The sequence below is a fragment of the Ostrea edulis genome, chromosome 1, assembly GCF_947568905.1.
Source record: "Ostrea edulis chromosome 1, xbOstEdul1.1, whole genome shotgun sequence".
Lineage (NCBI taxonomy): Eukaryota > Metazoa > Mollusca > Bivalvia > Ostreida > Ostreidae > Ostrea > Ostrea edulis.
This window is the reverse complement of record NC_079164.1, coordinates 93,116,891-93,251,890: the sequence shown is the minus strand read 5'-3', so window position 1 is coordinate 93,251,890 and position 135,000 is coordinate 93,116,891. Positions and strand designations below refer to the sequence as shown.

The 135,000-nt window shown below is 35.2% G+C and overlaps 4 protein-coding genes and 4 long non-coding RNA genes across 12 annotated transcripts; 1 reads left to right on the top strand and 7 right to left on the bottom strand.

Annotated features, from left to right (window-relative positions):
* Window positions 1–1,037: 1,037 nt before the first annotated feature.
* LOC125663777 (uncharacterized) lies at window positions 1,038–3,208 on the bottom strand. The gene is made up of 2 exons (XM_048896179.1): window positions 3,190–3,208; window positions 1,038–1,723 (listed from the first exon to the last, which is right to left on the bottom strand). Exons 1-2 carry the CDS (start codon window positions 3,206–3,208, stop codon window positions 1,038–1,040), a joined length of 705 nt encoding a protein of 234 aa, XP_048752136.1.
* Window positions 3,209–10,051: 6,843 nt separating this feature from the next.
* Window positions 10,052–12,816, bottom strand: LOC125673701 (uncharacterized). The gene is made up of 2 exons (XM_048910405.2): window positions 12,617–12,816; window positions 10,052–10,602 (listed from the first exon to the last, which is right to left on the bottom strand). The coding sequence occupies exons 1-2, from the start codon at window positions 12,624–12,626 to the stop codon at window positions 10,118–10,120; spliced, it is 495 nt and encodes a 164-aa protein (XP_048766362.1). The 5' UTR covers window positions 12,627–12,816; the 3' UTR covers window positions 10,052–10,117.
* A 12,057-nt stretch (window positions 12,817–24,873) lies between these two features.
* LOC130055091 (uncharacterized) lies at window positions 24,874–25,696 on the bottom strand. The gene is made up of 2 exons (XR_008803321.1): window positions 25,474–25,696; window positions 24,874–25,127 (listed from the first exon to the last, which is right to left on the bottom strand). It is a non-coding gene; the product is annotated as an uncharacterized LOC130055091 (long non-coding RNA).
* Window positions 25,697–26,809: 1,113 nt separating this feature from the next.
* Window positions 26,810–54,351, top strand: LOC125673606 (sodium-dependent proline transporter-like). Of its 2 annotated transcripts, none has more exons than XM_056166457.1 (14): window positions 26,810–26,944; window positions 40,007–40,227; window positions 44,998–45,129; window positions 47,951–48,242; window positions 48,402–48,534; window positions 50,962–51,096; window positions 51,462–51,565; window positions 51,660–51,784; window positions 51,989–52,101; window positions 52,417–52,545; window positions 52,745–52,844; window positions 53,176–53,276; window positions 53,686–53,856; window positions 54,151–54,351. In XM_056166457.1, exons 2-14 carry the CDS (start codon window positions 40,044–40,046, stop codon window positions 54,292–54,294), a joined length of 1,863 nt encoding a protein of 620 aa, XP_056022432.1. In that variant the 5' UTR covers window positions 26,810–26,944; window positions 40,007–40,043; the 3' UTR covers window positions 54,295–54,351. The 2 variants fall into 2 exon arrangements, with proteins under 2 accessions (XP_056022432.1, XP_056022422.1); XM_056166447.1 differs by having other exon boundaries at window positions 51,390–51,565.
* LOC125673703 (uncharacterized) lies at window positions 45,719–46,449 on the bottom strand. The gene is made up of 2 exons (XR_007369699.2): window positions 46,346–46,449; window positions 45,719–45,900 (listed from the first exon to the last, which is right to left on the bottom strand). It is a non-coding gene; the product is annotated as an uncharacterized LOC125673703 (long non-coding RNA).
* Window positions 54,352–58,037: 3,686 nt separating the features above from the next.
* Window positions 58,038–87,500, bottom strand: LOC125673704 (uncharacterized). 3 transcript variants are annotated; one of them, XM_056166436.1, is made up of 12 exons: window positions 87,372–87,500; window positions 83,024–83,206; window positions 77,977–78,253; window positions 76,488–76,658; window positions 70,603–70,790; window positions 69,077–69,248; window positions 67,422–67,536; window positions 67,038–67,191; window positions 66,513–66,657; window positions 58,746–58,917; window positions 58,236–58,408; window positions 58,038–58,154 (listed from the first exon to the last, which is right to left on the bottom strand). In XM_056166436.1, exons 1-12 carry the CDS (start codon window positions 87,387–87,389, stop codon window positions 58,069–58,071), a joined length of 1,854 nt encoding a protein of 617 aa, XP_056022411.1. In that variant the 5' UTR covers window positions 87,390–87,500; the 3' UTR covers window positions 58,038–58,068. The 3 variants fall into 3 exon arrangements, 2 of the variants coding, with proteins under 2 accessions (XP_056022411.1, XP_056022414.1); XM_056166439.1 differs by lacking the exon at window positions 87,372–87,500 and adding an exon at window positions 83,308–83,530; XR_008803320.1 differs by lacking the exon at window positions 58,746–58,917 and having other exon boundaries at window positions 58,069–58,154.
* Window positions 87,501–111,181: 23,681 nt separating this feature from the next.
* LOC125673219 (uncharacterized) lies at window positions 111,182–126,290 on the bottom strand. 2 transcript variants are annotated; one of them, XR_008803316.1, is made up of 4 exons: window positions 126,009–126,290; window positions 119,820–120,032; window positions 114,931–115,001; window positions 111,182–113,106 (listed from the first exon to the last, which is right to left on the bottom strand). It is a non-coding gene; the product is annotated as an uncharacterized LOC125673219 (long non-coding RNA). The 2 variants fall into 2 exon arrangements; XR_008803318.1 differs by lacking the exon at window positions 126,009–126,290 and adding an exon at window positions 124,143–124,424.
* Window positions 126,291–127,578: 1,288 nt separating this feature from the next.
* Window positions 127,579–128,355, bottom strand: LOC130055088 (uncharacterized). The gene is made up of 2 exons (XR_008803315.1): window positions 128,232–128,355; window positions 127,579–127,629 (listed from the first exon to the last, which is right to left on the bottom strand). It is a non-coding gene; the product is annotated as an uncharacterized LOC130055088 (long non-coding RNA).
* Between the last annotated feature and the right edge of the window lie 6,645 nt (window positions 128,356–135,000).

The following is a 135,000-nucleotide window of genomic DNA, read 5'->3' as shown; positions in this document are numbered from 1 at the left end:
CACAAACACACATAATCAAGAACGATAAGCGGGTAACAAATTCATTCTATGTACAAGTTTACAGCTTTATTTCTTATCAATCCAAAGGCAATAATTTTTTTATTAAACGCTGTTTGACCTTCATTCATACCCATCTTTATGTTTTTAAAGTAAAATACCATTGTTAGAAATCGTTTCACATGACCTTTAACAGTCAAATCACTTATTTGAAGCGAACAGCAGTGTCACCTAAGTCCACATTAATTGCTAGAACTGGCTGAAGCTGAAAGTAAATTTCCAGACATGAATTATGAAAGACTGTTCCGAGATTCGGTGAAGGCGTCAGTCAAAATATTCAGCCGAGCCGAATCTCAACCGAGATTATGCTTGTAGGAGTTATGAGATTGATCACTGTTCGTTATCTTCACCTTTCATTTACATAACAAAGGATTGTGAGTGCTATAACTCATTGTAACTCAAAATTTGACATTCAATTTTTGCTGACCATTAGAAATACCTTAGTTAAGTATTGTAAACATTAAAAATGGGAAAATATAAATTGATATTTTTTTTAGTTCAAATTGTGTCCATGCGCTTTTAATACGCACATACACAGTTTAGAAGTATAGTCGAAGGTGATAAAAGAAAAGGAGTGAAGTGATTTATAAAAACATTACACCCTAAAGGTAAAAAGAAAAAAAAATCTTTGTCAGAGTGATCCCTACACTGCGACCTTTAGATACTAAGAGGATTGACCCCGACGTAGATTTTCTTTATGGATATCGATCCCGACTTTCATTCTGTATATTTTCGTTATGCAGATCGAACCCGACGCTCATTCTGTACATCTTTATGCAGAGTGTATATTGATACAGTGGTTCATAATTCTATTTTCTTCCGCCCCACCCCCACCCCCTCCATCCCACGTTTTCTTTAAAGGAACATTCTTCAAAATCTCCAGCCGTCGAAAGGAATTGTGACATGATTCTTTATTAAACAATACAGATTGATGATTCTTTATAAAACAATATACACAGTATCAAATGCAACGTTACTTTTCAGATATATCTGTGATGTAGTAGAGAAAATGTCTTTTTGGGATTTTCATTTTTCTTCTTTTTTGATTTCTTCTTTTGTGGCAGCACTCTCATACCCTCCTCCTCAAAATCATTGAAGCCAGTATCGTATTTTCCTCCATCTGCTTCATACAAGTCACTATTCCACTTTGTTTCTCCATCTCTTCTGCCCTCTGAAAAATTTCCGCTGTCTGCACTTTCCACGTTTTCTCTGTCGGACGATAAACAAGTATCCTTATGGTCCTCCTTAGAGGATACCTTGGAATCATTTAAATTGGACACTTTGTTGGAAAATATTTCAGTAAAGCGCCGGAGTAACGGTTTCTCATTGGGGCTATCCTCATCAAGGCTTTTTGATCGTTTCCCCTCTTCTATTGTTTCATTCTCGTTCTCTTCAATCTTTTTAATACTGAAAAAATTTAGAAATTTTCTAAAACTTGTCCGTCTCTTCGGAACAGCCACCTGAGTAGTGGTAGGTATTGACGAATCTTTGGTGTAGGGAATGAGCATGCGTGTTTTATTGGGAAGTGAATCCAAGAGATCGTCATTTTTCTGCCGTTTTGCTCGTCTGTCACGGCGGTATAAACAAAAGTCTACAATCAGCCACGTGACGACTACACAGACTGTAGATCCTACGATCAGAAGAACAAGCTGATATTTCTCAAGATCTGAAAGTATACACGCAGTGATATTTTTAAAAAATGTTTTAATGTATTTAATGTTTTTCATTTAAATGTTGACCGTGTTTGATACAACCTACCATTGGGTCAAATGATGTCTGACGTGTTTCATACTGATTATTAGGCCGCTCTGGGCACACTGATTACTCAATTTACCTGATCAAGACATATAGCACTCACGGCGAGTGTGACCAGTCGACAGGGGATGATTACCCCTCCTAGGCACCTGATCTCATCTCTGGTATATCCAGGGGTCCGTGTTTTCCCAACTCTCTATTTTATATTCGTTACAGGAGTTATGAGATTGCTCACTGTTCGTTATCTTCACCTTACACATAACTATTCCACAGTCTAGTGTTTGAACTTTCTAAGTATCTTTAGTTTACAGACGTGGTGTGGCAGTGCAACTACATGGACATTAATATCTATGGGCGCTGATTTACTATTGTTTATTTGTTCATAAACCTAGACAGGCTACTAAAACAAGTTGATTGATTGTTTGTTTAACGTCTCAATTGAGAATTTTTCACTCATCCATGTATGGAGGCGTCTAACGTTTCTGTACTAGACGTCTTGGCGTTCTGTTGGAGAGAATATAGATTTATGATATCACAGAATTCTGACTCAAAACGGGCTTAGCCCCTGTGGTCTTACTCGTCTTCTATGCATTTCTTCTTTCTCATAAAGTCATGGAGTCTGTTGGTTGGTTGTATATTGTTTAACGCTCGGCGCTTACGGTCTTTGAGCAGGGAGGGATCTTTATCGTGCTACACCTGCTGTGACACGGGACTTCGGTTTTTGCGGTCTCATCCGAAGGACCGCCCCAGTTAGTCGCCTCTTACAACAAGCAAGGGGTACTGAGGGCCTATTCTAACCCAGATAAGTTGATGTTATCGAACTTTCAACAATTCATTTAACGGCAGAACATTTTATGATCGTTATAATGATCTATTTTGCAAATACCTGTCATTAGACCGAATGCAGCCTGACTTGTTTCATACCAATTCTTAAGCCGTTCGTTACATTCTGATTTACATGTACTATTACCCCGTTTAAGATATAGGGCTCATGGCGGGTGTGACCGGTGCGTAGGACCGGACAACAGAGGATTTATATCCCCCCTAGGCACCTGATCCCACCTTTGGTGTTTCCAAGGGTCCGTTTATGCCCTGTTATCAATTCTATATTCTTTATAAGATTGATGAGATTGGTCACTATTCCTTATCTTCACCTTTTTCATTATCTGAGCTTCGTCTCGTAATATGCACCGTTATCAACGCTCTACTGAAGCTTTAAGTAGTTCTTATCCGTGCATACAGTATGATACTTAGATAATCTCCGTGAAACATGTACCTCTGCATTTCCATGTCTCAGTAAAACCAAAAGCAATGGGAAGGAGATGATAAAAAGTATCTTAATTCTAATTTGAATTTTTTTTTAATGATTTTAAATACCTACAGCCGCCTCTGCCATCGAGACCGAAAGGAAATTTATTCATTTTCCGCACATGTATACACATATTTGCATGGAGGTATTTCCCATTTTTCGACAAGTGACATTTTTGAGGAATCTTAAGCATAACAATCGTCCCAGTGGTCTTGATGGTGAATTTTTCAGTTTTAGCATGTCAATTGTTTGTGAGTTTGAATGCGTTCAATCCAGCCTGGTACTTTACTGATTAGGAAAGATACATGTTGGTGTTGACATTATGCAATATGTTATGCAACTGCCGTAAAATTATTATCGACGTAGTCAAAGGGTGTATTGGCTTTTCCGTTTAAAGTAACGAATGGGCCAACCATATGATATTCTAGTTTGGTTTTTTTTTAAATACATAAAAATATAAACAATAAAATGTATTTCTTTGTTGTTTTATCGTGGATTATGATATTTTTCTGCAATGTGTGTCATCACCCGATAAAACAAGAATTAAAGCATGTTATTGTTTGAAGGATTAAACATCATGAATATAATTAATAATCTTTGAATATGATTAACAAAATAGCTGTAATTGATATTTGAAAGGATAATCTAAAATCTGTCTATAGTGTTAATCAAGGTTAAGATACTTATGAAATATCCTTTTGCAGAAGAAGAAAAAACACAACTATTGCTTTTACGATGCAAATTCGTCAACACGAAATACATGTACACGTCCTCGCTATAGATAGTGAAAATACTCACCAAGCATTGACATCACCAAAATGAAATCCATGTATCATTAGTTCCAAAAAATAGCTCAAGCTCATTCATTCTCAAGAAAAGTAATTCTTTACCTACAGTAAAATACACAAGAAGCAACATTATTTATTATTCATGCCCAAAGCAATGTCTTGGCGAAGAAAACACGATAATTGCTTCCTGAATATACGATGAATGAGAAAAGTCTTCCTAAGGATCACTGTATATTTCAAAAGTCTTTTAAATATACTTATACTAAGTCACATTTTGTTTCAATAATGTTCAGTTTGACGAGAGTTAAATATGCAATCTACATCATGATACCGAAAATTGTATGAAAAAGGGCTCGGAACGCTTCATTGAATGAAAACACATGTTCGTACGCGTGACTTGAAGCAAATTGTTTTCACCACAACGTTGAGATGGTAAAGGCTCAAGAAAATCATTTTGGTCATGAATACTTAACTCTTTTATGATTTAATCGGGAAACGTTGCATTATTTATCATTTGGACTAAATATTGAAGACCATAAATGCACGAAAATGAACGGGTATTCAAAATTTATCTAGCTGTTTTACAGTCTTGACCATGGTGAATTTTAGGGACCTTCTTTGAGGAACGGTTTATGATCACGTGTTTTATTGAGCTGTATTCTTGATCCCTAAAAATGATGTAGGCCTAGTTGTACCCCTACCCACCCTTACCAATGTAATAAATAAAGATGTGTCTGCCCTTGATACATGGAATTTAAGTTTTATACCGTATGTATTTTTATTAAAGAAATTTTTCCCAACCGATTTAGGTTTGTTTGATATTTTCCTTTAAATCTGTTGTAAAAAAAAAAAATGCATGTCAAGGAATTTCTCAAAGGAACTCAATCATAGTTTAATAGACTTTCTGTGTTAAACTATTTGATAATCGTACATATATTAAAACAATATATTCTTGCATGTAAGTATACCAAAACAAACAAACAATTGTATTAGAAAAAAATATTACCGAGAGATGTTTGACTGAGAAAGACACGTTGTCGAAAAATTGTAAATATTCAGAATATAGATTAGAGAAAATCTGTGATATGTTTAGGAAATTAACGATATCTGTTTAAACAATAAATATGTCATGCCAATGTCAAATCTCATTTATAATACAATTATAAATATATACTTTTATACTCATACTTTCAGTTCCTCTCTCAGTGGTGGATTTAAATTTTCAAATTTAAGGTAAATCGTGGTATCTTGTTTATAAAAATGTACTAAACGATAAAAGAAGCAATAATTTCTTCCACTCCCGGAGAAACAAATGACAAAATCTTTTGATTTCTTGAATTACTTTATTGGGAGAACTTAATTTTTTCCAAAAACCCTTAAAATTTGCGTCATTTTATTAATTTCACCTTATAAAAAATGATAGAAAATAGTACAAATGGTTAAATAGGAGACATATTTCAAGCTCTGTAAAATCTGTAAAATCCAGGCGCTGGGCCCCCAACAAGGATTCACCCTGGACCCACTGGGGGCCTCAAGGCGACCCCCAGACCCCCTGCCTCATAAAGTGGCGCCCCCGTAACCGCAATTCCTGGATCCGCCACTGTCTCCATTTAGTCTCTTTCCAAAAAACACTTTCCCATCAGATACATTTTGTATTTACAGAAACAATTATAAAGTATATAAGAATACCTACGTATTATAAACATGGCAAACTTATGAGTAATCTGAATTTATATTGTGAATTTATGATTATACACGAAATGCCATTAAACGTATATTTGATGTTGTGCAACCTATAGTATAACTGCTCATTTGATTTTAAAGTTTAAACTTGATTTATTTTACGACGATTAACAAACGAGTTCTACAACATATATATTAATGCTTCTCGTCGGCTCTGATTTTGGCGTGAAAGTGTCGTTTATGTGGGAGGATAACGGAGTACCCGGATGTATAACTACTCAGATGATGTGTCAATGTTAACCATTACGTTTATACGTATAGTTATAATGTAAATGAAATAAAATTCTAATTTAGAATCAATAATACATTTCAGACATGCAGAAAGCCAGTTCAAATCATGATAGATTGTTTTTACGTCTCGTCGAGAATATTTCACTCAGAGGACCTCAAATAACTTATTTTAAAAGGTCCTAGATACAGAGAATCTCAGTCTTTCAATTGGCGACAGAACTTCATCTCTATTATGAATTATGTCGAAGATTATGCCAGACGTTAGGCTAAATATGAAAAAGAAGAACTTCAGTTGATACATTGTCAGAATGGATTAAAAGTATACATGTATTGAAGAGGAATATTAAAATCCCGCATTAGACACATCAAAACAAAAGTACGTACCATCTATCCTTCTGTGTTTAGTAAGCCAAAAGTGATACAAGAATTAGGTTACATGAGGAATATCTTTTGATTAAAATTGACAAAGCTTGTAACAACATTGTATTTGTAAGGCTCATTATTGCAACTGTATTTTAAACGAATATGGCATTGATTCCACTTTTGGTAATCGTACTTGTACTCCAACTGCCCGTTCAAAAGATGAAATTCTTCAAAACCATGCTTCAGTTTTAGACACATTTAATATCTCAGTCAATGGGTCGGATGAATATGAGTTACCGTACATATACTGGATTCCTAAACTTCATAAAAACCCTTACAAAGATACATTGCTGGATCCAGTAAGTATTCTACTAAGTCTCTATCTTTGCTCCTCACGACAATATTAAGAGCTGTGAAGGAGAAACTTCAAACGTGCTGTGCCACTACATATGCCAGAAGTGGTGTAAAACGAATGTGGATTCTAAACAATTTTAAAGAACTTTTAGTAAACTTGAAATCGCAAAGCTTTTCTCAAATCAACAAAGGGGCCTCCGTGGCCGAGTGGTTAGAGCATCGCGCTCAAAATCACACGGCCTTCAAATACCAAAATATTGTTGCTCTTACTGAACAGTGGAAAAGAAGGATTCTTACTCCCATTGGGCGGGCTACTGTCATTAAAACCTTGCTTATTCCAAAATTGAATCATTTGTTTATATCACTTCCTACTCCAAAGAAAGAAACAATTTCTTATTTATACAAAATTATTTTTGAATTCCTATGGAAATCTAGTGTAGATAAAGTTAAGAGGTCTGTGATAACACAAGACTATTTATCGGGTGGTATCAAGATGGTTGATATAAGCAACTTTATTACATCATTGAAATGCTCTTGGATTAAAAGGCTTACTAGGTCCAACTGTCAGAAACCATGGATGAATATTTTTTTTGCCATGTATGGAAATGATATTTTAAAGAAATTATATGACTTTGGAGATAGTTTTATTGTGGAACAATTATGTGTTAAAAGCAATGTTTTTTGGAAGAATGTTTTTAATGCTTGGTTTTTTTATTTGAAGACTAGTCAAAATCTTCCAAATATTAAAAATAATTTTCATAATTTCCAGTGTGGTACAATTCTAATATTAGAATTGCGGGAAAACATGTGTTTTATGAGAAATGGTATGAAAAGGGGATTAAAGCTGTTCAAGATTTTTTTTGATACTGATTGTAACTTCCATACCATAGAAAAATTTCAGTGTTTATACAATCTTCAAGAAGTATGTGTAATGAAATACAATAGCATTATTACTGCAATTTCAAAATATTTAAAATGTCTGTCAATTGATAGACACTCAACCAAACAAAATGTTAATCCATGTATGCCTATATTTTTTGAACCAGTTTTATTACATGAAAGATGTTCTAATATTATTTACAATATTTTAAATGCAAAAGAAGATATCCCAACTTCTATGGGCAAGTGGAAAACTGAACTATCTTCATATGGAGTAGATGATATTTCAGTGCAAGATGTGTTTAAAATTTGTTTCAAAACATCTAGTGATTCTTCTGTTCAGTGGCTACAGTTTAGAATTTTACATAGAATTCTTCCTGTTGGTTATTATTTGAAAAACATTAGTGTTAAAACAAATGATCTCTGTAGATTTTGTACAAGTAATATTGAAACAATAACACATATTTTTACTTCGTGTAATAAGACCCAAACATTGTGGAGTGAGTTAAGTCTTCATATATATAGAAAAAATTCAGAAAGAATTGGTTTTAATGTGTCAAATATAATATTTGGTGAAATTCCACTGTCTTTAAATAATAAAGCTATAAACTTTATAATTCTATATGCTAAACAATACATATTTATCTGTTTAATGCAGAATAAAGAACCAAATCTTGTTGGATTACTATGTCACTTAAAGTTTAAATATCATGTAGAGAAATATGCTGCAATTCAAACATTTAAAATACATAACTTTGATAAAATATGGATGAAGTGGGAAAATATTTTTGCAATTGATTAATTATTACTACATGTACTTGTCATTATTTTTAGTACATGTATTATTGTTATTATTATTACTTTCACTATTGTACAGCAAGTAACCTAAACCACAGGGAGATTGAAGCATGTATGCATGTATGAAAGGTATGTTTGTGTAAGTGTTTGATGTATTGTATGTAACCAAAAAAATAGATAAATTATAAAAAAAAAAAACAATAAAAAAAACAAAGGGGCCTCCGTGGCCGAGTGGTTAGAGCATCGCGCTCAAAATCACACTCTGTCGGTGCGGGTTCGAATCCCGCTCGCGCCGGTAAGTGAGAAAGTTTTCCAGTTTACTTTCGGAAGGTCGGTGGTCTCTTCCCAGGTACATTGTATCTGGGTTCTCTTTTCCACCAATAAAAACTGGGCGCCACCAGAAAACTGAAAAATTGTTGAGTGTGGCGGAAAACATCAATCAATCAATCAATCAATCAAATCAACAACATCAAAACGTATGACTTTTCGACACTTTACACGGCCATTCCTCACGATAAACCAAAGTCAAAACTTTTTGACATCATAGACAATTGCTTCTTCCTACTGGCGATGGAACTGCTTGATCTTTGAATGACAAGAATAAATCTTCATTTCTTGATATACAGAACAACATTCAGGGGACAATTAGTATCCTATACCAAGGAACGGTTTGTCGCCGACCGGCGAGAATTTCGGCCAGATTTATAAAGTTCCTATTCTACAGACGTGCATCATTCACTTTTTATACCGAGTGCTTGGGGAAGGAACAGTCTACGCCATTTTTAATTTCCAGGGTCTTTTGCGACCATATACTGAAATCCATGAAAATTCGATCAGAAAGGGAGCAATACCAGTATAACTCGTCATTTGAAACACAACAGTTTCATATCACTCACATTTACAGCATATACAAGAAAGGTGAAGATAACGAACAGAGATCAATCTCATCTTCTATTAGCAATACAAAATAGAGAGCTGGGCAAACACGGACCTTTGGATATACCAGAGGTTGGATCAAGTGCCTAGGAGGAGTAAGCATCACCTGTCGACCGGTCACACCCGCCGTGAGCCCTATATCTTGATCAGGTAAACGGAGTTATCCATAGTCAAAATCAAAGTGCCAAGAACGGCCTAGCAATCGTTATGAAACACGTCAGACAGCATTTTACCCAATGATAGGTTGTATTGACGAACTAAATTGTTATAACGCCCATAGAATTTGCGAAATGCTGACTTCAATCGAGACTGTTGAAACTCCTTAACATCAATTTGTTTGTCAGTAGCTTGCCTCGATTTCAAAACTGACCATACGCAGAACAAGCTCTTGCGTATCGAATCAGTTGAGATATATAAACACCATATGCAGGTGATAATGGAATATTGCTACATAAATATGGGAAGTTGACGATGGAGAAGCTGAAATTATCCCGTTGAGTTGTCAGTTTTGCCGTTAATGTTTACTTTCAATAAAATATCTAAGTATGAAGCAGAAGTGGACGACTCTGTGGTATCTTCTATTTCGAGCTCACATCTGTGTGCCTCTAACAGCACCAAAATAATTATGTAATTTGTAGTTTGTAAAATCAATATGCAATCACCCTGAGGCATGTAACGTGTTTAGTTGTACAATGCACATGTCATGGCTTATCTTGGGAAGTCGTACCTTAATGAGCATTTAAGGTGGCTCGTTTAACTCTTCTTTGTCGTTTTCCTTTCACAAAGCCGTTAACATATTGATTGTTGACAGATATGGAATATGAAAAGTAATTTGAAATAAAAGATCAAGTATTTAATTATTTTTGAATGGGAACTCTACAGTCATTTAGTGTTTGACGACATTTTATAAGCTTTCTTTTTCTGGAACACTGCCATCGTTGATTACTGGAAACAATTCTGATTCTTCAGTATCAGAGAGTTTGAAAGAGCCCTTTTCATTGGACGATTTTTTTTGCAGGTTTCTGGGCGAATGACCGCCTTTTGCTTGCGTTCGAAGTTTTTTTTTAATCTTGTTTTGAAGTGGAGAGAGTGTATTGGCTGCTGACGGAGATGAAGACCTTTGAATTGGCGATAAACATCTTGGAGATTTTGACGAAGGGTCCGATGAATTTTCCTGAGGAGGGTCATCGGGCGCAGGCGCTGGTAAATATATTGATGCATGGTGCATTTGCAATCTTTTGGTTTTCTTACTGTAGAAGAGTCCTGTTTTCTTTTTCCTATGATTCACTTTCTCTCGATGAAACATACAGAAATCCACAATGAGCCATGTGCAGATCACTAACATTGTTGATCCAACGATGACACCAACCAACAGGTACTTGTCAAAATCTAAAACAATACAAATAACGATAACACCTGTCTAAACCTAAAACAATACAAATAACGATAACACCTGTCTAAACCTAAAACAATACAAATAACGATAACACCAATTAACATGTACTTGTCTAAACCTAAAACAATACAAATAACGATAACACCTGTCTAAACCTAAAACAATACAAATAACGATAACACCTGTCTAAACCTAAAACAATACAAATAACGAAAACACCAATTAACATGTACCTGTCTAAACCTAAAACAATACAAATAACGATAACACCTGTCTAAATCTAAAACAATACAAATAACGATAATACCTGTCTAAACCTAAAACAATACAAATAACGATAATACCTGTCTAAACCTAAAACAATACAAATAACGATAACACCTGTCTAAACCTAAAACAATACAAATAACGATAACACCTGTCTAAACCTAAAACAATACAAATAACGATAACACCAATTAACATGTACTTGTCTAAACCTAAAACAATACAAATAACGATAACACCTGTCTAAACCTAAAACAATACAAATAACGAAAACACCAATTAACATGTACCTGTCTAAACCTAAAACAATACAAATAACGATAACACCAATTAACGTCTTATGTTACAGAACCAATGACGTGATGTTACAGAACTACTGACATTGTGATGTCACAGAACTACTGACATTGTGATGTCACAGAACTACTACTGACATTGTGATGTCACAGACCCACTGATACTGTGATGTCACAGAACTACTGACATTGTGATGTTACAGAACTACTGGCATTGTGATGTGGCATTGTGATGTCACAGACCTACTGACATTGTGATGTCACAGAACTACTGACATTGTGATGTCACAGAACTACTGACACTGTGATGTGGCATTGTGATGTCACAGACCTACTGACATTGTGATGTCACAGAACTACTGACATTGTGATGTCACAGAACTACTAACATTGTGATGTCACAGAACTACTGACATTGTGATGTCACAGAACTACTGACACTGTGATGTGGCATTGTGATGTCACAGACCTACTGACATTGTGATGTCACAGAACTACTGACATTGTGATGTCACAGAACTACTGACATTGTGATGTCACAGAACTACTGACACTGTGATGTGGCATTGTGATGTCACAGAACTACTGACATTGTGATGTCACAGAACTACTGACATTGTGATGTCACAGAACTATAGACATTGTGATGTCACAGAACTACTGGCATTGCTATGTTCCTTTAGTAGTTAATATTATCTCGCCAAGCAGCTTTTGCTTGTTACTTGATAAAGGCATGAAAACAGGAAATTTATTTTGTAATTGACAAAACTAGTGGGGAGTCAAAATGACTCGAGAGAAAAAAAAACATGCAAGAACACGTGTATATATCACATAGATATTATTATGCAATCTAACCCCTATAACACATAATGAAATGTAGAAATAGAGCTCCCTGTAATCAAATAAGGTGGGGTTTAATTCTTTCAGTATTCAACGATAGGGTATAAAAACTAACTGCATATTTAAGAAAAGTAGAAAAGGATGTACCAAATTGTGAATTTCGGGTCTTTGTCATATCCGTGTTAATGTTGCATGTACATATATTATACTAAGTAAAGTTTTTCATCAGATTTTTAATTAGACTTTGGAGTATCTCTGGATCACATAGTATCTATCAGCTGATTAATAGTTGTTTCACATTTTTGTAATACGGAATCTAATGTCATAAAATGTATGTAATTCATTAAATATCAACCAGTTTCCATAAACATTACCTCTTAAACTACTTTCACCGTTGTAAAGAAAAACTATAGGCATTAAAAGACACCATCATCTGACAAATACATGAACAGTTCTAGATTATAAATTTTAAATAATTCTAGTATTTACGATTTTATACTACCCATTGTAACATGACTTAATACGACATCCTTATCTATACTAAAACTGTAAAACCTAAAACAATTTGTTAAAATAATCCAAATAAAAACAAAGCTCTATTTACCACTCGTCATCGTCGTAAAAACCTTTCTGTATATAGGTCTACAGTATCATGGCGATTTGGACGCCTTGGCGCACTTGCACAAATATAAATAACGGTTAATCTGACTGTTAATCTGGATTAATCCGTCGACGTACAATACTAATCTTTTGAAAGTATTTTTTTTCTGAACACGAAATTATACAGGCAAGCGTATACTATGGACTTTAAGCATGTGTATATATGTCGCATCATTCATTACGTTTAATTTTTTTTTATCAGTCTGCTACCACAGAACATCAAGCAATGGTGTCTAGGATAGACAGACGAATTTATTAAGAATTTTAAAATGATTTAATCCTCTGGCTGTGGTATGGGTTATACTTGTCATTTTCCAGTTTCCGTAGTTCAAACACCTCTATAGTCTTTATTTGTTAACGCATTGACATGAATTTGGTACCAATGGAACCAGAAAAGTGTACTCAATATAATTAAGGTCATTCTACTTTATATTTTATGTATTGATCATTTTATAAGCTGAAATTACAATCGAATTATAAGGTTGAATAGCGACGTAAAAATGCAAGTTTTTAACGTCGCTGCATAAATTTCGCTACGGAAATGAGTTGGAATATTTCAATACCCAACATAAAAAACATTTCTGAGCAATTATCATGGTGTAAGCAAAATGTTTGCAAATTTTTCTGTCTTTATTTGTAGAAAATGTTTAGAAATTTTGTTTATTGGTACATTTCATGAGGAAATGCTATAGTAAGATCTTTTTTTATATTTATTTTTTATACTTTATTTTTGTACAGATATTGGCAGGAAACATGCAGGACATGTATGAAAAATCATAATGAACTGATAAAACAAAATACTTAGAAAACATAAATTCAAATAAAGACGCAGATATTTGTACCTAAGAATTGGGAAGAACAATTGTAATTATAATTGTAATTACTTAACTAAGAACTGGGAAGAACAATTGCATGCACATTAAGTTACTGACTAAGAACTGGGAAGAACAATTGCATGCACATTAATTTACTGATAAGAAAACGCACCGAAGGCGGATGAATAATTATTTCTTCCGTTTATTAGAAAAGGTTCACAATATTCAGTGATAAAAGTCCGTTTGTATTTCGACAGTAAATACATATTCATTTGTGTAACAGGTCGTTCCGGCCCCAAAACCAATCTGTTCCCTAGTCGTTCCGTCCCCAGTTGATCCGGCCCCAGTCAATCCGGCCCTTAGGTTTATAAAACTATTACTGTCTTCTTATTTACAATCACTGATATAAATTTCATGCCCATTTTTATTTCCTGTAGATATCTATCTTCAAGTTATGGTTCATAAGCAGAATCAGGGGTCAGGCCGGTTTGAACTTTATAAAGTTTTGCAAATGAATTGGAAACAACATCTGTATTTTTTAAAGAATAATGAAGAAAACCCCATTATGGTATTTCAGATCATGAATTATTTGTCTACAACATTGTCTATGTTATTTTATTTGATCTTTTATTTTCCATTCATTCACCGTCAGTTACAGCTTGTATTGCTTTAATTTATATTTGATGAATTAATACATTTTTTATTTATTCAAACAATCTTTCGTTATTCATAAATGTATTTTCCATTACATGAATTGTAAACAGAAAATATTTATAAAAAGTATATGGGGACTACGATAGAGTCGGCCAGAATGACTTGGGGCCGGATTAACCGACATTCGTACGTTTGTCACTCCATTTTGCGTAACACGAGGTACATTATGTATATTAACATGCGAAGACTATGGATGAGACCACGATCACGTAGTATTACTTTCAGTTTATATTGACCTTCAAATCAATGTAAACAGTAGTTAGTATTCCGGATTGTGAAAAATAAAATGATAAATTAAAAAATGTGAATGCGCTATAAAATCACTTTAAAATTCGTTTTGATGTTGATGTGCGTATGTAATTAGCCTAATACAACGTTTATATCACATAACTACACTACCGTATCATCACACTGTACTGAGGTTTTATCACTGTATGCTGAATGATTCTAATGGTGATTCATAGTTTTATTTCATTTCTTGTATTTTCCAAAATCCGAAAGACAAACACCTGTGCATACTATATCATCAACATAGTCGATTATTTATTTCTTTGTTTTTAACAAACGAATGGTCTCCTCTATTTGTCATGGTCTCATCTACAGAATTCATACCTTTTTAAAAAGATGCTACGAGGCGATAGAATAGCCAGATACATATGTATCTCTCAGGTCTCATCTACAGAATTCATACCTGAGACCATTCCGTCGTTTTTAAAAAGATGTTATGAGGCCATAGAATAGCCAGATACATAGTATCTCTCATGGTCTCATCTACAGAATTCATGCATGTATATGGGACCATTCCGTGGCTTCTTTATGTTCAGGAGCCACATAATAACCAGATCTCTCTCATGGTCTCATCTACAGAATTCCTACCTGAGACCATTTCTCATTTTCTAATGTTTACAAATCAGCCATCAAATAGCCAGGCCTAGAGGATAGAAAACATTTTTGAGCACGTATTCATACTCGAACTTTGTGTTCTAAATCGTACTCATACTCAAAAGTAACGGTTATAAAATCTTTATAAAATCATTCTCGCACTCTTCATAACTCATTTGGTTATGATTCAGTGTGGCCCTAGATCGATATGTCCCAATATTTTCTCAGAGAGCTACAGATCTGAAGAGACTCTAGTCTGTCCCAATATTTTCCCAGATAGCTACAGATCTGCAGATACTCTAGTCTGTCCCAATATTTTCCCAGAGAGCTACAGATCAGCAGATACTCTAGTATGTCCCAATATTTTCTCAGAGAGCTACAGATCTGCAGATACTCTGGTCTGTTCCATTGTTTTCCCAGACAGCTACAGATCTACAGAGACTCTAGTATGTCCCAGAGAGCCACAGATCTGCAGACTCTGGTCTGTCCCAGAGAGCTACAGATCTGCAGAGACTCTGGTCTGTCCCAGAGAGCTACAGATCTGCAGAGACTCTGTTCTGTCCCAGAGAGCTACAGATATGCAGAGATTCTAGTCTGTCCCAGAGAGCTACAGATCTGCAGAGACTCTAGTCTGTCCCAGAGAGCTACAGATCTGCAGAGACTCTGGTCTGTCACAGAGAGCCACAGATCTGCAGAGACTCTGGTCTGTCCCAATATTTTCTCAGAAAGCTACAGATCTGCAGCTAGTGTGGCCCTGCTCCTTTTGAAAAGAATTTGTGTCAATTAATTTCTTGTTTGTTCTCATATAAAACTTTGATCTTCTGTTGTGGTCCCATCCTACCTTCGGGGACCCTGAATTGATCAAATTTGAATTTGAACTACCAGAAAATACTTGCATATCTACATGACTGATCATGGCCCTAATAGTTCTCTGTTTTCTTATTTATTTCCATGTGACTTTGATCTGCTTCGTGTCCCACTCTACTTCAGACTTTAAACAGACTAGAATCTGCACTACCTAGGAATGCTTGCATGTTAAATTACTATACAGTAGTATGGTTCTGTTGTTCCTTAAGGAGAATATGCTAATAATCATACTTAACTGTATATGTACACAATAAGGTTCTTAGATATGTTTACATCATACAGACAAAGGTTCTAAGATATATTTATATCATACAGAGGGAGGTTCTTAGATATATTTATATTATACAGAGGGAGATTCTTAGATATATTTATATCTTACAGAGGGAGGTTCTTAGATATATTTATATCATACAGAGGGAGGTTCTTAGATATATTTATACCATACAGAGGAAGGTTCTTAGATATATTTATACCCTACAGAGGGAGGTTCTTAGATATATTTATATCATACAGAGGGAGGTTCTTAGATATATTTATACCCTACAGAGGGAGGTTCTTAGATATATTTATATCATACAGAGGGAGGTTCTTAGATATATTTATACCCTACAGAGGGAGGTTCTTAGATATATTTATATCATACAGAGGGAGGTTCTTAGATATATTTATATCATACAGAGGGAGGTTCTTAGATATATTTATATCATACAGGGGGGGGGGGGGTTCTTAGATATATTTATATCATACAGAGGGAGGTTCTTAGATATATTTACATCATACAGACAAAGGTTCTTAGATATATTTATATCTTACAGAGGGAGGTTCTTAGACATATTTATATCATACAGAGGGAGGTTCTTAGATATATTTATACCATACAGAGGGAGGTTCTTAGATATATTTATATCATACAGAGGGAGGTTCTTAGATATATTTACATCATACAGACAAAGGTTCTTAGATATATTTATATCTTACAGAGGGAGGTTCTTAGATATATTTATATCATACAGAGGGAGGTTCTTAGATATATTTATACCATACAGAGGGAGGTTCTTAGATATATTTATATCATACAGAGGGAGGTTCTTAGATATATTTACATCATACAGACAAAGGTTCTTAGATATATTTATATCATACAGAGGAAGGTTCTTAGATATATTTATATTATACAGGGGGAGGTTCTTAGATATATTTATATCATACAGAGGGAGGTTCTTAGATATATTTATATTATACAGAGGGAGATTCTTAGATTATTTATATCATACAGAGGGAGGTTCTTAGATATATTTATATCATACAGGGGGAGGTTCTTAGATATATTTATACCATACAGGGAGGGGAAATAGTAAGTGGTTTTTAGATATACCAGTGTTATACCGATAAAAGTTATCCAATAAACATGTACCATACATATGATGTATATAGAACTTTCCACTGTATCTAGATGAACGTGGTTAAGTCAAGTGGTTACCATCTACATGTATTTTATGTTCCTTAGTTCTCCTGCCAAGCGACTGAACTTGTTTTTTGTTAAAAGCAGGCAAACAACACGTAACACCATGTAGAAGTGAAAAAATGTCATTTATTGAAGTAAATGACGAAAAGTAGTAAAATATGATTAACAAGTACAAAAATGGGGGTCAGAAAAAGGGGGACTTAAATAAAGAGTATTACACATCTTGGGTAAATTATAATCCAATCTGACCCCCTGCACCATAATGACATTGCAACAAGATGTACATAGGAAAAAAGGGGGTCAACCAAACTAGAATAAGAATTGTACAGTATACATGTATCTTAGGTTGACCCCTCATAAACCTAATACAATTCCAAAACAGACAAAACTGCCATAAACAGCTGCCTGCCATCAAAAAAGGGTGGGTAAAAACAAAATGACAAACAGCCACAATCCAATCGCAGATTGGATCCAACTTACATGTATTTGATTCTTATGGATGATGATCAGCTTACAGACACCTGACCTGTCATCTTCAAATTTCACGTATATAAATTAGGATTCAACATTTTGAAATTCGACACTTGACTTTGATCTTCGCCTGGAATTAACATTCGATTTACTGATTCGTAAATACGTTATAATCCAACCATATTATTTATAGTATCTTATTTTGTCTGATATTGCTAGATTCTTTTCTGGTAATTCTGCTAAAAATCCCAAATTCATCGAAAACTCCTGTATTTTAACCACACCTATCTCCCAGAATAAGGGGAACCGTAGAAAATGTAATCTATTTCATAACAATGAAATTTTTATCAAAAGATCAGATTGATTTCAATATCGAAATAAATTATCGCTGTCATAACTTCTTTCTGTATGTAGGCGATTCATTTTTATTTATTTCTCTTGGATAATCCTCAGTGGTATACCTATACAACTGAAATAAATAAAGTTTAGCTCAAAAGAGTCATCGAATGAGTTCATAAAGTTTACTCTACGTGTAAATAAATGCTTACAACTCCATGATAAATTACTGGTCCCTTTATGAAATCATTGTTTCCTCTCGTGATTTAAGAAATGAAACTTATAAATCTTTATTTGATGCATTATTAAACGAAAATTTGGACGGAAAACTTCATCAATGCGCGTAACGTACCATACGTTATATGGTACCTATTGCATACATGACTTCTTTGCTAGTATACATGTACGACGAAGAGTATATTTAAATACTTGCGTGTGGGTCTCCCTCATTTATAGAAATCTAAGCGGTAGTAAGAGTCTGCACAGCGGGGATCTTGGCGTATAAAAAAGTCTTCGTTTGACGTTAGTCCTTTTCTACAAGTATGTTTTCTAACAGATGAGTGCGATTTGAATACAGGACATATGATAGAGTCGACGGTATACATGAAGCTTACAAGTTTTACAGAGAGCCAACTTTTTGACTTATTTCTGATAAAATCTTCTTTTGCACCATATTTTATTCCGAAATATGAAAAGAAAACTGACAAATATGTGATACAATTCATGTTTAGAAGCCCAAAGGTCAACTTTTTTTTATAGCTAATAAAACTAAGAAATACTTTTTAAAATATTGGGAAAATGTAGGACAAGAAACTATTTGTAGATTTTTTTCATTACTATATATTCTTCATGTACCTATGTATAGGCCTGGTGCAATAGAAAAACCCAATATCCACGTTTCAACCCAAATCAATGCTTCTTGTGTCACAAACAGAGTTGACATCTGGTCAGTATTTATTTATTTATGTATATTTTTGTAACAGAAGTTAAAACCATACTTTATTTGAGCATACGTGCCATTTTACAAAAATATTGTAAAACCCTTGAGACGTTGACAGAGGTGTAGTGAGAGCAAGGAAAGACAACTCTGGGTAGAGATCGCCTCACGATAAGTAGTAAAGTACATGCAGCATAGTCCTCGCGGGATGCCAGATTTTAGCCCTCATGCGACACATTACAAATTTGTACGATTTTGTGCAAATTGCATGTGAAATGTGAAAAAAGGACAATATGATCATCAACAATCATGGTATTGGGATATGCATACTCTCTATCAAACAAATCAAGTAGGCAAAGAGATTAAATGACCGAAAAAGATGGGTTTAAATCATCAATTTCGAGGTGGTAGACATAGCCCGGTGTCTCACTGTATCGTGCTAGTTAAATGTTTTCTATGAAAAAAATGAATACACTAACCTTTTGTGTTATATTTGTTTTGTTAGAAAAGTTCATAAATTTCCAAGTAAAAACAATTTTAATTTCTGTCCTTTAATTAAAATCGTGGAAAATAAGGTGTGCAACTTCGGTTCTCTTCGTGTGAGTTGAAATTGAAGACTTCCATTGTATCGTGCTACGTCATCAACTCAATCTATAGAAACATCATTCAATGATTTTTTAAAATTCTTACAAGACGCTTGGCTCTCTTTTTACCTTTGACTTGCAAAATATTAAATGTCAAAGAGTCACAACGGCAGAAGGATAATTCGTACCCTCAAGTAGAACCCGGGGTCACCCGAAAGTAGTTCTTCTATCTGGAAGTAAATGCGCGTAATAATGAATACAAGTGAAACTCTTATCTGTTAGAGAAGAGTAAGTGTGCCTACCTTCTGCATGACTTTGTTATTGTCGAAACACAGATCTATCGGCGGATAGACATGTTCCAATTTACATTCTGTTATGAATCCTTTCATTAGTTTTTTTTTTCATTTTCTGTGTTTTTCTTATGTATATTACTATTATTATTATCATTCTATATTTATTTTCCTAACGGAATAATTTTTTTTAATGCTTACAGATTGATAAACTTCATCATTATATAGAACCTAAAGAAATATGCTTTAGTGGGACCATATCGATATAGGAAAATCGTTCCCAACTTGTTGATTAATAGTTCTGCAAAGGTTAGCCGTGGTCACCATTATAATGTAATGATTATATAAGGGTTTCCTCTGGTCGTCCGTTGATGTAATTGTTGTATAAGGGTTGCTTCTGGTCACCTATTGATGTAATGGTCATATAAGAGTTCCCTCTGTTCACCATAGATATAACCATACAAGAGGAACCGTCACCCATAGAAGCAGTGGTTATAAGAGAGTTACATTTGGTCACCCATTGGTGCAAATGTCATATAAAGGTTTCCTCTGGTCACCCATTGATGTAATGATCTTATAAGGATTACCTCTGGTCACCCATTGATGCAAATATCTTATAAGGGCTACATCTGGTCACCCATTAATATAAATATCATATAAGGGTTCCCTTTGGTCACCCATTGATGTAATGGTCATTAAAGGGTTACTTCTGGTCACCATATATTTAGCAATCATATAAAGGTAACCGTTGATCACCCATAGAAGCAATGGTTATAAATGGGTTACATCTGGTCACCCCAAAGGTTACCCTTGCATGACCACATCATTGGGTGACCAGAGGTAACCCTTTTATGATATTTATATAAATGGGTGACCAGAGGTAACCCTTGTATGACCATTATATCATTGGGTGATCAGATGTAACCTTTATTATATGACCATTACACCAATGTGTGACCAGAAGTATTCTTATGTGATATTTACATCAATGTCACACATCGATGTAAGACCCATTTAAAGGAAACATTTGGTCACCCATAGATGCACTTTTTATAAAGCGGTTACCTTTGGTATAGCTTATTGTATATATTGTATAATTAAATTAATTTCACATCAAAGAAAGGTGTCCGGAGGTTACCGACATTTTAGTGTATGGATTACCTTATGTCACCCCTGTTTAAATTTCTACTTCTATTTCAAATACATAGCCAAGTAACCGGTAGAGTGACCACATGACCAATATCCTGTTATGTCCGAAATTCATACATCCCGTTATCTCTTATACACATCGTACAGACACGCCTTATATATGTTCTAGTTACAACAATTCTAATGAATAATTACATAGTCGAAATATAACATATTTTAGATAAAAATACCCATGGACCATCTGAACATAAATTTGGACAACCCTTACTTAAGATTGATGAAAATATGCCCAGTCGATTAAAAAAAAATTACAAACGGATAGAAAATGATTTTTTTAAAAAACAACTCATTTTATTCTTTGGCTCAGGTGAGCTAAACATTTCACCTTTACGCTGTTGTAGCATCATAAAAAATATAATCCATAGTAACATAATTTAATTTTCATGTCTGAAATCAGAAGGTGACCAGAGATCCAGCCCCCCTCCCCCTTCCAGGTGCAACATTATCTTATGATTATCTGTAAATAAGTTGCAAAAAATTGATAAATAAAAGGATGATATTCACTTTCACTTTCACTACATAGTATCTATTATAAGCTTGGTTCTTATCACATTTTCGTATTTGGGAAAATCTGGAGGATGCAGATGACAGTGAATTATCATTTTTAAAATTACGCTATTTTTGCTTAGAAATTATGACATGTAAATGATCAATAATGACTTGGTCAATATCCATTTTCCTTTGGTAGTACTTTCACTTTTATATGGGACTATTTTTATAGCGTAGTAAGCTGTGTAGAATTTTTTATTATTATTATTATTTTTCAACTGTGTAGAAAATAGGGTGACCCGGGGTCATACTAAAATGGGGGTGACCCTGGGTCCTACTTGAAGGTACGAATTATCCTTCTGCGTTACAACGACCAACGTTGGGAAATACGACTTTTTAACTGCAAGATGGCGGACAAGGGGTGTAACTTTCGTGAAATATTGATACGTGTGTTGTTTCGGTGTTTAAAGTAATTCCACCCTCCCGTGGCGTCATATGATTTTGCAAAATCAATGAGGAACCGGCTCCGGTTATCTTTCCATTAGAGGGCGCCACAGACAAACTCGGCCCTGAATCGGAATACCCTCGCGCTTTATCTATAGTTACCGATCGAAGAAAAACGTAAACAATCTGCTGTCAAACACATCCTTTTGAAACATGTTGTGTGCCGTATTGTTGTAATAGGTCACGTATTTCCATCAGACTCGTTAAGAAGAAAAGCCTGGATTCGCGCAATTAAACGTTGTTAAACTCTTTTTCAAAGCTGGAATCCGTCAACTTGTGCTGTTGTTTGCAGAGCACATTTTATATCGGACGACTATTTGACTGAAACTCAACATGGTAACTATTGCTTATCTTGAATTTTTAGGTCACCTGAATTCATTCAGGTGACCTATTGCTATCTGTTTTTGTCCGTCGTCGTTCGTCGTGCGTCGTGCGTTAACATTTGAACATTTTCAGCTTCTTCTCTGAAACCCCTGAACCAATTTCAACTAATTTTGGCATATAACATCTGTGGGTGGAGGGGAACAAAAATTGTGAAATTCGTGGTCCCTCCCCCCTGGGGCCTGAGGAGTGGGGCAAAAACCATCAAAATGAGTGTAATTTTAAAAAATCTTCTTCTTTACTCCTGGACATCAAGAAGCCAAACTGTGGGCATAATTATAATGAGCATTGAGCCCTCTACCAAAATTGTGAAATTCATGGCACCTGGGGCAGGGGTTCTTGTGTTAGGGTGGGGCTCTATAGGTCATATAGTGAAAATGTAGAAATTCTTTGAAAATCTTCTGTCTCTGGGTATTAAGTAGACAAACTAATAGCATGGCAATGATGAGCAAGGATGCCTCTTTATACCCCCCGCAACAAGTTGTGGGGGGTATACTGGAATCGGGTTGTCCGTCCGTCCGTCCGTCTGTAGACGCAATGGTTTCCGGGCTCTAAAGCATTATCCTTTCCACCTACCGTCACCATATCATATATATGGACTACCCATGGGATGAAGATGTTCCCTATCGATTTTGGGGTCAAAAGGTCAAAGGTCAAGCACACTGGACATCGAAGTAGCAATATGGTTTCCGGGCTCTAAAGTGTTATCCTTTCCACCTACAGTCACCATATCATACATATGGACTACCCATGGGATGAAGATGTTCCCTATCGATTTTGGGATCAAAAGGTCAAAGGTCATGTGCACTGGACATCGAAGTAGCAACACTCAGAAAAGAGGTAGTTTATACCTATTACCAACACCCTTTGGGAGATTGGGGTAAGCGGGGGGTATTCTTAATGAGCATTGCTCACAGTACCTCTTGTTAAAAATTGTGAAATTCATGGCCCCTGGATCAGGGGTTCTGGTGCTAGGGTGGGGCTCTATAAGTCATATAGTGAAAATGCATTATTTCTTTGAAAATCTTCTTCTCTGTCCTTGGGTATTAAGTAGACAAACCAATAGCATGGTTATGATGAGCAAGGATGCCTCTTTTAAAATTGTAAAATTCATGGCCCCTGGGTCAGGGGTTCTGGTATTAGGGTGGGGCCCTATTGATCATATAGTGAAAATGCATTTTATTTCTTTGAAAATCTTCTCCTCTGCTGCTGGGTATTAAGTAGACAAACTAATAGTATGATAATGATGATCAAGGATGCTTCTTTCAAAACTGAAATTTATGGCCCCTGGGTCAGGGGTTCTGGTGCAACGGCGGGGCTGACCACATAGCTATTCAATGTTTCTTCCATCCAAAAGTAAAATTCTTATATTTAAACACAAACCTAATTCAAACATTGGAAGGTTGTTACATGATACTCAGGTGACCTATAAGGCCCCTGGGCCTCTTGTTGTTTATAATATACATGTACAAAGTAATGTTAATATATAGTATTTTGTGTAGTAATTATATCGCATTTACTGAGAGAAAAACCGCTAATGGGATCGGCAATTTACTACACATGCAAAGTAATCTGATAAGGTTACAAACACTGTCACATGTAGAATCCCCACTGACACTTGGAATTACTGGTCATTTATTACTACCCATTATCTCTTAACACCATAATGAAAAAGTGAAGATAAAGAACAGTGATAAATTTCATAACTACTATATAAAATTACAAAATATGTCCAAAAGTATCCACCCTGTTGATAATTTATGCATACCTGCTACCATGTGATTCTGTGTTTTGACATTGATGTCTACTTAGAACAATGTTTTACAAATTTTACAGGTTTCAGTTAAATCAATAAACAAATGTGATCCTTTTGTATATATATATATATATATATTAAGTTCGTAATGATGCAGATGTTTGTAGTTATATTATTTGTTACTCTTTGATAAATTATACTACAAGTTCTAAAACATATTTTAGTATGTATAACCCTTACTGCGAAAAAATATTTTTAAAAACGAAAAGCAGAATGTCCTGTGCTACTGTGTTAGAGGACAGAAAGATATCCAGCAAACGTGTGCACATTGAAAGAATTATTGGACTTGCCAAAACTTTCAAAATACTGACAGAACCTATGAATAGCTCTGAAACAAAGCTTTCCTCTAAAATTATTTATGTCTGTTTCATGTTGTGCAATTTTAAGAATTGCATAGTGTCGTCTTATGCATAATTCACCATTAGAAATTGATGTAATTAAAGAATAAACCTTTATTTGATTTTTTTCAACATTTATTCCATGTACATTTACCAACAGATTTAAAATATCTTTCATAAAATTCATTCAATCTTCTCTTCATCTCATCAATGAATTTGTCATTCCTTTTAATTTGGAAAGCTCTTATCACAATGAAGATCCCTGTAGAGTTATGGATCGGGTGACATCATAATAAATAAAGGTCCAGAACATTGTCCTTGCACCATGTTCATTTCTTCTATATGCTTCAATTAAGTCTGTAATCAAATAACACTTATCAGGTGATCATTATAATGTAAAACATAGTGGCAATAATCAAATGATTATAACACTGTACCGTTTTATTCAATATAAAAATGCGTTTCTATTTTGCTGCAAACATGAAGCAATATAGCAACAATGTTGGAATTGCCGAGGAAATTCAAGTTTAGCTTAGCTCGGTAAATCTGCAAAAGTTTACAAGAATTCCTTTCTGATAACACCTAGTTTCCATAATACGTTGTTATAATATATTTAAATAATATCTAAACACCATTGATAATTATTTACCGCGTTAATCATATTTTACTTGGATGAACATAAAAACATTGAATGTTTATTTACCTTCCTACAAGTTCCCACTTTCTTCCCGATTTCTTTGCTCCAAACTTTTCTAACTCTTTCCTAAGTTCAGGTATTGTCATATGACCACAACTGGATGTCATCGTAAGTAAAAGGTAGTGTTTGTGTTTTCCGAAATCGCATTTGAGAATGGTTGTTGATAACCCATCTTCTCAGCATTTATCATTTTTGTTTGTTCAGAGCCGGATTTGCCTGTGGCGCCCTCTATCAATACAAGATAAGATAACCAACTCCGGTTCCTCATTATTTATTTAGATTTATGCATGATAGGAACATAGATTTTATTGGAAACTTTTCTGATAGTTATTGTAAAAAATATTTTAAAAGTCTAAGTTTTATATGAACAATCAATTATATGTTTTACAATATTAAATTCAAGGGCATTAACTCTGTTTACAGTTATTTCTTTGTCAAGTCCATTATGCGATAGATTTTGTTTATTTTTCAATGACATTTTTAATATTTTTGTAAAGAAACAGTTTCATGAAATTGTTATGAATACCATTCTTTCATTAGGACCAGTTTTTGTGAACTTTTGATGATGCGGTTTAAGGAAAATTGAATTTTTTTAGGTTGATATACATGTATGGTTCTGTTTGAATATGTCTCAGGTCTTAAAAAGTGTGATGACCTACATTGTATATATTTTATTTGATAATTTATTAGTTTTAACTCTAATAAATGGAAATAAATATATTTTCTATACTTTTATCAGATAATAATGCGAGTATGGAGTTACCTTAACTTGTGAATTTGAGGTGTAATTTCACACAAAAATTATTCTACATTTTACTACGGAAGCCCTAGATGCGTGGAAATATAGATATACAGGTCTGATAGCAAAAAAGGTTGAAAACATCAGTTTCTACTTCTCTTTAAGTTACAAAGCAGTTTCCCCACCAGGGGCGGATCTAGGATTGTAGTTAGGGGGGTAACTTTATGAAGCAGGGGATCTGGGGGCTCAAAACCCCCAGTTGGTTCAGGTGGGGCCAGGGGCAAAGCTCCTGGATTTTACAGATTTTTTGTCTCCTATGTAGTCATTTTTATCATATTTTGTCATTTTCAATAAGGTGAAATTAATGAAATGACGCAAATTCTAAGGGTTTTTTGTCATTTATTTCTCCAAGAGTGGAATAAATTATTGCTTCTTTTATCGGTTACATTTTTCTAAACAAGAGACCACGATTTACTTTAAATTTGAAAAAAAAATTAGGTTGCGCGCCGGCTGCGCCCCCCTCCCCCCCTTAAATCCGCCACTGCCCACCCCTCTCATGAGTGAAAACCTCTAAAACATTCTATTGACACTCTATTTATAAATTGAAATCTACATTATATAGGAAGCTATTTCATTGAAAGTACACGTGTCAAGGACTTTATTTGATAGCGCAGATATACGCGGATGTGTGTTGCAGGATCGCTGTAGCTTGCAGAGAGGAATATATCCACACTGCAGGTAAGGTCACTGTGTAAATTTACAATTTTCATTTCCAATGTGAGATGTATAACATGTAACAACGTGCTTCAACCTGACCTATTTATAGCATCTGTGTTATAACGAGATGAAAATTAAATAGAACACGAGCACTCCGGGTTTTTGTTTTTTGTTTTTTGGGTTTTTTTTTTGTGCACTTGAAGTCTTGATTTCAGATGATAAAAAGTAGCAATAATCTATTTACAAATTTGAGCATTTCGATTATTGAATTTGGTTTTTGCATTTTGCCTGAATATGAGAGTCACATTAAAAAAATGCAAATCATTATGATCCCACCTCTGGTGTGTCCAGGAATCTGTATTTGTCCAACTTTTAATTTTGTATTCCTTGTGGGAGTTTTGAGATTGATCACTGTTCGTTACCTTTTCATCTTCTAACTATCTACAATTGAAGACTTAGAAAATCCGGAGGGTTAAGTGGTGATCTATGTGCTTGTTACTGAATCTGATCACATTTAATGTTAAAATTGATAAAATAAATTAAATGATTTTAATCCAGAATTCAACATCTAGCCGTTTCAGATATGCATATATGTACTCTTATTATGCATATGATTAGTACGATTGAATCTTCATAATAAATGTACCATGAAATGTTAAAAGTTAATTTCTTAATAATATCGCTTGTACTTGAAATATTTTATGAATGTCACACAATTTAATCCCTGTCCTTATATTTCAATTTCCAGTCATAAAATCGAGAGAGAAATATTAGGAGTCACGTTAAAATCATCGAGATAGAGATGCACGTTCAAATTATTGAGATATTGAAATGCACGTTCAAATTATTGAGATAGAGAAATGCACGATCAAATTATTGAGATAGAGAAAAGCATGTTCAAAGCATTGAGATAAGGAGATGCACGTTTAGATTATTGAGATAGAGAAAAGCATGTTCAAAGCATTGAGATAAGGAGATGCACGTTTAAATTATTGAGATAGAGAGTTGCACGTTTAAATTATTGAGATAGAGAGTTGCACGTTTAAATTATTGAGATAGAGAGTTGCACGTTTAAATTATTGAGATAGAGAGATGCACGTTTAAATTATTGAGATAGAGAGATGCGCATGCACGTTCAAATCATGGATGGAATTTTACATGAAACTTACCTAGACTTTTCAAAAATATTATTTTGGATAACCAAACCTTTCTTTAAAATATAAGAACTTTAAACTTTACAGCGCAAGTTGTTACGGAGGCCACACCATCCCCGTGATAACTAAATAGTGTATCCATACTTATATAGTGTATCCATAGTATCCATACTTATATAGTGTATCCATACTTATATAGTGTATCCATACTTATATAGTGTATCCATAGTATCCATACTTATATAGTGTATCCATACTTATATAGTGTATCCATAGTATCCATACTTATATAGTGTATCCATACTTATATAGTGTATCCATACTTATATAGTGTATCAATAATTGTATGGTGTATTAATAATTACATGATGTGTTAATAATTATTTAGTGTATTAATTGTGCATGAAAACTGATAATTACATCTGTATCATTATTTTGTTCAAGTCTGTAATGCTGTGAAGATAATGTAGCCTAATGAAGAGATGACTACAAATATAATCAGACACAATTCCTATTGTAACCATGACCCAAACAGACAAGCCTTATTGAAATATATGTCACTCAGTGACAACTAGGTGCTGCAAATAACGCTTGTCTGTTGCGTGCAGTTCCATGGTATATGTACCTAATGTAATTTTAAAAGCCTTGTGATATACATGGCACGTTTCACCTTTCAATCCTAACAAGGTACAAATAATCATGCTGACCTAATTAATGGATGGTATTAATTTTGCAAGATTGCACAAGGTCCTATTAATTTTAAATGGGAAATGCTACTCCCGTTAATTACTTAGAAAAATTAAGTGGGTTCTTAACCCCGAGTAGTATTACAACTTCCGGTAATATTGTCGTCATTCCCCACTTCCCCTGCCAAAATATGGACATATCTTCATCTCGTATATGGGTCGGTTTGAGAACAATGCATAGCATGGTGTTATTTACAGCATTCTTTAGTGACTAGACTTTTTTTATGATTAAGATAATTTCACTTGATGGAAGGGACTTGTGGTAGTGATCCATGAAGTGAGGGCGGCCTAGTGTTACTATGTAAAGGATGAACTACTGATATTGACAGCCGGATTCTGCGCGTATAACAACCGGAACTGAATGTCGTCGCACCGGTCAAAGCCCTTGACACAACAAGACCCTATCCGGATATTGTTGTTAAATATTAGAACAGAGAATCTGTTGAGCAATGATGTAGGGATACATCGCGGGGAGTCATTGTCGACCAAACATCAAGTCGGCGATTTACAAAAAGTAATAAGTGAATACCTTTGAAAATCTAGCATTGATTTAGATTATGTTATGAATCTATCTGTTAACGATCATGACTTTCTTCTTCTTCTTTTTTTATTATTTAGTACAACCAACAGAGAATCTCAGGTCGTACAACGGTCATTATAGAACAATAAAATGTCTATTGTGGGGGGTTTTCATAGTGGAGAAGAAGCAATATTTGAATTATGATAAGTGTATTTTTGATTTCTACACTGAAGAAGAATTGGGAAATTAAAAAAGAAAATTGGCGTCGTAACACTTGTTATTGAGCTACAGTGTTCTAAACATGGCCTTTTTGCACTTAAAATTTATTCAATTAAACTTGATTTCACTGTTGTTGTCAACACAACATAAGCAACACAAATCTATCATTACATGAAATAGATACATAATCATGTCTTCTAGCACTACAGATAAAATAAAAGTTTATTACTAGTAATGGAAATAAATAATGACCTTTCTGCACTTGATATACGAAAAATTTCATGATATCAAATTTGAGAGTTTAAAAGGACATATTCGGAGAAATATAAATTTCTAAAATTTCACATAATTTTCAAGATATTGTCTTAATTGAAACTGGGACTTTAAAAACTAGGGGTTAAAGAGTAGAGACCAAATTTTTAAATAACAGTCGAAAATACTGAATTTTTATACAAAATTTCGAATAAATTAATTAAAACTTTTTTAAGAATCGGTGTTCTATTTCGAAAATTAATAAATTACAACATTTGAACTAGTTCCAAGGCTCAACTAATTGTATCATAAATTATAAAACTGAAATACACGTATAGGAGTATGAAAATAGAAGTTATATTGGATGAAACAGATACTGTAATATCACCAGATTTAGAACTTTTTGATTAATCAATCCTTCCGCCACAAAATATAGTCCCTGCAATTTCCTTTCAAAATTTGAATAGACAGAAATGTTCTAAACTGGACAGGGTTCAGTGATAGATGGTTAATATGTTTGCACCAATGGGATCAGTATTGAACCAGTAAATACTAGATGTACCATCCTGAGCAGTTGTGCTCAAAAGCTCAGGACCCCACGTCCTTCGGACGACACGTCGAACATTCAACTCCAATGGCTCGAATTAATGAATGAAGGTTAAAGTCAGTCCGAACTTAAAGACTGGAATCAAGGAAGTAGTTTTCATCAAGTTCATATAATCGCTCAAACCACATATATGGTACATGAGGTACATTAAATAATCATACATTTGAATAAGAATAAGGTCAAAGTATATACAAATACACAATATACATGTAGTGAAAAAATATTTACATGATATGTTAAGGAAGACAGACTAACTATCAGATCAACATACAACGTCTCTTAAGTTTTTTAACTTTACTGGTTGACATAATTTCTTGAAATTTGATAACTTTAGATCCTGTGCAGTGCCTATTGTGTAGGTAATCTTTTCTAATATTTGACAAAGCACTGCATTCTGATATATAATGGAATTAATGCAAGTTTATCATTTTCAGTATAGATATAGAATAATAGCACAATGTAAAAAGGGAACACGGAAAATGTATCAAAACGAGGTTGATCGATGATACAGAGAACAAGTTATCTAAAACCGAGAGTTTATTTCCCTTTAATAAAGGGGTTTAACTCCGCTGATTTGCTCGATGAAAAAAGATCATTTTGATGGTTTCAAAATAGTATTTTCATGTATTATGGTTTTGCTGAATTTTCAGAAAAGATGCTTTAAAATTCTCTTGGGTCTAAACTTAGCGAATTCTTCCTCCCCTTTCGTCCGAAAATTCTGCTAAAAAGGGTAAAAAGTAACGCATTTTGGGGATCCCCTTTAGAAACCAAAATCAATGGGAGACCCCATCACCCACTTTGAAAAATTCCTGGATCCGCCCCTATGCAAGCTGTTTTTGCAAACGTACAAATCTGTAACATAGGTCAACGAAGTATGTACACACTGCATCCTTGGGATACCTCATCTTGCAGTGCTGTATCGTGGCCCACTGACACGCTGCTGTGATGTGTTTATGGGATACATTATCTTGCAGTGCTGTATCGTGGCCCACTAACACGCTGCTGCGGTGTGTTTGAGAGTTCCACGGCGGATGTAGGTCGACGTGAATTTCTCGTCTTTCTGCACACTGAAAGATAATTCGGAATTTTATAGATATTATTTTTATGACCCAGTAAACGAAATATAACACATTCATACATCATCAAGTAAACAGAAAAATGACTATGAATGAAAACACATGTAGTTGAGATTTTTTTTTATCAATTAATATTTACCAGATGGGGGAGGGGAGAGACAGACATGTGAATTTAATTTTGAAGTTCAGTCATCATTTTAGCGGTATGTGATGCTGAGGGTTATCGCCCGGGGGTGTAACTCTTGACATGCGATATATTGCCACTTTGAGTGAATGACGCTCATTTTTCGAAAATAGGAACCCCGTCTTCACTGGCGGATTCGTTGGGGGGCACACCCCCATAAAATTTTCAAAGTTTAGGTTACAAATCAGTGCGTACTATAAAAAGAGGGAAAATCAAATCATATCTATAATAATTGATTCTAAAAGGTGAATGTCAAAATAGATGAAGTCCCTAACTCCGTATTTTCCATAAGTAGGAGAAATAAGCATTATCTTGCTCTAATATTGTACACATATAAATGAATAACCGTATAGTGATTCCGAGTTCATATGTTTTTTTCCAGTAGAAATACTAGTATGCGTTTCTTGAGAAATGTTTATATATACCTTGGTTTTATTTTTTTTTTTCAGTCCCTCCCTCCCTCCCCCAAGTCATGCATTAATTTTTTATTGGCTATTATAAAAAAAATTTAATCTACTTCTTATTTGAAAAACGAGAAAATCTGTTGAGGCAAGAGGTGTAACGTGATGAAAAGGTGCAAGGGCGGATCCAGAGGGGGAGGGGGGGGGGGTCCAGGGGTCCGGACCTCCCCCCCCCCCTTTTTTTTTAGCGGACCTAAAAAATTAAGTTATTCAATTTTAACGAGACTTTGCGTCGAAATGATATGAAAGGTGGATACTTGCATGTAATACCATCATTCAAATTTATCAACACCAGTATATCATTTAATTCCACAATGAATAAGACGAAACACTGATATATGTTTACGATATTTTCGTCAGATACAAGTATCACTTAAAATTATTAAAAAGTATATGTAACATAAAAGTTTTGTTTAAGAAGCAGACAATTTAAAAGTGAAATAGAAGTGCCAGGAAATGCTCGGAATGCAGGATTTTGCACCATTTACCGCAGACCCCTGGCCTATTGGGAGTAACCTTTAAATCAGCTTTTTTTTAAAGATTTAAATCAGATCTGAGTATAGGGATAAAAATGACTAGAACGTGAGAAACAAGAGGTAAAAACGAAATCATTTCCTTGTATAAACTGTCTCAAAATCTCCCTAAAATGTTACATGTATAAACTGTCTCAAGATCTCCCTAAAATGTTACATGTATAAACTGCCTCAAGATCTCCCTAAAATGTTATGTACACAAGCAAAAAATTGTGTAAATGGGTGGGGTTGGAGTTTGTGAAAAGTACTAAAAGATCGATCAAGTGCTAGACCCCCCCCCCCCCTTCACAAATTCCTGGATCCGCCTATGAGGTCTGTGTAGGAAGAATTCAATTCCAAGAAATACAAATTGATGGACTCAAATCACAGCCCAATGACGAGCAAATAAGTTTGACTAGAAAGAAATTTACTGATGATAAATTTTGCCTCATTTGAGTAGTGTTGATAAAAGTGTGTTTCTGTTTGTAAGGGAGGATGTAAAGTCACATATGAAGGCTAATTATATGGTTAAATTTTACATTTAAAATCACTAAAATTCATGAGCTTCCAGGGGCTTCGCCCCCTGGGCCCCCACCAGGGCTTTGTCCTGGACCCACTGGGGGCCTTAGGGTGGCCCCACAGACCCCCTACCTCTGAAAAAATTCCACGCCCCCCCCCCACCAGAATTCCTGGATCCGCCCCTGGTCTCTACCCTGTTTGGAACACGGCATAATTCTAAAGTCATAGAGCGATCAGTATGATGAAAAGTTGGGCTAGATTGTTTATTAAGATAAATAGTTATCTATATAAACATGCAAACACCCCACCGCCAACCTTGCAAATTATCATTGAGAGACTGGTGTGTTAAAATACATGGAATAAATAAATCCACGTCACTGCTATACATTTCAATTTTAAAATGCTTCAAAAATGCTTGTAAGCTAATACTTATACCCTATAAGTCTTATTATATTAATATACTCAAACCCTATAAAATCTGTAAAATCCAGGAGCTTCCGGGGCCGTCGTCCCATGGGCCCCTCCAGGGCTTTGCCCTGGACCCACTGGGTGCCTCAAGACGGCTCCAGACCCCCTGCCTCATAAATTTGCACCCCCTCTAACTGTAATTCTTGGATCCGCCCCTGGTTACTCATTTAAGTGAGTTAGTGTACGTCCATGCGAATAGACGTAAAGACGCGAGCAGACGTGTTTCTTTGACGTTCAGCGCGGGTTGTGAGTATTTAACGTATTCAGTATATTTGACACACTTTTTACAATTTGTACCATTATAAGAGGTGTATACATATGTAATATATGCAAAATAGGACCATTTGCAATGGTAAAAAAACAAAAACGCGTAAACCTGCTAGAAAGAAGAAACTGGGCATGGATAGTACGGAGCAGAGTAGTGGTTAGGAATCGCCCGTCCTCATCCGGGTGCTCAGTGAAGCGTGCAATGTATACGAACTGAGGACAATGATCCTGTTTTGTGATAATACTAACAATTTGCCACTCCAACCCGAGTATATCTATGGCAAGTGCATTTAGCGAACTAACTCCATTAATTAGTTAGACGCATTGAATAGCATTATGGAAGTTATAAGCAGATTAGTTGGTAGAGTGATGGATCAAAACTATTGAAGATTGAGATTTTTGCTTTTAAAAAGGGTGGGGGTAACGAGTTTGACAGGATGGAAGGTGAAGATAACGAGCAGTGATCAATCTCATTACTCCTAAAAGCAATACAAAATAGAGTTGGGCAGACACAGACCCCTGGATATACCAGAGGTGGGATCAGGTGCCTAGGAGGAGTAAGCATCCCCTGTCGACCGGTCACACCCGTCATGAGCCCTATATCTTGATCAGGTAAACGGAGTTATCCGTAGTCAAAAGCAGTGTGCCAAGAACGGCCTAACATATGTACTGACTTTTCATGCGAGGTGTCCACGCAGCTTAAACATTACAAACAATTTAAGGACAGCATCAATCACTGGAAAAATTTGGAGATGATCTGAGTATGGGGCTGAGTTAGGAACTGGATTGAACAGTGAATTCGAAAACTTAATTGAGTTAAAAAGCGCACATCGTCGGACACCCACGGTCGGTCACACTCCATTGACTTCAAGGAGTGCGGCCGACCGTGGTGTCCGACTGTGAAAAGCGCAGTGTTGGATCTGAAATATCGGTCTGTAAAGAACAATTTGGTTTTTAGTGGCCTTGGTGAAGAGATGGATGAGGACACAGAAGGGACACTTTCATATGTCATGTATTATGAACTTGAAATGACAAGAACATAGAATTCGTCAATTCGACAATATATAAATGTTGCATGTAGCTTAGGGTAACATTGAAATTTTCACCTCGAGAAAACCATTGTAGCCTCGGTTGACAATGGTTTCTCGAGGGGTGAAAATTTTCAATGTTACCCTCAACTACATGCAAGGTGAAGATAACGAACAGTGATCAATCTCTATTTGTTTTATATTATACTGAATGTTATAAAAACAACAAAGCAGTTCAGACTTACGTCTGTTGACATTTGATCAATCACTGTCATGCGATATTTCGTATATCGATGCGGGTATTCGTGTTTATTACAAACGCTCAAACGACGTCGTCTAACAATCTACGGAAAACCGTAAGCGCATAAATTTGACGCATGTGATATATATCTTTTAATAATATCACCCGTTGTCAAGTACTGTTACCCGTTGCTAGATACTATCACCATGGAGGGCGTGCTTTCAGTCCTCAGAGGGTTTCAATGTTTTTTCAAATGCTTCTCGACCAATCAGATTCGAGTATTTTACATGAAAGTATAATAATGTACCGTCTTCCGGGTGTACAGTACAGAAGGACCACCCTATTGTTCACAGCCCGTTTTGGGCCCGAACTCGGATACCACAATGGAAACTAGCTATATGCTAAATTGTGTTATCCTGGATAAATAAAGGCTATTATTATCATTAGAAAGGGGTCAAACTCTGACTCGCATAAAAATAAACTACCCACTCGCTTCAAATGTCTAATAAAATCAGAACCTAGGTGCGATATGTACAATTTGCATAAATTAATGTTTTAAATACTTGCATGCAGAATTTCAAGCCACAGCTTCTTTTATCACAGAGACTAGATGAAACCCCGCGCAAGCGCGAGAAATCGGAATTAAATAATATTGCATAGAGGAAGGCCTTTTTAATGCGTATTTGAATTGGTGCGTACATTAAAGGGGAAGGCTACCCAAAAGATTTTTACATGATAAATGATAAGATTATTCATATGATAAAGATTTGTCATACAATTCTGTTGATATATGGCCTAGATAAGCTTCGGTACTAATTTGAAAACGTCAAAAATTGAAATTCCCGCGATCTATAGAGGCTGTCATGATGTGTAACTCTTTTGTATTCAAGACCACAAAAATCAATAATTTTGACGTCACACTGTCTGTTCCGGTTTTGATGAAGATCATCCACAGGTGCTTGGGTTCAGGACCCCCCCCCCCCCCCCCTCCGAATAAGCTACATGACTTGATTTAATTATTTTTTTCTTGACAGTATTTCTGATGCATGTCAACAACGTTTTGCATACCCATAAGTCCAAAATAATTTAAAATAAGCCCTAAAGAAATACCCTCACTGGTTATTATAACAGAACTTATAATAACCAGTGAGGGTATTTGTTTTTAAAGGGCTTATTTTGAATTACATGTATTTTGGACTTTATGGGTATGCCAGACGTTGACATGCATTAGAAATATTTTTTACAAAAAATTAATTAAATCAACTCATGTAGCTTATTCGGATGGGGGGAGGGGGGGGGGGGTCTGAACCTAAGCACCTGTGAGATCATCAAAGATGTGCATGTGGTAGATTTTACGAATAAATAGGTTGATGTCTTCCTGGCAAGCAGTTAATCACACTAATGCGAACTGGAGATATGCAAAAAGGTTGGGTTTTTTTCTCTCGAAATTCCCAACTCAACCAAGTCATTTGAAAAGAAAAGACTACGTAAACTGTGGATCCATCATTTGAGAAATGACAAGTTGAGGTACAAGACATTTGTATGAAGAACGTTTACCGTCTGCCTTGTCTGCGATTCGACCGAACGTCTTTTTTTCTCAATTTCTTGCGAAAGAACGGACTCAAATCTATACGGCTCCAAATTTAACTGTTCGTGACTTGCCATGTTTACAGTGCTGCTGATGAAATAAACCGGAATAGACGGTGTGACGTCATAAATTAAACTTTAATGGCCACTCTCTTAGCGGCGGATAATTTAAAATACATGATAGATTAATATTGATTTAATTGTTAAGCAAGAATTTTTGTTGTTAAAGACTGTCAATTACGATATCAGTAAGTAATACTTTAATCATAAAAGCAAATATGTGGTTAGGGTTGCCTTTCCCTTTAATTGAATAAACGATATCTTTAATTTAAATTAATTTAAGAAAATTATCTGAATAATTGCGTGCATTTGTTATGTTATATTTATTGATATCATAAATACAGCAATAAATTTTTATTATGAGGAAGTCACTTAGAGCTCCAAATCAAATGTTCTTTATGTAAACATAGATGATCTATCTCCGTATTAAGAATTAGATAATTGACCAAAGACAAAATGAACGGTCATTCATAATTTCAATATTTAAAACCGAGTATTGCGAATGTGTTTGAAATGGTAGTTTTTCTCCAGTGCGACAATTTAAGGGCAAAATTATGAATACACGTCGTTTCTTCTCGTCAAACACAATAATCAATTAAAACATAATGCACTACATGAATGACAAACAGAAAAACTGCTATATTATAAACAGTGGCCTGATTTATTGGCTTTATCAAGAAGTGTACGACCTAATTTCGGTAAGATGTTTAAGTTTTAAGGCGCAAACTTCCCAGATCAGTCCTGGACCATTCGATATCTGAAATATTGAACAGTTTTGACTTATTACTTACTTTCAAGATCTATGTCACCACAAAACATGTCACCCAAAATAAATAAAACTCTTTTGTGTTTATCCATGTGTTTGTACATATCGGTGACTGTTAATGAATTATTACAAAAGTAACAACGACTTCTATAATCACGGGAAAAAATAAGAACATGCAAAATATCAGATGAATATCGTATTTAAAAATTCATCAATAGGGTGTGACCGCTCGACAGGGGATGCTTACTCCTCCTATAGGCACCTGATCCCACCTCTGGTGTGTCCAGGGGTCCGTGTTTGCCCAACTAAAGCAAAACAAAATAGATAGTTGGGCAAACACAGACCCCTGGACACACAAGAGGTGGGAACAGGTGCCTAGGAGGAGTAAGCATCCCCTGTCGACCGGTCACACCCGCCGTTAGCCCTATATCTTGATCAGGTAAACGGAAATATCCGTAGTCAAAATCAAGCATCGATGAACAACGAATTAATTTCATATTGTATTATCTTCAATTTACATTTTAATAAAAAAAAGAAAGAAAACTGGCTTAGATCCGCCATTTCACTTTAATTTTGCTATTTTGGGGTAGTTTGTCGAAAACGAAAGTAGGTGTGTAATTATTTTTATCATATTAACTAATTAAGCAAGATTCTATTATGCCTTACGGATTTCACCCCACATATGAAACAATATTAAAGGGCAAGCAGTAATTATGGAGCAAGTGTTTCGGAGTTTATTGGCAAAACTTGTTAATCTATAAGTATAGATCATATACATCATCGATTTCTTAATTTCACCAGTTTACAGACTCTGGTCTATTTCGATAATCAACTATAGTAACTATAGTTAAACCATAGTACGATCGAACTGCTTTTGGTCGAAACCGGAAGAGGTGTTTCTGCGCATGTCTGGTCTACCAAACAGCAACATATGCTTTATACAGAATGTTTAAACTTTAGTAACCAGACATGCGCATTGAAGGTCTGAAAGCAATCTAGGTATGTGCAATTAAGTTTCGGAAGTCAACTAAACATCTACTATGGTTGATGATCAAACTAGCCCAGTTACTGATCCAAGTCACAGGGTGGTTTCTCGCCTATTACGAAATTCAGACTAGTTTGAAAGATTTCGGACCTATCAAATTAAATTTCACATCAAACATACGCTATTTACTTCTTTATTATGTTTATGGTATCACAGAGTTCGGGCCCAAAACAGGCTTAGCCCCTGTGGTTGATGATAGGCGCCGAATGATGTACCCCATTCAGAAGCGCTTTAGACAAGCAGGGCAAACACAAAACTGGTTGGAGACGAGCTCTTTATCGATGGAAAATTGTATTAATCTCGAGATTCTGTTAATGATGTGCAACCGGTTAGGAATTATAATGCCCCAGGTCAATTCTGAACGCACCTGAGTTTCTGGACCGGACTCGCAGACCGCTGCAAGTTTCGCACCCCTGATGTATTCTGTATGTGCTGTAGTTACTGGAGCGGACCCATAGACCAAGTCTCTTGGCAACACCCCCTTCCCCATTATGCCGCATGGCTCCACAACATAGGGGTGACCGGTGAGTGAACATAAGTGTCGGATCATGGAACACGGCTTAGTGGTAAATTAACAAACCCGGACTGTATCTCCAAAATCAGCGGATACGACCTGGTATCTGACGATATGCTATGGAAATTATCATAAGTTTATTTTCCCAAGAAAAGGTGGCGGTATAGTTGTGTATTGTTAAACACATCTTTCTGGTATTATGTGTAATGTTTTAACTATTGTTCAAAAAGATAACATTTCAACTGGTAAAACAATCATAGTAAAGCGCTTAAGTGAAACGAAGGGACCACTCAACACATCTGCGAATTTTCCACATTCTGTCTTATCGTTTTAGATTTTGATAATTGCACAATTGAAAATTGGATAGCTAACTTCTTTCGATATGAAGAACGATGGTTTTGTGGATTTGTCGGAATAAATATGTACATGTACATGCATGAATTATTTTTGCTCTTAAAAATCACACTTGTTATTTAAAAAAAATCATTTTTAACAACGAATATTTAAATATGAGTTACAATGTACATGTATAATCAATGTGCAAAAGTATCTTGTAAACATTGTATTTACTGAAAATGAATATAGAAACCCTAGAAATTACATGTATTTAAAGGACGGGTTTCCTTGACTAGGATACACAATATTAATCTGCAGACATCGGACCGGTGTAGTGTTCAGTGTGTTTATCGTTTACTGTCGGTTTTTCGTTTCATCTGTCATTCATAAAATCTTATCTCTAACTGTATACATACTATGTTCTGACACATGAAACTTACTCGCACATAACCTTACAGCAGCATTTGAAATATTTGAAAACGCATTAAACTCCATCTTCAAGCATAATTTGTATTTTAAAGGAACGTTTCGCAGTCAACAGTAGCAAGAACAGAAAAAATGGAAATGAAAGTTATATCCCGAGATTCGAGCCCCGGTTCATCCGACCTAGATAGTGACCAATCAGAGAATGAGAGAGGTAGATGGGGGAGAAAGATGGACTACATGTTATCCATGATCGGTTACTGTGTTGGTCTGGGTAATATATGGAGGTTCCCTTATCTCTGTATGAGGAATGGTGGAGGTAAGTTTATCATGCTATGTGAAATCCCTTTTTCCGTACTGAATCTGTTCTTTGCGTTATGTATAAAGCAAGTTGTTAATTTTTGCTTTAATTATTTATTGCAGACACAAATAGAAAGTTTTGAGGGATATATCTCGATTGATATATATATATATATATATATATATATATATATATATATATATATATATATTCGATTGATGTAAATTTCTCTTATATGAAATAATACACGTTTCAATGTATTTGAAATTACATCAAAAATTGAATATTCATCCCATTTTAGACGAAGAAGGCATTTCATAGTGTGTAAAATTGTAGTTAAAAGTGCGTGAAACACGATCTTTGGCATGATAAAAATAAGCATGTAAGTTAAAAAGATAGATAGGCTTTCCAATGCACAATGAGGTGGCTAAGAATAGTTTAATTCGTACGAAAGGCGGATAGACTCATTTTCGAAAAGTGAAAAAAAAAAATCTAACTCGTTAGTATCTCGTTATAAGGAGTTAATCATCTCGTGATAACGAGTTAGTTATTTCGTTATAACGAGTTAGTATATCGTTATAACAAGTTGATTATCTCCTTACAATGAGTTAGTTATCTCGTTTTAATAGTTATTATCTCGTTATAACAAGTTACATCTTCGCTAACCAAGGATTACCGATCCGCTCCGCTTCCCTACAACAGAGAAGCGGAGCGGATCATAAACCCTTGGCCAGCGAAGATGAACAATTTAATTATCTCGATATAATTAACTATCTCGTTATAACGAAATAGCTGAATTCCTTACGGAAACGTTGCAAGACCTTCTTACGGAAGCTCATTTAGGACCTATAAAAATATTTTTGAATTTGAAATAACGAATTCCAGAATTCGTTATTACAGATTTAATTTGTTATTTCGAACTTTTAAATCCGTTATAACGGATTAAAATTTGTTGTACCGAATTTGTTGAATTTGTTATATCAAATTTAAAAATTTGTTTTTAACGAATTAAATTTGAAAACACCTGATCTTACCTCTGGTATATTCAGGGGTTTGTGTTTGCCCAACTACGGAAGCCCATTTAAGACCTATCAAAAATATATTTCTAATTTGAAATATTCGTTAGTTTGATTTTAATTTGTTATTTCAAACATTAAAATTTGTTACAACGGACTAATTCGTTATAAGGAATTTGTAAACTTCGAAATAAGGGATTTCAAAATTTGAAATAACCAATTCAATTTGAAATAACGGAATTTGCATGATTCGTTACAACAATTTTTTAAAAACTTGTACTGATGATAAGGTGAAGATAACGAACTGTCATCAATCTCAACTCCTATAAAGAATACAAAATTAAGAGTTCGGCAAACACGGACCCGTGAATATATCAGAGGTGGGATCAGGTGCCTGATCTTGCGACATCTTCATCCAACTACATTTTATTAACTACTCGTTTTAACAAATTGTATTAATTTGTTTTAATGAATCAAAATTCGTTTTAATGAATTGAAAAATCTATAATTTCAAATTATTTAATCCATTCTTACTAATTCTGCAATTCGTTATCACGAATTATTTACTAATTTGATATCAAATATTTTATAAATCGTTATATCGAATTTGACAATTTGATATAATCATTTCTAAAATTCGTGTTTTCAAATTCAACAAATTTGTTATAACAAATTTAATCCGTTATAACGAATTTAAAAGTTTGAAATAACAAATTAAATCTGTAATAACGAATTCTGGAATTCTTTATATCAAATTCAAAAATATTTTTTGAAGGTCCTAAAAGGGCTTCCGTTAAAAAAACACGCATACAAACTAGACAACGTTTTAAATCAAACTTCACAATCTTAAATTTTAATTGGTCGGGGGGGGGGGGGGTTAGTGGCAAGTGTTCGTCCTCCTCTACACGGGTTCAATTCATTGGATCAAATGCTGTCTGACGAGTTACAGTACATACCAATTGTTAGGACGTTCTTTACATGCTACTTTTGACTACGGATTACTTCGATTAACTGATCAAGATATGGGCTTACCGCGGAGTACGACTGTCAACGCTCGTTACCTTCACTTGTTCAAGTTTACATCCTTAACACTCGATACCACTTTGGGGAAAAAAGGAGGGGGTATAACCCAATATATTTTACTTTGGATTGTAAAGATAGTTTTTGAATGTAAAAATAACAGGAAATGTACGCTGTCAAACAAGAGGCCCATGGGCTGGATCGCTCACTTGAACCATCTTGGCCCTGCCGTTGTTCAAGGTCATTAGGCCAAACACCAGTACGACAAGGTCTATATACAAAATATTAAAGCCCTACCTTAAATAGTTCAGGAGAAATTAAATAGGTCAGGGTTTCTCAAAAGTAGGTCAAACTCCAAGGTCAAAAGATCGAACACCATTGTGTCACAGGGTCTTGCCTAAAAATAACACGAAATATGAAAGCCCTACCTAAATAGTTCCGGATATACTAATAGGTTATGTTTTCGAAAAAAGTAGGTCAAAATCAGAGTTCAAATTCACAAGGTCAAAGGATATGATGTGAAATGAAAGGTCTTGCCATAAAAAATCTATACAAGATATGAAAGATCAACCTTAAATAGTTCAGGACATGTTGTATGGGTCAGAATTTCATTAAAAGTAGGTCAGACTTTCAGGTCAAGGTAATAAGATCACACACCATAGAATCACATGAAAGGTCTTTCTGTAAAGAATGTATATACAAAATATAAAAGTCATAGTTCAATAGATCTAAAGATTTTTCCAAAATATTTTAGCATATAAAACTTTGATCCCCTTTTGTGGCCCCACCATACCCCCACCCACCCCAGGGGGGGGCATAAATTTAACAAACTTGAGTCTGCACTATGTCAGGAAGCTTTCTTGTTTTGAACTTTTCTGACCCAGTGGTTCTTAAAAAGAAGATTTGAAAGATTTTCCCTATATATTCGCATGTAAAACTTTGATCCCCTGTTGTGACCCCACCCTACCTCTGGGGGGCCATACAATATTAACTTTAGTCAACTTGACAGGGGCGTAGCTTCGTTAGGCTCGAGTAGGCACGTGAGTACACATTATTTTTATGCCCCCGAGATCGAAAATCGGGGGGCATATTGTTTTTGTCCTGTCTGTCATTCTGTCATTCTGAAATTCTGTCATTCTGTCTGAAACTTTAACCTTGCTAATAACTTTTGAACAGTAAGTGATAGAGCTTTGATATTTCACATGAATATTCCTTGTGACAATACCTTTCCGTGGGTACCAACATTTTTGACCCCGTGACCTTGACCTTGGAGTTTGACCTACTTTTTGAAAACTTTAACCTTGCTAATATCTTTTGAACAGTAAAAGATAGAGCTTTGATATTTCACATGAGTATTCCATGTGACAAGACCTTTCCGTGGGTACCAACATTTTTGACCCCGTGACCTTGACCTTGGAGTTTGACCTACTTTTTGATAACTTTAACCTTGCTAATAACTTTTGAACAATAAGAGATAGAGCTTTGATATTTCACATGAGTATTCCTTGTGACAAGACCTTTCCGTGGGTACCAACATTTTTTACCCTTGACCTTGGAATTTGACCTACTTTTTGAAAACTTTAACCTTGCTAATAACTTTTGAACAGTAAGAGATAGAGCTTTGGTATTTCACATGAGTATTCCTTGTTACAATATCTTTCCTTTGGTATTGAACCTTTTGACCTTGACATTTGACCTACTTTAATTTTTTTTTTTACATTGGTCATAACTTCTAAATGGTAAATATTAGAGCTTTCATATTGTACATGAGCATTTCTTTTGACAAGATCTTTCTACTGGTACCAAGATATTTGCCCTTGTGACTTTGGCCATTATCGGGGGCATTTGTGTTTCACAAACACATCTTGGTTTTTTTCCTTTTCAAACATATTTTTGTCCATAAATGTTTTGCAAAAAATATGTTCAAATATATTTCTAGCTTTTAAAATCGGATATAGAATTATTATTCCGTCGGGCCTTTTCTTTTTATAATGTATTCTACATGATATAAATAATGATTATATATTTTCTGTAAACTTATGATCACAATGACTCACTCGACTTAACAGTTAAAAAATGTTTTTAAAATTGTACAATATTTAATGTCTATTGTAATTATTTTGATCGTCAGCGTAGTGAAAATGAGTTCTAATATTTCAAAAATTTCTCGGGAGTGATGTCAGAAAGCTTTCATGTACATCAAAAATTTCTGGTCCACTGGTTCTAAAGAACATTTTTAAATGACCCTATTCAATTTTGTATTTTCGTGATTACCTCTCCTTTGAAGGGGTTGGTCCCGTCATTTGAACAAATTTGAAATCCCTTAACCCACGGATGCTTTGTGTCAAGGTTGGTTCTAATATTGGCCCACCAGTTCTGGAGAGCCAAGTTAAAAATGTAAAAAGTTTACTGACGGACAGACAGACGGACGCCGGACAAAACTCACTTGAGTTTCTAGCTCAGATGAGCTAAAAAGGGAGAAGCCCTCTAGTTCTATGTGCTTGCATTAATAGTTTTATATTTATATTTTCCATAAAATCATTTGCATCTGAGCTGTCTGATTTATTGCTAAAATATCGAGTGAGATAAAATAAAAATTTTCAAACCATTGTGGTATATAAAAACAATAAAATCTTTTGTTCATAACAATGGAAATTAAGTACATGTATTTTTGTTGAATAGAAGAAAATACGTCACCTATTCATTTGTTCGCAGGTAGAAATAATGTAATATTGTTTATCGTTTATTACAGGCGCTTTCCTGATCCCGTTCTTGCTTTTTCTGATGGTTTGTGGTCTACCATTGTATTTTCTGGAAGTTTCGCTTGGTCAGTTCACGGGGAAAGGGTGTTTTCATGTTTGGGAGGCTTGTCCTCTTTTCAAAGGTAAATGAATCCAAAAGGCTTAGAATTTTCCATTTAGTTTATGTGTTTGTGTTTTTAAACATCTCATCTTGATGTGTATTGTTTATGCGTTTATCCATGGTCGATATTTTACAAAACAGTATTATATTACCTATGAATTTTATATAAGATAAGTCTTCATAATCGTCGTAAATCCAAAAGTGATGATGAAAAAAGTTAAATCACGTTTCCTGTGTATGTACTTCTGTAAGTATATATACATTTGACCTTTTGTCGTACCGCCGCGGTGGTCTAGAGGATGAGCGTTCGCCCCGCATGCAGAAGGTCGGGCCTTGAATTCTGGCCGCGACAGACCTAAGTCGTTAAAACAGGCAGAGACAGTTCTATCGCCAAACGCTCGGCATCAAATGTTAATGTCACAGGTCCTCGAAGATTACCTTAAAAACGGATGTCCTGTGTCACAGTAGGTGTGGCACGCTAAATAACCCTCTCTGCTCAAAGGCCGTAAGCGCCGAGCAAAGGCCTATATTTGAAGCCTTTCATTGGTATTGGTCTCCTGTCACAGATTGACCGAGTTCTTGTCAAAATAAATATAAAAGAAACGACACGCTGCACAACTACAATATATATATTTTTTTCTCCACTTTTACAGATTACATATTGTTTACTACAGTTCATTAAATAATTAAAGTTGGTTTCTGCTTCCACATCATATGGTCTTGTTCCCAAACTTTGGCGGGCAGAGGTATAACGTGTGAATGGCAATATTTCCTGTATTTGGTCTACTTGGACCTATAATATAAATGTCATTTCAAGAATACATACTGTATCGTTACACAACAGTTTACTATGTACGTAAACTTCATACTGTACACTTGATAAATCCACTATAACGTTAATACTGTGGTTTTACATTTTACCACTACTTCTGTATACATCGCATATTTTGCTATACAACGTATATACACTGTACACTGTACTACGCGTACAAAAAGTTACGCATATGTAACTTTACTACTACTCCATGAGCATAAAGTTCTACCCATATTTACTCATTACTTTGATATAATATACTCACTACTGGTACATTATGACGTGTGAAACAATATTACATGTACAATATGCAAACTTGAAATTACTTTTACTATAAAGTTGTAGGATAAGAGAAAATGGCAAAGCTGTTTGCAATGCATTTAATACGGTATTTACTAAATATATTGAATAATGATAAACTTACCTCAGAAGTGAAGTGAAGACAATCTGGTTTATATGAGAAATTAGTACGTGAAGTTTTCAATATACAAAACACTGAGTGCCAACTATATCTCTGTGCACGCCTTGCCTGCTACTCCCAAACTAACTCGCAACTGGTATTTCAAGTGAATATATACACAGGTATCTAAATTTAGACCTGGTGAACATAATTAACTTTACCTGTATGGAAGCAAGTTAGGAATAAAATTATATACATTTAATTCTTTTGTACAAGGTTAAAACTAGGGAAAGTAGTTTGGACATAAAATGTGACATCTCCATATGAGTGAAACATTATCGAGTGAGACGTTAAACAAGATACAATCAATCAACTGTTCAAAGGCCAATGAGTAATGAAGTTGTAATCTTCAAAATCCATTGCATCTGAATACACACGTCCAAACATAAGGAGGAATGCTACATCAGAGAAATTTGATATGGATGAAAAGTGAAGGATATGTACAACAATATTTTGAAATTGAAAACTTTCAAATTTACTTTATTTAGTCAAAAAATGCAGTTTTAGTAGATAAAATTAAAACCCCAGCTGGACTCGAACCCGCGATCTACAGTTCAGCAGTCGACGTGCTTTTTTTTTTCTTCCTTTTATTAACATTTAAACAGATATCACAGACTAATCATCAGTTACAATCACATTTAAAACACTTTGTATCTAAAATATGAACAATAATATTCCTTCTGTTTCTCTCAACAGAGGATTTCTATGTAAGATTTTTTTGATACAGGTTCATTTTCTTTTCGAAAACAGTCAATTAATAATGGTTATATGAAATGTAATGTCTCAATGTATATCTACAAAGGCTTTCAATATAAATTTTCTTTTCACTTTGCAAAAATATCTGTCGTCTTCTATAAGTACAAAATCTGCATACTGATATAAAATAATTGACAAAAAATACATTCACGTTTTTGGTACCCTTATGTAATGCTGTCATGAATATTTCTTCAAAGTTTAATCTGTTAAAAACATCACTTTCACAATATTTCAATAATGATTCAAAATGATAAATAAGAAAATTGTTGTTAAATTACATCTGATAAAAAATGAATTACGTCCTCGCATTTTAGCATACAAATTGGACATATTTTAGAATCAGACTTCCCTATCCTAAAAAGTTTCTCACATGTAAATATAATATTGTGAAAAATTTTGAAATTCAGTTCAGTAATAATTCGACGTGCTAATCTCGACCTGCTAATCTACTGAACTACTCAGCTAGGCGATGAATTTTTAAAGGAATAGACAAATATCGCTGATATTTATATTTTCATCCATGTTTTAAAAGAAAGTCCACCATTATGACGATGTAGAGTATCTCCTTAAACAAGATACAATCAATATTAATGTTAATATTGAAGTAATTAATGTTAATATTGAAGTAATTAATGTTAATATTGAAGTAATTAATGCTAATATTGAAGTAATTAATGTTAATATTGAAGTAATTAATGTTGATATTGAAGTAATTAATGTTGATATTGAAGTAATTAATGTTAATATTGAAGTAATTAATGTTGATATTGAAGTAATTAATGTTAATATTGAAGTAATTACTGTTAATTGTAGGGATTGGTGTCGGGATGGTCTGTGTACTTTTCGTTGTCACCCTGTATTATAACATAATTAATACCTGGACGTTGTTCTACATGGGGAGTTCCTTTTTCTCACCCGTCCCATGGACCAGGTGTGACGAGGAATGGAATACCCCAGCGTGTATCAACGACAGACCTACAGCGACATCTAACGGCACACTGATGAACGTGTCCGTTTCCTCCATTCACTCCAATTACTCAACAACTGTCGGTATCTTAAACGGCACTAAAGTTGTTGGCATAACAAGCGAAGAACAGTTTTGGTTGTAAGTGAAATTTTTTAATTTGTACCATATTCAATTTTCTATTGGTTTCTTCACCTATGAAATGTCAAATTTGCCAATACGACGATGTTCAGCACCCACTTTTGTTTTATGGTTGTTTTTTATGGATTTATGGTTTGTTTATGGACATTTTGATTTCAGCAACCACATTCTTGATCTGTCAGATGGTCTGCATGATATTGGTACCTTGAACTGGCGCCTAACACTTTGCTTTCTGATAGCGTGGATTGTGGTTTGCCTCTGTTTAATCAAAGGAGTAAAATCTCTTGGAAAGGTAGTTATCGTTTTTTATGACCCGCCATGAATATGGCCGCCGGGTCATGTAGTGTTTGTCATGCCCATCTTCAGTCCTTCCGTCAGACTTTGCGTTTAGCCCAGTTTCAAAGAAACTATTATTCAAAATATTTTTATCACAAACCTTATATGATGATACATACATGTATTGGTGACATCTATTCAACTGCATCAATATTTTTTTTACCTTGACATTTCCTTTGACATTGACTTCACTTTTTAGCTCAGTATCAAAGCAACTAAATTAACAATATTTTTGTTTTTGAAATTGACAAGTAGGAAAAATGGGTGATTCCATTGGTAAAACCCAGGAGCGTCTGGGAAATGTGCTTCCTGGTCCCTACCAGGGCTTTGTCCTGCACCCACTGAGGACCTCAAGGTGGCCCTCAGACTTATTACCGTACTTTGCGTACACTCCATTTTCTGGCTACGCGCCATTTATGTGCTTCATTCATGATTTTTTTTTTAAATCCAATTTAACATGGATACAAATGTTTTGAAAAATTCAGTATAAGATTATCCTCAGGAAACTCATATAAAAAGAATAATTAACACAAAAATCAATTTAAAAAAAAAACTAATATAATATGCAGAAAATACAAAAAATAACAGCAAGTCTTTCTCAATATACTGTGTTAGTACCAGTATCGCTGGATCAGGTAAGAATGGCTCAGTGGCTGATCCGTGGATCACGTGAGCCAGGTTTAGATATACCGGAATCTACAGTGTAGCAGTCGACGCGCTAACATACTGAGCTACTCAGCTAGACAATTAAATCTGAAAGGACTAGACTAATACATTTTTATGTGGGGCTTCAACAGTCTCTTTTAAAGTAAGTTTTTTTTTTGTTTTTTGTTTTTTTTGTTTTTTTTTGTTTTTTTTTTGCAAATTATATGGTCATTATAACGATCTAGTTTACCAATATAACCTATTATTGGGTCAGATGCTGTCTGACGTCTTTCATACCGATTATTAGACCGTTCTTGACACAGTGATTCTGACCACGGATAATTCCGTTTACCTGATCAAGATATACGGCTCACTACGGGTGTGACCGGTCGACAGTGGGTGCTTACTCCTCCTAGACACCTGACCCCACCTTTGGTATATCATCCAGGGGTCCGTGTTTGCCCAACTCTCTATTTTGTATTGCTTATAGGAGTTATGAGATTGATTACTGTTTGTTATCTACACCCTTTCATAACGAAATCAACTTCGCGAGAGATAATTCTTCCTTTTAATCGGGAATGTTAATCACTTTTATACCACCTTCACACTCACGGATTTTTCTTGCGAGTCCTTACGGATCTCCGACTCGTAGTCAATCGCAAGTATTCGTAAATCACTCGTCGGTATCCGTTAATAACTCGTCACAACTCGCACACACTCGTAAGGATCCGTGAAAGTAGGGGCAAATTTTTTGACATGTCAAAAAAAATTTCACGATTGTCCACGGATTTTATTTTCCGTAAATAACCCGTAAATAACTTGTAACAATCCGTAAGTATCGTAAACTGGTCGCAAGAACATTTAAACTGCTCGTAAGAATCCGTAAAACACTCGTAAAAGGTTTTTTTTTTACGAATCTTTACGGTTAGTTTACGATATGTTACGGATAGTTTATGAGTTGTTTACGGATTATTACGAATGCCTAAGTGATATTTACGATTTCATTCACGTCGGGTTACAATCGCATTACGAGCACTTTACGTATAGACACGATTACTTTACGAGTACATACTTAAACTTTACGATTAAGGAAAGGTATAAAAGACGCAAATTCTGACAGTTTTTCTTTCAGTTGTTATCAAGACATCAAAGAAGTTACACATCTTGCATACAATATACATACATGCTATTACAAGTAATGTCAGTTGTCGAATGATGATACAAAGCCAATTGCGAACACTTTTGAGTAAAAAACGTAAACAATCGTAACTAACTCCTAACTATTAGTAACAGCACGTTATCAACACGTTAACAGGTCGTGCTTTACACTTAAAAGCTAAGCTAAATCGTAAATTTCCGTAATGTACTCTTAACAATCCCTAAAAAGCTCGTAAAATGTCGTAAATTGCTCGTATTTATCCGTGTTCACTCGGAACAAATCGTAAATGTGTGCCGTAAATGCTTCGCAAGAACTCGTAATAAACCGTAAATGGCCCGTAAATACTCTTAAAACGTTCTTAAATAGCTCTTTAAATTGTCTAAATCGTAACAATCTGTGTACTTTTACGGATTTGTGGAATACATAAGGATCCGTAAGAAAAATCCGTGAGTGTGAAGGTACCATTACGTGCAATAACAAACTTACATTTTGATTGAAAGTTGCAGTATCTGAATTTATGTACCGCCCGCACATTGTTATTCAGAGATAATTTATAATTAGAAATTTACCTGTTTATAGGTAGTATACGTAACGGCTACCCTACCTTACCTTTTGCTGACGGTGATTCTCATTAAAGGATTGACATTGCCTGGGTCAATGGACGGCATCGTCTTCTACATTCGTCCAGACTTCAATAAACTTGCCAACATCCAGGTATGATCAATGTTAAAGGAATGCACATGTACAAATGTATATCAATTCAAAATTCTGTATGTATGCAAAATGAATAGATTTAAATTTGTTCGGAAAAGGCAGCATTCCGTTAGCTCTGAACAAGGTATTGATATACAGAAAACTGTCGATATAACTGAAATTTAAAAATGTTCCTGGCAACTTTGTATGCCATGGTAGTGAATGTCACTATCTTTCTACAGGTGTGGTTGGAGAACGGTTTACAGGTGTTCTACTCACTGGGACCAGTTAATCAGTATCACTATATTTTACAGGTGTGGTTGGAGGCAGGTTTACAGGTGTTTTACTCACTGGGACCAGTTAATCAGTATCACTATATTTTACAGGTGTGGTTGGAGGCAGGTTTACAGGTGTTTTACTCACTGGGACCAGGATGGGGACCCCTCATTACAATGGCCAGCTACAACAAATTTAACAACGATTGCTATAGGTGTTTGATTTTGGTATTACAATAACTTGTAATTATGGGTATTTTTCTCTCTATACCATGTTTCAATGTAATCATATCAATAATTGTTTCTAAGGGACTCTATAACATTAACACTGATTAGCGAAGGAACGAGTATTTTTGGAGGATTTGCTATATTCACCATTATTGGGTACATGTCCCATTTAGCAGGAAAACCCGTAGAAGACGTAGTGCAGGCGGGTGAGTATCACAGCAATCAGAGTACAGAAAGTACTGGTAGTCCTGATACTATCATACATATATAATTTTATAAATAATAAATAGCATACCAGTAGAACCATGTAATCGATCAAAAGCAGTTTTTCGTACGACACCTGTCATAAATTGTAACATTCAGCAGACATGCTTCTGTTCTCGGCTGAATTTGACTGTTTTCCACGCCAGGTCCTGGGCTAGCTTTTCTCGTGTACCCGGAGGCTCTTTCACAACTTCCTTTTCCAAACCTCTGGGCAGTTATGTTTTTTGTGATGTTATTCTCCGTTGGATTAGATAGTCAGGTATAAAAACAAGCCTAGCTAACATGTACAATGTATATATAAAAACAAGCCGAGCTAACATGCACAATGTATATAGTGAAGGTATAAAAACAAGCCTAGCTAACATGTACAATGTATATAGCGAATACATTATTAAAGATGAATGGTTAAAGAGAACGATAAAACTCGTACCTCTTGTAGACCATAAATTATACTTAAGAAAAACAACAGGTAAACAGAACTATCAAACCTGCCAACCATGTGACCAGAACCCTACTTCTCATAAGTCACGTGCCCTCTGAGGTTTTCCTACTCGTAATCTACTATTTTTTTCAGTTTGCCCCACTGGAGGGATGCTTGTCAGCTGTCAGCGACATGTTCCCGCGCCTTCGACGTCACAAGGCACTTCTGTCAATAGTGTCATGCGTCTTCTTCTTCCTGGTTGGATTGGTGTTGTGCACAAGTGTAAGATTTTCATTGACATTGGCAGTTCATAAAATTATTGAATCATATACGTGGTATAAGTGCAATAGTGCTGTATTAATTATTATCATTTAAAACTTGTTTTTAATGTTCATCAAAGAGAAGCATTCTTTTAGTCTTTCAGGCTGGTCTGTACATATTCCACCTCTTACAGTACATTGTATAGCTCCGTTTCTTTCAGGCTGGTCTGTACGTATTCCAGCTTCTAGACTGGTACATTGCAGCGTTCTCCCTTCCTCTGTTCGGCATGCTCGAGTGCCTCATTTTTGGTTGGATTTATGGTAGAAATCTTTCTTTTAACCCGCTGTCTTTCAAATGTAATTCGTGATGTTTTGATTTTCTTAGCGATGTTTAAAGTTTGCGGCCTTTCAAAACCATATATTTGAGTTAGTGACCTACTTATGAAATGTTTGAACATTATGAGGTACCGAAGATTATGATTCCATTTTTAACCATTTGAATTATGATAAAATAATATACACTAAATGATTACATGATCACAGAATCTTTGAATTAAAAGGCACACGTGTACACTTTCATACTGTAACCATTTGTTTTGTGATTTGATACAAAGACGTTTTCAGTGGATTACAAGAGTAAACTGCATTGTAGGGGCGGAAAACATGTCACGTGACATAGAGATCATGATTGGGAGGAGTGTTCCTGTGTATATGAGGATACTGTGGTGTATCGTTACGCCTTTATTATTAATGGTGAGACTTTAATAGCATCAAAAGAACAGAATATTAATGAAATGTCATACATTATGTACATGCACGATTGATAATTTCTAAAGGTATAACAGTTTCTGTAACAAAATTGTGTCAGATTAGAAAATGAGGTATCCACTTTATTGAGAATTTTAAAAACATATATAGCCTAAAAAAATAAAACAACCAATGAATATGACACTAAGCAGAGGAATATCCACTTCCTTAAACATTTAATCTACATTTACCTACATGTAACAAACAAAATTACAGACAGGCATATTCTTAAATAACACTTGAAGTGGACAAGTCATGCTTGTATTTGAATTGAATTTATCCCCCACTGTGCAGAAAATTTTATGACCAAATCAAAACACATTTTTAAAAATTTCATGGTTTATCCCTTTTTCAGTTGCTGTTAATATTTTCTTTGTACACATATCGCCCACCAATGGTTGGTTCGTATACATATCCTGGGTATGCCCGAGCTTTTGGCTGGATGATCGCCTTACTTCCTCTCGTACCTATACCGATCTGCGCATATCAAGTCCTACGCAGATCTAATGGCGATACTTTGTATCAGGTAATTTGAGTAAATTTACATATTGATTGGATGAGTTTCGCTTTCAAACAATTCTTTCCCTTCAAAAATATTCCTATTGAGTTTCTCAATAAGATATATTTAAATTAAAGATATTCCTTTAGTCTACGTTTATGGTTTATACATGACAAATCTGAAAACCCAAGTCTAAAGATATATTCTGCCCACATTAAGTGGTAACGTCTTAATGCAAAGTTATTTCTCGGGTATTCTGTTCGTCAATCACTGATATTAGATTTTGCTATTAACGACTTTAAGTAACACTCTTAATTTCAGAAATTCCGTGAATCTTTGAAACCTTCAGAGGACTGGAGACCAGTATCTACAACGGAATCCGAGAAATATAATGTTGAAAGCAGATTTCCCCCTGGAGACATGAAATCAACCATTCTGAGAAACGTTTTGGGAAGGGAATCATAGAAGTGTTCTGATGTTAATTATCGCCTATTAATTATACAATACAAATGTATAAATATATCCCATAAATACTGGAGTGGTGTTTTATTCTACAAACAGGGAAACATTCGATATCTTTATGCGATTATGATGTTCATCATTGTTCGCTATCTTCACCTTTTCATGGCTATACATTATGGAGGTTTCATTTTCAACCATTCATAGCGGGGAAGTTAGACTTACACACTGATTTTCACTACGTATTACTCCGTTTACCTGATCAAGACATAGGACTCGTGGCGGGTGTGGCCGGTCGACAGGAGATGCTTGCTCCTCCTAGGTACCTGCTAGCACCTCTGATATGTGCAGGGGTCCGTTATGTACAACTATCTATTTTGTATTCCTTGTGGGAGTTATGAGATTAATCACTGTTCGGTATCTTCACCTTTCACTTGCACTTAGCTCATCACAAATTATATTATTTCGGTCCTATTCGAGAATGTTTCACTCAATGAGCGACATCAGCAACTTTGAAGTGCTACAAATTTTGACATTCTACGTATGTGTTTTCAAATAAACATGTATTTCACGACTTATTTTTCCTTAACAGCATCAACTGTTGACAAGATCTGCCATTTTAATGAATACACTAAATACCCGAAATGTCTAAAACTTTAAAGAAGGGGGGAGTGGGTAATAATAATCTAAATGAAATAGAATAAATAAAAACAAAAAATTAAAAAAGCAAAGAAATAATGTTCAATTTCCTTCTCTAAGTGCAATATCACAAGAATAATGTTTTGATCAGTTTTAAGGTATTTGAGATTTTAAGTCTATCGGGTATTTAGTGTATTCATTAAAATGGCAGATCTTGTCAACAGTTGATGCCGCTGAGGAAAAATAAGTCGTGTAACGTCTACACGAAGAACATTATTAAAATATGAGGAAGTAAGTAGCGTATAATTGTCTGCAAGACAAATCCAACAAAATATTAATTATCTCATTCTGTCAAACTATAGAATATTAACTTCAGAATACACTAATTGGAATAACAGAAAACATTTTAATCACGCACACACAGATATATATGTGTGGTATCAACTCTTTCTATTTGGATTATATATATATATATATATATATATATATATATAATCAACACATTTACACATTTTATAGTAGTAAAATAAACTATCACAAAGCCGATAGCGTGTACTTGACTAGTTTCTTCCATTCATGAGTATGTTGTAGACTGTACTAGTATCTGGTAGGCTACTGACAAACAAATTGATATTACGGGGGTTTCAACTTTCTCATTTAAAGTCGGTATTCCGCAGATTCTAAGGTCGTTATAACTAGTTTAATGCCAATACAACCTATTTTGGGGTCAAATGATGTCTGAAGTGTTTCATACCGATTGTTAGGCCGTTCTTGGCACACTGATTTTGACTACGAATTACTCTGTTTACCTAATGGAGATATAGGGCTCTAGGTGGGTGTGGCCGGTCGACAGTGGATACTTATCCTCCTTAGGCACCTGATCCCACCTTTGATATATCTAGGGGTCCATGTTTGCCCAACTCTCTACTGTGTTATATGAGATTAATTACTGTTCGCGCTTTTTTAATACCCCTAAAGAATTGAAGAAACAAGTCAAGTACAATCTATCGGTTTTGTGATATATATATATATATATATATATATATATATATATAGATAATAGTTACTTTTCGTAATGATCGGTAAAAGTAAAAATGAAACACGAAGACGTTTAGTAAAGCTTTAGCGCTTTCATTTCAAATCTTCAGAAAAGCTTTTCTGAAGCGCTAAAGCTTTACTAAAAGTCTTCGTGTTTCATTTTTATTTTTTACCTATATATATATATATCCAAAAAGAACGATGATATCACACTGTCTAAATAATTAGAATAAAAAGGAATAGATTTCTCCGGCGTTTCGTAGAATAGCGGGATATCATTGGTAGCATTCGTAAATCACTCGTCGGTATCCGTTAATAACTCGTCACAACTCGCACACACTCGTAAGGATCCGTGAAAGTAGGGGCAAATGTTTTCACATGTACTCTGGCCTGGAGGTTATAAAACGTTTTCGAGCACTTTTTCATACTCAAACTCCGTGCTCTAAATCGTAATCATACCCAAAAGTGAAGGTTACAAAACTGTTGTAAAATCATTCTCATACTCAAATGGAGTGCATGATCAAGATTTTTCGAGTATGCTTCTCATCTTGCTCAGAGTAGTATTCAAAACAAACATGGCTAAGTTTGAGCATGAGTATGGTAAAAGTTTTATAACATCCAGGGAAGGTCAATGAGTTTATGTGTAATTTCTGCAACTTGATGGTGGCATGTGCTTCAATGGGTTGTGCAAATTCTTGACACTTTCGGCTATCACTGGACATTAAATTACGATGTAAAAATGACGTCAAACCAGATAGGGCATATACTATTAAAGTCCTAGAGTACCGTGACCAGTACCATTATCAAAGTCCAGTCTACCGTGACCAGTATCATTATTACAGTCCAGTCTACCGTGACCAGTATCATTATTACAGTCCAGTCTACTGTGACCAGTATCATTATTACAGTCCAGTCTACCGTGACCAATACCATTATTACAGTCCAGTCTACCGTGACCAGTACCATTATTACAGTCCAGTCTACCGTGACCAGTATCATTATTACAGTCCAGTCTACCGTGACCAGTATCATTATTACAGTCCAGTCTACCGTGACTAGAATCATTATTACAGTCCAGTCTACCGTGACCAGTATCATTATTACAGTCCAGTCTACCGTGACCAGTATCATTATTACAGTCCAATCTACCGTGACCAATATCATTATTACAGTCCAGTCTACCGTGACCATTACCATTATCAAAGTCCAATCTACTGTGACCAGTATCATTATTACAGTCCAATCTACCGTGACCAGTATCATTATTACAGTCCAGTCTACTGTGACCAGTATCATTATTACAGTCCAGTCTACCGTGACCAGTACCATTATTACAGTCCAGTCTACCGTGACCAGTACCATTATCAAAGTCCAGTCTACCGTGACCAGTATCATTATTACAGTCCAGTCTACTGTGACTAGTATCATTATTACAGTCCAATCTACCGTGACCAGTATCATTATTACAGTCCAGTCTACCGTGACCAGTATCATTATTACAGTCCAGTCTACTGTGACCAGTATCATTATTACAGTCCAATCTACCGTGACCAGTATCATTATTACAGTGCAGTCTACCGTGACCAGTATCATTATTACAGTCCAGTCTACCGTGACTAGTATTATTATTACAGTCCAGTCTACTGTGACCAGTATCATTATTACAGTCCAGTCTACCGTGACCAGTATCATTATTGCAGTGCAGTCTACCGTGACCATTACCATTATTAAAGCCCTACACTAGCGCAGCCAATAGCGTTATGTAAGTCCAGGGTCATCGATTGTGTTTACTTACAGAACATTTATCTCGATAAATGTCAATAATAAAAGAAAATATCTTCAGATATGATATTTTGTCTGTTTTCACATTGATGTACTTTGGGATATGCGTACCTGGTAATCATCTTGACACCCAGAAAACATCATCTTAACGTTAAAGTATTACTGAAGCTTGTATTCTAAGAAAATATCATCTTAACGTTAAAGTATTACTGAAGCTTGTATTCTGAGAAAATATCATCTTAACGTTAAAGTATTACTGAAGCTTGTATTCTGTTCTGGATGTTTCTTAACTTCAACAAGATAAGCTAAAATAAGCATAAGTCACGTGATGCAATTTTTTATTTGATGCATTTGCGTTGGATCAGCAGGGGATGGTAGAAGGCCATTGTTTTCAAGATGTATTAAACCTGTAATCAGAATTCGAATAAAGTGGAATAAGACAATTACGATATATGTAGATTTTATTAAAGAACAATTAGCGAACCTACCTGCAAGAGCTGACTGAAAGCCTGCATTGTAATCACACGCCACATAGGTGTCGGTATAAACATCTTTGTCATCCGGGCCTCCGACTAGCGCCCCTTGAAGGATGTGGGGACTCGGATCATGACTGTTGATATTGTCCCAGCCACAGGGAGACGAGGGAGGGTCGGGACAGGAACTATTCAATAAATACAAAATGTGTTTGCGGTCTATACTGCACAAAACATGCCTTTACAGAGCAACACATGAAAGTATTCTGTATTTGCATATCTTGTTTACTGTAAATCGACTTTAATTCGCGATGACTTTATTTCGCTATTTACTAGCTATGAACTGGCGACTAATATTTGCGACCAAGGTCATCTTAAAAGTACAAGAAATATTAGACGTCTGGTTATCGGTGAGAAATATTCGCGATGAAGTGGTTATCGCGAACCTCGCGAAAATTTCTCGCAAGCGAATAAAACTTGGTTTACAGTATTTCACAAATATATAATTACAATTTTGAGTTATACCTCGCTCTGTGGTAGGGTTTCACTGGATAATTTGTCCCAAATCCGATTTGGTAGCTCATGTTTTGTTTATTGTCTCCTAGCATGTAATTGATCTGTTTCATAGCCCATGTCTTGTATTGCGTTCCACCAATACCCGCATCAACAGCCATTAAGGCTATCAAAACCGCATTACCTGTAAAGTGATATACCTGTTAGGATGGTTTGAGGAAGCACGATATGAAAAGGTTATTCTATAACCTATCATAATGTGGTGTTTATATGCCTGGGTCTGTTATAATGTTTTCTATGTCTAACTATATTACAACTACAGATGTATACAGAAGCCGATAGGTGCCAGGGGATAGAATTAATATTTATTTAACTGGCGGCCGCCACTTAATTTATGTGGCGGCCGCCACTTATTAACTGGCGGCCGCCACTTATTATCTGGCGGCCGCCAGTTAATTTATGTGGCGGCCGCCAGTTAATTTATATGGCGGCCGCCACTTATTATCTGGCGCCCGCCAGTTAATTTATGTGGCGGCCGCCAGTTAATTTATATGGCGGCCGCCACTTAATTTATATGGCGGCCGCCAGTTAATTTAACTGGCGGCCGCCAGATAAATTAACGGCAGCCGCCACTTAATTTATATGGCGGTCGCCACTCAATTTAAATCATTTATATGGCTATCACCAGTTATTCAATTCCTCTCTCTTTCTCTATCTCTCTCTCAAAATGAAAGGGGTGCAATCCCTCCCAATGCTTAATAATATGTATGTGATATATATATATATACAATTGGAGTTTTACGAAGAGGCTTACTTTTACAATCGACGGCTGACTTTTACAATTTAAAGGGATCAACTCCAACTACAGAAATTGGACCGAAATAAATAAATATACAGACTGCTTCAATAAAAACACTAAACCGACAATTATGTTTATTAATACAGTATTGTAAACTCTTTAGCAATTCTTATTCTTTCTACATTTGTTCGACACTTTTGCAATGCACTACTCGTTTTAATGTTTTATTACGTTTTTATCGATATTCAAATGTAATCCATTAACTGAGAATGACAAGTTAAGAAGTGCATAAAGGGACCCAGAAAATTGCCTTAAAAAGAAAGAGTGGTTGTAAGTGTACCACAGTGCGCTCAATGTAAGCAGGAAAACTCAAGTTATCCTGACGATTTCTAAATAATGTGTCATCAGCCCTGAAAGCTTAAAAGTTCTCTTTATATCATATCTTAGGATTCTGGCTCCCCCATGGACAAAGCCACCCCCATCCAGCCACACATAAATTTGGACGGCAGATCTATATCTAGACCAAAAAATTGAGGGGGTACGTTTGACGAGATATATTTTTTCATAGCCCCTCCCTCTAATTTCAAAAAAAATATTACGTCCTTGTTTCCCTCTCTTTCGTGTTGAATCTCTAGGTCTAAATGTGAAGACAACAAATAAGATTGATTGATTGATTGTTGTTTAACGTCCCTCTCGAGAATATTGCACTCATATGGAGACATCACCAATGCCGGTGAAGGGCTGCAAAATATAGGCCTATGATCGACGCTTATGGCCTTTGAGAAGGGAGGGATCTTTATCGTGCCACACCTGCTGTGACACGGGGCCTCGGTTTTTTGCGGTCTCATCCGACGGACCGCCACAACAAATAAGTGATCAATTAATATACACAGTAGAATCAACAATGTCTGTGGTAACTCAGCGGCTCATGAAAATTTGCCCCCATGGAAATTGATTATTCCCTAGTGTACTAGTATATTCTATACATTATCTTAATAATAATACTTTATTATGAAAAGTATAATATACTAAAGTACTATATACTTTATTATTCTCGAGAGGGACGTTAAACAACAATCAATCAATCTTATTTGTTGTCTTCACCCATATGGGTCAAGCAAACAAATGAACAAATTAGGAACAATGATATAAGCATTTGACATGCGCTTGTCCTCTAGAAATGCCGTACCCTGTGGATAACCGGATTAGAATAGGTCCTCAATACCCCTTGCTTGTCGTAAGAGGCGACTAAATGGGCAGCCCTTCGGATAAGACTGGAAAAACCGAGGCCCCGTGTCACAACAGGTGTGGTAACAAGGGGCTTGATAAAGATCCATCCCTGCTCAAATGCCGTAAGCGCCGAGTATAGGCCTACATTTTGCAGCCATACACCGGCAATAGTGACGTCTCCATATGACTGATTGGTTGCTTTTACGTCCCTTCCTGGATTTTTCATTCATATTGAGAGTTCACCATCTGTAGGTGAAGTACCACAAATGTAGACCCGGCCTGTGTTTAGCGCTCAGCGCCGTAGTAGTGAGGGTTCTTTATCGTGCCAACGCCAGCCGTAACACCTCTGTCTTAATGTAATATCCGAAGGACATATGATTCTCACTTCTAAATGCCGAGCGTTTGGGGAAGGAGCAATCACTAGCTATTTTAACGTCTTAGGTTTGCCATAAGAGTGAAAAATTCTCCAAAGGGACGTTAAACAATATCAAATCAATCGATCTTAGGTTTGATTGGCACAAGCGGGGCTTGAATTCACGACCTCCCAGTTATGAAGCGAACGCTCTACTACTGAGCTACCACGACCCCACATCAGTGAATAATTATCGGGTGGGACGTTAAACAATATATGCAGCAAATGATTGCGGTAAAGTCTTTGAATTTCCAAATTTTTCATATTTGGAGTTGGCCCCTTTAAATTGTAAAAGTCAGCCGTCGATTGTAAAAGTAAGCCTCTTCGTAAAACTCCATTAAGAGCATTAAATTATTGTTTTTCGATTGTACTGTTAAATACGTAGAACCACGGAGCTGACCCTCCATTTTTTTGACAACGTTCAATTTCTATTATTTTCACATGCAAACTATAATTATTTTCACATGTGAAATAAGATTAATTGGCGGAATGGCCCCCATCCCACTCTTTTGGTGGTAGTAATGAATGGTAATAATGAATGAACTGATCAATTGAAGAATGAACGGAGCCCTCTCCCTCCAATTTAGGAGTACGAAGTTTGGACAAGAGACACTTTAGGTTCCTTTTCTGCTTGTCAACAATTGTAGAAGACAATTTCTCCTCCGACTGTCCCTATACACTTTGAAAAACGATGCTGCGTGTTTGCGAACTATTCTAAATCTTTCCAAAATAGTCACTCAGCGATATGAATTACATTGTTTTTGCAATTGGCAGCCGCCATATATGAATTAAGTGGCGGCCGCCAGATAAAATAACTGGCGGCCGCCAGTTAATTTATATGGCGGCCGTCAGATAATAAGTGGCGGCAACCACATAAATTAAGTGGCGGCCGCCAGTTAAATATTAATTCTATACCCTGGCACCTATCGGCTTCCGTAGATGTAAATGAAACCCCGCACAAGCGCGGGAAATCCCAAATAATATTGCATAGAGGAAGGAGTTTTTAATGCGTGTTTAAATTGTTGCGAACGTGAAAAGAATGAACGATATCTTTAATTCAAATGAATTTAAGAACATTTTTGAATGATTGTGTGCATTAGTTATGTTATATTTATTGATATCACATACAGTAAATAAAACTTGATTATTAGGAAGTCACTTGGAGCTCCAAATTAAATATTCTTTATGTAACATGGATGATCTCTCTCTGTATTGAAAATTAGAAAATGATTTTACGAAGGCAATTGTAATTCGTTATGCCGAATAGTTGACCAAAGACAAAATGAACGGACGTTCATAATTTCAAAATTTCAACCTCGATATTGCGAATGTGTTTATAATGGTAGTTTTCGTCCAGTGCGACAATTCAAAGGCAAAATTATGAATACACGTCGTTTCTTCTCGTCAAACACAATAATCAATTAAAACATAATGCACTACATGAATGACAAACAGAAAAACTGCTACAATGTAAACAGTGGCCTGATTTCTTGGACATTGTCAAGTAGTGTACAACCTAAGATCGGTAAAATGGTTTAAGGTATTCAATGTATAATGACCATATTTCATATCTAATAAATGGCTGATGGAATTTTGTAATCATGGTATCATTTTGAAGGGTTCATCAAATAAAAATAATCCACCATAGGAATTTTCAAAAGTTTGTTTACTGCTTGATTTATTTCACATAGAATTTAACATTGAAGTATATGGGAAAAGCATGTTTTATTACAATATTTGAAAAAGAAATTATATTTTCATATAAATCTCTTGGTAGAAAGTTACAAACACTTTCTCTTAGTTAAAATATGAAATAAAATTAATCATTGACCACACACATTTTTAGAAAATTAGATTTTTCTTATTTTTACAAAGGGCAGACAACTCTTCCAAAAAGTCTTAAGTGCAAAAAGGTCAGCTTCTAATCATTTACCGTTCATGTGAATTTCATCTGCTTCACTTTCATCATTATTTAACAATAAACAATTATGTTGATCTAAATCCTTCAAAATTGTTCATTATACATGGAATGCCTTAAGTTGTAAGGCGCAAACTTCCCAGAACGGCCCCGGACCATTCGATATCTGACATATTGGACAGTGTTCAATTTATTACTTCTGAGTTCTGAGTCTATTGTAATGTTTTATTTGTAGGTCTGAGTCTATTGTAATGTTTTATTTGTAGGTCTGAGTCTATTGTAATGTTTTATTTTAGGTCTGAGTCTATTATTATATCTTATTTTAGGTCTGAGTCTATTGTAATGTTTTATTTGTAGGTCTGAGTCTATTGTAATGTTTTATTTGTAGGTCTGAGTCTATTGTAATGTTTTATTTGTAGGTCTGAGTCTATTGTAATGTTTTATTTATAGGTCTGAGTCTATTGTAATGTTTTATTTTAGGTCTGAGTCTATTATTATATCTTATTTTAGGTCTGAGTCTATTGTAATGTTTTATTTGTAGGTATGAGTCTATTGTAATGTTTTATTTGTAGGTCTGAGTCTATTGTAATGTTTTATTTGTAGGTCTTGATCTATTGTAATGTTTTATTTATAGGTCTGAGTCTATTATTATATCTTATTTTAGGTCTGAGTCTATTGTAATGTTTTATTTGTAGGTATGAGTCTATTGTAATGTTTTATTTGTAGGTCTGAGTCTATTGTAATGTTTTATTTGTAGGTCTTGATCTATTGTAATGTTTTATTTATAGGTCTGAGTCTATTATTATATCTTATTTTAGGTCTGAGTCTATTGTAATGTTTTATTTGTAGGTCTGAGTCTATTGTAATGTTTTATTTATAGGTCTGAGTCTATTATTATATCTTATTTTAGGTCTGAGTCTATTGTAATGTTTTATTTATAGGTCTGAGTCTATTTTAATGTTTTATTTGTAGGTCTGAGTCTATTGTAATGTTTTATTTTAGGTCTAAGTCTATTATTATATCTTATTTTAGGTCTGAGTTTATTGTAATGTTTTATTTGTAGGTATGAGTCTATTGTAATGTTTTATTTGTAGGTCTGAGTCTATTGTAATGTTTTATTTGTAGGTCTTGGTCTATTGTAATGTTTTATTTGTAGGTCTCAGTCTATTGTAATGTTTTATTTGTAGGTCTGAATCTATTGTAATGTTTTATTTGTAGGTCTTGGTCTATTGTAATGTTTTATTTGTAGGTCTTGGTCTATTGTAATGTTTTATTTGTAGGTCTTGGTCTATTGCAATGTTTTATTTGTAGGTCTGAGTCTATTGTAATGTTTTATTTGTAGGTCTGAGTCTATTGTAATGTTTTAATTTAGGTCTGAGTCTATTGTAATGTTTTATTTTAGGTCTGAGTCTATTGTAATGTTTTATTTGTAGGTCTGAGTCTATTGTAATGTTTTATTTTAGGTCTGAGTCTATTATTATATCTTATTTTAGGTCTGAGTTTATTGTAATGTTTTATTTGTAGGTATGAGTCTATTGTAATGTTTTATTTGTAGGTCTGAGTCTATTGTAATGTTTTATTTGTAGGTCTTGGTCTATTGTAATGTTTTATTTGTAGGTCTGAGTCTATTGTAATGTTTTATTTTAGGTCTGAGTCTATTATTATATCTTATTTTAGGTCTGAGTATATTGTAATGTTTTATTTGTAGGTCTGAGTCTATTGTAATGTTTTATTTGTAGGTCTGAGTCTATTGTAATATTTTAATTTAGGTCTGAGTCTATTGTAATGTTTTATTTTAGGTCTGAGTCTATTGTAATGTTTTATTTGTAGGTCTGAGTCTATTGTAATGTTTTATTTTAGGTCTGAGTCTATTGTAATGTTTTATTTGTAAGTTTGAGTCTATTGTAATGTTTTATTTTAGGTCTGAGTCTATTATTATATCTTATTTTAGGTCTGAGTCTATTGTAATGTTTTATTTGTAGGTCTGGATCTACTGTAATATATCGGCAGAGAATACAATTGACAAATATAGAACTACACTTTGCAGATATTTTGGTAAGCTACCATATACCTGTGTATCTAAGGGCCCCTACTCCACTTCTCTAGGCCAGACCACACAAGGGATGTAATCCAGTTTACCTGTGTATCTAAGGGCCCCTATTCCACTTCTCTAGGCCAGACCACACAAGGGATGTAATCCAGTTTAGCTGTGTATCTAAGGGCCCCTACTCCATTCTCCAGGCCAGACCACACAAGGGATGTAACCCAGTTTACCTGTGTATCTAAGGGGTCCTACTCCACTTCTCCAGGCCAGACCACACAAGGGATGTAACCCAATATAGCTGTGTATCTAAGGGCCCCTACTCCACTCTCCAGGCCAGACCACACAAGGTATTTAATCCAGTTTACTTGTGTATCTAAGGGCCCCTACTCCACTCTCCAGGACAGACCACACAAGGGATGTAACCCAGTTTACCTGTGTATCTAAGAGGTCCTACTCCACTTCTCCAGGCCAGACCACACAAGGGATGTAACCCAGTTTACCTGTGTATCTAAGGGCCCCTACTCCACTCTCCAGGCCAGACCACACAAGGTATTTAATCCAGTTTACCTGTGTATCTAAGGGGTCCTACTCCACTTCTCCAGGCCAGACCACACAAGGGATGTAACCCAGTTTACCTGTGTATCTAAGGGGTCCTACTCCACTTCTCCAGGCCAGACCACACAAGGGATGTAACCCAGTTTACCTGTGTATCTAAGGGGTCCTACTCCACTTCTCCAGGCCAGACCACACAAGGGATGTAACCCAGTTTACCTGTGTATTTAAGGGCCCCTACTCCACTCTCCAGGCCAGACCACACAAGGGATGTAACCCAGTTTACCTGTGTATCTAAGGGGTCCTATTCCACTCTCCAGGCCAGAACACACAAGGTATTTAATCCAGTTTACCTGTGTATCTAAGGGGTCCTACTCCACTTCTCCAGGCCAGACCACACAAGGGATGTAACCCAGTTTACCTGTGTATCTAAGGGGTCCTATTCCACTCTCCAGGCCAGACCACACAAGGTATTTAATCCAGTTTACCTGTGTATCTAAGGGGTCCTACTCCACTTCTCCAGGCCAGACCACACAAGGGATGTAACCCAGTTTAGCTGTGTATCTAAGGGCCCCTACTCCACTCTCCAGGCCAGACCACACAAGGTATTTAATCCAGTTTACCTATGTATCTAAGGGGTCCTACTCCACTCTCCAGGCCAGACCACACAAGGTATTTAATCCAGTTTACCTGTGTATCTAAGGGGTCCTACTCCACTCTCCAGGCCAGACCACACAAGGTATTTAATCCAGTTTACCTATGTATCTAAGGGGTCCTACTCCACTCTCCAGGCCAGACCACACAAGGTATTTAATCCAGTTTACCTGTGTATCTAAGGGGTCCTACTCCACTTCTCCAGGCCAAACCACACGGTGTTTGTTGGACGCTTCCTCCCGGCATGTAACTTCTGATGAAGTCTTCAACGTGAGATTTGTATTGACCATCTCCTAAGATTCTGTATATAATAAGCTACAATGGAAATTGAAGAATGGAGAAACGCAGTGAATAAGCTATGACTTATAACGACTAGAAAGACTGGGATTTCTTCTCCATCGTCCACTTCTTATATTTATGTACCGATATTCCATTATCACCTGCATATGGTGTTTATATTTCTCAACTGATTCGTTACACAAGAGCTTGTTCTGCATATTATCATTTTCAATAGAGTCAGGCTACTGACAAACAAGTTGATGTTACAGGGTTTTCAACAGTCTCGTTTAAAACCAGAATTTTGCAAATTATATGGTTGTTATAACGATTAATCAACTCTTTGATGGTTTTAATTCTTGAACAGCAACCTCTTCACAATAGGCAATTTGTGATTTTTACTTGAGAACAATACTCACTGCACACTGGACGTTCTTGTCGTCCCACGAGAACGCCCAACTTCTCATTCCAGAGTCAAAGAAAGAAATGGCGTCCTGTAGGTATTTTGAATCCTGTGTAGCCTTGTAGAGTTCCACTGCTGCTGTACAGAGCTCATCTCCGTAGGAATTAGAACTGTAGAAGATTACATAAAGTGATCAAGATGTCCCCGCTTTTGGAGTAAATGTATGCAAAAAATCTTGCTATTCGCATTTTTACTTACATGATGCTAAATTATTTTTATTCATAATTTTAGAAAAATGCATGTTAATGTTCCTAGAAAGTTCTTTCCTATAATTTTTTTTAATACTGAGAAAACATACTGGTAATATTTGCTGGAAGTTTTTAATACTGAGAAAACATACTGGTAATATTTGCCGGCATCTTGGACAGCTGTTGTGTCATACGTTCCTAGATTTCCTTTGGCAAAATCATACAAACTTTTAGCAGCAGAGAGCAGCTTCTGAGAATAAGTTGCATCTGAAAATACATATACAGGCAAAAGAAAGCATGAACGTTCCTCCTAAACAAACTGACATTACAAATCATCTATATATCTACTGTGTTTTATGTGAATTGAATGTATCTTTCTTCATTACTATGTACTAGCAAGTAATTCGTAGTCAAAATCAGTATGTAAAGAACAAACTAACAAATGAAAGGTGAAGATAACGAACAGTGACCAATCTCATATCTTCTATACGTAATACAAAATAGATAATGGGGAAAACACGGACCCCTGGACACACCAGAGGTGGGATCAGGTGCCTAGGAGGAGTAAGCATGCCCTGTCGACCGGACAGCGTATTTCGGAAGAATGGTAAATTCCTGACCTGCGGTAGTGTAAAGATTGTTATTTGCAGCACTCGTAATCACAGAATTCAGTCTGTATTCTGGTCTTGCAAATGCAAGCATAAACTTTCTTGCACTGACTGGCCATGAATGTTAACATCTACATAGGATATTTTCTTGCCATATTTAATAGGTACTTAATTTGGTGTCCAAAATGATATATTTTCACGATATGGGCCATAGAGGTCCACCTTAATATGAGCACCCCCGGCTGTGCCCTCCCCCTTAAATCCGCCACTGGTTCCTCTGCAGAATTTTAACTCATATGGAGACGGCACCATTCCCATTGAAGGGTGCAAAATTTAGGCCTATACTCGGTCCTTACGACCTTTGAACAGGGAAGAGTCGTATCGTGTCAGGCCGCTTTTGTGTTCTCATCCGAAAAACCGCCCCATTTAGTCGCCTCTTACGACAAGCAAAGGGTACTGAGGACATATTCTCACCCGGATCCCACGGGACCCTGACCCATGTGGCTATTTTTGGTAGAGGCTTCTCTTATTTGCACCACTACATACTTTTAGTAAGTCAAGATGAGTTTTGAAGAAAAAAAAATGCATTTTATATACTAAAAATTCCTTATTTTACGCGAGTACCTAACATGACGAAATGACAGGCATGCGTCAAATCGCGTGAACAAGAAATCGTCTGTTAATCAAGAGTTCTTGCATGTATTCTAACAACAGAAAATTTAAAGAGAGTAATTTAATTTCGCGAACGATTCCTCTTGCGAAATTGCGCGATAATAATTCATCGTGTATATGTAGGAATCTACAGTTAACTACATCTCTCCACCTAAGCTCCAAAATCCTACACTACGGAGGCTATACTCAGAATGCCTATATACATAGTTTGTCGGGTGGATGTCCCAGAGTAGAAAAAAGGATTGCTATAAATAGTCTCATTTTCAAAGATTTTGATCCTATCCATCAAATGCAGTGGCCATGAATTCTCAAATGTAGCTACCTTAACCCTCAAAAATATTTCAGAAAAAAATTGGCCATACACTTATAGAGAAAGATTATGTTCAAATTTTAACGCAAATTAGACAACCATCAATCACAATATGTCAACGGATTTTTTGCTAAGTAGATAAAGAGTGTGATTTCTCCATCTGATTTTGCATGTTTAAATGTAAAAATTTTAAACGATAATAACGTCAGTGACTTACTCCTGTCTTTAAACACCATTGCCCCAGATGCTAGTGCGGCAGCCGTCTCCCCAGCAACATCACTACACGTGTCATTCGTGGTACATTTATAAGCAGGCCTCCACATAGGTCTGAATTTAGACATATCTTCAGGGCGCCCCCAGTATCGATGGTCCTCTTTACCATTACCAACCTGTAAAATGAACAAATAAAAAACTGTACTAATGAAAGGTGAAGATAACGAACAGTGATCAAACTCTTAACTACTATAAGGAATACAAAATAAAGAGTTGGGCAAACACGGACCTCTGGGCATAACAGAGCTGGGGTCAGATGCCTAGAAGGAGTAAGCTAATCTATGTAAAGGATATAAGCTAAAAACTGTCCATTGAGGCTTATATCCTACTTAAAAACATTACATCTTTTGTTCTAAAAATGGACAGGCTCACTGGTAACCCATTGACAATGATAATTATGAATAAAGCTATTTTTGAATAGTCTGACAGTATAACCAGTCTTGTGTAGAAATCTGTTTCTTTTGTTCACTTATTGGACAGTGTCAGGTAAGTAGTCTTGTACTGCAGGTTTTATATTCACTCACTAAATAGTACTGAGCAACATCAACATGTCGTCCTCTGATGGGGAAACATTTTCTCTACACAATCAAAATTTAAGGATTTTTATGAAAGTACTGCGAATATCATCTTAATGAGTGTTATATTCTGGATATGGAACGTGAAAGTTATGGAGCCAAATTTTTGATCTGAAAAGCATTGTGTTTTCAAATATTTGGATGAGGAAATAATTAACGGCAGTCAAAAGAACCCAATACACCCATCTCGTGAAAAGAAATTATTTATGAAAGCGAAAATAATAATTCAGAATTGGGATATGCTAATAAAGAAAACATAAAAAAAAGCGTTGTGAAGAAGTTTTGGAATGTGCCTCTAGGTCCAGCGAAATTCAAATACAGCATGGAAACATGTCTATCAAATTTAAGTTTTGATGCGATACAATAATGACCAATGGAATTTTAAGAAATGTTAATCTTAAAATTGGAGCAGAGAATTCTACTAAATGGGAATATCGTTTCAAGTGTTTCAGTGATTTTTCCGATATCTGTGTTGATTCTTACTTATAGGGAATTGAAAATTAAATTTGTATCTCTCTGACAAATGTATTGTCTTTCTCTTATTTTCAGCCTATCTAATAAGTTATTGGGTTTATCTGACACTGTCCAATAAGTTAACAATTACTTAAAAATAATGGACAGCAATTGTCAACTTATTGAACACCTACAGGTAACCTTTTCACTACAAGTGGACTTTCTTCTATATAAAAGCCTGAAGACAAAGGATTGCGTAACAAAAATGTTTTAAGAAATTAGATTTCTAGTGCGTTTTCTTCTGAAGCCTTATAGTTCTAACATGTGTTTACTTCTATGAATGCTTTTAGGTATTCCATGGCTCTTTGAGTAATAATAAATGCAATCGACATGGAAACAATGTCAGTGAAATAAACAAGTGAAAAAACTCCAAAACTCTAACCTGGGCATAATATTCCTGAGTATTTGGATTCCAACATTTTAGAAAATAGTCTAGCGGCCATTTCAACATGTCGTACATCATTTCGAGCTGCCCTGTAGATTGATAAGCGTCTTTCCACCTCTCGAGACCCCAGGATAGAACATGAGCAGATGATGCCATCGGAAGATTAAATTTCACATGATCACCAGCTATTCAAATAAAAAAATATAATTCATTTTCTTCAAATGGTTTTAAAGATTTTTCATAAAGATACAAATAGGTTTTTGGCTATCCAAATTACACTTTGTGTTAGAAAATGATAATTATTTAAGAAATCAAAGTAAAGGAATGACAGACACATATAAATATCACCGAAAAATTCATACTTTTTGAGTTATATCATTTTCGATATATCATTTTATTACACCTCAATATGATAATTCTCATCATCCCAAAAATAAGGTCGGTTGCTCTCCGTTTACCTCCCGTGGGACACAACACCGATATTTTTGCATAACTCATTAAAATGCATGACATTACATGTACGTGACCTATCGAGGAGCAATGGGAATCGCAGTAAGTATTCCCGGAACTCAAAGTGTCAGCAGTAATGGCGGCGCCCATGAAAGTGTGTATGTTTTGTTGTGCCACTATCAAAGATATATAGATGAAAACTCCCGATTTGGCACCCAAAATGGCTGATTATTTTGGCTAATACTTCACTTTCACATGTGCCTCCCCCCTTTTTCGGAAATACTGGATCCGCCTCTGGCATGTCTTTTATCATGACTGCTTCATGGCACGTGAATTAAATTAGTCATGAAGACACAATTTAAAAATTAGATGCAAATTTGAATTAAAATATGGTCTTACAATCCCGTTCACATGTCATTTTGTAATTAGCGTAGGTGAGACATCAATTGTGTTTACACGAGAGAGGTATGTAAAGAAGGTCACAATTACTTGTTTAAATTGTGCCGACAACACAACTGGAACAAATTACAGCAGTACTTTTAAAATACGCAAGTAAGTTTAGCATACGATATAAACTGATGAAATACCAAGTCCGTTAAAAGACACATTGCTCCCGTATGATGGATAAAAGTGGCGAGACTACGAGCGCTGAACATGGACTCGTAGGCAGTACTAGTAAACGCTTGGTAACACAGGCTTTTTCCTCCCCTCTCTTTATAGACACAAATACACCCCCGCTTCAATGATGCAGATAAAGCATCTCGCTGAAAGTTTTGTAACTTGTCCATCGTAAACATAGTCAAAATCTTCGCTTCGAAACCATGTTTTTCTATGCTCCCAAGACTGGAAATAAGGACTTTTTCATTGGTTGAATATCGCAATAGGGAATGGTAAAGCGACCAATCGCATATAAAAGCCGAGACACATCTTCCAGCGAAAATACTGGTGTTGTGTCCCACGGTAGGTAAACGAAATGCGACCGACCGTGGGTTTCCAACGATGGATAATTTTATACAACGTGTTATCTGATTGGTCTAGACAGTCACGTGCAAGGGAGGATAAAACTTCAGATCTCCCTCAAGCATCACATTTTCCCATCATATTTCACCCCTTTGGCAGTCTCGTGCATTTTCCATAAATATTGCGTCAAGGTAAACAGTTTATTGTGACGGCTCAGTAATATCGAGTCGTCTCGTTCAGAGATTTACGGAGACAGCCGAACGTCTGGTTGCGGGAGACTAGTCATTACTTTCATAGTTCATACACGTGTAAGTCAAAATATGCGGGTTTCTGATATACACCGCTAAATCATCTGATTTTGGTTGATACAAAAACATGTAAGTGATTAGCATTCAAGGAGAAAGGAAATACAAGAAATGGTTATCAGATCACTGTAATGCATTATGTGTACCTTCTGATACATTTCTGTACGCTGACGGCGCGGTGTTACCGTTAGGGCAATTTCAGTTACATACAATGTATAGTCTTGCTTTGTTTCGGTAGAATAAACAATTTATTACATGAATATTAAAAAAACCCATATATTTATTCGTCCAAGAAATAGCATATTCCCCCGGACGTTACCCTCGGGGAATATGATTTCTCTTGGGTACGTGAATGAAAGGTCAAGATAACGAACAGTAATCAATCTCATAACTCCTATAAGCAATATAAAATAGAGAGATGTACAAACACTGACGCCTGGATACATCAGATGTGGAAGCAGGTGCCCAGGAGGAGTAAGCTGTGAGCCCTATATCGTGATCAGGTAAAGGGAGTTATCCGTAGTCAAAATCAGTGTGCTAACAAGAGACACAAGGGCCATATCTCTCACCTGAGTCACCTTGGCTCATATTTAAAGATTTTCCCTATATATTTGTATTCACAACTTTGACACACACACCCTTTCTGACCCCATCCTACCCCTGGGGGCCATGATTTGAACAAACTGAAATCTGAAATATGTCAGAAAGCTTTCATGTAAATCTAAGCTTTTATGACTCAGTTGTTCTTCAGAAGAAGATTTTTAAAGACTTTTCCTATGTATTTTTATGTAAAACTTTGATCCCCTATTGTGGCCCCATCCAACCGTCGGGGGCCATGATTTGAACAAACTTGAATCTGCACTATGTCAGAAAGCTTTCATGTAAATTTCAGCTTTCCTGGCTCAGTGGTTCTTGAGAAGATTTTTCCTATATATTAGTATGTAAAACTTTGATCCCATCATAGCCAGGGGCCATGATTTGAACAAACTTGAATCTGCATTATGTCAGGAAGCTTTCATGTAAATCTCAGCTTTCCTGGCTCAGTGGTTCTTGAGAAGAAGATTTTTAAAGATTTATCCTATATATTTGTATGTAAAACTTTGATCCCCTATTGTGGCCCCATCCAACCCCTTGGGGACATGATTTGAACAAACTTGAATCTGCATTATGTCAGGAAGTTTTCATGTAAATCTCAGCTTTTCTGGCCCAGTGGTTCTTGAGAAGAAAATTTTTATATGACCCCACCCTGCTTTTGCATTTTTGTTTTTATCTCCCCTTTGAAAGGGGTATAGCCCTTCATTTAAATAAACTTGAAAGCCCTTTACTCAAGGATGCTTTGTGGCAAGTTTGGTTGAAATTGGCCCAGCAGTTCTTGAGAAGAAGTCGAAAATGTGAAAAGTTTACGACGACGACGACAGACAACGGACAAATTTTGATAAGAAATGTATAGCCTTTGGCTCAGGTGAGCTAAAAACAGATCAACTAACAAATGAGCATAATTATTCATGCCCATAGGGATTCCAATAGACTGTTGGAAAACCTTGGGCCAGTTTCAGAAAACTAAGGTATGTCTTAAGACTAAAATTTGTCATAAGATCTATCATAGCTGTTTCACAAAACTGTCATATATTAAGATAATCTTAAGATTGTTAGAAATCTTAAGACATCCAGATACTTCTCGTAAGTCTATACTGAACATCGTGGTGATCTATGTTTTGCTAAGAAATAAATAGCTTTTCCGGAGGGAACGTGGTTTCAGGTACAGAAACAATATATTAGACTACATGTATATGGAGGGTGTGGACATCATTGATAAGATTCGTATACCGTATTATACCGCGACATGGGATCTTTATAATGAACTCGATATTCGTTTAGAATATCCCACAGCTAACTTTTCCCTACTTTCGCTGTGTTTAGGCATGTCCACTTTGTCTTCATTTCTTACTTCGACCGGACAGTCTGTTGAATTTACAGCATTGATTCTAAAGTGACATCTCCTCTAGTTTCATTCCTAGCTTTACGGAATACCATTTTGCATATTGCATTTGTGTTGAAAACAAATGTAATACTGATATTTCAGCAGCTGAAAAATTTGGAAGTCGTTTCATAGATATCTTAAATCTTTTGACACCGATTTGTCTGAGAGCATGCACACGGACTTCGTAGCCGCTATTGCCATTCATTTATTGTTTGTAGACACAAAAGCAGTGTTGGGTAAATCTATTTCCTCACGTTTTTATCTTTTTAGTAGTTTTCGTACTATTTCATTTTATTGAGTTATTGGCTTTTTTGCGCCCAGTATACATGCATACGCGTTTTGTGCCATTAATGTCGCATAATAAATGTCGCGTTATAAATTCGCTGAAATATTACCTGTGTCTTTGGTTTTCCATACCCACCGACATACTCGTTTAGGGAATACCATTTTGCATTTAGTGTATTATTTTGTGGAATAAAACAAGTGCAGCGTTGCTAACTTGTAACAAACGCATCAATTTAATCGTATTTTTTCTTTATATTTCAAATTAGTCAAGCAAATATTTTATTTTCGGAGAAGAGGAATGAAGGAGAAAATGGAAAAACAATTATATATCAGACTTTTGAGATAGTGTTTCTATGAAATATTACTCAATGTTTTCATTTTTGCAACAGAAACCGAATGTAACTTTTGAAATACAAAATAAAGTGTGAGGTTACATAGTCGAGAAAAGAACTACAATGTATTAATTTTCATAAATACATTAAATAATTACAAATGCCTAAAATCGTATATACATGTACTTTAATCTTTCATATATTGTATTTCTTTTATCATCTTTAACTGCAGGGGTAATTATGAATATTACATGTATGGAAGACCTGATCACCAAAGACCACGAAGATACTGTCAATGGGGAACTTCCGCATATTTTTTATTTCAACTTCAGAGTGTGGAATCAGAGTGGCGTTTAACAAAGTAATTTTTTGGATGACTGATCACTAGATATGAATATTTGCGTTTTCCATTTTTTGTTGAAGAAGCAACTGTCTATGATGCCAAAAAGTCTAGTTTTTGATTTATCATGAGGAAAGGTCGTGTAAAGCGTTGAAAATCATACGTTTTGATGTTGTTGATTTGAGAAATTTTTTTTGCAATTTCAATTTCAAGTTTACTAAAAGTTCTTTAGAATTTTTTAGAATCCACATTTGATTTACACCATTTCTGGCATATGTAGTCGCACAGTACGTTTGAAATTTCTCCTTCACAGCTGTTAATATTGTCGTGAGGAGCAAAGATAGGGGCTTGGTAGAACATTTACTGGATCTAGAAATGTATCTTTGTAAGGGTTTTTATGAAGTTTAGGAATCCAGTATAGGTACGGTAACTCATATTCATCCGATCCATTGACTGGGATATTAAATGTGTCTAAAACTGAAGCATGGTTTTGAAAAATTTCGTCTTTTGAAAGGACAGTTCGAGTATAAGGAGGATCACCAAGAGTGGAATTGATGCCAAGTTCGTTTGAAATACAGTTGTAATAATGAGCCTTACAAAGACAATGTTGTTACAAGCTTTGTCAGCTGGAACCAAAACATATTCTTCATGTAACCTATCTGATTCTTTTATCACATCTGGTTTACTTAACACAGAAGGATATATGGTACATACTTTTGTTTTAATATGTCAAATGCAGTATTTTTATATTCCTCTTATACAGTTAATCCATTCTGACAATATATCAAGTTTTTCTTTTTCATATTTAACCCACTGTCTGGTATAATCCTCGACAGAATTCATAATAGAGATGAAGTTCTGTCGCCAATTAAAAGATCGAGGTTCTCTGTAATCAGGACCTTTTAGAATAAGTGATTTGAGGTCCTCATTTTCAACTACGAGGGCCTTCGTACATCACCATCACCAGTAATGACATGCCCAGCTGGACTATAGTTGAAAGAGGATTTTCATATTATTATCGTTATTATTATTGCACCTCATTATCATGCAATAAATGTATAAAACTACTATCCACCAGGATGTTGTTGTGTTATAAAGAATGCGATACACCCACATACCATTCCCCAATTCAAAATTTTAAATACCAAATGCGCCCGTTAAATATCTATCTAATGCTCCATCATACCACCCGCCTGTTAAATGTACCACTAATTTAAAAAGTAATGTACCATCATACCACCCGCCAGTTAAATCTTCTCCGTTATCACCATGGTCACTGACGGCGGAATCTTTTCTCCAAGGTATTGGGTTGTTCGCCGGAAGTACACCAGATCGTTGAGCGTCGAAAAACAAAATCGATAGGGTTAGGGCCTCTGAGTAGTTGAATTCCACAGAGTTTTCTAAAATGATGAACGTTCGAATTTACTATATTCTGTTTTATTTGTTTTGTTTTCCTAAATTCGCCTCTGATATAGAAACATCACCAGCTTTTGGTGACGTATTACAAATTCTGACCTATACATGACGCTTGGGTACGTAGCACTAACGAAGTGTTGCCATGACATCACCTACTCTGGCTCGAGTCGCCTTTTTTGTTAAGAGTACACCCAATAGATCTGTGACTTCACTTCTAATGCCAGGTGCATGGCGAAGAAACATTCACTACCTATACTAAACGTCTTAGATTTGAGAGTAAACACGGACCCTGGATATACCAGAGGTGCGATCAGGTGTGTAGGGGCAGTGAGCATCCCTTGTCGACCGGTTGCACCCGCTGTGAGCCCTATATCTTGTTCAGGTATATGGAGTAATCCGTAGTCAAAATCAGTGTGTAAAGAACGTTCTAACAATTGGTCTGAAACACATCAGACAGCATTTGACCAGTTGGTAAATTTGATCGTTATAACGACCATATAATTGCAAAATGTTGACTTTAAACGAGACTGTGAAAACCCCTGTAACATCAATTTGTTTGTCGGTGGCCTTCCTCGATTTAAAAACTGATCATACGCAGAACAATTTCTAACGTATTGAATCAAATGAAAGACATAAATACAATATGCAGTTGATAATGAAATATTGCTACATGAATATGGATATTTAACGATGGAGAAGTTGAAGTCATGTTAGGTTTTTCCGTCAATAAAATATCTAAGTATATAGCAAATGTGGAAGACTATTTGGTGTTTTTTATTTCGAGTTCACTGGATTATTTCGAATCGACATATGAATGAAAATGATCATTGTTTATAGATAAAAACGTCATCGATATATCTAAATGTCGATTTGAAGGCCATAGCAAGAAAATAAAATCCTAGGGGGGAAAAGAATGTTTGTTTTTGTTTAACATCATTTCAACATTGAGTTACCTGAATTTCAGATAAATAGAATGATATTTAAATCTCAGTTCTTCAAATGGGTCACATCTAGCCGGTTGATAAATTGAACTTGAGAAATGGTGTCCTCTATTTAACGAATGACTACGCCTCTCTCTCTCTCTCTCTCTCTCTCTCTCTCAAATCATTAGGTAGACAATTCGGGTATTATGTTTTTGAGTCAGTCTATATTTTAGATATTCCTCTTGATTTTAAACTAGAAGGGGTTAGGGTCAATAAGGCAAAATCATTTTTAAAAATCTCACATCACAATTTCATCATATGTGTCTCATCGTTTTCATTCATGATAATAATCGGTGTAGTACGTAGAAAAGCAAATCACCGGAAGTGACGTGTGGGTGAGACCCAGGTTGCGAGTTAGAACTGGTATCTGGGTTTCCATTTGGTGACGTAGTTGTTCCAACAGTAGTGGTGAGCATGTCCAATATAGCAGAGGTTTCAGATAAACAATTGACTTTGTTTTCCGTCGGCATCCGGATGACTACCTCTATCTCTAGAGGCGGTTTGTTGTCACCATCGGAGAAGAGGTCCTCATTTCGTACAACAAATACGGAACTATCCGACTTAACGTTCCCCGATACTACGGAGGCGGACCAAATCTGAAAAAGAGATACGTCTTCATTGAAAACTGGCTAGTTACTAGTAGTTAACCAAGGGTATAATTTAAACATATCTTATTGATTAACTCGAAAGAATCGGGCAATAGGCATTGCCTCTGAAGTCCCTTTGTAATCAATGTGTAATATCTTTTAACTCATAGTTATATTCTTCTTATTTCAATAGTCACAGAACTATTTTCTACCTGTTACAGTAGTAAAATCAAACTATAAACGGATATAATGAACGAGATAAAATAACTTAGCTGTAATTGCGATATAAAGGTAAAGGCTAACCCAGTCGTGGCAGTGCTCGAGGGCTGGTTAGTTAATTCATGTTACATGACTATTTCAGTTACATGACTGATACAGAGCTACATTGTATCTCATTTGATTCAGAGTCGATAAGCCATGCAAAGTTTTTTTCAATTCTGATATGAAATCAAAAATGTTAAGCCGATAGTTGTATTAATGATGTTACAGAGACAAAAACATTAAGCCGGTAGTTGTATTAATGGAAGTGTTACAGAGACAAAAACGTTAAGCCGATAGTTGTATTAATGATGTTACAGAGACAAAAACGTTAAGCCAATAGTTGTATTAATGGAAGTGTTACAGAGACAAAAACGTTAAGCCGATAGTTGTATTAATGATGTTACAGAGACAAAAACGTTAAGCCAATAGTTGTATTAATGGAAGTGTTACAGAGACAAAAATGTTAAGCCGATAGTTGTATTAATGATGTTACAGAGACAAAAACGTTAAGCCGATAGTTGTATTAATGGAAGTGTTACAGAGACAAAAACGTTCAGCCGATAGTTGTATTAATGATGTTACAGAGACAAAAACGTTAAGCCAATAGTTGTATTAATGGAAGTGTTACAGAGACAAAAACGTTAATCCAATAGTTGTATTAATGGAAGTGTTACAGAGACAAAACGTTAATCCGATAGTTGTATTAATGGAAGTGTTGCAGAGACAAAAACGTTAATCCGATAGTTGTATTAATGGAAGTGTTACAGAGACAAAAACGTTAAGCCAATAGTTGTATTAATAGTGTTACAGAGACAAAAACGTTAATCCGGTAGTTGTATTAATGGAAGTGTTACAGAGACAAAAACGTTAAGCCAATAGTTGTATTAATGATGTTACAGAGACGAAAACGTTAAGCCAATAGTTGTATTAATGATGTTACAGAGACAAAAACGTTAATCCGATAGTTGTATTAATGGAAGTGTTACAGAGACAAAAACGTTAATCCGATAGTTGTATTAATGGAAGTGTTACAGAGACAAAAACGTTAATCCGATAGTTGTATTAATGATGTTACAGAGACAAAAACGTTAATCCGATAGTTGTATTAATGGAAGTGTTACAAAGACAAAAACGTTAAGCCGATAGTTGTATTAATGATGTTACAGAGACAAAAACGTTAAGCCGATAGTTGTATTAATGGAAGTGTTACAGAGACAAAAACGTTAATCCGATAGTTGTATTAATGGAAGTGTTACAAAGACAAAAACGTTAAGCCGATAGTTGTATTAATGATGTTACAGAGACAAAAACGTTAAGCCGATAGTTGTATTAATGGAAGTGTTACAGAGACAAAAACGTTAATCCGATAGTTGTATTAATGGAAGTGTTACAAAGACAAAAACGTTAAGCCGATAGTTGTATTAATGATGTTACAGAGACAAAAACGTTAATCCGATAGTTGTATTAATGGAAGTGTTACAAAGACAAAAACGTTAAGCCGATAGTTGTATTAATGATGTTACAGAGACAAAAACGTTAAGCCGATAGTTGTATTAATGGAAGTGTTACAAAGACAAAAACGTTAAGCCGATAGTTGTATTAATGGAAGTGTTACAAAGACAAAAACGTTAATCCGATAGTTGTATTAATGGAAGTGTTACAAAGACAAAAACGTTAAGCCGATAGTTGTATTAATGGAAGTGTTACAAAGACAAAAACGTTAAGCCGATAGTTGTATTAATGGAAGTGTTACAGAGACAAAAACGTTAAGCCGATAGTTGTATTAATGATGTTACAGAGACAAAAACGTTAATCCGATAGTTGTATTAATGGAAGTGTTACAGAGACAAAAACGTTAATCCGATAGTTGTATTAATGGAAGTGTTACAGAGACAAAAACGTTAATCCGATAGTTGTATTAATGATGTTACAGAGACAAAAACGTTAATCCGATAGTTGTATTAATGGAAGTGTTACAAAGACAAAAACGTTAAGCCGATAGTTGTATTAATGATGTTACAGAGACAAAAACGTTAAGCCGATAGTTGTATTAATGGAAGTGTTACAGAGACAAAAACGTTAATCCGATAGTTGTATTAATGGAAGTGTTACAAAGACAAAAACGTTAAGCCGATAGTTGTATTAATGATGTTACAGAGACAAAAACGTTAAGCCGATAGTTGTATTAATGGAAGTGTTACAGAGACAAAAACGTTAATCCGATAGTTGTATTAATGGAAGTGTTACAAAGACAAAAACGTTAAGCCGATAGTTGTATTAATGATGTTACAGAGACAAAAACGTTAATCCGATAGTTGTATTAATGGAAGTGTTACAAAGACAAAAACGTTAAGCCGATAGTTGTATTAATGATGTTACAGAGACAAAAACGTTAAGCCGATAGTTGTATTAATGGAAGTGTTACAAAGACAAAAACGTTAAGCCGATAGTTGTATTAATGGAAGTGTTACAAAGACAAAAACGTTAATCCGATAGTTGTATTAATGGAAGTGTTACAAAGACAAAAACGTTAAGCCGATAGTTGTATTAATGGAAGTGTTACAGAGACAAAAACGTTAAGCCGATAGTTGTATTAATGGAAGTGTTACAGAGACAAAAACGTTAAGCCGATAGTTGTATTAATGATGTTACAGAGACAAAAACGTTAAGCCAATAGTTGTATTAATGGAAGTGTTACAGAGACAAAAACGTTAAGCCGATAGCTGTATTAATGATGTTACAGAGACAAAAACGTTAATCCGGTAGCTGTATTAATGGAAGTGTTACAAAGACAAAAACGTTAAGCCGATAGTTGTATTAATGATGTTACAGAGACAAAAACGTTAATCCGATAGTTGTATTAATGGAAGTGTTACAAAGACAAAAACGTTAAGCCGATAGCTGTATTAATGATGTTACAGAGACAAAAACGTTAATCCGATAGTTGTATTAATGGAAGTGTTACAAAGACAAAAACGTTAAGCCGATAGTTGTATTAATGATGTTACAGAGACAAAAACGTTAAGCCGATAGTTGTATTAATGGAAGTGTTACAAAGACAAAAACGTTAAGCCGATAGTTGTATTAATGGAAGTGTTACAAAGACAAAAACGTTAATCCGATAGTTGTATTAATGGAAGTGTTACAAAGACAAAAACGTTAAGCCGATAGTTGTATTAATGGAAGTGTTACAGAGACAAAAACGTTAAGCCGATAGTTGTATTAATGGAAGTGTTACAGAGACAAAAACGTTAAGCCGATAGTTGTATTAATGATGTTACAGAGACAAAAACGTTAAGCCAATAGTTGTATTAATGGAAGTGTTACAGAGACAAAAACGTTAAGCCGATAGCTGTATTAATGATGTTACAGAGACAAAAACGTTAATCCGGTAGCTGTATTAATGATGTTACAGAGACAAAAGGTCATCTAAGTGTTATCTTACGGTCCTTTTCGAATTTCTCTATACATTTTTGTACAATTTTAAATATCAGTTACACAGTAGACCTACCTTACATCATCCTTTCAATGTAGTATTATTGTGCAAGTACTATTTAAATATTGAATATTTTCATGAAATTTATTCATTTTGAAGTTCAATATTGCAAAAGGGAGAACATAATTTCTGTTAATTTGGTCATCCTAACTAAAGGCTAGATTTAATTTAATCTATGGGACTTACCGAAATTGTGGACTATATTCGACCGTTATTTATCTTCTTCTTTCAGACTATTAGCATTTCTCTTTCATTCACAGATTAATGACTCTCAAATACACGTGCATGATAATATGAATATAGGGTACCTCTAATGCCAAAACAGTTCAAGGTTTCATTCAGTTCTAAACCAGTCAGTCAATTCAACATCACTAGAGTTCTTCGTCCTTACACTACAGCTTTGTTTCTGTGGTACCCTTTCTATAATAGTGTGTACATGTATTTAGTTTTATGATCGATCTCTTGCCATTACATGACTGAGGAAGATGATTTCAGTCTGATATGTTGCCTTATGTCCCATTTAGGATAATCCTAACCCTATCCCTGACATTATCGTCTTAAGGTGGCGTGTAAACAATTTGACGTATCCCTGACGTCATCGTCTTAAGGTGGCGTGTAAACAATTTGACGTATCCCTGACGTCATCGTCTTAAGGTGGCGTGTAAACAATTTGACGTATACAGGGTACTTAAGGCCGTAACAACGATAGTTCTTATAATATACCATAATGACCTATCAAAACCTCAAGTTGTTTGATGATCTATCAATACTTCTAACCGTTTGATGATCTATCAATACTTCTAACCGTTTGATGATCTATCAATACTTCTAACCGTTTGATGATCTATCAATACTTCTAACCGTTTGATGATCTATCAATACTTCTAGCTGTTTGATGATCTATCAATACTTCTAACCGTTTGATGATCTATCAATACTTCTAACCGTTTGATGATCTATCAATACTTCTAACCGTTTGATGATCTATCAATACTTCTAGCCCTTTGATGATCTATCAATACCTCTAGCTGTTTGATGGGTTTATCACAAGTAATAGTAGCCATCCATCCCTTCCCCTGGAGAGAGGGTGGTACCAGGAAATAACCGTCTATCCCAGTGCCCCAAGCGCTTCTGATGTGGATGGGCTCCGGAATACTGTCTACAGACGATGCTATGCACACCACGTACACACAAACCAGCAGGATCTGCAAAACGAAAACAACTAATGCATAAAGAAAATTAAGAAAAACTAGACAAAAACTGAAACTTAATGTTGGCTTATGGCTGAAACATAGCAGTCTCGGACCTAAACCCCAACGGAAAACAAAACAGCATGTAAAGCCTTGAATATACTGGACAAAAAGGTGTACGATGGAGAAATTATTACAGGCCGCGCAAGAATATACAGTTATTGACTGGGCTCGAGGACAACAGATGTTTTGTTTGACCCGAGAAGTATGGAGCGCCAAATTAACATAAACTCAAATAATTGAAGATATCTTCAATTATTTGTAGATATCATCAATTCAATTATTGCTCTCTTTAATTGAATTAATGCGCGCATTAACTCAATTATTGCTCTCATCAAATGAATTAATGCGCGCTTCAATTCAATTATTGCTCTCATCAATTGAATTAATGCGCGCATCAATTGAATTAATGAGAGCAATAATAGATTTGATGCGCACATTAATTCAATTAATGAGAGCAAAAATAGATTTGATGCGCGCATTAATTCAATTATTGCCCTCTTCAATTCATTTGATGAGAGCATCAATTTAGTAGAATTATTGCTCGCAATAATTAATTTAGAGCTCGGTATAAATAATTTGATGATCTCTTTAATTCAGTTGAAGATATTTTTAAATCATTTACAATGCTTTTGTATAAGGAATTAATGCGCGCATCAATTCTTTTAAAGAGAGCAACAATTCAATTAAAGATATCATTAATTCAGTTGTGGATATGTTGAATTGAAGATATCTTTAATTATATAGTTGCTCTCTCTAAAAGAATTATTGCTCTCTTCAAATGAATTAAAAATATCATTAATTCAATTGAAGAGAGCAATAATTGAATTAATGCGCGCATTAAATCAATTATTGCTCTCATCAATTGATTTAATGCGCGCATTATATCAATTATTGCTCTCTTCAATTGAATTGTAGCGCGCATCAATTCAATTGTTGACATCATTCATTCATTTGAAGAGATCATTAATTCAATTGAAGCGCGCATCAATTCAGTTGAAGAATTAATGATATCATCAATTCAATTAAAGCGCAATAATTCAGAATTGAAGATATCATTAATTATTTGAAGAGATCTTTAATTCAATTGTTGCGCGCATCAAATGAATTGATGATATCTTCAAATAATTGAAGATATCTTCAATTATTTGAGTTTATGTTAATTTGGCGCTCCATAGAGAACGGATCTGTTGCCCGAAGTCGTAGGCCGAGGACAACATGTCCGATCGAGGGTGAAATAAAGCAGCTGTTGTCCGAGGACCAAGTCAATAACTGTTTTGTTATACACCTTCATTTTTAAGGTCGTTTTTACTTGATGAACATGGTTTGTAGACTTTGATCTTTAATTGATTAAATATTGTTTAACGTCCCTCTCGAGAATATTTCACTCATATGAAGACGCCACCACTGTCGGTGAAGGGCTGCAAAATTTAGGCCTATGCTCGGCGCTTATGGCCATTGAACAGAGAGGGATCTTTATCGTGCCACACTTGCTGCGACACGGGACCTCGGTTTTTGCGGTCTCATCCGAAGGACTGTCCCATTTACTCGCCTCTTACGACAAGCAAGGGGGTACTGAGGACCTATTCTAACCCGGATCCCCACAGGATCTTTGAACTTTGAACGGGACAGTGTGATTGCGTACATTTATCACCGATTCCACTAGTTTAAAAGAAAACATACCAAATATCCTAATTTATAATTATATTTTCCGTGTTTCTGCTCTACTTTTCATATAATGAATTCTGTATGTCGTCATCAGTTAGATCAGTGAACCTCGCCATCACGTAAATAAATCAGCAGACCAATCATATGACTTGTGTATAACAAGAATTTGAAGAAAAAAATAAGTACACTTAAAATTTTATACAATTGATTCTAGAAAACGATGAACAAATAATTTTTTATTTTCTTGTTTATTCTTGCTTATTTACTTTTAAAAAATAATTGAATTTCATCTTCCGTTGCTGCAGCAAAATGTGCATCAATCAAAAGACACGAAAAAATAACTTCAGTTAGCGCCATAGTGACGTCATCAGTCAATTAACAGTTCCCGGTCCGGCAGTCGCCAGAACAGTCAAAATGTTAGACTTTTCTTCGTAAGGAGTTGTATATTGCACACACATGCGCGGATTCGGAATTTTTCTCTTTTTTACACCCCCCCCCCCTCTCCTTTATGCACATCTATATCTACATCTATATCTATCTATATCTTTTATCACATAGTATAAATCTATGATAAGAAGCAGTGGCGGATCTAGAGGGGGTGTTACGGGGGTTGCAACTCCCCCCCCCCCTTTGGATTCTCTAAAAGAGAGGGGGAGGAGAGAATGACTATAGAGTTATTAAGATCCTGGGGATGGAAACTGTTTATACAATTGTGCGTCAACATTTCTATCAGGTGATGATAATTCATATTATCTTTTATATAGTTTGTATCTGTAATATTACATTTTATTTTTCAAAAAATTAATTACTAGAAGTAAATCGTGCATTTTAAAACAGGATTCGTTTTAAAATCAACTGTGACAGACCTACGACTGATTATTATACAATAACATTAATCCAAACTTGAATTTAGAAATACAAATTGACAGCATTCCTGTTAAGTTGTCGTTAAACTATGTTAACGTACGTTATAACAACTCTCATTTCAGTGGCGGATTTAAGGAGGGGGGAGGGGGCGCAGTCGACCCCCCCCTTAAAATTTTCAAATTTCAGGTAAATCGTGGTATCTTGTTTACACAAATGTACTAAACGATAAAAGAAGCAATAATTTCTTCCACTCCCGGAGAAATGAATGACAAAATCTTTTTGATTTCTTGAATTACTTCATTGGGAGAACTTAATTTTTTTCCAAAAACCCTTAAAATTTGTGTCATTTTACTTATTTCACCTTATTAAAAATGATAGAAAATAGTAAAAATTATAGGAGACATAGTTTAAGCCCTATGAAATCTGTAAAATCCAGGAGCTTCCCCCTGGACCCACTGGGAGCCTCAAGGCGGCCCCCAAACCCCCTGCCTCATAAAGCCCCCCCCCCCCCCCCCCCGTAACCGCAATTCCTGGATCCGGCCCTGCATTTCCTCTTAACCCCCCCCCCCTTTGAAAAATTTCTAGATCCGCGCCTGAGAAGTTAAGTTTCTTCGATTTTATTTATAAAACTTCTCCAAAAATACATTTCGTGAAAATGTAAGACATTAGGACAAAGGAACTGGGCGTTAAGTCGCTCGCATTTCTACTTCGCTTAAAGCATTTCTATGGTGAAATATCGTTCATATTTCATGCAAGCATTTCTAGTCAGTCACAGCTCGAATAATTTTCTATATTAGTGTCTAATGAAAAGGTGAGAATATCGAACAGTGGTCAATCTCGCCAATCCTATAAAGAATGTAAATCAAGAGTTGAGCAAACATGGGTCCCTGGAGTTAGGACAGGTTGCTCAGGAAGAGTAAGCATCGACTTGTTGACCGGTCACACCCGATTTTCTTGATCAGGTATACGGAGTAATCTGTAGTCAAAATCTGTGTGTAAAGAACGTTCTAACAATTTGTATGAAACACGTAAGCCAGCATTGAACCTAATAACAGATTGTTTTTTGTAAATTTTTTCAATATAACGATAATACAATTTACGAAATACTAACTTTAAACGAAACTATTGAATCTCCTGTAACACCAATTTTTGGTCAGTGGTGAGCCTCAATTAAAAATTATCATATGCAGAATATGCTCTCGAGTATCGAATCAAATGAGAGAAAGTCACTTAAGACCCTGCATACAACACTGACAGTATGTCGATCCGTCTGCGGATGTACATTTTACTGTAGTCACAAATACTATTCATGTGATTTCTTTATCAAAACTCCAGCACGAGCTATCATTTCTAAGGAGTCAGATGGACGGATTGTCAGAAATTGAAATTTTCCGCTTTCACCGAAGAGGAAAAGAGAAAGTCCGAGAGACCGTAAAATATCAGGAAACATTCGCGCGCTTCATTTATTTGCGACACTATCTAGAGCATCATAACAAAGTCTGACAGAGCATTTATTACACAATCAATCGGCGCACTGGATTACATTATTGATTTGGCACCAATAGAATAGTTTAAGGGGACTTACAATGTATTGTGTTGTCATCTTAAATCCATGAAGACACCTATTTCAGCTGTTCCTCTTATTGACACTTGGTTGTACTGGAGGTGGCAAAAGATAAGGTCGTGTAAATCAGGTCGCTCAGCAATATCAAATTGCCCACGTGTTGTGAATATAGTAAATGATTTACTAGGTGCATAGACGTATATTTTAAGGAAAAGGGTTACGAAGGAAATGTTTCATATCAAACATTTCTTTCTTAAGATATTCTTTTTTTTTTCTGAGCAAACCCTTCACTTAATATGAAAAGTGAAAATAAAGAACACCGATAAAACACGGACCCCTGGACACACCAGAGGTGGGATCAGGTGCCTAGGAGGAATAAACATCCCTGGACACACCAGAGGTGGGATCAGGTGCCTAGGAGGAATAAACATCCCTGGACACACCAGAGGTGGGATCAGGTGCCTAGGAGGAATAAACATCCCCTGTTGACCGGTCACACCCGTCGTAAGCTCTATATCTTGATCAGATGGTAGAATATTTTTACCAGAACCTGATTTAATAGTAACTTTAAGTAACCTGTCATTATCAACAAATTCAATAATTCAAGATGCATTACGTGCTAGTACATAACACTAGGGTCCTTTTGGTAAATTGTCTGTGTTAACGTCAATGACATCTGTTACTTCCACTCTTATTCATGTAACTTTACCTGCGCCGGATGGTATGTATTAACCAGACAGAAGACACTTTCAGACACCGTGAGACCGTTCACCGACAATAGATTCGATAACCTAAATACCCATATAAGCAAGTACATCAGAAATTGCACCAAAATACTGCCAGTACAATTCCACAAAGACACACCAAAAGAAGAACGATATTTGTTGAAATCACAGGCGCTTGTTTCATAAACTCGGCAAGTTATACTTATATAGTTTATGAAACAAGCGCCTGTGGTTGAAATATTTCCTGTACTTCTCCAAGCATATGTGTAACATTATTTATCATGACATCATATACTAAATTGTAACAATATATTGACATTTTTGATATTGCGTTTGATTCCTTGTGTTCATGTAACGAAGCAACTCGTTATGTTTCTGATGAATAAGGAGACTAGTTGAGTACATTTATTTTCTATACTTCTTCCTGTATTATATCTCTACTTACTAATGAGTAGACCGTCACAGTTTAACAGTCTTGTTGTACTGACTTATCCAGACGTCTCCGTCCTTGACCTCTGTGATATCTATACATTCCTCGTATCTTGTCAACCCTCTCAATAAGTCCCCGTCCTGCCCTGTCGTACCTCGTCACGTCATCAGAACGCCCCCTGCTGGTATATCACAGTGCGGACAGGAGGAAGGACGGATGCAATGTGGATGACAGTCTTCTGTATATAGTGTGGACTGGTGACGTGTTACATACTTCATGGTAGTCTATGAACATGAGGCCTCCCTCCATTGTGACAGCTTGACCCCCCTGTAACATTTAAGTTAACTCTTAGTTCATCATACCTGGCTGGCAGAGTCCATCTATAGGATACACCTGCAATCATTACTGTCTAGAAAAGGGGAAAGGTGTCCGTATTACTTAGTGTCATGGCGTCCGCATGTTGAATATTTCTTATTTCATTATCTAGGTTTTTAGATGTTAAGCCGCGGATGAATAATTTTATCTGACAGAATGAGGTATATAATAGCTGAAATCGGATGTCCACAACCTTGTCTGATTCCCCTGTGCATTTTGCATGTTCTGGAGGTCCACCTTCATGAAAATTGTTTTCACAATGTTCAAATATACCTAGTAATAATCAGCGTTACATCCGGTTGTGTTGATTATGTGTCTTGTTTAACGTCCGTCTCGAGAATTTTTCTTACTCTAATATATGCAGTTTGTTCGTTACCTGTATATTTGTCTATAACTTTTTTGTGAGCGGCGAGCAAATACAATTATCTGAAAGGCTATTAGGTCTGTAATTTTATATTAGGAATTTCTCTCCTTTTTGTGGTTTAATGATATAACAGCAAGTCGTTGGGAAAATGTCATTTCATTCAACAACAACATTTCTTTTAGCATTTCAAAAAAGGTTTGATAACTGATCCCAAAACATTGGTAAAATTCGACAGGCAGATGTATAAACCAGGGGATGGATTTATTTCATAGTCATAACACAGTGGCGTAGCTTCCATTGAGGCAACCGAGGCAGCTGCCTCGGTAAAAAAAAAAAAAACACCTTTTACGTTGTTAAAATGTCGATAGCTTCTGGGGGGCGCAGACCCCCTGCCTCGGTAATATTCGAACTCAAGCTACGCCTATGTAACAGATTCTCTACACTCTTCTAAAGTCGGAAACGAACTCCCAATGTCAGAAGAATTTATATTTTTAATGTCATAAAGATTTCCATAAAAATTACACATCTCACCCAAAATATCCTCATCAGTAGTTGACGTTTCTTCTCTATCGTTCTGTAATTCGTAAACAACAATCTGTAAGTGATGCTTTTTTCAAGACCTAGAAAGAACTTGGTATTTTTCTCTCCCTCGTTAATCCATTTAGCACCTGTTCTAACTTGAGTGCCCTTTACTTATCTGTCGTATAAGTAACTTAATTGTGACTCTAAGTTTCTTGATTTATTCATATCAATTTGAAAATGTTGAAAATGTAGATATTTTATTTCATTTATTTCTTACAGAATATATGAGATCAATTATAAATATTTACTACAATGTTTCATCCACTATTATTTTATGTGGAGACTTCAATTGTATTCTATATGTTTCCTTGTTTGGTGCGTATATATTGACCAGAGTAAATTCCATATCAGACAATGTCACATTAATTAATAATTTCCGCCCAATTCTACTTCAGGGTGTGCCAGATGCACACCAACACGTAAAACCACCTGTCTTATTGTGTTTACTTGTCCATAAATTGACGACAAGATTTAACTGAGGAATGATGTCTATTAATATTTGAGTGCTTTTATATATGAGTATTAAGAATTTCAATGTCTATTCCATTTTTTATTAGTACTGAAACTCCTGTGCTAGAGGAGGAATCAGAGAAGCAGTGTATAGATTTCCCATACCATGAGTATATAGTTATACTACGATTCGTTTCTTTCAATATAGTACTGAGATCTTATTTCGCAATGGAAAAAAAAAATAAAAAAGGAAAAGTTGATTAAAAGGTTACTCCCAATAGGACGGGGAGGGGGATATGTGGGGCCGCCTTGACCCCTAAAAGCTCTGGGGTAAATGGTGCAAAATCTTGCATTCTGGGCATTTCCTGGCACCTCCTTTCCACTTTCAAATTGTCTACCTCTTAAACAAAACTTTTATGTTACATATACTGTAGAATTCTTTTAAAAATGATATTTGTATCTGACGAAAATATCGTAAATATATACCAGTGGTCTTATTTATCGTAGAATCAAATGATATACTGGTGTTGATAAATTTGAGTGATGTAAGTATCCATCTTTCATATCATTTTAACTCAAAGACTCATTAGAATTGAATAACTCTTTAAAATTTTTGGTCCACCAAAAAAAAAAAAAAAAAAGGGGGGGGGGGGTTTCCGGACCCCCCCTTGATCCACTCTTGCTCTTTACCAAAGTTAGTCTAGAGATATCTCTTTTTCGAATAAATGGTAAAACGGCTTGTTGAGGCTTTATATCTTATAAAAATTATAAGCGCGCCATAGGGGTTCGGACCATATCTATTTAAAAGATGAATAAATGTAAAAACGGCGCGCCATAGGGGTTCGTACCCCCGGTAGGGAAACCCAGGGGCGGATCCAGGAATTGCGGTTACGGGGGGCGCCACTTTATGAGGCTGTGGGTCCAGGGGGCGAAGCCCCCGGAAGCTCCTGGGTTTTCCAGATTTTATGGGGCTTGAAATATTTCTCCTATTTAGTCATTTGTACTATTTTCTATCATTTTAATCAGGTGAAATTGATAAAATGACCCAAATTTTAAGGTTTTTTTTGGAAAAAATTAAGTTCTCCCAATAAAGTAATTCAAGAACTCAAAAGATTTTATCATTTATTTCTCCGGGAGTGGAAGAAATTATTGCTTCTTTTATCGTTTAGTACATTTTCCGAAACAAGATACCACGATTTATCTGCGTCCCCTCTAAATCCGCCACTAAGTCACCCCTACCCCCAGCCCTCTGTTGCATGATGCCAGTGAATGAGTGACAATGGGACTAAGCTTAAGATTTATTCTGTACGCAAACAACTTTAAAAATAAACAAATGAAAAATAAAACGTTTCAGGTGTAAAATGGCACAATCTCTCCCTTTGAAAAAGCTTGTAAGTTGAGTCCATTTCATATTCCGGAATTTTTCATGTCATACCGTAAACATGTGCAAGATTACAGATTACATTTTTCGCGCGCTTTGTCTCAGTCTACATGGTGATGATGGGTTGCAAGATTAGCACATGGTTGATGGACTGAATATTGGAGGTATGTATTAATATTTTTATATAATGCCTGAAGCCGACATAGAAAAATATTTCAAGTGCATTGAAAATTGCAATATTGTCTACCAGTACTAGGAGATGTCCAGATTTATGCAACAGGCACAGCGCAATGAGAAAATGCTATCATCGCTCCTGTCACCTGAAACTTTTGGCGGTCTACAGATAAGTATAACATTTATTACAAAGTTAAATAGGTACTACATGTGGATATTGGAAAGTAGACAGCAATGAAGTGGACAGGCGTATGGATGTAGGATATGCAGTCGCATAGACACGTTTGCTGTCAATCTGCAGTGGTACAAACGCAATGGCATGATTCAACCTTGATACAGTGTTAAGGTGGCTCACTACACTTTGAAAGAGTTTCTCTAATCAGCATGGAATGATTTAAATCATCTTCACAAGTCGAGATTTACTGATCTGTTACCTCGCACTAATTTGAACCTCGTTAGTGCGAGGTAAGATGGATTTAATTAAATATGAAAAAAGTACATATGTCAAAAAGGCAGAAATTTAAAAAAAATTATTTTAGTAATATGAACATAAGACTCGCGCATATTTAAAATGGGTACATGTGGTTCACCTGCCCAAACGCATTTACCCAAGCTCAGCAAAACCTTGCATAGACATGAGAAATCATTAAAAATAAAGATCTTTGGTGAAAATGTGATTTTAGATGAGCTAATTCTGAGAATACGTAACTTCCGAGATATCAGCTCTTCTGTGATAGAGGTATGTTCAGTTTTCTACTGAACGCTTGGGTGGGTACAAGATGTGTACATATACTATAGACTAGCTATGTAGATACGGATAAAAGTAATGAAAGTGTAAATTTTGTTTATATCAGCCGTTGGTTATACAGTAAACTGACCATATCAAGAATAACGTGATTGAATTAGGTCATTAAATTAAATATGAAATTATTTTATATTTTCTCTTCTGCACTAGTGATATTTTAATCAAAGAAAATGGTGATTATTGATTTTTGTTTGAGCTATTTTATTATTAAATACTAATAAACTTACTAATATTGTGTTTCCCTGCAATTTGGGTGGTTGCATGATGTCTGATAATCGGCCTTTAGGCAATATATGAAGGCAGCGATAATCATTTGTAACCACCGCGTGTGGACGATAGTATGTTTTGCGCCTCACTGTGCGTAAGAGTTCGACAAAGGGAAAGAACTATTGGAAAACTCAGAAATTGCGTATTCCGATATGATATAGTTTTAACCTACGTAAATTGAAATAAATTTTTCATTTATTAAACATTGAGGATTTAAAAAATAAAAAAGGACCAGGGATCGAAATAATCGATGGCCCGGTATCCCGGGGCCAGTAAATAATGGAATATTGGGCTAGTGATTTGTAAAGAACATGTGCCCTTGGGGCAAGAAATTTTGATACTTAGCAAATTCACTCTTTTTTTAAGTTGTTCTATAAAGTAACACAATGTAGATGAATTCACAAACGAGTTGTTTTAGTGGAGTATACAATTGGCAATCCTCGGATGATTCCTCTAATCTTTACACAAAGGTACGAGCCACAGCAGTCATTCTGAGTATATTTATAAGGACGTGCATTTTCAGCTGCTGCATGGTGTCTTAGAATGGGGGGGCTACAACTCCTTAGGATCTCTGTAATGGTGCAAATGCGGGAGTGATTCATTCCCATAACATTTTTTATTGTTCTAAACATTTGCGGACTTTCTTTACGTAAATAAAATTATATTCTATGTTTCATATAGTCTATATAAATTTCCAACCTACAACTTACGATTTGTGAGGCTCTATTCTACCATTTTCAACAATTTTGATATATTCCAATTTCTCGGCCTCCATGGCCGAGTGGTTAGAGCATTGTGATCAAAATCACACGGCCTCTCACCTCTGGTTGGCAGGGGTTCGAATCTCGCTCGCGCTGGTGAGGAAGTTTTCCAGTTTACTTTCGGAAGGTCGGTAGTCTCTTCCCAGGTACATTGTGACTGGGTTCTCTCTTCCACCAATAAAAATTGGGCGCCACCAGATAACTGAAAAATTGTTGAGTGTCACTGTGGTGGAAAACAGCAAAACAATCAATCCATTGAATTTCTCAATTCATATTTGTGCGCCATGTTGGAGGTACTGAAGTTTCAATTTCCGATTGTCAAGTTATTTGCATATATATGCCATATAAGGCGTATATTTACATCAATGGACAAGTACAGAGGAGAAAGCTATTTCCTCGGTAATTAAAAGATTTAGATTTAATATGAAGTTAAAAAAACGAACAGTAGAATGTAAATTCTTTCTGCAACCATGATTTTCCTTTCTTTGTCAGGGTGGCTGAGTATCTGCATTTTCACGCAGATTTTCAATGTTTAGGTTTTTCAGTAGATCTCGTGATAATCAGGGTTCCAACTTCGACTGAATACCTTAGGGTCCAAATGGACCCCTGCATAAGAAATCCTGTTAGCCCACATGAAATTTTAGTAGCCCACTCCTATCATGAAATTGAATAACATGGGTTTTTTTTTACAAGAAAAAAGAAACATCAGGTCACACTGCAATTTATTCAAAAAATTAAAATATCAATATTTAAATTGTTTCCTTCTTCGTAATTCTTTAAAATACCTCTCTCATTTCGTCAACCTAGCAAAAATATCAGAGCTCATGGACTCTTCGCGGCGTGTGACTTTAACACGCGTTTCTTCAGACTTTTTCTGTGATTTCAAAATTTCTCAGCTTTACGATGCTGTCAAGTTGATAACTTGGAAATACTATCACAACGATTGGACCTTTCGTGTCATGTTTTGTACACACAGCATGTCATCCCCTTTTCGTCGACATCGAGTCATATTCTCCCCTTCTTTCCACTTTGGTAAAAGCAGGCGCTTTCTTTTCGTTTGAAGTAACCCTTGCGTTGTTCAACTTCTGGTTTGAATACATTTTGGAAGGTTTGATACCCCAGGAATGTCTCGCCAAATGGCAAAACCTCGGATCGGTCGGAAAGAAAATTGTTGATCGGACAATTACGGTCGCTAAGTGGGCGAAGAGAACGGAAATTTTGGGTGCCCACAAGCAAAGTTTAGTCGCCAATGCGAGTGGGCGAGTGGTAATTTGGAACCCTGGATAACAAGCATGGAGTAGACGAAGAATTTGAGTGTTGTACATGATGTTTAATGAAAATTCCTTTATTAGACATGCCTGAGCACAGAGTTGGAACTCCTTTTGATGTAAACATTTGGGACTAATACACGGTGCTCATTATTGGTTATTCATAAAATTATTTTGCACCATTACGGAGATCCTATGGAATTGTAGCCCTAGCCTGAAAACGTCAGAATAAAAAAAAATCGGATAGGGCTACATTACTGAAGCTAACCTGAGCTGAAAGCTCAAGTGAGCTTTTCTGATTGCCTGTTGTCCGTCGTCTGTCCGTCTGTAAACTTTTCACATTTTCGACTTCTTCTCCAGAACCACTGAGTCAATTTCAACCAAACTTGGGTCAAAAGCATCCTTGGGTGAAGGGCTTTCAAGTTTGTGAAAATGAAGGGCCATGCCTTCTTCAAATGGGAGATGATTACAAAAATGCAAAAATAGGGTGGGGTCATTTAAAAGAACTACTGAGGCAGAAGAGCTGAAATTCACATGAAAGCTTTCTGACATAGTGCAGGTTCAAGTTTGTTGAAATCATGACCCCCAGGGATAGAATGGGGCTAGTATATGGGGATAGAAATTTTATATACATATATACAGTGGAACCCCATTATAACGTTCCCCCTTCAATACGTTAGTCCGCATATTACGTTGGAATTTCAAAGCACAAAACCATTTCTTAACAAACCTATATAAAACAAACCTCGTTATTACGTTGTCCTAAGGTGCCTGGACTTGGTATTGCGTTGTAAAAATGTCTACAAAAACGTAATAAATCCCTAATTATTCAATAGTGATTCTCAAAATATTAAGCCATTCACACCTTGACTGCCCCAGGTAGTCACCACATAAATTTCCTGGTCTGTTTGGGGATTAGAGACGCTTGACTGATCATGCTTTGATAGATCTAGGGACATCAATACAGGTGAATACCCCATATCAAAGCCATGCAGTGATAATCAATTAAATAATGTTTATTTTGAAATTGTACTCTATGAAATTTACTTCATTTTTCATATTTTGATAATCAAAGAAATAATAATTTCTCAACCACATGCATGTTCAGCATCGTGTGATTACCTTCCCTATTAAAAATATTCACGGACAGCTTTGGTACCAAACATGAAGGCCAAGATTTATCGTATCAATGTTAAAACAGCTTGGGTATCAGAAAGTTTGTCGTTGAAAAAACAGCGAGGATGATAGTAACAAAAATGAATGATGATAGTAACGCAAGAGCTTTCGTTACTCTCATCTTTGCTGTTTTTTCAACGATGAATTTTCTGTTCATATGAGCCGTATAAAAGATCAAATAACACCTGATCGTAATTGTTGCTAGTGTATGATATTTCTTATCTACATATCATTCGCAAATAAACAATACAAATAGATATAATAAGTAAATGCTTTCAGGAATTTCCTTCCGACATCTTGGGATGATAGTAACGATCAGTTTAATACCAGTGAAGGTGTCTCTATACAAGGCTTAAAATAAAAATTGACTTGTTTGATGTACTCCGACCAACCCGTGAAATTTGCCCTTGTTTGATGTACTCTGACCAACCCGTGAAATTTGCCCTGACCCGATCATTTTTTCCGCACTTTGGAAATTTCAATATTTTTTTTTATTTGCTCCCTGGAAAATAGACATTCTTCGAATTAGTATTAAACTTGATGCCATTTTTTTTTTATTTGGACAAGTTGTTTTACAGAATTCTTGTTATCAAAATGTCCTTAGGGCATCTTTCGGTTCTACTTTCACTTTGATAATGACCATTTCTTAATCCGGGAACTGTTCAAACACTTTTCTTTGTGAACGATCAAATATACCGCATCACAGCTCCAAATCACCACATTATTTACCAACAAGATAGAACGAGGAGCTACGAACTCCCCCTTCGAGGCCTGATCGTATTTATGTACAAAAGTTTGAAAGCCATGTTATTTAAATAAAAAATCGCGTGGGATAGCGCATCAAAATTATGGCGGACCAGGAGTCGGCGTTTAAGTTGATGGTCTATATTTCTGAAAAGGCACGCATATTATTTTGATATGGGATTATTTAAATGTTATGACGATTTAATAGGTGAATGGCACTTTTACTTTGTTCTTAAACTGAGACACACGAATGGAACACGATCGTCACAACAATTTGAACGATGCGGGGAAGTCAGCATTAAAATCATATTGGGTTATGTTAAAAAGTTATTGTAAATTGCTGTCATCATGCAATTCACTTGGATATTCATGGACGACATTAAAGTGTTTAAATGATTTCTATTATGAATGTCAGAATCGACCGGTGGTAATAAAAAGGGGTGTTTATTTATTAGCAACTGTAGAGGTCCTCATACGTGACGAATGCAAAACGTCCTGGGTAAATTTCAGGAGACATTGAAAGATTTACGTGTATTATATACAATGTACAAAATGATTGTTCTAGACTCTATTCTGTCTGGCAGCGTAATTTGTTTAATGAAAACAAGAAAATTTGTTAATCTGATTTCCAAAAAAAAAAATACCGACCTACCTACCCGACTTCAAAAATGTGGGTCGGAGTACATCAAACAAAATTTTTTTTAATGATGGCCCAAGTGAAAGATTCTCGAGAGTGATGTTAAACAATGTACATCGATCAATACAGTCCATTGGGGATCCGAGTTGGGATAGGTCCTCAGTACCCCCTTGCTTGTCGTAAGAGGCGACTTTATGGGGCGGTCCTTTGGATGAGACCGCAAAAACTGAAGTCCTGTGTCACAGCAGGTGTGACACATTAAAAATCCCTCCCTGCTCAATGGCCATAAGTCACCGGCAGTGGTGACGTCTCCATATGAGTGAAATATTCTCGAGAGGGATGTTAAACAATATTCAATCAATTGATCGATACAAACAATTTTACTCAACAATTAAATTGCTTTCTTTTGATGTAGCATCATAAAGAATATATTAAGCATTGATGTAGTGAGCTACCTTGAAATAATTTTGTCAAATAGATTTTGTATATGAGATAATTATATTTAGCACAATCTTTTGATTTACTTGCACGGCTTTAGCAAGCTATAAAAGCTCAATTTCATGGAGCATGATATTGAGTTATTATATTCTACAGATTCGATGATGTAAAGATCCCTATTAATTCCAAATCTTGCTTATCAGCAAAACAAACTGAAATTTGAAAATTGAAAAGCTTTTAATACAATGGCACATTCTCCAGAGAGACAGTTTATAACTTACTTGAGTCGAAGGGTCAAGTGAGCATTTCTGATCACACTTGTCCATCGTCCGTCTGTAAACTTTTTCATGTTTTCATCTTCCCTTTAAATGCTTATAATGTTATTGACCCGTTCGTCAATCTGTCAGTCCCTTTCTTTTCAGTACAACTCCTCTGAGCAGAATTTCGTGAATCACACAGGGACAGTTAATCAAGAAAACGATATATATTTAATCCTTTTTTATACACCTGTTGAAGATGGGACATACTATGGTATGGCGTCGTCTGTCCGTCTGTCTGTCTGTCTGGATCTTGTGGGCAGGATACAGACCGAACCGTAAGCTCCAGGATTTTGCAACTTGGTATGTTTGATCACCATGATGAGAGGAAGATGCATATTGTTTTCAAGATCAAAGGTCAAGGTCATAGTATCACTTACCGTATATACTCGCCTATAAGTCGGTCCGCCTATAAGTCGGTTGTATTTTTTAAGGCTATTTTGTAGGAATTTGCCATTGACCCGCTTATAAGTCGGTACACATTTTTGTCAGAATTGGTTGACAATTTCAAGTCAATGCTCTAGTGTTTTTACCCATGTTTCAAAAAATATTTTGAGAAATACCGCTGATGTATAATCTTTCTGTCTCAACAATCAATATAAGACCAATACTCTAATTTATTTACTTGTATTCAAATAATATTTCGGGATACGGCATCTATATTTAACCTCTTATCTCAACAAAATGCGTTTATTTCGTCATGTTTTAGTTTAAGAGTTATCTACCTTCTCTTAAATATTTTGAACACCGATCTCGATTTTTTTTACCTTTCGTGCATAAGAAAAATAAATATGCTTTATACTAAGCCACAGTTGAAAGTAAAAAACATTCATAGTTACTATGTCAACGTATCACTGGCGAGTGTCGGGACATGAAAGGAATTCATTGTCATTGTCAATAAAATGGTTGTCGAGGAGATGCTTCTGTAGCTCGGAAAGCAGAATGTCATCGTAAAAGTCATTTTCACTATCATAGTCACTGCTTTCACTTCCGCTGTCTTCTGCTGTAGCGGTGTTTTCACCAGACGCAGACTTAATAAAGTCATTGTAAAGAATGTCATCCTCACTGCCATCCATATTGTTACTAATTCCACATTTTTTAAATGAATAGCACACAGTCTCTGGTGAAATCGAGTCCCAGGCGTCCTTAATCCACTGCGTTACCAGGCACAAACTGGGTCGCTTGACGTTTCCACCGGCGGTATATTCTTTTTCTCCATTAATCATCCAGTCTGTCCAGAATTCCCTCATCTTTGTCTTGAACGGTTTGTTAAGGCACACGTCCAGGGGTTGTAGGACACAAGTACAGCCGCCAGGAATCACAGCTTGAGTGACACTCATTCGTTTAAGAGTTCTTTTCACTTTGTCGTACAGGTGACCATGGAACATATCCCACACTAGAAGACTCTTCTTGTTAATCATAGCACCAGGACGGTGTCCCCATATTTTTTGCAGCCACATATCGCAAAGATCTTCTGTCATCCAGCCTTTCTCATTCACTTGCACTAGAACACCGGACGGCAACTTTTCCTTGGGCATGGTTTTTCGTTTAAAAATAACCATTGGTTTTAATTTGGTTCCGTCCGCCAAACAACTGAGAACAACAAGTCATGTTGGATTTTTCCGCTCCGGTTGTTTTTACCGTCACAGTCTTTTCACCTTTGATGTGCACTGTCCTGTTTGATGGCAAATCAAATGATATGGGGGTTTCATCCATATTTCCTATTGTGCTAATGGGAAAGTTGTGGATTCTCCGTTGCTTTATGATAAACTGCTGAAAGTTCTGTATTTTGTTTTCTACGTCGGCTGGTAGCTTCTGTGCAATGTGAGTCCGTTGTCGTAGAGTCAGGCCGTGGCGTTTCATAAAACGACTGCACCATCCTGCAGACGGCACCATCCTGCAGACGCATTGAAATCATTCGGGGCAAGTGTCTTATCCGTGCTGATTCTCTGTAAGGCATGGATACGAATGGCGTTTCTGGTGACAATGTACCCTTGTTTTCGGAGATCAGTTACCCATTCAAATAAGTGTCTTTCAAGCGTGGCAACAGGTGAGGGAGTAATGTGAATTTTCTTCACTGGACTTTCAACTGCCTGCAGGGAACTCTTCTTTTTTCGCCAGTCTCTGATTAATTTTTCGTTAATGCCAAACTCTCGCTCAGCCACAGCATTATTATGAGTTTCAGCATACAAAACAACTTTAAGCTTAAAGTTGGAATCATAGGAGGAGGATCTTTGGCATGGTGATGAACAATGTAATGAATCTACGACGATGGTGATTAATGAATTTACCAACGCACCCATGATATTTATGAAAAATTAATAATTATGAGGTGCTCACTATCCAAGCCATATCTGCTTGGGGTTTAAACGCAACCCTTGATCTATTATTGGCAATGATCACTTGTTTACCTAAGCAATTATGGTCTCCTAATTACTAGTATCTGACACTGGGTCCTGTTTACTTAGTGTTATGTGTTATTGTGGGATTCCGGTATAATTCATTGCATCAACAATAGAGTTTTTAAGAGTCAAGAATGATGATCTAAATTATCTGTTGAACAATATCCAATCTTTTATCAAATATATATCAGCCGGTATACATATGATTATTTCAATATTAAATCGGGTTCGCAATTCAACTTTACCGATAAACGATAGATTAGTTAAATTATGTGTTCCACAATACTCATTTGTGTGGTAGTCCATGATAATCGTCGGAATTGTTTAAAAACACTACATTCCGCCGCCCAGAAAAATACCAATCTTTTTATGACGCGCCTATAAGTCGGACATAGAGTTTGGGACCAAAAATTGACTCCCAAAAAACCAACTTATAGGCGAGTATATACGGTAGTAGGAAAACCTAGTAGGAAACCCTTGTAGGCAGAATACTAACGAACCATAAGCTCCAGAATATTACAACAAATAATTGTCAAAATACAAATGAAAATTCTTTACAGTTACAGTCTTCACAAAAAACTTTGTGAAGCACAGGTCCTTTGGGCCTCTCGGTATAATAATTTTGCAAGCCTGAACAATATTTTGATGGCCCAAAATGTTTTTTCTAATTTGACCCCTTGTCATTTGCAAGGTGCTGCATGCTGATTCTACACTATAGATACATGCATGTTCTACTTTAGGAAAATACATATCAAGATGATCATAGTTTATAGAGAACAACTGACATTAAGAGGAATATATCTTATTTTATTTTTCAGCATATTAATCTTGCAGATGACATCAGCAGCTACTTTGCTTTGTAAACACCACGCACAAAACATTTTGTTTTCTCCAGAATTAAATATTGGCAAAGGCACACCCTTGGTCCAATGGTGCATGAATTTTCATTCTCTTTTCTCCTTGTACGGCCATTTTTTAAAAATTCGGATCTGATGGTTGTGATTGCGAAATACGCTTGTGAGGTTTTAAATTTCACGGACGAGCCCCCTCCCTACACGGGCACTGGAAGTTAATGTAATTATATAGAAATGCATCTTTGGACCATTAATCCTTGCATGACGCCCATCATTATTTTCAGTCCAGGATATGCTTTCATTTCTGACCTGGTACATGGTCTTCCCCTCCCTTTTGTGCAATTTTGCTCCATGCTTAATTATGGGGTTTCTAACGTTGAAAGTTCATTATTTTGGCTCGATAACATTTTTCTAAAATCTGTTTTAGTTTGGAAAAAAGTTTATTTATAAATACCTTGTGTTTTTTTATGCCCCTGAGGTCAAAGATCGGGGAGCATATTGTTTTTGTCCAATCTGTCATTCTGTAATTCTGTCATCCTGTCTGAAACTTTAACCTTGCTAATAACTTTTGAACAGTAAGTGCTAGAGCTTTGATATTTCACAAGATTATTTCTTGTGACAAGACCTTTCCATGAGTACTAAACTTTTTGACCTTGACATTTGACCTACTTTAAAAAAATTTGACATTTGTCATAACTTCTAAATGGTAAATTAGAGCACATGCGCATTTCTTATAACAAGATCTTTCTATTGTTACCAAGATATTTGTCCTTGTGACCTTGGCCATCTTTGGGATTGACCGTTATCGGGGGCTTTGTGTTTAACAAACACATCTTGTTCCCTATACTCTAATCGTAGTAATAAAGGTCACGCTACATTTAGGTTGTCCGTTTTGTTCATCACTTCTATAGAGACGGAGTCTGTACTGTTATCCGATCACTTCTATAGAGACAGAATCTGTACTGTTATCTGATCACTTCTATAGAGACAGAATCTGTACTGTTATCTGATCACTTCTATAGAGACAGAATCTGTACTGTGTAATCCGATCACTTCTATAGAGACAGAATCTGTACTGTGTTATCCGATCACTTCTATAGAGACAGAATCTGTACTGTTATCTGATCACTTCTATAGAGACAGAATCTGTACTGTGTTATCCGATCACTTCTATAGAGACAGAATCTGTACTGTTATCTGATCACTTCTATAGAGACAGAATCTGTACTGTGTTATCCGATCACTTTTATAGAGACGGAATCTGTACTGTTATCTGATCACTTCTATAGAGACAGAATCTGTACTGTGTTATCCGATCACTTCTATAGAGACGGAATCTGTACTGTTATCAGGGCACCTATTCACAAAATATCTTACGACTAAGATCAAATTTTACAAACACGGTAATTTCCTTATTTTTCATTGCTTGTAGCCTTTCTTAATTAATATGTAAAGTACATCCATGGTTTATAAAAGTTGAATACATACTTGTGACCTTGGGATCGGTATTTGATTATCATACAGAATTATGTTTTTCATCTTAGTCGTAAGATATTTTGTGAATATGGGCCCTGATCACTTCTATAGAGACAGAATCTGTACTGTGTTATCTGATCACTTCTATAGAGACAGAATCTGTACTGTGTTATCTGATCACTTCTATAGAGACAGAATCTGTACTGTTATCTGATCACTTCTATAGAGACAGAATCTGTACTGTGTTATCCGATCACTTCTATAGAAACAGAATCTGTACTGTTATCTGATCACTTCTATAGAGACAGAATCTGTACTGTGTAATCAGATCACTTCTATAGAGACAGAATCTGTACTGTTATCTGATCACTTCTATAGAGACAGAATCTGTACTGTTATCTGATCACTTCTATAGAGATGGAATATGTACTGTTATCTGATCACTTCTATAAGAGACAGAATCTGTACTGTGTTATCTGATCACTTCTATAGAGATGGAATCTGTACTGTTATCTGATCACTTCTATAGAGACAGAATCTGTACTGTTATCTGATCACTTCTATAGAGACAGAATCTGTACTGTGTTATCTGATCACTTCTATAGAGATGGAATCTGTACTGTTATCTGATCACTTCTATAGAGACAGAATCTGTACTGTGTTATCCGATCACTTTTATAAAGACGGAATCTGCGTTATCAGACATGTTCTCCTATATTTTTTGATTTCCAGACGTGTTCTCCTGTACTTCTGGACTGTTATACCATTAATATTGGAACTTTTAACTGAACTGATGTGAATATTGTGATCTGGTCTTGATATTATGAGATCTGGTAGTGATCCACATAACCGTAGAACTTCATTAAATGAATCAGCGACACAAAGACAGTATTAAGTTCCAAAAATAATCTATTAATTTATTTTTAATACATACAAGTGCAGTATGAATTTACAAAAAACATGGATACTTGTAAATCTGTGCACAGCCCGCCCCCCCCCCCCCCCCCCCCCCCCCAATTTATGGGAAAAATAACTAAAGATCTGAATATAGTCCATTTAACTTCTGTATAAACATTTCAATAGGGGTGCAATGATACACTTGCCTCACGATACGTATCACATTATACAGACCTGATGATACAGATCCAATACTTTACTCTATGAATAACAACAAATGAGCTTTTGGTATCCTATAATACACAAGTTCCGAGTTATCCAAAAGTTATTTCCCTTTGTCGAACTTTTTCGCATTTTATGACGTATGGTGGGTACACAATGTATACATTATATCGTAGACTGGCATTGTACATAACGATTACGTACGATTAATGTAATAAAAGCGTAACTTTTGTTTATATCAATCACTGGTATACATATTCTGGCCATATCAAGCATAATTTGTTTGAATAAGATCCTCAAATTGGCTATTGAATCATTATTCGTTTCCTCTTCTACATGAGTGACACTTTTATCAAAGAAAGATGGCAATTTTTGAGCCATTTTGTTATCCAATACTTATAAACTCACTAAAGTTGCCTTTTCCCTGAGATAGGATGGTCTCAGAAACTCTGGATATCATCTTTTAAGAAATAATACAACGATAGTAATTAGCAAATGTACCCACTGTCACATATTTTACGTCATAATTTACGGAAGAGTTCGACAAAGGGAAATAACTCTTGAGGAACTCGGAACTTCCGTATTGCACCTTATTGTTACAACTGCATATCTATGTCCCCTCCAAAGAAGAGGGGCATATTGGTTTGCACCTGTTGGTCGGTATACCACATGTTGTCCGCTTAATACCTTAAGGTAGTACTCTACATCGTCATAATGGCTGACTTCCTTTAAAAACATGGATGAAAAAATCGATATCAGCAATATTTTATTTTTCCTTTTCCATTTAAATACCTAGCCGAGTAGCTCAGTAGGTTAGAATACCGACTGCTGATCTGTAGGTCGCAGGTTCGAGTCCAGCAGGGGTTTTAAATCTTTTTCAGATTACCTTCTACTAAAACTATTTTTTGACAAAATAAAGTAAATTTGAGAATTTTTAACTTCAAAGTCTTATTGTACATATCCTCCACTTTTCATCTACATCAAATTTCTCTGGCGTAGCATACCTCCTTAAGAACTATTTACTTGATGGCAATGATATTTCATATGTGGGTTGGTTATGAGTAGAAGAGGACCCCTATTGTTTTTCAGGTCCAAAGGTCAAGGGTCAATCTACTCTGGACATAGGAAGACACTGTCCGCTCAATATCTTGAGAACCCTTTGCTTGACAGTCATCAAACTTGGTACACTGGTACATCCCAAGGAATAAATGACCTCTATTGATTTTGAGGTCACATGGTCAAAGGTCAAGGGCCAAACTGGACATAGGAATATACTGTCCAGCCACGTGTTGAACTTGGTGAGGAGACTTGTCTGGTAGTTGACCTGTATATTTGGACTGCCCTGCGGAAGCACGTTGGGCATACTGTACGTACGCTTTGAGGTCTGCTCCCGTCAATTGATGCATGGTCTTTAAATGGCATTCTACTCGCATATACCCATGGTTGCTTATTGGGCAGTCTCACCCTCCTCATTCTCCACTCCCAGCTGCCACCTTCTTGCTCTTACGACCAGCTCTACCAACAAACTGGTTTATACGCCACATTGGTAACTGGCCACCCTGATACTTCGTCAGATTATTGTTGAGTGATTATATCGTTTATTGAAACAAATGACGACAGAGAAAAAATATGTCATAGTTCAATTTTTTTTAACAAAATTAATTGGCTGGGACCACTTAATATAAAAAATAGGACTAGATTTGCAACTGTGCAAATAAACATAGATTACACAGATTGATCCCAGTCATTAAACAACTACAAAAACCAAATGCAAAAGAAATTATCAAGTAATTATGCAGTAAAACTGGCCTGGGATGGAAGGGGGGGGGGTGGAGGTAACTAAATTAATCAGTCTGCGTAAAAATATCAAAATGATGTTGCTATGATAAAATGGATGTTAAAAAATTTGCAGACCAAAATACTTGGTTATCTTTTGTAAGTATCTGGATTCAAAATGATAACATCACATAGCAAACTTTACGTCATTAAATAGTCTTACAACGTAAGAATGTATTGATGCATTGTGACATCACAATGCAAGCATGAAAATGTGAGCTTCTTTACCATTGCATATAAATGTATCAAAAATTATTCACAATCATATCACTTGAGTACTTATATGGAGAAAGAAAGTAAGGAGGGGTACAAAATTCTGAATATAAAACAATTTAATGTTCCATTAAATATTTATAAATGTTGACAATTTTTCTTGGAGATTCAAAAGAAAAAAACGTGACCACGAAAATGACTTTTGCAAAATGTGTTGCATGTAATTATCCTTTCAATATGAAAATCAATGCATTTTGAGGTCCAAATGTTGTATTCTCATATTGTCTGCGTGTACCTTTGGCTCTTTATCTGGTTTTCTTTCCTCACCCCTGCTTGCGTCGGCCTACCTGCCATTTTCAATAAACAACAAACAGGATTATCATTCCTCATGGTTTGCGCTCGACGTTTTGATTGGTCAATACTTGCGAGCTTTCGATTGGTTAAGGGGAAAAGTGTTTAGCGTCATCTGGTGGCAAACTTTTCACACGTGCTGTAAGGTATTTCACTGTGGTTTGAGGCAAATGAAGAAGTCATTATAGCATACAAATTAAACTCTGTTGTGTCAATTTATGATATCATTTCGAATAAGGATCCGACAAATGGATCTCTAAAGTACGGTGGATCTTGGTATGTTGCTGTGCATTCTTGTGAATGGACCTCATGACCTGGTAAATGTAAGAGCATGCGCGCACACGCACACACGCACGCACACACATACGTGCATAATGCCGAAACTCACTACACAAGACTTTACACCTGAAACTCACTACACTATGTTCTAGTTATGCTAACCAGAATATAAATTCATTTTTACGTAATGTGGGACATCTGTATATTGTTCTGATACTTGAAATATAGAAAAGCCGTCTCTAAAAATATTGAATTTACACCGGATACCTACGACACGGTGTCACATGACTCATGTGAACACACACGGGAAACTCACTACAGAGTGTTTAAACGTGATATATTACCCGAAAGTCACTACATTTAGTCTGGCGATTGATTGAGAGCACAGGAAACTCAAGCATTTCAACCATTTTCAAAAAAAACAAAACAAAACCCAACAATTTTTATTTTACAGTATCCCCCTTTACAACAAACAGGACTATTCCGGATACTAAAGTAAAGGGGGGGGGGGGTTACTTTGGTATACGGAATAGTCCTGTTCGCTATAATTTACATATGTTTATTGAAATAAAATCCCAGTCTTTTATGCATTGTTTTACTTCAGTTTATCACAAAATATTATCCGGAGAGTTGGTACCTTTAAAAGAACTATTTTTTTTTTTATATATCAGACGATATGGCTTCTCGGCCAGTGCACGAGGTTGTGTTTAGCAATGAATATTTTCATATTTCAATGACCTTCATATCCGAAGAAGAGCCTCGGTTTGAAGTGTCACATTGTAACCTATATATTTGATCATAAGTTATATTAATTAAAGGTATTTGATGTTCTACCAAGGAGTGGATGCAAGGGTTGGAGGACGTGTACCAATCCTCAGAGGCAATGGGTCTGAATAGTCCGGCGTTATGCCTTCAGTGCGTCCATGGTTAAGCCCTGGTGGGGCATGGGATGAGACACCTGGTGTTGTAACGTATACCCCCTTCAGTAGGTTCATCCTCCGGAAAATCTGCTTTATGCCTAGCCATTTAGTAATTACTTTCAGAGAATTTAGGATAATGGAGGATCCAGATGGATATTTACGTCCTAGGTTGAAAATTTAAAACGTTTCTATTTACCATTTTATTAATCGTCTATCATTGTATGAAAGTCCTTTTAAATTGAGATTAAACTATTTTTTTTTATGTGTTTGGTATAAAAGTAAGGAAAAACTCCTATTTTTTTCCCCGACATAAATTTTGAAAAAGGTTCATTTATCATTCGACAATATAGAGCCTTTCATCGAATCACGAATACTGGTTCAATATCCGTTTTTAACATTTTCTATGTCACAGTATAAGTTGGATTTTATAATATGTCCTGTGTTACACAATAATATCAAATAAAAATAAGGTCTGATGAAAAGACGAAGAGTGGATATTGAAAATGTACATATACAGTAAATGTATTCGTCTGCTCATGCATTGTGTCCTTGTACAGAGTACAAGAATAGCTTTCCCCCAAGCTATTTACCCCCCACCCCTACCCCGAAATTCTGGCTATAAAGCAACCCTACCACATCCACCGGAAACCTGGCTAACTATCAGTATTACCCCTAAATAAATTTGGCTATATAGCAAAATGCATCTTATTAAAAAATGATCCTTCATAAGCGCAATGAGCATTCAATTCAGTAGTTGAACGACTGCCAAAAGAATTTACCCCTTTAATCAATATATCAAAGATATTAATGAAATTGCAACCAACCACGTATGTGTATTGTAGGGAAGTTTCACTACTAGGGCTAGGGGATATAGCCACCCCTCAAAGGGGGTGACTCACTAAATGCCATAGCCAGTCTTCCGATGGAAATCCAGACCAATCACGAAGGAGGGAGGCTCACTATTGATAAGTGTGGGGTGGGTGTGGGTGTGGGGGGTCTAACTATATTGCCAGACTCCTCCGGGGGAGGGGGGCTTACTATATATAGCCAATTTTCCGGGGGGAGTCTCATTATATAATACCGGTAATTAATATTAAGCAGATCTAAACAAGGTGTTCAGTCTATGAATCACCAAATCAACGTAAACTCAAATAATTCAAGACATCTTTAAGCATTTGAAAATATCAATTCATTTGATGCGCGCAATAATTCAATTGAAGATCTCTTCAAATAATTAATAATATCTACTATTCTAATTTCTAGCGCGCATTGATTAAATTGTTTATATTGCTCTGATACTTAAAATATAGAAAATCCGTCTTTAACAAAATTGAATTTTCACCTGATACCTACGACACCATGTCACATGTGAACACACACCGGAAACTCACTACAGAGTGTATAAACTTGATATATTACATGAAAGTCACTACATTTAGTCTGGCGGTTGATTGAAGGAATTAAAAGGGAACTCAAGTGTTTCAACCACTTCTCAAAAAACAACTTTTTGGGGAATTTATATACATATCAGAGAGAGAGAGAGAGAGAGAGAGAGAGAGAGAGGGGCTGTCTAGTGTTTTGTCAGTTGAACTAAAATATACTCTTCTGTAACAGAAATTAATGTTAAAAAGATTTGAAAAAGGTTTTCAGTCTAAGAAGCTAAATTCAAGATAAGTTTAATTATTTGAAGATATCATCAATTCATTTGATGCTTGCAACAATTCAATGAAACATTTTCAGATAATTACTAAAATCTACAATTCTGAATTATTGCGCGCATTGATTGAATTCTTTATAGCATTGAATACTTTGATGAGTTGATTAGGCTATAGTTGAATTGTTGTTCTCTTCAAATGAATTACTGATATCAACAATTGAATTGATGCCCTCCACAATTTAATTAAAAAAAGCTTTAATTCAATTACTGGCGCTTCAATTCAATTCAATTACTGTGTGTAATAATTTAATTATTGCTCTCTTCAATTGAATTGATATTTATTCAATTGATGCATGCAATACTTCTTCTAGATACAACAACTATCTAATTAGATCTGTCTTGAATTCATTATATTAATTGAAGTGTTTCTCTCTATATAAGAGTTGATGTGCTCATTAATTTCTTGTACAAAAATCGTTGTAAATAATTAAGATATTTTCAATTGAATTAAAGAGATTATTAAATCAGATCATCTGCATGATGAACATGTTTATACTCTTTACTAAATTCAGAGGGTTTAATTCCTAAAATTTTATCATTTTTCTTTATCTTTAAGGCTAGAATATCTGCGACAAATAGATATAGAATTGCCGAAATAGGACACCCTTGTCTTATGCCTCTCGACATGGGACATGTTTTTGAGATCCATCCATTGTTTTTTAATCGAAATAGCGGATTTTTATAAAGAATTTTCATCCATTTTATAAAATTATGTTTAAAATGATATTTCTCTAAAGTTTTAAATAAGAAGTTCCATTCTATTGAATCGAACGCCTTTTCGAAATCTAAAAATAGCAATATTCCGTCTGTTTCTGTTTCCTCACAATATTCGAATATATCTAAAATTACTCTAGCATTTTCGCCAATATATCTTCCTTTAATGTATGCCGATTGATGTTCATTAATGATATTTCCTACAACCTTTTGAAGTCTTCTCGCAAAAATAAAAGCAATTATTTTATAATCCGTGTTAGTCAAACTAATTGGCCTATAATTTTTAAGGTTCGTTTCATCTCCTTCAATTATACGGAGCTCAAAATCACATGCCGCGCTGAAGTATTGCAGTCATCAGTTAAATAAATGCGCGCAGCAAACCCATTATTGCTCTCATACATTGAATTGATGGGCAGCGCGCATTATTTAATATATGGGCGCAATAATTGATGTGAACACCTAATCAATTGATGAGAACAATGATTGATTTGATGCGCACGTCAATTGATTATTACGGGTAATAATTGAACTGATCTTTTTATCTGAGTTTTTGTTAATTTGGCGCTCCTTATCAGTCACACTTGTAATATAACCAATGTTGCATTCAAAGGCGTCTGTATCCTGGATGTCCTTTATGTCGAAATACGACACCAAAGGCCATTTAAAGGTGACCATACAGGAAATATTCCTGGTTATATGACAGTGTACTACAGTGCTTTAAAGATCTTTTTTTTTAAATATCTGAATACAGACACTGCTCAAGTCACAGGAAGAACTTGTACCAAGGACTTTTAAAAATACTGTGTGTCCCTGCATCCATCATGAATCTGATCGTTCAGAGTTCAGGATTTTTCTTTCGTACTACTCTTTCAGCAATCTATCAAGAGATACTGAATTTATAAGACTCTATTAAATTGTCTTGATTTTTCATTAGTATTTGAGAAGACACTGAGTAAAAATACTCCTAATCCAATTTGTCACTTGCGAAGTCCAAACCTAATGAAAACTACACCAATTTTAAGACTTCTTTAAAGCAAAGTACAATCAACTGCAAAATATAGGTGTACATATTTATTTCATAAGCATACAAAGCTGATCAATTTAGCTCAAAAAACCTCATATGATGTAAATAAAGCTACTCTTTAGTCTTAAAACAGCAGACACTTAATGTTCATTCATATTTGAAATTTGAGTTAGCTATCAAACTTGAAATATCTATTGAATATAAATGAAAACAAGTTACAAGTAAGAGCATGGTACTATCAATTACATTATAAGTACATTAGTGTTAAACTGCAATTAGTTTTAGTTAAATACTGTTATATTATCTTAGTATATTCATTCAGTCTTTCAATCGCACATGAATATAAGGCCTTGGAGTACCATTAAACTTTTTGTTCAATTCAAGATATAGATGGAGAATTATTTCATGTGTACTGCTGTTGATTATATATTTATCAATTTTGAATGAACCAATGTATGGTGTACAATGAATGACAAATGCTGATAATACATCTTGTATATAAAACTAGTATCAAAACCATTTACAAGAAAGATTTAAGAAACATATATGCCCTCCATATTACAATATTGAAAATGATCATTTAGAATGTCTGTAGCAAAAGTTACAATGTATCTATTAGTCAGAAGCAACCATTATATGTGATCTCTAAAGGTACTGAGCAGATATTTTCAAATAACCAGTTATTTGAGTCCTGACCTTTGACCTTGAGAGTTTAAAACCAATGGGAGCCATCTATTCTTTAGGAGGCACCAGACTACCAAGTTTGATGTTTGTCAAACAAGGGTTCTCAAGATACTGAATGGACAAAATCTGATGTCCAGAGTAGTTTGACCATTGACCTTAAAATGAATACTATATATCTACACTTATGATGTGTCAGTGTACCAAGTTTGATGTCTGTCAAGAAACGCAAACTCAAGATATTGTGTAGACAATACCTATGTCCGTAGCATTTTGACCATTGACCTTGTGACTTCAAAATCAAATGGAGTCATCTACACCTTAGGTAGAACAAGTGTACCTGATTTGATATCTGTCAAGCAAAGAGTCCTCAATATATTGAGCAGACAATATCTTGTCATGTCCAGTTTGACTCTTGACCTTGTGACCTCAAAATCCATGGGGTATCTAATTCTTAAGGAAAATTAGTGAACCAAGTTTGATGTCTGTCAAGCGAATGGTTCTCAAATATTGAACAGACGGTATCTTACTATGTCCAATTTTACCTTCAACCTTGGGATCTGGAAATCAGTAGGGGTCATCTACTCTCTAGGGGCAACCGCTGTACCAAGTTTAGTAACTGTCAGGTAAAGGGTTGGTTCTTTAAATATTCAGTGGACAATATTTTATTATGTACAGTTTGACCTTTGTCCTTGTGACTTCAAAATGAATATGGGACATTATGGGACATATACTTCTTAAAGGAAACCATCTACTTCTTAAAAGAAACCACCTACTTCTTAAAAGAAACCAGTATACCGAGTTTGATGTCTGTCAGGAAAGCGTTCTCAAGATATTGAACAGACAATATCTTACTGTGTCCAGTTTGACCCTTGACCCTGTGACCTGTAAATTAATATGGTTCATTCACTATCTAGGGGCAATCATTGTACCAAGTTTGGAAACAGTCAAGCAAAAGAATTCATTAGATATTGAGCAGACAAGATTTGCTCTACAGACCGAATTAGTCATGTAAAACAATATATACGTCCCCTCTCGTTCAAATGGAGGGGGCATAAAAATTGGATTAACTCTTTGTAACACCTCTGCCAGGAAGTAATATTTTTAACAGCAAACTTTCCACGACACCATGTTAAACTGGACAGCGATTTCTCCTTCCAAATGGATTTTAGACAGTCAACCTGAGCCAGAGTTTTTCCTAGTTTGATGAAAGTCTCAAATTGTCTTTACAAAGCTGCCTTTTCTGCAGTGGTCCAAGTGTGGCACTGAACATTGGCTGTAATAAAGAATGGACAGTACATATCACTTGAAACAGTTGTACAACAGTTTCTTGAAAGATTGTCCAACTCATTTTCTCTATCATTTACCATAACTTAAAGTAAATGATTTCAAATCAATAATATATTTTTTAAATGTTCTATCCTAAACCTTTATTAAACTACCAATAGATATTTAATATAAAATAAGAATATTGATAAAACTGATGTATGCTCCCCAAAATACATCTCACCTGAATGAACTATTTCAAATAACAAATGATTCACACAATGCTCAATAAATGTTGATATATTGTTGGAATGAAGGTTTCTTTATCATATATAAGGTATATGTTGAGTGATGTTGACCTTTACAAAATGACCTTGAGTGACCTTTGTCTGAAAGCCATTTGCCTATTACCTATCTGCACGATTTATGATCCATACTTGTTTAAAAACTAATGAAATAAGGCACTTTTCCTTATATATAAGGTGTATATTCTGAGTGAGCCTGACCTTCCCAAAATGACATTGGTCCAAAAGTCTGGTCATGAGTAAACTTTGAGTAGAGTAACAGAAAAATATGACTGTCCAAAATCCCAGCATTAAATTGGTGCAGCCTAAAGAACATTTGACTTTTGAGTCATGTGATCATAACCCTCTACAAATAACCTGGGCATAAGGTTTATGACATACTTCTTGGCTATAAGCAGCCTCTGTGTCAAGTATGACTTCTCCATGCACCTCTAACTTAGAATATTAACATTTCTAAGACTTCATAATCTGAAACTCCTAAACTGTGCCCCTAAACTTGTCTGAATGACTTGTGTTCAGGGTGATGACATTTCTTTGATCATATTTTAATTAATCTTGTATAATTTTCTGAAGTTATTTCATAATAAAATTACATTATAGAGAAGAATTTTGCATTGCACACCCAGAAACCTTGACCTAGCTTGTCCAAATGATTATCATCTGATGCTGGTTGTTGCACATTCTTTGAACACAAGCAACCTCTGCACCTAGTATATTATTCTCCTGTTTATCTCATCTTGCAATTTATGGCAAGGACAAACAAGATGTGTTTGTGAAACACAAATGCACCCGATAATGGCCAATTCTGAAGATGGCCAAGGTCAAAAGGACAAATATCTTGGTACCAGTAGAAAGATCTTGTCACAAGAAATGCTCATGTACAATATGAAAGCTCTAATATTTACCATTTAGAAGTTATGACCAATGTCAATTTTTTCTCAAAAAGTAGGTCAAATGTCAAGGTCAAAAGGTTTAGTACCCACGGAAAGGTCTTGTCATAAGGAATACTCATGTGAAATATCAAAGCTCTAGCTCTTACTGTTCAAAGGTTATTAGCAAGGTTAAAGTTTCAGACAGAATGACAGACAGGACAAAAACAATACCCCCCCCCCCCCCCCCCCCCCCCCCCCCCCCGATCTTTGATCTAGGGGGCATAAAAATATCTGTAATCTTGTCCAAATGACCCTCTGCTAAGGTCAGGACATACCCTTAAGTTAAAGCAAACAAGGCTCAAAATTTTTCTAATTTCAAAGAAACAACAAAATGATCTAAATTAAGTAAACTTTGTCCAATCATTATGAAAACCCTAGGTGCAGATTTTTATATGTCTTTATGATTTGAGAGAGTGTACACATTTTAAGAAAATTCCATTAGCTAGTCTCCTAAAATGAGTACAGCCAAAATTATGCCTACAGACAAATCGACAGACAGACAGACCAACAGACAGACATAGCGATTCTAATATACCCTCCTAAACTTCATTTGCTTGGGAATAACAAAATATAATACAAATTATGACATACAAATACCTCGCTTTTTTCTTCCCGACTTCCTAGATGAGCTAGGGTGCCTCAGTATCTGCATTCCCTCTGAATATAGTCTACAACATTGAAGAGATAAAGCTTTAAAATTTTTGTACTGCTGTAAGTTACTATTAACAAAATGTAATTGAACTTTAAATATGTAATATACATATCGCGTTTTCCAAACACATAAACAAGTTACTTCCACCCTGTGTATGTGTATGTGGGGACTCGGGCAAGTGTTGATGTCTCTATTTGAGTGAAATCCAATAACAAGAATATTAGTAATTGCTTCCCCAAACTGCATCTAACCAATGAAGTTGAACTACTTCATGTAACAAATGACTTGCACAATGATATATAACTTTTGAAATAAAGGTTCTTTTCTATATAAGGTACATGTTGAGTAACCTTGATCTTTCCAAAATGATCTTTAGTGACCTAATCATTTGAAATTTATTAATTAAGTTGCCTATTTAACTTATCTGTGTAATATATGGTCAATACCTGTTCAAAAACTTTTTCCTTGTTAAATATAACCTTATTTTATTACCTAACATTTTGTCTTCACGCCGCACAACACAGTACACGTTAACATTATTTCACATTAGGAAATACTGGTCCAATCATTTTAAATATTGAATGTTTTTAAATCTTTTTTTTTTTTTTAAATGCATTCATTATTTCTAAGTTACATTTTAATTTCTGAGGTGCAGGGTGGTGAGTAGGAATGTTATTTTTGAAATCATCACAATTAAATCATATCAAGATTGTGAAACTAAATTCAACATGCTTTAAACCAAATTTCAATGTGTTGATTGAGAGACAAAAGATTTTTGAAATCCAAATATAAACTTTGAATATTTTAGAAAGAGATAACAATGTTAAAAAGTTCTTGGATATCAACATGGTTGGTTACTACAGGCTTCTCAAAAGAATTGATCACTTTGTATTGACATTGAAACTCACTTAACAGTTTAAGTGTGTGAAAAATCTGTATTGACAATGAAACTCACTACATGTGTGTGATAAATCTGTATTGACATTGAAACTCACTACATGTGTGTGATAAATCTGTATTAACATTGACACTCAATATATGTGTGTGATAAATCTGTATTGACATTGAAACTCAATATATGTGTGTGATAAATCTGTATTGACATTGAAACTCAATATATGTGTGTGATAAATATGTATTGACATTGAAACTCACTACATGTGTGTGATAAATCTGTATTGACATTGAAACTCACTACATGTGTGTGGTAAATCTGTACTGGCATTGAAACTCACTACATGTGTGTGGTAAATCTGTACTGGCATTGAAACTCACTACATGTGTATTGATCTGTACTGACATTGAAACTCACTACATGTGTGTGATGTGTACTGGCATTTAAACTCACTACACGCATGTGATAAATGCGTACTGGCACTGAAACTCATTACATGTGTGCAAATGTGTACTGGCACTGAAACTCACTGCATGTGTGTGATAAATATATATTGACATAAAACTCACTGCATATATCAGATGTGTTCTAACATTGAAACTTGCTACATGTGTGATAAATGCATATGTATATTGGCATGATATCACGTGTGCATTGCATGTGTGTGATAAATGGAATCCTTCATTCGTATGAATGGGAGATAGGGAAATTCCACCGAGGGGACAAGATTTGCAGTCTAGGACGAGACTTTGCTGAGTCTTAAGCAGTGAATCTTGTTCCAGAGGTGGAATTTCCCTATCCCACATGAGCAAATAATAAAGTGTTATTTTTCTCACATTTTATCAGTTCAGTATTTTAATTCAAGAGCTTTGAGAAAATTCTAAATTATTGAAATCCTTCTTTGAATATATGCAAAAATTAATTACACAGTATGAAGATCTCAGCATACCTGAAAATGGTTTACAATATAAGTGTAAAGTACAAAACCCAAGGTTGTCCATAAAAAAGCTATACATAATATATATCAAATTGAAATTTGAAGAAAACAATACAAACTATTTTTCTTTATCGTGTAATGTAAATCAGAAAATATACGACATACATATGTACATCACAAGCAAAGATATGTCTTAGCAGTGTAAGACAGAAAAATCTTGTATTATTACATGGGTTGAGTTGGTCTCACACTAGTGATTATGTGAGAAAGATGTATACTGCCTTATACTGTCATGATACTCACTATTAATATATAATCAATTGAAATAGAGTCTGTATATTGATGAAGCAAACTAAAGGCCAATTTCATTTGTCCAAAACTGGTGTACACTGCATTGCATACGTTATAAAACTGGTGTAAAACAACGCATTGAAAAATAAAATAAACTGTCGAAAACAAAAATATGGCAGAAGATGTTATTTTCATTCTTGCCACTTTTATAATATATTCAAATCATCCAATTCCTTGACATAATTCACAAAGATCCCATAAAAGCATGAACATGATACATGCATGCAAACTATATAAATGGTGAAGCTGTTATGCATGAATTCTCATATTTTCAGTTGATGTTAATTTGTTAATCACCTCATATACCCTGACAAACTAGACAGTGATTCCTTATATTTATGTTCCCAGAACTTAGGGTATACTCTGTTCTCAATAACTATACAAGAGATCCTTTATATGCAATCTTTTTAAGATGATTGTACGTACATGTATATCATTTGGATGTGCAGAAAGATAGTATTTTAGTCTGAATGTGCATGCATTGGATTTTGGTACATTAACTTGGGAATCAGTCTAAATTTTTTGTTGTTCTTTGAGATTGTTTAATATTCATATTGTAGGCATTTATTAATTAAGACTTGTAATTTTTAAGATTTTTATTTTTAAGATATTTTTAAGATATTTATTAACTGATCTGCATGTTCAAAATGACCAATCTGCACATGCATGCAAAATTTCATTTTGATTGGATTTAATACTAAAATGTCTGTAACTTTCTTATGAATAAAGTGAATGAGTTGATATCACAGCATAGTAGATAGTATGTGTATCTATATAGATTGGTGTAATACAAAAATGCCAACACTCAGTATATGCATATCCTGTCTTTTGAAGATTCTATATTTTTTCTATATTTCAAGGACCATAATGTTTATGTTTTTCATTAAATTCTTCTGAAGTTGAGGATTTTAGTATGTCTTGGCACTTACAAATTGGTATGGTTAAAATTACTAGCCAGCATGTGCATGCACAATTGTGCTAAATTTTGATTAGACAATTTCAAAATCTCCACAGCGTTCTTATATATGATGCAAACATGAAATTCAAACTAATTATGCTAATCATATGTACATGATACAAATACCTGTTGGATGACATCAACAGAATTACAGATTGACATATGCACATAACGTGCATTGCTTTCTTTCATTTTTTGGTACTGAAATGACCACAACCTTCTTATTAAAGGGTAATTAAATTAAAATGATTTTTTGCTGTTGATTTACAATATGAATACCTACACATGCACACGTCAAGCATTTCATTCTGATTAGTTGCATACGTAATATTTAGATAACTGGTAAATCTCTTATGAATGAGAAAAATGGAATTATATTGACATATTCCAGGTATATACTACAAAAACTTAGAACGTAAGATTATGATTAGTTGTGCAGAAGCACAATGACATAATTTCTTAAATGGGGGGATGTTTGCTTAAACTACTCTCACACATCCTAACTGAAGAGCAACTTGAACTGACCAATGCAAGTCTGTCTTCCATTCTGAGTGATTGATGAAAAGTTCCTGTGGTTTTAAAAACGATAGAAAATGCATTGTTCCTTCAAATATATTGTTGGTGCGAACAGATATTCTAAGTATTTTTACAAACTATGGTCTTTCTCTGATCGATTGAGAGGGGTCGTAAAATCTTATGTCAGTAAAATAAAGGAGACATAATAGAAATTTGAAGGAGTGATTATTGGGATACCAGATCCCCCCCCCCCCCCCCCCCCCCCCCCCCCCATGTAAATATAGAAGAGAGAGGGTTAATTTGTGATGAGCCACTGTGATGAAATCTCCAAATGTTTTAGATATACATATACAACAATATAAGATAAACAACTTTGTATTCAATATTTGTATTCACCTGAGGATGGATGTTAAAATCCAGAAAGCACTAGCGATTTGAATATATTTTGGAACTGCATATTTTCCTGCTTTTTTATTTAATTATTTTGACTGTGTGATATCAACTCTTTCTATTTGGATTATATATATATATATATAAATAAATTGATGATCAGATGGAGTTCAATCACATAACATTTATTTCTCTACAGGCTGTTTCGTAAGGGGATGGTTTCCCCTCACTCGTCGGGAAAAAAATGACATCTAACGAAAAACATCCGCATGGCTGAGAATATGTTACACAGAAACATACTGGATAGTTGCTAAGCATGATTACACACAGGATTGAGTAAATAGAAATATATATATATATAGATAGATAGATAGAGAGAGAGAGAGAAAGAGAGAGAATTAAATACACACTAAGTCTTAAGGTTCAAGCCACATAATGCTGTAAATTGTAGGTGGAGGACCTGTGGATAGTGAGTACATGCTGCATAGATGTTCCCTATGACCCCCACCAATGATACATTGCCTGATAATTCATTTAAAAATGTTTAAGGAAAGAAATTCCAATCTTGTTTTTGATATTGCACTTTCTTCTCATTTATTTTGATAAAAGGGGTGCTTAGTTTATTAAATTCCTGAAAAAAAGCAATCGATAGAAAAATGATGGTTAAATTTCGAATTGGAGCCTAGTAGGAAAAGAATACAGTACCTAAAATTTCTTGTGGTTAAAAAGTTAATTTCGATCTCATGGTGACATGGAGGATTATTTATATGAATAATTTGTCACATACTTGACTCCAAGGAGGTTAGGTTCTTCATAATGATATCCCAGCTAGTTCCTCTCTTCTTTCTATGTCTCTACTGGCATTTTGAGACACATAGTTTTTGGGTGGTTTTCCACTCCTATTACAAGCTTCCTTAAACAGCACCTGGGTAGCCACTTTCAGAATCATTTACATGGTTCCCTGCATGTTTCATCTGTATCTCATAATCTGTTGCGTCAACTATGAAAAAGAAACTTGACATTAAAATCAAATGCAAAGAATCTAATGAAACATTAGCTTGCATATACACATGTATTTATATTATTTTTCAATCTAACATTGCATGGTGACACATATGATTAACATATATAACATGAAAATATTTCCTAAACATGGATTATTAAAGTACAAATACATGTATGCATATTTAAGAAATAAGTTTAATTTTTTAAAGTATTTAAGGGCATGAACTGCTGGGTACCTGTAAAGTGCGAAACGAAATCGAAACGAAACGAAATCCGCCGAAACGAAACGAAATCTACCGAAACGAAACAGATTGTATAACCGATCTCTTTTAATTATATCAGTTAAGCCGAAGGCCTACATCAAAGGGGAGGCGAATTTTATTGATATGTGGTAACTTTCACAGGGGCCTAAGATGCCATTTTTAATTATTATAATTAAAAGAGTTTGGTTATACAATTTGTTTCATTTCGCTTAGGTAGGTTTCGTTTCGTTTCGGTGGGTTTCGTTTCCTTTCGACATCTTTCGTTTCGTTTCGGTGGATTTCGTTTCATTTCGGTATATTTCGTTTCGTTTCGCACTTTACAGGTACCCTGAACTGCTGCGCTTTACGCCAGCATACTTCATGAAGAGTGTTGGTGCTTCATGAAAAGTATGGTGCATGTTTATGCCCTCTGACATGTAAATAAACATCATGATCTGAATTTTTAACATATTATGAACACTCAACTTAATATATTTAGTGGTACCAGACTACTATACATAAATGTAAGCTTAAATATTCTTGTATGTGTTGCTCTATTTCTACTGAATAGAAGTAGAATAGTATTCTTACTAGGCCTACTATATAATTGATACCAATAGAATTCGAATGCTGGACAACTCGCCCCCAAGACAACTCGCCCCCTCTTAGGACAACTCGCCCTCTCTCAGGACAAGTCGCCCCCTTCTCTTGAGACACTCGCCCCCCAGGGTTTGACATTAACTTTTTGGGGCACTAGACCAATCGGGCTACTTAAAATGATTTTTGCTAGACCTGACCTTACATCCACTAGCCCTGACCAACGTTCCAGAAAAAAATCTTATAAGATTCTCCATATCTAAATACATGTACTTAATTTAAATCAAAAACGTTAAGTTTGAACTAAAATGCATTTAATTGTCTCAAAAAAATCTTTAATCTCGTCATTCAATTTGATGCTTTTACTTTCAACCCTATTTTCAGTTTCATTAATTTTTTACCGGCACGGAAATTCTTTAATCCATTTAGAATAAATTGACCTCAATATTTTTTTTTTTAAATTTCTATTTCATAAGCCCTAGCTGCTTTGTTTCTTCCCAACGTTTTCCTTTTTTTTCTTTCTTGAGACATCTTTTGCTTTCATTGAGGACGAGATTTCATATTTGATTATATAGACATTCCCGCACATATGTTTAATAAACACTTTCTTATATTCAATTCAAATGAACTGTTTTGGTGTTTTTTTTAATGAAAGTGAATTCAATAATTCTATTTAACCAAAACATAACTTTACACACATTAACAATGTGTAGATGTCGTAGAACATCACTTACGACCGCGACTTATTAGAACTAAAGATAGAGATTATGTCATCATGCGGTTCATTAAATTGCTCGCAAACTCTTTACAGTTATTTTTTTTATGAATAAAATATCTTATGATTTAAAGTAAAGTTTCTTAAATTTGTTCATATTTTTAACACGACCAGTCGGACTAGTAAATAAACATTTTACCCAACCAGACCTATCATTTAGTAGTCTCGGTCGGTCGGGCGTGCCTTAGTGTCAAACCCTGCCCCCAATATTATATATAAATATATTATCACATTTTATTTTTATTTTGTGTGTGTTATTTACACTTTTAACATTTATCAATGATGAAGCATGTAAAACTCTAGTAAACTCGCTAGTTACATCCAGATTAGATTACGGAAATGCATTGCTTTATGGTGTTCATTCTAAACACACCAGCAAACTTCAGAGGGCACAAAACACAGCTGCAAGATTAATAACACGTTCAAAAAAATCCGACCATATTACTCCTGTTCTAATAGATCTTCACTGGTTCCCAGTTGAGTACAGAATTCAATATAAGATACTTCCTTCATACTTTCAAATCTCCCAACAACCTATCTCCAGTTTACATAAAGGATATCCTTACAGTTTACAATCCCACACGATCACTAAGATCCGAATCTCTGCATCTTCTCCAGGTACCTCGGACACGTACGAAAACATATGGGGATCGACATTTGGACAAAGCTGCATCGAGTCTCTGGAATTCTCTGCCTTTTAAACTCAGACAATGTACTTCATTGTCTAATTTTAAAGTGGACCTCAGAATGCATCTCGTTAAATTAGCTTTTAATTTGTGATTATTTTTATATACTTAGTGCTCTTACATACAGCTCTTACAGTGCTGTTAACAAAAAACAAACACCCCCCCCCCCCCCCCCAAAAAAAAACCCTGCTGTTTGTTATTATGCCTATGTCCTTGTTATGTATTTAATTATTCCTAAGGGTTGTTTTAAATTGTTTCATATGTTATTAGGGTAATCATATCATATCGCTATATATTAATAATAATATTTATGCATTTTAATTCTGACACTATGAATATTTTATTCACATGTATGTGCACATCGATTTTATATTATCTTTTCTTTCACATTTGTAAAGCGCTTTAGAGAACTAATGTTGATAGGGCGCTATATAAATCTTTTAATTACAATTACAATTATAAAGATACGTCTTTTTCTTTCATACTTTAACACGAATGGTAAATTCTAATAGAATTATACATATATTTAATTATTGCATTTCAGAAAAAGTTAAATTTTTCATAAATCAATTGGCAAGGAAAATTATATTTACTGATCTTCAGGTAATTGATTAAATGTCTCTAATACTGAGGAAATTTTGAGGGTGTGGGTGTTTCTTTTATCGATATAGTATACATAAGTGTAAAGGTGAAGCATGAATATTCTGATACATGTAATTATCTTTTAATGCATTTCTCAACTAATACCCGTTGAAAAATAAAATTCCCATTTTAGAAATTTTATAACGGCTTTGCTTTACTGATTCTTTTTACGCGGTGTGATTCTTTTTACGCGGCGATTTCAAAGTGTAAAGAACTCTGTTGATGAGTAACTCATAACGTTTGAAGTAAATTTATAACAGCTTGGGGGAAATCAAACAATTAGATTTAACAACAGATGCAGATTATTGATAATTATACTACGTCAGCTGTAGACCAAGCTAATACTCTCCCTATACCAAACGCTAACTTGTTTCCGCTGAAATTATATATTTTACATGTACATAAAAGTGATGATGAATTTACTGAACCCAAACACTGGATTTCCACTAAAATCTTTCGTCTTGCATAGAAAGACACGAAGTTCGGTGTTAATGTGAACACGTCTTATTGTCTGTGATGTATATACTATCTATAAGAAATTCATTAATTTTTGGTAATACACCTCTTGGATTTAGACCAAAAATGATAATTGTAAACATGTATGATATGTAGGAGCGAATGATCTCAAGAGAGGGGGCGAGTTGTCCCGAAGAGGGGGCGAGTTGTCTTGAGGGCGGGTTGTCTTAGGGGCGAGTTGTCCCGATGAGGGGGTGAGTTGTCTTGAGGGCGTGTTGTCTTGGGGGCGAGTTGTCCTGATACCTAGAATTCATATACACACTATGGCAAAAATATTACAATGTAGGTTCATTGTTAATATTATTAAAATATCATACATACATGTATATCATACTATTTTACCACTACCCCTACAACAGACATGGGCAATACTCATTATACTGCACAGGTATTTTAATCAATAAATATATATAAATAAATAAAAGGGAAAAACTCTATCTCTATAAATAGATGATAAATACACTATCTATCTATCTATATGCATTCCCCCTCCCATTTTTCTATTTGTATCCATTTACTGATTAACAGCTGATTAAAAATTCAGATACCTGTAAATACTGGTAAACAGACAGACAGACAATGGTAATACATGTATATGCAGTACTGACTGATGTCTATAAACAATGATATCCTCATTTTATACTTACTAATACATAACTTTAAACACAGCACTAAGAAAATAATCTGACCCCTTTTTTTTCTTCTTCAGTCGGTCTACGGCACGAGAAAAATAATCTCCAAGTGCTGACAAATTCAAAAACTTCTGAATTTTTAACAATACTATTTTACATTTGTAAATGGTGCAAAATACAGATAATATTTTGAAACATAGGCTACACAAAATTGATTTACATAACTTCATTTATTTGAGAGTGTGAAATAACAAGAGTGTGAAGATTAAAACACTGTTACGTAATCGTTAGAGATGTCTATGAAACTCACGATAACATGTACCCAGTTCGAATATCGTAATGGATTTATTATTTTTTTTTTCAATTTTATTTTTAGAAATACATATAAATAGTATTTGATTTCTTACAATTGAATAAGTAAAAAAATAAACAAAGATAAAAAATGTCATTTCTGCAACTTTATATGAAATTTACAAAAAGCCCTGGGGATCTTCCCCACTCGATTGAACAGTCTGTACATGTTCTGGTGCCGGTGTAGTGGTGATCGCTGTCGCTAGTGTTCAGGGTCGCTCTAAAAATAGCGGTAGCCCTTGACCGAAACCCCTTTATTTTTTTTAATGTAAGTTACACCGATTTGGCAACACTCTGAGAGAGAGAGAGAGAAATCCGGATCTGCTCTTGCCTTTTCATAAATTCAGTGAACTAGATTGGAGTTTCCATTTACTTAAAAAGTATATCTTCTTAACAGGACAAACATTGATAATTTAACATGAATTTGGTCTGGTATGAAAACACTGGATCTAGCTGCATGCACAAATGGGGATGGGGTTGGAGAGAAGAAAGGGGGGGGGGGGGACTTCATTTTGGGACAAATTACTTTATTTTTCATTCTATTCATATTGATGAGAGACACTTGAACCGCACATACTTTAAATGTCCTTGTCCCATTTGATTTCAACACCCTTTATTTGGAAATTTCTTTCAACGCCTATATATCAACATATTATATAAAGTTGTTTATAGCCATGGCGTAAAGTCAACCATCAGATAAATTCACCCAAAATCTGTGCAACTGGTCCATGTTGGAACAAAATGAAATCTAAACAATTTCTTAAAATAAGGTAAACAATATTTTCCCCAAGAACTTGTTTAACCGCGCTTGACCACACCTTCCTTATTAAGGGGAAAGAGACTGGAGCTATCCACCGGTTACCAGTTAATAATATCCAAAAATAGTGGTAATAAAGACCCAATTTTTTGGAGCTATGTACTTGTTTAATTTTCTTTGATATTGTCGCTTTGAAACGGGGTTTATATCTTTGAAAATATTGAAAATATTTTGCCAAGCTAAGATAGAATATTCTAAAGAGGAAATTCCAGTTGTTCGTCAGTTTGTTATATATCAATGTTATACATTAAGATACGCATATTCATCAAAGAATGACAAATATACTGTGTATAATAATTCAATTCTCATTCAATATTTAGAGAATTGTTGCTTTTAACGATGTTCATATGTCTAAAAAAAAACGTGTACACCGATATTGTATTGAAGAGGAAATTCTAACTATTCCTTGATTCTGTATTTGTAAAACATTTTGTCAAATCAATGATAAACCAAAATACTGAAGATAATCATGATGATATAAAACAAACACAAAAACATACAGAAAATGAAAACCATTGAACTATTTAAGCTTACACGCATCTAATTGTATCTTAGTCGTGTCAAAGGTCAACTTACTTTTTCTCACCATTACTGCAGAATAACGATACATCACATACCCCAATGTATTCAAACTAAACGGACGGGAACAAAAATATCAATTTTAAATCATTAATTGACTACTTATATTCAATTAAATAAACAAAAACACTTACATTTGCATTGTCATCCACTCGACCTCGTTTCCTTAGGAAGTTGAATTTGCGCATGCGCGAGAATGTGGCAAGGATGCAAAGTGTGTAAGCACCCCATTATGGCTCGGTGTTGTGTGTAACAAAAGTCGTGTGTAACCCGGAAACTCACACTATACAAAATTTTGTATTTTCTGGGTAAAACACGATGAAAAATTCCGATTTCAAGGGGTCTCCAAACCTACGACACACTTTTGTGTCGTAGGTTCTGAAAATGTCGTAGGTTGCTCGTGTGTAACCTTATACGTGTCGTAAGTGTCGGCATAGTGCGCGAACACACACACACACGCACGCTAACAGTGTTATGTGATTAAAGGAAAAATGATACAAGTTATAAGTCTTAACAATGAATATAAGAAATTAATATGAAAACAATACTGAATTCAGAAATGATCACATGAAATGGAAAGTGAATTCGAAGGAGGTAACGCCTCTACTCTGTTTTTCTGAGGTGTCCAAAACATGAGTTGTGTCCAACACAAGATGTCCTAGATAGATTTATATGAGCAGGTTCTAGAGACAGGTGATCCACATTGACACAATTTATTGTGACACAAGTGCGACACATGCAAGTGTGGATCAAGCCTAGGAAATCCTTGTCTAATAAAATATTAGACAGCTGGTGAGCTGCAAGTTTTCGCCTTTTGCCACACAGTACAATTTGTAGTTACCTATACCTGTTGCTTGAAACTTATCCAGTCCACAGATGACACAGATCATCCTTAGCATGGCGAAAAACTTTAGCAGAAAATTTATGACTTGAGGAAAAATTTCTTGCGTTTACACAAGACCAATGCTGAAAATATTTCAGGCATACTTACTAATTGATGACCTGCAATTTTTTTGCGATATATCTAGATGCTGGTGGAAATCTGAGGTGCCCCCCTTCCTATCCATCTCTCCTACTTTCTGGTTTTCTTGCAATTCCCTATTTTGGAGAACATGTACATAAGCTCGAAATCAAATTACTGTAACTTTTACATACATGAAGTTTCAAGGACATGTACAATGCAAATGGAATGCCGTCATCCACCATTGATGTTACGTCTTTGTTAAAAGATGATCATGATAAATGAATGCTCTATATAGAAATTTGCCTAGGTTGCGCAAAACCTTGAGCTTATTGATACTAAGTATCTGTGTTTGTTTGAATGCACGTATGGCTTTATGTTTTATGTACTTTTTCTTTATGTACTTTTTTCTTAACTTGCATCCCGTGGAGATCCGGGTTAGAATAGGTCCTCAGTACCCCCCTTGCTTGTCATAAAAGGCGACTAAATGGGGCGGTCCTTCGGATGAGACCGCAAAAACTGAGGTCCCGTGTCAAAGCGGGTGTAGCACGATAAGATCCCTCCCTGCTCAATGGCCATAAGTGCCGAGCATAGGCCTAAATTTTGCAGCCCTTCACTGGCAGTGGTGACGTCTCCATTTGAGTGAAATATTCTCGAGAGGGACATAAAACAATATTCAATCAATCTTAACTTGCAGTATGAAGGACATACAAGTATTATTCTGTCACAAGAAAGACGATGTATGTTTCTTTACTTTTAATGGCAGAGAGACAACCTCCAGGGAGGGTAAAATACTGTAAACAAAAATAAGATCCTATTACAACAGGTTCTGCACAAAAGATAAGTGGCATGGTTTATAATAAACATGTAATATGTTATTCAGAACATATCTACACATTTCATGCTAAAGATATCAAATTTCAGTAAATCAAGAATAACATGCACCAAAAGCTTTACAAAGTTATCAAAAATCTTGAATTCTAAATACACACACTAGAAGACTTATAAAATATTGATACTGATATGTGAAAACTTAAATGTAATCATCACAACCTTTGAGAAAAATTTAAACTATGAGCAATTTACACAGAGCGATTTACATATCGAACACGTGAAAGGTCAATATATAGTACGTTCAGAAAATAAGCGAGCGTGCCCCATTTACACAGAAAGAAATAATAACAGCAATGAATAACATCATTAAAGATCTATCAGAGATAAGATAACCATGAAATATCAATTAATCAAATTTAGACAATATAAACTACCTGCATGTCATGATATACTGGCTGCTTATCACATCGGGGTCAACAAATGTACAATAACAAATATGCGTAAGCATTCTTAATATGACTTGCATTTAACAAAAAAGTTAATAAAGAGATTAAAAACTTACACTTTGGTGCCATGAAGTTGTGGAAAGTTGGAAGTCAAAATGCATGAGTACGGGTACCATGCCGTGAACGTGCTGGGAGCTTTTTGTAACATACAAAACAAAACCAATCCCGGACAAATATAAAAAAAAAAATCCGGAATCCAGCACAAGTATAAAAATGAAATTCATCCTCAATGGATGTTTTACAAAATCTACACACTCTTTTACAATGAAGAATCTTGAAATGTCTGCCCCTTTTAACTTCTAATATATGTGAAGACATTCTTATTTTAGAAATCCAGTTTTGGAATCTTGACTTTAGATTTCAGTATCGTATATGATGATTATATCCACCATAGTCTTGACTTGATTCTGATTGGATGAAACGTCTTGTTTGTCTGTGTCTAATATCTTTTATAGAATTGTTAGAAGAAATAACACGGGAAGAGGTGGAGGGGGTGTGTCCTGAAAATTTACAACATCACTATTTAACGTAGTTCCACACTCCTGTGACGTCATAAGATTTTCCAAAGTCAATAATTTAATGACTGGAACATAAATTTTGTTGGAGTCTTTTTCAATAGTTATTGTAAAAAATCTTGTTAGCCATAAAATATTTCAAAAGTCTTAGTTATATTTGAATAGTCAATAATGTGTTTCAAAATATTGAATCCAAGGACAATAACTCTGTTTTCATTAAATTATTTATCAAGTCCATTATGCAATAGATTTCCTAAATTTTTCACAAACATTTTACCAAGGTGATAAGGAATCATTATCTGTGTCTTTTCATGTAATTACATAAAATTTTAATCCATCAGTGGTTTGGATAGCTCAGCTGTATGGTGCCAGACTTAGGTTTTTTATTGGGGTATACATACTCTGGAAGCTATAGATTTGAAATTATTAAGGAAAGGTATGGATTTTTTTTCATAAATAACTATAACAGATGTACATCAACTAATATAAACAGAAAAAATGATATGTAAACCATGCTATAAGGAAGTTGTGTCCATATTAGTTTGTTTTTTAACATTTTGGAGAATAAGTCTAATTCAATAATTTTGCACTTATTATACTAAAACTTGATGAACATATTGAAAATGACATGTGTTTTAGTTATTGACATGTTTCCTGATAAATAAATGCAATTTAAATTATTATTTCTTTTTTCATTTTAAAATAACAACAGATAACTGTTTCCAATGAATTTCATAAAAATCTACATAGGGGTACATGACTTCAGTAGTGACTGTAATGAAAATTAATATGGAAATCCTTAACTAATTTGCCTTTTTTCATTACTCTGAATGTTAATCTATTGATTCCAAACAAAAAAATGCTACCTAAACCCCAAAAATTCAGGACTAAAATATAATGAACAATATAAGGATTATCAAGGGGTCTGTGTTTGCCCAACTCACTACATTGTATTTTGTCTTGCTTATAGGAGTTGTGAGATTGATAATGTTTGTTATCTTTGCCTTTCATACGTATGACATAGAAGAATTACTTTTCAAAGTAATTATAGCTATAAAGCTATATGTAATAGATGTCCTGCAAAGATAAAATTGTTATACATGTGTGTGTATGTCTCGTTACCTGTATATATATCTGTCTGCTGGTGAGTGTCACTGCTTCCAAGGGCTAGCGGTTTCTTGTCTGCTTGAAATTTTCCTCAATGAGAAGAATTGAATAAAAACTGAAAAATTTACACATTTGATTCAGGTGAGCTAAAAATTGCTTTGCTAATTTTATCTCAAATAGGTCCTGATCCAATACAATTAATTTATATTAAATATGTAAAAACGTTGTGAATACAAATGGTGCCAATGCATGTTTACACAATGTAAAGGAAGTAGTCTTATTTATCTAAATCTAAAATGCTGTCGACATATTGCATGCAATGTGTTGTTGAGATCTGTCCTGTGGGGATCTGGGTTAGAATATATCCTCAGTTACCCCTTGCTTGTCGCAAGAGGCGACTACATGGAGCGGTCCTTAGGAAATCCAAGGTCTTGTGTCACAGCAGGTGTGGCACCATAAAGATCCCTCCCTGCTCAATAAGCATAAGCACTGTGTCATAGGCCTAAATTTTGAAGCCCTTCACCTGCAATGGTGACATCTCCATATGAGTGAAATATTCTCGAGAGGGACGTTAACCAATATTCAATCAGTCCATTAATTGCATCTAACACATAGGCAACGATGCTCACTTGATGAATTTAGGCAGATACCAACTTGGAATATTTGATGGTTTTATGTTGTAATTAATTCTTATATGAACATCTACAGCATGCATAGGCTATTGGCCCTCCTTACAGAGGGTGGGGGGACCATTCATATAAATCTTGAACGTCAAATTTGTTGCTATTCCCATCACAGTGTACAATCTCAGAAATGTTTTTATTGCCTCCATTTATTTGTGATTCCACATATGATCTATGTTCAATATATTTATAAAATCATTATGAATAAAGTTTTATGAAGTTAACTGGTACCTAACTTCCCATTTCAATCAACAATTTAAATTCAAGTTTGAAGAGGGCATTTCTTTGATGTTCCTCTTCCTTACTTCAACCCCTTCTCGATCAGTTTCAAATTCATGGCATTTTCCGTTGCAAAATCACTCAACAGTGTACAGTGTATTTGTGAGTATGTAATGAGATGCCTTTCTCACAATGCAATGCAAGTTATTTTCCCTGATTAAGGGGTGCACAGCACATTGCAGTCCTCAATGGATGGCGTCAATTTAAGGAATAAATAGAAAATTTACAATTTCTGATTGTAATTAATTACCAATTAAAAGAATTTTTGTGAGAATTTAGTGTAATAGATAAAATGAAATTTTGTCATCTCAAATCTTCAGTTATGATGTCTTTTCAACAGAGATATTCAAACCAGATGAAAGGATGGATTTAATCATATATTTTACTATATAAATTTATATTTAACTTTTGTCACATTTCTCCCAATCTAAAATAGCCTGATTGAGAATGTGGAAATGACGCTTTAAAAGTTCAGTCAATGCAGAAGAGTTGTTAACTTTCTATTTCTGAAGTGTTTAAATATTACCAAATTTTTACAAAGATATGCAAATATTTCTTGATGTTTATTAGTAATATATACTACTTGTAGTGCCTTAGAAGGTTCTTATCCTGTTGGTATCCGGGTTAGAATAGGTCCTCAGTACCCCCCTGCTTGTCGTAAGAGGCGACCAAATGGGGCGGTCCTTTGGATGAGAACGCAATCACTGAGGCCCCGTGTCACAGAAGGTATGACACGATAAAGATCCCTCCCTGCTAAATGACCACATGCGCCGAGCATTAGCCTAAATTTTGCAGCCCTTCACCAGCAATGGTGACATCTACATATGAGTGAAAAATTCTTGAGAGGGACGTATAAAACAATATTTAATAGAAGGTTCTTTTTCCTCTATAAAACATTTATACAATTTATATAAAACTATTTAACACTGATATTGAATTCAAAATTTATTAAATTTGCCTTTTTGGAACTAGATATTTTTTTTAATTGAATATTTTGCAAAGAAGCTGTTAGATCTACTGAAACAACAACTAATCTAATTATTGAACAACCTATCTATGGGTGTCCGGGTAGCATAGTGGTTAATGCACTCGCTTCTCACCGCTGCGACACGAGTTCGATCCCCGTGATTGGCAGTGGTTGTATGTGAGAGGGTATGGTGGTCACCCACTCCAACAGGTGGGTTTCCTCCCGGTACTCCGGTTTCCTCCCACACAAATGATGGCCAGTTGTAGGCCACTGCTTAAATTTTTCATTCTGAATTAAACAACTTTTATTTTTAGATAGATAGGTCCAAATTTTTTTATGACTTCATTGATAAGTGTGTGTATATTTATTTTAGTGTATTAATAATTTTGACAGGATTGGAGTTGATTCACAGTGTGTTGTTACTATCATTTAATGTATATTCTACATACATGATCATGGATAAATGGAGATAAATTTTCAAAGTTTCTGCTGCTGAAATACATCCGAGGGCGAGTCAATAAGAAACCAGCCTATCCCATTTCCGATTGACCGAGACGGTCACGATTTTCATGCCTTGTTTCAATATATGTTTTATGCCTTGGAACAAAATTGCACGCGTATCGAGTCATTCTTTAATAAGATATTGAATGTCAAACATGGTTAGTGATACAAAGGCATGCTTTTCATCTAAAGTTGAGTACCGTGCTATAATTCGGTAATTGTATTTAAAAGGTAAAACAGGCAAGGAAATACACGGTGAGCTAGCTGATGTTTATGGGTCTTCTGCACCATCTTATGCTCAGGTTAAATTCTGGGTAGAGGAATGTGCAAGAAAGTTCAGGATCTGGTATACTCTGATAGGCGAATTCAGGTGGAAGAAATAGTGCAGGCATTAGACATTTCACATGGTACGCATTTCAACAGTCTTATATGATCGTTTAAGTATGCGCAAGCTAACAGCCTGTTGGGTCCCCAAATCCCTTAGCGATGAGCAAATGGCAACCAGAGCATCAGTATGCAGTGCCTTGTTGAAGTGTATTTTTAGGTCGAAAGGTGATTTTCATTTGCGTCGGGTGACTGTTGATGACATATTTCAAGATGACAATGCCCTGGTTCACCGTGCCCGAACTGTACAAGAATATAAACAAATAAACAGAATCCCAGGTATGTTTTGGCCAGCACAGTCACCTGATGCAAATATAATTGAAAACATTTGGTTTCTGTTGAAAAATAAACGTAAACACAGACTTTCTAATATAAACAATGTCACTGACTTCGAGAGAAATATAAATGACATCTGGATTAACATACCCGTTACTTGCATGCAGAACCTCTATCAATCCCTACCTTCCAGAATGTTTAAAGTGATCAGATCAAAGGGATCAATGTATAACAAACTACTGAGGTGAGATTTATTGTCTTTGTAATTTTATAGCCACTGAAAATCCCTATTATGTTGATGTTCAGACATTGACGTCCGCCATTTGTCTACAAACTTTTGGCAGTTGGCTGTATCTGTTTCAAAAGCATAGAATAAAAAGGAAGATTTTTTGTGTACTTTGAATTCAAACAATGCATTATTTCTTACAAAAATTGATGAACAAAATTTAAACTTGCTTTTATTTTCTCTTTTCCAATCATTTTGATATCAAATATAGTGTTGATTATAAAAGGTAATATACTTATTTAAATGATATCTCCCCTCTAGCTTTAAACAAATGACAGAAGAGTTCATACAACCATTGAAATAAGACACTATCAAACTTCCCGTCTCCTGCTCAGTCAGCCATATTTGAAATACTGCGTCTGAAACTGTGACGTCACGGGTATTCTATTTATCTCGCTTCGGTTTCTTTCTATTAGGATATGGTACATGCGCGAGGGCTATCGAAAATTAGTCTATTTTTAAATGTATGCGCACACATCAGATTCCGAAAGAACACAAAATGTCGAGCCCGGCGGTATGAAATTAAGTCTGATCGTGCGAGAAAAATTTTATCTACGGTAATTTAAATTCGAATCAGTTGACTTCCGCTAGTTTTTTCAGTTCAAATCGTGATAAAGAATATATATTTGCAGAATTTTATTGCTCATTAATGGAATTTTGTTGAATAAAACGATAATTTTTTCATGGTTATAGAGGATACGTAGATTCTTTTGGTATTTTTTTTGTGGGGGTACACGTTCGTATTACAGGTTACACTTTGACTGAAAATCATAAGTCTGGCACAGAAAAATGACATAATGAAGTAATGTGCTGAATATTTTAACAACATGAGGAACAATACAAATTAATCTCATAAACACATTGCCCCCAGCCGCGCAGACGACACTGCAAAATTGTTAATACATGAAATATCACATATGAACAAGATCCTTTATTGCTCAGAACTGCACTTCCAGCATTCACTGAGGAAGTAGGAGGGGGGGGGATATATATATATATATTGTATAATGTAATAAATTTTCTCTCCCTCTCTTATGTCATTAGCTCACGCATGTACATGTACACACTCAAATATATATATATATATATATATATATAGATCTAGATCTAGATCTATATAGATCTATATAATATATAAAACAGAAATAGTACACATAAATTATTATATATAGACTATATAATATATATATATATATATAAAATACTGCACTAAAACCAACATGCAACACTCAGAGATCAGTATATTAAATATGATATATGGTATAAAAAGTCAAATTAGTATATATACTCAATTGACTTTGATATTTCTAATATATATCTCTCTCTGTGTGTGTGTATAACATCAAAAGTTGATATATTATACTCATTTGACTTTGATGTTCCCATTATTTTAAAGATATATATATATATATATATCAAAAGTCAATTTAGTATACTCGATTGACTTTGATATATCTATTGTTATTATTATTGTGTGTGTATATATACAATATACATATATATATACAAATATATATAATACACATATATATCTGTATATATATGATATCAAAAGTCGATTTAGTGTACTCAATCGACTTCAATATTCCCATTATTTTAACAGTTATTACCTTGAAAATATGTCTTAAAGGGATACCTGTTTTTTCTTCCCCCTTTTATCTTCAAATTTTGTTTTTTACCTAGTGTATTTTCATTATGCTATACATGACCAGACCTGGGGTCAATTACTTTAAAATGTAACGCATTAAATTACAATTACATTGGAATTTTCACCTTTACAATTACTGTTACTTTCATTCATACAAGTAATTAATTAAATTACAGTTA

Bases quoted from the DNA above. Each gene is read 5' to 3' on its own strand.
- LOC125673704 (XM_056166436.1), bottom strand. The intron at 78,254-83,023 runs GTATTGATAGAT...TCTCTTTTTCAG, and splicing joins AACCCATCAAACAGCTAGAG to ATTTGGTCCGCCTCCGTAGT. The intron at 58,155-58,235 runs GTAGGTTCGCTA...TTCTGATTACAG, and splicing joins CTTTCAGTCAGCTCTTGCAG to GTTTAATACATCTTGAAAAC.
- LOC125673606 (XM_056166447.1), top strand. From the start codon at position 40,044: ATGGAAATGAAAGTTATATCCCGAGATTCGAGCCCCGGTTCATCCGAC. The intron at 45,130-47,950 runs GTAAATGAATCC...TGTTAATTGTAG, and splicing joins GGCTTGTCCTCTTTTCAAAG to GGATTGGTGTCGGGATGGTC. The intron at 51,785-51,988 runs GTGAGTATCACA...TTTCCACGCCAG, and splicing joins AGAAGACGTAGTGCAGGCGG to GTCCTGGGCTAGCTTTTCTC.